The sequence below is a fragment of the Phyllostomus discolor genome, chromosome X (genome assembly GCF_004126475.2).
Source record: "Phyllostomus discolor isolate MPI-MPIP mPhyDis1 chromosome X, mPhyDis1.pri.v3, whole genome shotgun sequence".
Lineage (NCBI taxonomy): Eukaryota > Metazoa > Chordata > Mammalia > Chiroptera > Phyllostomidae > Phyllostomus > Phyllostomus discolor.
In genome coordinates, this window is record NC_050198.1 from 32,757,516 (window position 1) to 32,879,411 (window position 121,896).

General features: G+C 39.8%; 2 protein-coding genes across 4 annotated transcripts; one reads left to right on the top strand and one right to left on the bottom strand.

Annotated features, from left to right (window-relative positions):
- Positions 1 to 33,241: 33,241 nt before the first annotated feature.
- Positions 33,242 to 40,666, bottom strand: AKAP4 (A-kinase anchoring protein 4). The gene is made up of 5 exons (XM_028523209.2): positions 40,571 to 40,666; positions 39,509 to 39,559; positions 38,878 to 38,979; positions 34,133 to 36,289; positions 33,242 to 33,558 (listed from the first exon to the last, which is right to left on the bottom strand). Exons 1-5 carry the CDS (start codon positions 40,664 to 40,666, stop codon positions 33,403 to 33,405), a joined length of 2,562 nt encoding a protein of 853 aa, XP_028379010.1. The 3' UTR covers positions 33,242 to 33,402.
- Positions 40,667 to 45,979: 5,313 nt separating this feature from the next.
- On the top strand, positions 45,980 to 117,106 carry CCNB3 (cyclin B3). Of its 3 annotated transcripts, none has more exons than XM_036016425.1 (12): positions 45,980 to 46,050; positions 60,366 to 60,503; positions 63,300 to 63,386; positions 85,999 to 86,129; positions 88,518 to 91,164; positions 92,138 to 92,236; positions 93,708 to 93,800; positions 109,529 to 109,666; positions 112,752 to 112,907; positions 114,023 to 114,172; positions 116,522 to 116,655; positions 116,879 to 117,106. In XM_036016425.1, the coding sequence occupies exons 2-12, from the start codon at positions 60,402 to 60,404 to the stop codon at positions 116,949 to 116,951; spliced, it is 3,810 nt and encodes a 1,269-aa protein (XP_035872318.1). In that variant the 5' UTR covers positions 45,980 to 46,050; positions 60,366 to 60,401; the 3' UTR covers positions 116,952 to 117,106. The 3 variants fall into 3 exon arrangements, with proteins under 3 accessions (XP_035872318.1, XP_028379020.1, XP_035872319.1); XM_028523219.2 differs by having other exon boundaries at positions 92,141 to 92,236; XM_036016426.1 differs by lacking the exon at positions 45,980 to 46,050 and adding an exon at positions 56,919 to 56,975.
- The last annotated feature ends 4,790 nt before the right edge of the window (positions 117,107 to 121,896 follow it).

Here is a 121,896-nt window from a genome sequence, read left to right on the forward strand (position 1 = left end):
ATGATTTTTTTTATCCTCACTAAATTCCTCGAGCATCCTTATAACCAGTTTTTTAAAAAGATTTTATTTATTTATTTTTAGAAAGGAAGGAAGGGAGAGAGAGAGAGAGAGAGAGAGAGAGAGCAAGAGAGAGAGAGAGAGAGAGAGAGAGAAACATCAATGTGCAGTTGCTGGGGGCCATGGCCTGCAACCCAGGTATGTGCCCTGACTGGGAATCAAACCTGCAATGCTTTGGTTCACAGCCCATGCTCAATCCACTGAGCTATGTCAGCCAGGGCTATCACCAGTTTTTGAACTTTGCATCTGATAGATTGCTTATCTCCCTTTTGTTTAATTCTTTTCTTGGAGTTTCGCACTGTTTTTTCATTTGGGCCATATTTCTTTCTCTGCTTATTTTGGCACCCCCATGTTTGTTTCTATGTTTTAGGTAGAGTTGCTATGACTCCCTATCTTGGTAGTATGGCCTAATGTAGTAGATATCTTGTAGGGTCCAGTGGCACAGCCTCCCCCTATCACCCAAGCTGGGTACTCAAAGTGTGCCCTTTGTGTAGGCTGAGTATATCCTCCTCTTGTAGTTGAGCCTTGATTGTTGTAGGCACATCAATGGAAGGGATTTACCCAGGCCAGTCAGCTGCAAGGACAGGCTGTGACCACTGACCACCAACCCCCACCCTCCATGGAGTATCAGCTGTGCATGGGGCAGGGTGGTGGTGCTTCAACATGGTCTTTATGCGTTCACTGGGTGCACAGGCTCTGGGGTTTCCCAGGTGGTGCAGGGCAAGGTCAGCCCCCACCTGTGTTTTTCCCAGGGCCACGCTGCCTGAGCTATAAATCCATCTTCAGACAGCTGCTACTTGTGCTGAGCTTGGAGTTTCCCAAGCAATGTCAAGCTGTGAATTTAAGCTGGTTGCTGCTAGTGCTGGGCCTGTGACCACTTAGAAAAAGGTGCAGGGCCTGGGGGCTCACTGAGTCTGACTGTTGCTTGTTTGAGAGGATTTAGGAAGTTGGCAACCTAATTCTAGAGAATTAAGAAAAATCCTTAAGTTCAAATAGAGGAGGCTAAAGAATATGGAGGATCAGACTTCTGGTCAAGATAGAGGTGTAGGTAAACATGGCTCATCCACTCTCACAACCACAGCAAAAATTACAACTAAAGTACAAAATAACTGTGACTCAGAACCATCAGAAAATCAAGCTTTATAGAAATCTGACAACCAAGGAATTAAAGAAGTCCCATTCATTCAGATGGGTAGGAGAGGCAGAGACACAGGCATGTCGTGATGTGGAACAGGCTGGTCCCATACCCACATGTGCTGTATAAAAATCAGGAGTAGTATCTCAGGAGTGAGGGATACAAGTACCACAATAGACTACCTATCCCAGTGTTCCAATGTCAAGAAAATAAGCTCCTATAACTTATGGCTGTAAAACCAGTGGGGTTGTGTGGTGGAAGAAACCGGAATTCTCAGGTGTATCCTTTTAAAGGGCCTGCAACAGACTTACACAGACTCACTCCCTCTGGGCTCCAACACTGGAGTAGCAGCTTGAAAGGCACCAGTGGCATATAGGGAGGAACTGAAGTGTCTGCCATCAGGCTGAGTGTGGAGGACAGTTTCCTCACAGACAAAACTCCAAAGGCCAGGCAGCAGCCATTATTCCTTTTGTAAACTTTCCCCCACACAGAGCCACAGGGTGGTGGCACCATATCTGAGGCCCCATGAACCTGGTTCATAGGGGTTGCCTCGCACTGGCGATTACCTAGAGTTCCACCCTATTCAAATTATAGTTCCATCCAAGCTGCTAATAGTGGCTTTTCTACATTGGGCCACACTATTAAGACAGGGAGTTAAAGCAGCTCTATTTAACACATACAAACAAACACAGGGAAGCTGCCAAAATGAGCAGACGAAGAAATATGACCCAAATGAAAGAACAGATCAAGACTCCAGAAAAAGAACTAAACAAAATAGAGATAAGCAATCCATCAGATGCAGAGTTTAAAAAACTGGTTATTAGAATGCTCAAAGAACGCAGTGGGTATTTCAACAGCATTAAAACGATCCCATCAGAATGAAGGTAAAACTAAATGAAATAAAGAAAACTTTTCAGGGAACCAACAGTGGAGTGGATGAAGCTAAGAATCAAATCAATGATTTGAAACATAAGGAAGAAAAAAAAATTCAGTCAGAGGAGCAAGAAGAATCCTCCCCCCGCCCCAAATGAGGATAGGCTAATGAGCCTCTGGGACGACTTCACACGTACCAACATTAGAATCACAGGGGTCCTGGAAGGAGAAGAGAAACAGCAAAAAATTGAAAACTTATTTGAAAAAATAATGAAAGAAAACTCCCATAATTTGGTGAAGGAAATAGACATGCAAGTCCAGGAAACACAGAGAATCCCAAACAAGATGGATGTAAAGAGGGCCACAGCAAGACACATCATAATTAAAATGCCAAAGTTTAAAGGTAAAGAGAGAATCTTAAAAGCAGCAAAAGAAAAGCAGATAATTACCTACAAAGGAGTTCCCATCAGACTGTCAGCTAATTTCTTAAAAGAAACTTTGCAGGCTAGAAGGGACTGGTGAGAAGTATTCATAGTGTTGAAAACCAAGGACCTATAACCTAGATTACTCTATCTAGCAAAGCTGTCATTTAGAATTGAAGAGCAGATAAAGTACTCCCCAGTCAATGGAAAGCTAAAGGAGTTCATCATCACCAAATCATTATTTTATAAAATGCTAAAGACATGCATTTAAGAAAAAGAAGACCCAAACTAAGAACATTAAAGTGACAATAAATTCACAACTATCAACAATTGAATCTAAAAAACAAAGTAAGCAAAGAAGCAGAACAGAAACAGAATCATAGATATTGAGATCATTTGGATGGTTACCAGTTGGGAGAGGGAGGGGGAGAATGGGGGAAAAGTTGCTGGGATTAAAAAGTACAAATTGGTAGTAACAGAACAGACAGGGGGACATTAAGAATGGTATAGGAAATGGAGTGGCCAAAGAACTTATATGCCTGACCCATGGACATGAACTAAGGGGTATGGGAATTTTGGAGGGAGTGGGGGATGCTGGGTGGAAGGGTGCAAAGGAGGGGGAATTGGAACAATTGTAATAGCATAATTAATAAAATATATTAAAATGTTTTTAAAACTATATTCCTAAATTCAACATATATGTTTTGAGCACCAACGATATAGGCCAGGACCTATTTTACATGCCAAAGCAGGTGAATTGGAAAGGTAGTATGTATATGTGTGTGTGCATGTGTGTATGTATGCATGTGTTTGTAGAGGGTGAAGCGAAGTCTTCGATTGCTCATTTTTATTTGGATTAAATTAATGATTTCTTATTCCTTTTATCTCTGATTTCTTTAAGAAACTTTATTAAGCCCTGGCTGGTATTGCTGTGTGGACTGAGTACCAGCCTGCGAACCAAAGGGTCACTGGTTCAGTTCCCAGTCAGGGCACATGCCTGGGTTGCAGGCCAGGTCCCCAGTTGGGGTGTGTCAGAGGCACTCACACATTGATGTTTCTCTCCCTCTCTTTCTCCCTCCCTTCCCCTGTCTCTAAAAAAATAAATAAATAAATAAGCAAAATTTAACCTAAGACACTGAAACAGAGAACAGGCTGACAGTGACCAGAGGGGAGAGGGGAGGGAATTTCAGGGGAAAAGGGGAAGGGTATACAGGAACAAGTATAAAGGACACATGGACAAAAATTGGGGGGGGTGGAAATGGGAGGGAGGTGGGTGGGTGGGCTGGGATGGGAGTAAAGGACAGAAAACTGTACTTGAACAACAATTAAAACAAAATTAAAAATAAATAAATAAATATATGTTAAATAAATAAATAAATATAAATCTTTAAAAATTTTTATTGAGATATAATTCACATATCATACAATTTGTTCAATTAAACTGTACTGCAACTTAATGGGTTTTAGTATATTCACAGATATGTGTAACTATCACAGTCAATTTTAGAACATTTTCATTACCTCAGGAAGAGCCCATGTTGGTATCATCCCTTTATTTCCTCATTTCGTCCTCCCAGCACTAAAAAAACAATAATCTACTTTCTGTTTCTTTATGTTTCCCTCTTCTGAACTTTTATATGAATGGGATAATATGGTATGTGGCCCTTGTGACTGGCTTCCTTTACTTAGCATATTTTAAGAATTGTCCATGCTGTAGCATATATGTCAGTACTTTGTTCCTTTTTATAGCTAAATAATATTCCATTATATTGCTACTACATTTTATTTGTCTTTACATCCTCCACTTCAATACTTGTTATCTGACTTTTTGGTTCTAGCTGTTCTAATAGATGTAAAGTAGTAGTTCATTGTAATTTTGATTGGCAACATTTCCTTGATGACTAGTAATGTCTGAGCATCTTTTCATTGATTTTTGGCCATTTGTATATGTCATTTGTAAACTTATATTCAAAATTTGTGCTTATGTTTTAATTGGATTATCTGTCTTTTAATTGTTGAATTGTAAGAATTCTTTATATATCTTAGACACAAGCCCTTATTCTCTTTTCCAACACTTAGTTGAGATCTGTGTCTGGTAGGAAAGTGCACAAGGCAGATCTTGCAGTCAAGATGATGGTGCAGTAGTGCAGGAACAAGCTTCAGACAGAAAGAGCTAGACATATGGAGAAAGGATCCAGCCTGGATTCTGGGTTTTCAAGAGTCTGGAAGCCCATGGAGGACTTCCCAGGCCAAGGGGTGTTGGCTATATCTAGCTAGCTGGCTAGCAATGTTACTGCAGGTGGTTGTTAATAATTATTTGACCACATATAACCTTTATTAAATGGTGCTTTTTCTGAGGAAAGCCTCACTCTGCACTTGGTAATTTCAGCTTCTCACCTCAGAACAATCATACCAGTATTAAAGAAAAAATTACTCATGATATTTGTTAAAGACAGTAAGGCAGACTTTATTGAGAGGGGACTACTACAGTGGAGTTTTATAGTAGGGGAGAGAGATTGGGCTCAACCTGAAATACAAGGAAAAGTGAGAATTACAGCCAATATACAGGGTTGGAGTAGGGTATTGATGGATGGAAAATTAAAAGGAAACATCAGGGGTAAAGGGGATTATGGCTAAACTGACCTAATAGGATTCTTGCTGAAGGCCAGCCAGGATGGCCTTATACGTCACTAGGGGATGGTGGAGGGTGAGACATCTGATAAGATATCAAGAGTAATCAGATAGTGAGGGTGGGAGATTCTGGTTAAACAGACTTAGTATAATTCTTGCTAAAATTGGACAATGCAGAGAGGAACACAGAAGCTTAAAACTGAGGGCCTACTTGAGAAGATAGTTGAGAGGAACCTGAATAAAATTTAGTCAAGAAGAGGCTTTGTCACCAGTTTTGCACCCCTACCCCCTACATTTTCCCTGCCTACTTCCTTGTGGGTAATAGGCCAAAAGGAGAGGACAAACACTCCTCACAGCTGCTGTTCTGATCTGAGGGTTGCTAGGTGACCCTTGAGGCCCCTTTCAGTCTTTGTTCTCCCCTCAACCCTCCTCCTGGCCAGGGAGTCCTGCCTTCCCCTATGGCAGCTGGCTGCCAGCAGTATTATTGACCCAACAGCAAAGACTGATGTGCCTGCAGGCTGGATAAAGTATAAGGGCCAGGAAGAAGCGGCTCTGTGGTTGGTTGGGGAGCTGGGGGCAATGTCGTGCAAATCCTTAGGGTTCAACACAGTGACCAAAGCCATTTTGGCACTGCAGGTTGTCTCTACCACCAATGCTTTGTCTATTATGGCAATAACTGTTTCTCAGCTGAGGGAAGCTATTACACCTAGAGGGTGGACCACTGGTGTCCCTGGTGAGAGTCTGGCACCAGCAGGGATTTAATTTTGCATTCTTGGGACTTATTACCCCCAGCCATAACCTCATTTCCACCATAGTTTACTCTTGAAGGAGCTAGGTATGTGAGTTCCCTCCCTATCACCCAAATGCAAATTTAGCAGGTTGGGACCCCAAACCTTGACTTAACTGTGGACTACTGGGTGGATGGCAGTGGAAATGTGGCTAAGCTTATTTGGCCTGAAAGGACTAGCACACAAAAACTCTGGGCAGTCTGTAGGCCCCAATCTTTTAGGTGGGAACATTAGGTACTGCCACATCCTGGGAATGAACTCTGCACATATGGATGAGAGTGGGAGATGCATTCAGCCTTTGAATCTCCCAGGGAACAGACACTGCAGACTTCTGGGTTCAAATAGCGATTTTATCACTTATCAACTGTATGACTCTAGGAGAGTTACTTCATCTCTGTGTCTCAAATTACATATCATGGGTTCCACATAAATGGGGTTAACAGTTCTTAACTCATAAGGTTTTTGGAAAGTTAAAATGTGTTAACCTATGTAAAGTGAAAATAAATAAAAGAAACCTCATTTAAAATCGACTTGGAAAGCCATGAAGGGAGAGCTCTCACACACTACCAGTTTTCACCATTCACATACTTGATGAATGGTAAAGCTTGCTTGACTATCCTACTGAGATTGAAAATTTTCTGTTTGCCTAGCAACAGACCCAGCCAATCAGAAACTGCCATGATTCAGTGAATGGGAAACCACTGTACTTGGAAATCCCTGTTTCCTCCAATCAACATTTTGCTTATAAATCTCTTCCCAACTCTTTCTTTTTCTCTGCACATGAAGGCTCCTATTTGTTCTCCAGATTTGCCTGTAGTTTTGCCATAGCTTGCTTGTCCCAATTTTCAATTCTCTGCTATTCCAAAATAAACTCATTTTGCTTGTATACAACTGGCTATTTCAATTTTTAAGGATCACAGTGATGTTATTTTCATTGTGGATGGAAAGGAAGGCAAACTTTTTGATTTTCAAGGGCTTGGTCCTGGCAACTGTTGATTCTCATAGAACCAACTGGCATTGAGCAAATAACTGGTATGTGGGTGTTCCACTTGCACTAGAAGTTAATCCTCTTGACAACCCAGTGAAGTATGTATTTTCAGCCCCATTTTACAGATATATGTCTTATCAAGGTCATGAAAAGGTAGAGTGGAGGTAATGGGGAGTGAGTGAGAACATGAGAAGTTCAGTCTCCTGACTTCCTTGTCAGTGTCCTCTCCACTTCATAGTCTGCAACAGATAGCTGAGGAAAGAGTAATTCCTAGGCAGCAGGATATGAAAGGTATTTTATTTGCCTCTCTCTAAAGAGTATAGTACAACAGCCTGTGGGGAAGAACTGCCAGCAGGGAAGGGCTTCCGGCTTTGACCCAGAGCCATGTTTCCTCTGAAGTTGAAATTTGCTTTCCTCCTATAGGCAGAACCCAGGAAAAATAACTTACTCTCCTATTAGATAACCTGAGCATTATCCAGAAGAAGAAACTAGGTCCCCCTTAATCACAAACTCCAGTAGCTTCAATCCTCCCACCCCTTATAGGCAAACACATGAACAGTTGGCCCCTTGTATAATGGAGAACTTTGGTTACTAGGAAATGAATCTCTTACAGCACTCCAAACTTGTTGAATAAATAATTACTGATTGCATGGAGTAATCAATGGAATAACACATTAATGAATGCTCATTTGTGTGGTATGCCAAAGCAAATTCAGTGACTGCTATTTTCAACAGAGCATCAGCATCTTTGGGGGAAACTTTTGATTGATTTAGAAGCAGTTGCTGGTTTCGACGGGGGGATATAAGATGGCGTTGGAGTAGGAAGGAGCAGATTTGGCTTTCCTCTGCTCAGGGGAGAAAATCCTGACTGATCCATGGAGTAGAAAGGCAAGCAACCAACATATTTCAGCATTTTTGAAAACAGAGGACCAAGGATTGTGGCAGAACCGAAAGAACAAAGAACGGATCCTAAGGGGAGTGCTGCAACAAGGTAGGGTCCCAGGACAAGCGTGTGGTCCCGGGGCTGCAGCCCCAGGCCCGGGGGCCACTGCTGGGTTTACCATAGGGTTCTTGGGAGAGAGACAGGTCAACTGCTCCCTCCCCAGCCAAGCAAGGTCTGAGTGGCTCTGGGAGGAATCCAGGTGCTGGCAAACACACCGGGGTGGTGAGCAGCTTTGGAGGCGGTGGACACCAGAGCTGAGTCACGCAGCAGACCCGGACTCCCACGGTCACCGGTCTGGCTGGAGCTTTGGCGGTGGGAGAAGCCAGGCCACTGTGGGGAGCGGCGGGCTCGAACCGGAGGAATTTCTCAAGAGGAATGAGTGAATAGACACAAACACTGTTTGGGGAATTCTCCTAAAGTGATCAGTGGCTCTAGCCTGTCTGCTCCCCAGCTGTGAGCGCGCAGGCACGGGCACGCAGGTACGGTCGCACTGGTGGCGGATGGGCCGCGCCCGCGGCGGACGCCGCGCCCGCTCAAGGGAGCACTGGGCGCAAGGAGAGCATCCCCGCACAACAGCCCACAACAGTAACCCTGGGGAAAGACCTGATTCCCACATCCAGAGCCCAAAGCTGAGGAGCCAGTGCGAACTCCAGTGGCCAAGGAAGAAAAGCCAAACAAATCATCCTTCAGCCTGTCTCAACCAGCAAGAGCACAAAAACCGGTTTGGCCACTTTGAAATCAAGAGACTTTTTAATGTGATTCTATTTTTTTAACAATTTTTAATTTTTTAAGTTTTATTGTTTTTATTCTCTTTTGATTTCTTTTTCCTCTTTTACCTGATTTCTTGTTTTATTCCTTCCTCCTTCCTGTCCTCCAATTTTATCTCTTCTTCCTGCCTTCGTCTGCCTTTTCTATTTTTTTTTACTTTTTTAAATATTTTCCTAAATACCTACAAGTGAGACAAAATCCTGGATCGGTGAAAAGACCAAAGTTGAACCCAAAGAAGGGGCATCACAACAGCTGGGACAGTGAGATAAATGTCACTCTGCTATTACAGAGAACCTGCAAGTTATTGCATATTTGTATTATTATTTTTCCAGTGTTCCTACATCTTTTTTTTAACAGTATTTTTATATCCCTCTTATTTTTGTATAGCCTGCTTTGCTAGGCTGGATTTATTGTATGACCTGACAGCTTTCCCCTGATATCTCTTTCTATACTGTATTACTAATCTACTGTCCATTAACTCACCTGTGTCCTATCAGCACACTACTCGATGTTCTGTACTCCCTATTCTTGTTACCTAGATCTCATAGACTCTGCCATATGAATGTTGCCATAATATTACAGTAAATAACTGCTGTTCCATGCAATTGTAATTACTTCACAACACCCCCCCCCCCAGATCTTAGCTCATTTCAAAGTTTCCTGAACTCTACTACTGTAGTGGTTAACTCTATTCTCTCACACACTACACCTATTTACTATCCTTTACTCTCACCTTACCCCAGAATCTGACCGCCCACAACCTCTCTGCTTTATAGATCCAACTCACAATCCTTCCTCCCCCAACAAGAGTCTTATCTTCTTTCCATCCTGTCTAAAATCAGCTAACTGGGTGGAAGACCATGGTTAACACTATACATAGTGAAAGGATCTCCTATATCTTCCCTACTTGCTACTACTGTAAATAGCATAGAATTCTCTGTTGCTGTCTTAAACCATTTTGCCTTCCCCCTCCAACTGATGACAAAAAAGAATAGGTGGAGGAGGTGAACACCAGGATACCCACTGGAAGAGGAAACCCAACAACAAAGGAACCACTAACAGATAGCAGCAGAAGAAGGTGAAGGAGGGAGTAGTAACCACACAAACCTCAATCCAGGACTTATCTGGAAATACAACTAAACAGTAGAGTCAGTACCCAATACAAACAACTGAACAAGATTTCTTTAAACCTTGTACACACAAAAGATCCAGCTTCAACACAACCTGCCCTCACCAGCACAACAAAATAGAGAGGGTGGTGGACAGAGTGACCCTCATTTAACCAGCTGGCGGGAAGGAACCGCCAAAGAAAGACTCAACAACAATCAAAACCCAAAGGTAAACACAAAGCCAACTTAAACGACAGCTCAAGACCAGTGAGCTTGGGGGGTCAAGGAAACAGCACCACTGAAACGCACTGCTACTCTACTAAAGAAGTTCACAACATAAACCCAGGGAGCCAGAACAGATCAATATAAGAAGCTGAGGTGAACAAGAAGAGTCTCACAAACAATGGGAAGACAAAGAAATAATCCCCAAATGAAAGGAAAGGAGGAAGCCTCAAAAAGAATGCTAAATGAAACAGAGGCAATTCAACTATCAGATATTGAATTCAAAGCAGTGATTGTCAGGAAGCTCAATGAGCTCACAATGAGCTACGAGAGTCTACAGGGAAGCTACAATGAACTCAATGAAAACTACATCAGCATAAAAAAGGAAATAGAAACTCTCAACAAGGGCCAAGAGGAAATGAAGAATACAATTTCTGAACTGAAGAACACAGTAGAAGGAATGAAAAGCAGGATCGATGAAGCAGAAGATCGGATCAGCGAGCTAGAGGACAAAATAGAAGAAAACACCCAGAAAGAGCAAGAAAAGGAAAAGAGGCTCAGGAAAAATGAAGAGGGATTAAGAGAAATGCAAGACAATATGAAACGTAATAATATCCGTATAATAGGGATACCAGAAGGAGAAGAAGAAGAACAAGGGATAGAAAACCTAGTTGAACAAGTGATGATGGAAAACTTCCCTAATTTGATGAGACAAAAAGTCACACAAATACAGGAAACACAGAGAGTCCCAATCAAGAGGAACCCAAAGAGGCCCACCTCAAGACACATCATAATTAAAATGGCAAAATTTCAAGACAAAGAGAGAATCTTAAAGGCAGCAAGGGAGAAAAAGGAAGTAACATACAAGGGGGCCCCAATAAGGCTAACAGCTGACTTCTCAATGGAAACACTCCAAGCCAGAAGAGAATGGCAAGAAATAATCCAAGTAATGAGAACCAGAGGCCTGAAACCATGGCTACTTTACCCAGCAAGGCTCTCAATTAAGATAGAAAGCCAAATAAGAAGCTTCTCAGACAAAAGAAGTCTAAAAGAATACACCTCCACTAAACCAGCTCTGCAAGAGATGCTGAAGGGACTGCTTTAAGGAGAGAAAGGAAAAGAGAGAGTGAGAGAGGATCACACGTACATAAAAGGCAATGAATAAGTACCTATCAATAATAACCTTAAACGTAAATGGATTAGACACTCCAATCAAAAGACATAGAATAGCTGATTGGATAAGAAAACATGACCCACACATATGCTGTCTACAAGAGACCCACCTCAGGATAAAAGATCTGCACAGGTTGAAAGTGAAGGGCTGGAAACAAATTTTCCAAGCAAATGGACACGGAAAAAAAGCCGGGGTAGCAATACTCATATCTGACAAAATAGACTTCCAAAGAAGGTCCATAAAGAGAGAACCAGAAGGTCATTTCATAATACTCAAGGGAAGAATTCACCAAGAAGACATAAATATTGTAAATGTATATGCACCCAACATAGGAGCGCCCAAATACATAAAGAAAATCTTAGAGGACTTCAAGAAAGATATGGACAGCAACACAATTATTGTAGGGGATTTTAACACCCCCTCTATCAAAAATGGACAGATCTTCCAAACAAAATATCAACAAAGATATTGTAGCATTGAACAATACCCTAGACGAACTGGGCTTTGCTGATATTTACAGAACCCTCCACCCCAAAGAAGCTAAATACACATTTTTTTCAAATGTACATGGAACATTTTCAAAGATTGACCACATGATAGGACACAAAACAAGCCTCAACAATTTCAAAAAAATTGAAATCATACCAAGCATTTTCTCAGATCACAAGGGACTGAAACTAGAAACCAACCCCAAGGAAAAAAACCCAAAACACTCAAATTCATGGAGACTAAACACCATGCTATTAAACAATGAATGGGTCAAGAATGATATTAGGGAAGAAATCAAACGGTTTTTGGAAACAAATGAAAATGAACTCACAACAATCCAAAACTTATGGGACACAGCCAAGGCAGTCCTGAGAGGGAAGTTCATAGCGGTACAGGCCCACCTAAAAATGTTAGTAACATTTCAAACAAACAACCTAACCCTACGTCTACAAGAACTTGAGGAACAACAACAAAGACAGCCCAGAGCAAGCAGAAGGAAGGAAATAACCAAGATCATAGTAGAATTAAATGACATAGAGACTAAAAGCACAATTCTAAAGATCAATGAATCCAAGAGTTGGTTCTGTGAAAAGATAAACAAAATCGACAAGCCTTTAAGCAGACTCATCAAGAAAAAAAGAGAGAAAACCCAAATAAACACAATCAGAAATGAAAGAGGAGAGATTACAACAGATACCACAGAAATACAAAGGATTGTAACAAATTACTACAAAGAGCTGTATGCCAAGAAATTTGAAAACCTAGATGAAATGGACAAATTTCTAGAAAAATATAACCTTCCAAAACTCAATAAAATGGAAGCAGAAAGCCTGAACAAACCAATAACAGCAAAAGAAATTGAAGCAGTAATCAAAAAAACTCCCAACACACAAAAGCCCTGGACCAGATGGTTTCACAGGAGAATTCTACAAAGCATTTAAGGAAGAACTAACACCTATCCTTCACAGACTGTTTCAAAAAATCCAAAAAGATGGAAGACTCCCAAACTCTTTTTATGAGGCCAACATCATCTTAATTCCAAAACCAGATAAAGACACAACAAAGAAAGAAAACTACAGGCCAATATCGCTGATGAACATTGACGATAAATTCCTCAACAAGATACTGGCAAACCACATCCAACAGTACATTAAGGAGATCATACACCATGACCAAGTGGGATTCATTCCAGGTATGTAAGGATGGTACAATATTCTCAAATCAGTAAATGTAATACATCACATAAACAAAGCAAAGACAAAAACCACATGATCATATCAACAGATGCAGAAAAAGCATTTGATAAGGTACAGCACCCATTTATGATAAAAACACTCAGTAAAGTGGGAATAGAGGGAGCATTCCTCAACATAATAAAAGCCATATATGAGAAACCTACAGCCAACATTATACTCAATGGGCAAAAATTAAAATCTTTTCCACTAAGAACAGGAACAAGACAAGGATGTCCACTTTCACCACTTCTATTCAATATAGTATTGGAAGTTCTAGCCACAGCAATCAGACAAGAAAAAGAAATAAAAGGAATCCAAATTGGAAAGGAGGAAACAAAACTGTCACTGTTTGCAGATGACATGATAGTGTACATAGAAAATCCTATAGACTCCACCAAAAAACTGCTTGACCTAATAAATGAATTTGGTAAAACAGCGGGATACAAAGTCAATATCCAGAAATCAAAGGCATTTCTGTACACCAACAATGAAACAGCAGAAGCAGAAATCAAGAAAAAAATCCCATTTGAAATAGCAAAAAGAAAAATAAAATACCTAGGAATAAACCTAACCAAAGAGGTAAAAGACCTGTATTCAGAAAACTACATAACACTGAGGAGAGAAATCAAGGAAGACACAAACAAATGGAAACATATACCGTGTTCATGGATTGGAAGAATTAATATCATTAAAATGTCCATACTACCAAAAGCAATTTACACATTCAATGCAATACCTATTGAAATACCAATGGCATATTTCACAGACATAGAACAAACACTTCAACAATTTATATGGAACCATAAACGACCCCGAATAGCTGCTGCAATTTTGAGAAAGAAGAGTAAAGTAGGAGGGATCAGAATACCTGACACTAAACTATACTACAAGGCCACTGTAATCAAAACAGCCTGTACTGGCAAAACAGGCACATAGACCAATGGAACAGAACAGAGAGCCCAGAAATAAACCCAAGCCTCTACGGTCAATTAATATTTGACAAAGGAAGCAGCAACATAAAATGGAATAAATATAGCCTCTTCAACAAATGGTGTTGGGAGAACTGGACAGCTATGTGCAAAAAAATGAAACTCGAGCACCAACTTACACCTTATACAAAAATAAATTCAAGGTGGATAAAAGACTTAAATATAAAGCGTGACACCATTAAAGTCCTAGAAGAGAACGTAGGTAGGAAAATCTCAGATATTTCAGGCAGAAACATTTTTACTGACTTGTCTCCTAGAGCAAGGGACGTAAAGGAAAGAATAAACAAATGGGACCTCATCAAAATTAAAAGCTTTTGCACAGCTAAGGAAAACAGTATCAAAATAAAAAGAGAACCAACTGTATTGGAAAACATATTTGCCAATGATACCTCAGACAAGGGTTTAATCTCCAAAATATATAAAGAACTTACACGACTCCACTCTAAGAAGACAAGTAACCCAATTAAAAAATGGGCAAAGGACTTGAACAGACACTTCTCCAAGGAGGACATACAGAAAATCCAAAGACACATGAAGCGATGCTCAATATCGCTAGCCATCAGAGAGATGCAGATTAAAACCACAATGAGATACCACTTCCCACCAGTCAGAATGGCCATCATAAACAAAGCAACAAACAACAAGTGTTGGAGAGGATGTGGAGAAAGGGGGTCCCTAGTGCACTGTTGGTGGGACTGCAGACTGGTACAACCACTATGGAAAGCAGTTTGGAACTTCCTCAGAAAACTAAAAATGGATCTGCCTTTTGACCCAGCAATTGCATTGCTGGGACTCTATCCCAAGAACACTAAAACACCAATACAAAAGAACCTTTGCACCCCGATGTTCATAGCAACACAATTTACAATAGCTAGGTGCTGGAAGCAACCTAGATGCCCATCAGTAAATGAATGGATCAAAAAACTATGGTACATTTACACAATGGAATTCTATGCAGCAGAAAGAAAGAAGGAGCTCCTACCCTATGCAACAGCATGGATGGAGCTGGAAAGCATTATGCTAAGTGAAACAAGCCAGGCAGTGAAAGACAAATACCACATGATATCACCTTTAACAGGAATCTAAACAACAAAACAAAACAAAACAAAACAAAACAAAAAACTAGCAAAATATAACCAAAGAAACTGAAATAGGGGATAGTCTGACAGTGACCAGAGGGGAGAGAAGAGGGAATTTCAGGGGGGAATGGGTAGGGTTTACAGGAACAAATTTGGAGGACATATGGACAAAAACTAGGGGTGGGGGGATATGGAGGGGAAGGGGGGAGGGTTGGGTGGGTGGGCTGGAATGGGAGTAGGGGGGAGAAAACTGAACTTGAACAATGATTAAAATTAAAAAAAATTTAAAATATTAAAAAAAAGTAATTTTTTTCTTCCAGTCAAGATGGCAGCAGAAGTAAACACAACTCACCTCTTCATACACCCACATCAAAATTACAACTAAATTGTAGAACGACCATCACTGAGAACTGTCAGAAATCGAGTCGAATAGAGGAAGTCTGACAACTATGGAATTAAAGAAATCACATCCATCCAGACTGGTAGGAGGCTCAGAGACCCAGAACAGGCTGGTTCCACATGTGCATGTGGTGGATAAAAATTTGGGAGGGATATCTCAGGAGTGAGAAGTCACAGCCCCACACCAGGCCTCCCAGCCCAGGTTCCAGTGCCAGGAAGATAGGGCACCATAACTTCTGGCTGCAAAAACCAGTGGGAATTGAATCAGTGAAGGAGGCTGCTGGAGCCCCAAGCAGTTCCTCTTAAAGAACCCACATATGGACTCACCTACTCGGACTCACTCCCTCTGAGCTCCAGCACAGGGGTAGCAGCTTGAAAGGCACCAGTGGCACACAGGGAGGAACTGAAGTGTCTGGCATCCGGTAAGAGATGGGGAACAGAAAGGTGGGCCATTGTCCATTTTCTGAACCCTCCTCCCACGGAACGACAGCCTGGTGCTATACCTGAGACTCCATTAATCTGGTTAACAGTGTTTGCCCTGCCCTGGAGATTCCCAGAGACTCCACCCTACCCAATTTATGGGCTACTCCAAGCTGCTTTTCCATATGAATGGCTGGTCTTGGTTCATGCTTCACAACTTCTTAAATCCTGTCAAACAAGCAACAGCCAGCCTCAGTGAACCCCCAGGCCCTGCACTTCTTGCTAAGTGGTCACAGGCCCAGCACTATCAGCAACCAGCTTAAATTCACAGCTTGACATTGCTTGGGAAACTCCAAGCTCAGCACAAGTAGCAGCTGTCGGAAGATGGATTTATAGCTCAGGCAGTGTGGCCCTGGGAAAAACACAGGTGGGGGCTGACCTTGCCCTGCACCACCTGGGAAACCCCAGAGCCTGTGCACCCAGTGAACACATAAAGACCATGTTGAAGTACCACCACCCTGCCCTATGCACAGCTGATACTCCATGGAGAGTGGGGGTTGGTGGTCAGTGGTCACAGCCTGTCCTTGCAAGCTGACTGGCCTGGGTAAATCCCTCCCATTGATGTGCCTACAACAATCAAGGCTCAACTACAAGAGGAGGATATACTCAGCCTACACAAAGGGCACACCTTGAATACCCAGCTTGGGTGATAGGGGAGGCCGTGCCACTGGACCCTACAAGATATCTACTACATTAGGCCATACTACCAAGATAGGGAGTCATAGCAGCTCTACCTAATACATATGTAACACAGTGCAGCCAAGAGGGGAGCCCCAAATAGGGATTTGTAATAGGGTCCTGAAGAGCTTGGAGATAATTGGCTCCACACCACAGGGCCACACCTGCCCAGAATGCTGGCAGTTTTGGCGAATTGTGAGAGGAGCCAGAAATGGGGCTGCAGAAGAAGACTGGCGCTGGGATTTAAATGGAGCCATGGCATCCATTGGGCGTCTCTCTTTTTGGGACCACGGGTCTGTTTAGGACCATGTGGCTTTGGTGTCTTGGTTGGGACCATGTCGCTTGGGTGAGAGTCAGGACCACAAGGCTTTGGAAGTGTTCCCTTTTGCCATGTGGCGGGTGCCGGGAGGACTGTGTGCATTTGTGGGGAGCTTTAGTTTGTTTTATTTCAAACAAATAATAAATTCCTTTCCTTTTCACTGATCTCTGATATTAAGAGACATCTTTCCTCAGGTGGTGGGCTGAATGACCCCAGTAGGTGGTGAGGAACCCCTGGAGAAAAAGGGGGGGTCTTTTATATCATTCAGCACCCCATGCTCTGTTCTGTAACACATAGAAACAAACACAGGGGTGCTGCCAAAATGAGCAGACAAAGAAATATGGCCCAAATGAAGCAGAAGAGAAACAGAATCATAGATATGAAGATCATCTGGATTGTTACCATTTGGGATGTGGGAGTGGGGGAATGGGGGAAAAGGTGCTGGGATTAAGAAGTACAAATTGGTAGTAACAGAACTGGTAGGGGGATGTTAAGAACAGTATAAGAAATGGAGTAACCAAAGAACTTATATGCCTGACCCATGGACATGAACTAAGTGGTGTGGGAATTCCAAAGGGAGTAGGGGATGCTGGGTGGAAGCATGCAAAGGGGGAAAAATTGGGACAGCTGTAATAGCATAATCAATAAAATATTAATTAATTAATTAATTTTAAAAAAGGAATATTTAGAATTCCCTTCCAGCCAGAATCTTTGGACTCTTGGGACAGCTGAACAAGGGTGGAAGTGAAGCATTCAATGATATCCAGAGGCTAAGCCTTCCTGATAGACTTTTACGGGAATACAAATATGGAGGAAAAGTTCAGACAGTGACAGAGGGAGAGACACCAGTCTTCCAGTGTCAGAGGGAGACAAGGCAGCTGAATGTTGAAAGAGCAAGAACAGGATAAATGGTCTAGGCAGCTTGCCATCTTTTCCTGAGTTATTCTTTCACTGAGTGGATTCCTTCAACTGAAAGTGCTATCAATTCTTAGCTTCTCCAACATAGTTTAGATATTAAGAGCATGAACTCTTAGTTCTCTAGTAATCTTGGCAATCACTTACCCTCTCTGAACCTGGGTTTCTCCATTACAAGACAAGGATCATGATAGTACTCACCTCATAGAATTGCTGATTAGAGTAAAGCAATTGGAACAGAACCTGACATGTAGTAGGTCGTCAGTGCATAGTATTTATTATTATTATTATTTTATTATTATTATTATTTCTCACATTCAATGCAACTATAAATGGCTGTTGGAATATCCATACCAGTGTATACTACTTTGAGGCCAAGTTATAGGCTCACTGGCCTGGAAGGAATGCTAGAGATTATATATTGTTGTGTTTTTTTTTTTTTTAATTTGACACATTAGAAACCTAAGATCCAAAGGAGACAAATGTATTTCAGGAAAAAGAAAGCTTGTGTGAAATCAAAAGGTATAAAAGAGAGTGAAAAGGGATTTATAGTGGCTGCAATGCCAGATAAATGAGAGTGTGTATGCATGTGTTAGAGAGGTGGGGAGAATGGATGAAAATTGGAGGGTAGATAATGCTATAGAAGAAATAAAGACAAGAATATAATGTGCTTTTGTATCAAAGTTAGGAATTTGGCCTTTACCTAGATAAGCTTTGTCCATTAAAAATATAAGCCACGCCCTGGCTGGCATAGCTCAGTGGATTGAGCGCAGGCTGGGAACCAAAGTGTCCCAGGTTCAATTCCCAGCCAGGGTACATTCCTGGGTTGCAGGCCATAACCCCCAGCAACCACACATTGATGTTTCTCTCTCTCTCTCTCTCTCTCTCTCTCTCTCTCTCTCTCTCTCTCTCTCTCTCTCTCTCTCTCTCTCTCTCCCTCTCCCTCTCCCTCCCTCCCTTCCCTCTCTAAAAATAAATAAATTTAAAAAATCTTAAAAAATATATAAGCCACATATGCAGCTTTATTTTTTCCTTTATAAAAATATGTGTGTATTATTTATTTTTATCACAGTAATTTGGATTAAATACATAGACAGTTGTTTTGTCCTCACACCATAACAATAGTTAATAATTTTTTAAATTTTATTTTAATTGTTGTTCAAGTACAATTTTCTTTTACTCCCATCCCAGCCCACCTACCTAGCCCTCCCCACCTCCCTCCCATTTCCACCCACCCCTAGTTTTTGTTCATGTGTCCTTTATACTTGTTCCTGTAAACCCTTCCCCTTTTCCCCTGAAATTCCCTCCCCTCTCCCCTCTGGACTCTGTCAGCTTGTTCTCTATTTCAGTGTCTTTGGTTATATTTTGCTCATTTGTTTGTTTTGTTGTTTAGGTTCCTGTTAAAGGTGAGATCATATGGCATTTGTCTTTCACTGTCTGGCTTATTTCGCTTAGCATAATGCTCTCCAGTTCCATCCATGCTGTCGCACATATGCACATACGCAGCTTTAAATTATCTTGTAGCTGCATTAAAAAAAGAAAAAAGAAAGAGGTAACTTCAAGTTTAATACTGTATTTTATTTAACCCAATATATTAAAATACTATTTCAACATGTAATCAACATAAATAATTATTAATGATATATTTTACATTCTTTATAAATACTAAGTCATTTAACTCCAGTATGTGTTTTACATTTACAATGCATCTCAATTTGAACTAGCCCCCATTTCAAATGCTCAGGAACCAGATATTTCTAGAAGCTAGTGTATTTGTGAGTACAGATCTATGCAATGAGGAACCATTGAAGGGTTTTAGGCAGAGGGGTGCCATGATCTGATGTGTGCCTCAGAGCAAGAATCCTGGTGATGATGGCAAGGGTGGACTGGGACAGAGGCACTCAGGATTGCTATGTATAGTTGTGCAGATTGTATGGTACAAGGAGCACAAATACAGGGGCTGAAATCCAGCTCATATTCCATATTTTAAGTCAAGCACCCTGGCCCAACACGGCCAGCTCAGAGCAAAGTCAGCCTTTCCTTAACTGGTAAGTTTAGAGGCAGTGCCTGTTTTCTAATTGTCACAAAGATGCCACATCTGCTAATGGTAGCCCTGGGGAATATCAGATTAGAGTACAAGGTATAACCTCAGCCCCTACTTCTGATGGATAAGAGCAATCACATCTCTTTATAAATCAGAGTTAATTCCATTTTGATTTCTCAGTCCCATAAGTCTAGAGGGAAACTTAACCTTAGTTATTCTTGGGACACCTAACTCAGAGTTGTGCATGAATTCTGACATTTTACATACACCAGGGCATGGGGGCATGGACCTCTAGCTAGTCAACAAGTCATCTGTTCAGGCTGGTTAATATCGAGATATTCATGGACCCTTATGCAGGGTCTTTCAGGTCTGGCAGCACTCTGACGAATTTGTGGAAAACTTTTACTTATGGCCCCAACTTTCTAGATTCCCTACCTCACAACTTCCCTCTAGGGCCTTCCTCACACACTGTTCAGAATCCAGGCCAGGCCCTGTCACTCTGGAACTCACAGAGCTCTTTCTCTTCTCCCCTTCTATTGGGAGAATCTCTTTTTCAGTCTGGGAATTCTTTTTCACTTTCTGTTTCTTTACTGGCAAACTTTTTCCTTCCACTGGGTCTCAAGGCTTTTGTGAACAAAAGTCAGAAAGTGTTGTGGTAACTCTCAGCATTCTTTAAGCTGTTCTCAGCCTTAGGTGTGGGTCAAAAGCTCTTAAACAGTCTGTAAAACTACTGTTCTGGACTAAAAAATGTCAGTGTCATGAAAAACCAGCAAAAGGGCTGGGGAACTGTTCTAGATTGCAGAAGACTAAAAGATACCAAAATGAGATATATGGATTGTGGACAGGGTAGAAGGGAATGGCTGAGTGGGTAGAGGCCATTATGGGATAGTTAAGGAAAATTGAATATGAATTGTATGTGGAAGAATGTCCTTGTTCCTAGGGGATACATACTGAAGTATTTAAGATCAAATATCATATCTGCAACTAACTTTCAAATGGTTCAGCAAAATAATAATTATTTTATATACATTAAATATAATTATATTTAAATATAATTATATATCCATTATTTTAGTCAGTTGTATGCTAGATAGATAAAGTGAGATGGCAAAATGTTAATAATTGGTAAAACTGGATAAATGGTATATGGGTAGTCATTGCACTGATCTTTTTTTTTAGGTTTTAGTTTTCCCCAAAACACAAAGGAGTAATAGAACATCACTTGAAGAATATTTTTTGAGAATATACATGCTTGTGTTTTAGCCCAAAACTAAGGAATTAAGACTTTTCCTGGGTGGGAGAACAAGTCTCCTTATCCCTGATATTTTTCAAGTTTAAGTGAAACTTTCATTTCTCTGGTTTTCCTTGCTCCAAATTTTATTTCCCCTTTCCTAAACTCATTTGATTTGTTCCCTAAGTTCCTTAAGCAGGGACTTAATTCATTGTTGTCGTTTTTGTACTGATACATGCTTTCAGGACAAGACATTCTCTGAATACCACCTTGGCAATCTCCCATAAAGTGTTACTCCCATATATAATGCCTCTCCCATTTTTCTTTTTGCCTCAAGTTCCATTATGGTTTGACATGGCACTGTTACTGATCTTCTGTATTATGATCAATGAATTTTTTGCATTAATGTTTTTGTTGACTTTATTGGGGTGACATTGGTTAATAAAATTACAATATATAGGTTTTGGGTGTACAATTTTGTAATACATCATCTGTATATTGTATTGTGTGTTCACCACCCCAAGTCATATCTCTTTCCATCACCATTTATCTACCCTATGCCCTCCTCCACCTCCCCTACTTCCTTTTCCCTTTGGTAATCTCCATAGTGTTGTCTGTGTCTATGAGGTGGGTTTTTTTTCTTAATCCCTTCACTTTTTTTACCAAGCTCCCCAACCCCCATCCCCTCTGACAGTTGTAATTCTGCTCTCTGTTTTGTTTGTTTATATTGTTCATCAGATTCCACATGAGTGAATTCATATGATATTTGTCTTTCTCTGTCTGGCATTAATTTTGATTTTTAAAAATAGTGCATTAGAATATTATTTATCTTGATTACTGAGTTTTTGGTACCCCCTTAAAATTTGCCCCTGAGGCAAGTGCTTCTAACACCTCACCTCAACCCAGTACTGGCCCTGCAATAACCTCCCAGATGAGTTCTGTTCATAAGTTTCTTTTAAAATGGATGCCTGATATTCAAACAGACTAAAATTGTCAAAGATAGCAAACCAATTAATTACACCACCTGTCAGGAGATAACCATGATTTTCCTCTCCTTCTGTCTTACCTTTTCTATCACATGTTGGGTCTCAGCTCAACAGAAGTCCTTGTCCATTTCCAACTGTTAGCACTGATCAAGGCCACATTGCTAATAGGGTGTTTGGGAGCACTTCTCCATTTATAGAGGTGAAAGGCCAGGATCTCACCCTCCAGGGATAAACCCCAAGACTGTTGAGCTGTTCCAGACCCTTGTCAGGGTCCTCTGTGGCCCAAAGTATTCCTTTCTATCTTGGAGTCTGTCAGTTAGCTCTGGCAAAAATCCAGTTTCCTCACCTTGATCTTACCTCATCTACACAGGTTTCCTTGAGAAAATATGGAAAAGAAACTTTTAGAATTCTGAAATATCAGAACTGGAAGGGCCCTTAGAGACAATTTTGCCCCAACCCTTCTCATTTAACAGAACATACAACTTCTTGTCCTGTATTTCCACAGTCCCAGGAATCCCTAAGGCTGTCTCATGATAAAAATCAGGAGCAAGTCAAGAGCCAAGTTAATCAATGAAGTTAACTACTATGGGCCCCAGTTGTGTTCAGGGAGGACTGAGTCATTAGAAATACAGCCCTGGTTCTGTGATTTATTTATTAAAGATTTTCTTCAAGGACAAAGAGAAGGATCTGTGGTGGCTCAGCTCCAAAGCTTTTTATGGGGTGGGGTGTGACTGGGAAAGATTTGATTAGCTTTAATTTGGGCTAGGGAGTTTTAAGAGGTCCTGCTTTGAAGGGGCCTGCCTTTCCTTCTGACTGGTCCAGACATTGTGTTAAGGTGGTAAAGTTTGCCTCCATGCCTCTTACCTCCCCGAAAAGTACCTCTCTGGGTTACATTACCAGAGAACTTTGCTTTCATTTTTAAAATGTATTAAGAGCACTTGCAACTGTGTTAGGATGGGCTTTGAAAGTACAGCTTCCTTCACATATCTACATTTGTAACAAGATTCACCTTGTGCAAAGCATCACATCCATTCCTTCAGCTTAAACTGAGGGTAATTTTTGGCTACATTTTACAGGTGAAGAAACAGGCTCAGAGTCTAGGTGACTCTGTAAGGCCATGTAGCTAGTAAGAGGCAAAAACTTTGGCTTTTGAATCCAGAAGGATGCCATATCTTGTACTTGTTCTACAAAGCCACAAGCACCTCATAGGTGCCAAGGTATGTGTGTTGCCACCCTTCAAGGCCAGGCAGGTTTATGGTATTCATGCAGACAGAAAAATATTCACAGAGCTGTTGGGATGTCTGGCATATCTTTATTCATGGGTGGGTGAGCTAAACATGCTGCAAGCTGCATGTCTGTATGTCTCATGTAGTGGCCATTGCTCCCCACCATGGCCCCCAGTGTGGCACCTGTCCCCTTGTGTGTCTCTCATCATAATCACCACCAGCAGATAGTCCCTACCTGTTTAAGTACTAGAGGGGAACAAAGCCGGAAAACTGCCAGAACATTACATAGCATAATTCTGCGCATGCAAGCTCACTTTATGTTATGGGAACAGTTTATCAGACCCAGTCTCAAGGCTATGAGGACACTAGTTATCAGGCCCTCCCAAGGCTATGGGAACACTGTTCCTGTTAGTTACCCAGACAACTGGGTGAGGAAGCTAGACTGCCTCCGCTTACCCTATAATCCACCCCTTCTGAGTTCCTCACCTTACAATCTGTGCAAGGATGTCTTCCACAAGGTGTCCTTGGCAAGGAGGGCAGAGCCCTGCACCCATAACCCACAACAGCAGTATGCAGGCTACAGCAACAAGCAATCAAAACACAAGCACTGCTACAGCAGCAGTAAAAGCTTTAACAGCATACAGCCAAAAGGCAGGTAATCAGGCCACCCCTATGTACAACAGCCAGTCCAATTTCCATACATGTAAGGCTACTCATGTGAGCCACACACCCAGAGGGTCCCAGTGGGAACAGCAGCCCATGAACCATTCTGCACCTCCCAGCAATGTCCAAGAATATGGGTCTGACACAGACCTGTTGGAGTCCAGCCCACCTGGGCTTGTCCTTTGCAGTTCTTAATGCAAAGGGGAGCTGGTCCAGCCAGTTCCACAGCCTCAGCTGTGAGCCACCCCAAGCCATCTTGTATGGAATAGCCACTTAATGGCATGGGCCAGTCATACTGCTGCTTGGCCCTAGCATAAATTTCAGTCCAGGTCATACTCTACAGGGGATGTTTGCTGTTACACTGGTTTTGAAGCCAAGTCAAATCTGAGACAGAAGCAGGAGAGATGCACCATAGGAGGCCAGCACCAACGTGCTCACAGAGAGTTCAGTGCAGACCCAGCATGCTGATTGGTAAGCCACTAAGGCATAGATATGAACCCAGTCCACTAAGGTGTTACTTTGTACTCTAAGGGTGAAAAGACAGAGCAGTTATAGACACCAGTAAAGGCAAGTCATGCGTGACCTTCTGGTAATATACAAACAAGCTTCTGGTCAGCCAATAAGACAGTGGCTGGCAGAGAGCATCTTCCTGGTCATGAATACCAGACCTTTTGTGCCTTCACTGGGGGTTCAGCATCTATTTGCAATAATAGGGGAGAACCCATAATGGGCCATAGGGAAATCACAAAGGTGCCACATAAAAGCATTTCGTGGTTGGCTGGCCCTGGATATGTCGCCTTTAAGACTGGGGACCAGGTCCTGATCACCCAAGGCACTATTTGTAAATCTCTCTCCATCCCTTGGTCCCAAGGGGCAACAAGGGCCACCCAGCACACGTGGCGGGCTTTGATTTCCCAAGGCCACATCCAAGTAGCTGTTTGCCCTTGCTCCAGGTCCTCTGGAGCAGGCAGGAGAATATGCCCATTTCTGCATGCCTGGTTTCAGTAAGGCATCCTTAGTCTGTACCTATACCTGGATAGGAGCAGCAGTCTGGTGGAGCAACACTTCCACCAGAGCAGGGCCCCTGCTTGGACTCTCCTCATTTAGAGTCCAGAGGATAGTCCACAAGCCTTTTGTTCAACCCCTCAGTGTAGGGGTGGCAGCTGCAGCTTGCAGGCCCTGCTTTAAGAGACCATTGTACCATTCAGTCATTCCAGCAGCTTCGGGTGATAGGCCACATGAAATTTTCAGTCAATCTACAAGTTCTGAGCCCACTATTTTACCAAACCCCCAGTAAAATGCGTCCCCCGATCACTTTCCATGATTAAGGGTCACCCATAAGCAGAACATAACTGCTCAAGAGTAGTAATTACTGCTTTCTGCTCTGGGTGCCATGTGGGATAAGCAGCTAAAAGTCCTGTGGATGTGTCCACACCTGTAATAGGATACTTATACCCCTCTGAACTAGGTAGGGGCCTGATTACATCCACTTGCCACAGGGTCAGCAGTACCCATCCCTACACTACCCTTCTAGAAGTTCACACAGACCTTCGGGGATGCTCTTACAAGGTCTCACAGGCTTTTTGTGCCTCTGCCAATGTAACAGGTAACCTCTAAGTTTTGATAGTGGACCACATGGTCTTCTGCACAGCATGTAAGAGGTGATGGTGTAGCCACTGGGCTACTTCTCTTCCTGAGGGACTGGCAGATACTATTTCTAGCCACCGACCTTGGCTAGAGTATCAGCCTCATCATTACCAGGGGAAGCAAGAGGTATATGTCCAGTAACATGATATACATGATTTGTTTCTGGTGGCCTAACTCCTATAAGTCTTGCCACAAAGCCTGTGCCCACAATGGTCTATGTATAACCATCCATTTATTTGCATGCCATGTAGAGATCCATAATGTTAGCCTCTGGTACACTGCCCAACTATCTGTGCAAATAGTGGAGAGCAGGGCTTCATTGAGCACTACTAGCCATACAGCTCAGAGTTCTGCCCATTTGCTGTTTTGTTCCATACCAGTGTTGTTACAGGGTGCAGCCATAGGGGGGGACCCCAAATGGGCATTTAAAATGGGGTCCAGAACTCAAGGTGTCCAGGAGATTTTAGGATGTCTCCCCCCCCCCCCCCCCCAGGGTGTGGGCTGGGGAAAGGGACACATGGAGCAGGGCCTTTGAAAGCTGTTTCTCATAGCAACAGCCTTGTAGCTAACCTCTGGTGTGGTCATTTAACATATCTATAGCCTTTGGCTGGTCGCTTAGATATGTTAAATAGCAGTGGCCAGGCTCTGAGCCAGGGGAATGGAAGTAACTACCCCACCAAGGTGTAACTGGGGGGCAGGTCCCCCAAGTTACAGTGCCTGTGTGGGAGCTTGGAGATGATTGGCTCCATGACATGGGGCCACACCTGCCCAGACTCATGATGGCAGTCCAGTAAAGCTGGAAGGGTACTGTTACAGAACAAACAAGGGGGGGCCTGGGACGATATACTATTACTGAAAGAAGCCCCCAGGTCCGTTATGTCCGCTGCCAGAGAAAAGACGTCTCTCAATGGCAGAGATTCATGAAAAGGAAAGGAAATGTTTATTTAATGCTATACAAACTTAAAGTAGTGACCTAATGCCTTTATCAAAAAGTCCTCAAGTCCCTTAAAACACCCACAAACACAGTCCTTCCTTCCTTCCCCCTTTGCCCAGTCCAGAGTACCGTATCTCAGGAAAGGAAATAGAAGTCCATGGCTCAGCCAGTCCTCTGGTTCTTCCCAGTTAGTACTCCATCTCGACTGGGAGACCTCCCCGGCTTCCCGGCACCCTCAGCTGAGTTGCTGGGATCTCTGCTAAAACCAGGTGGTGGTTCCCCCTTCTAAAGCTGCGGGGGTCCCCACTCTGGCAAAGGCACATGGTTCTCTCCCTCAGGGCTGCGGGAGTCTTCACTCTGCTAAAGTTGTGTGGTTCTCTCTCTCAAGGCTGTGGGAGTCTCCACTCTGTCAAGGCTGTGTGGTTCTCTGCTCAATGGCTGAGATCCTTTCTGCACTTCCACAGCTGCATGGTTCTCCCCCTCAATGGCTGCTGCATCTGGGTTTAAATCCCCGCACCAATCTTCCTCTGCAGCCCCATTTCCGACTCCTCCCACACTCGGCTTCACATGCCAGAACTCATACCCTTCCAGCTTTACTGGACTGCCATCATGAGTCTGGGCAGGTGTGGCCCTATGTCCTGGAGCCAATCATCTCCGAGCTCCCACGCAGGCGCTGTAACTCGGGGGACCTGCCTCCCAGTCCCATCTTGGTGGGGTAGCTACTTCCATTCCCTTGGCTCTGAGCAGGGCCACAGCTATTTAACATATCTAAGTGACCAGCCAAAGGCTATAGATATGTTAAATGACCACACCAGAGGTTAGCTACAAGGCTGTTGCTATGAGAAACAGCTTTCAAAGGCCCTGCTCCATGTGTCCCTTCCCCAGCCCACACTTTGGGAGTGGGAGTGAGGACATCCAAAAATCTCCTGGACACCTTGAGTTCTGGACCCCATTTTAAATGCCCATTTGGGGTCCCCCTCTATGGCTGCACCCTGTAACAGTATGAGTTCTGGCATGTGAGGCCGAGTGTAGGAGGACTTGGAAATGGGGCTGCAGAGGAAGATTGGCGCGGGGATTTAAACCCAGACACGACAGCCACTGAGGGAGAACCACGCGGCCTTGACAGAGTAGAGACTCCCGCAGCCCTGAGAGAGAGAATCACCATGCGGCTTTAGTAGAGAACCGCCACTGGGCTTTGGCAGAGTGGCGACCCCCCCTCCCTTGCAGACATTGCCCTGAGGGAGAGAACGATGTGGTTTTGGCTGAATGGGGACTCCCGTGGCCCTGAGAGAGAGGACCACGTGCCTTTGCCAGAGTGGGGACCCCCGCAGCTTTAGAAGGGGGAACCACCACCTGGTTTTAGCAGAGATCCCGGCAACTCAGCTGAGGGTGGCGGGAAGCCGGGGAGGTCTTCCAGTCGAGATGGAGGACTAACTGGGAAGAACCAGAGGACTGGCTGAGCCATGGACTTCTATTTCCTTTCCTGAGATACGGTACTCTGGACTGGGCAAAGGGGGAAGGAAGGAAGGACTGTGTCTGATATATGGGGTGTTCTAAGGGACTTTGGAATTTTGGTAAAGACATTAGGTCACTACTTTAAGTTTGTACAGCATTAAATAAACGTTTCCTTTCCTTTTCATGAATCTCTGGCATTGAGAGACATCTTTCCTGTGGCAGCAGACGTGATGGGCCTGAGGGCTTTTTTTTTTTCAATAATAGTATATCGTCCCAGACCCCCCTTGTTTGTTATGTAACAGTGTCAAACCAGATTGTCTCTGTCTCCGTTTGAACTGCTACAGTGGTCCATACAACAGGCTGACCCCTGCTGGACCCATCAGTGTACCACACATCTGAGGGAATAGATGCCTGCCCTTCCTGGAAGGGGCTAGCTTCCATCTCTTCTAAAGGGACAGGAACAGTTGATTTCTCATCCACATAAATAACTGGACCTAACACTTCTTATAGCTCAGCCTAAAAAGGGTTAGCAGACAGAGTACTCCTTTGTTGCAGATAAGCCCCCCCCCCACTTAGCTAATGTGGGTGTGTCTGAGCCATTCCATTATGAGGCTTGGCCATCCAGTCCTGGACCCACCCTGCAATGGGATACGTGGTCCTAACTGTCACAGGGGCAGTTACGGTTATGGCCTCTGTGGCCAACAGGGCAGTGTATACAGCAGCCAACTGATTTTTAATCAAGGAGTACCGTACCTATGCTCGCTTCCATAGCTGGGACCAGAAACTCAAGAGTTGACGAAGCCATTCTGATCACTGCCACAAACCCCATTCAAAGCCTTCCTGTGTCACATGTACATCTAGCTCACAGGGTCCAGCAGGATATTTCCTCCCTCTTCTTGGGAGGCTGGTACAGCCAAATGGCCCTTTAGATGCACAGGATGGGCCTTTTTGGGTCACCCCCCCTGGGGTTTGGACAGATAATTTAGGCCTGTACTGGATGCCAGTGTGGGGGCATCAGGAACTGCACTTGTGTAGCACCACATGCTGCACAGGTGGGTGCCAATTGCTGGCATCACCATGGCATCCCCTCCCCTTGGGTCACTGGGTTGCTGTTGAGAACCACCCTGCCTGGTATCAGAAGCTGTAACCCCCACCGAGGCTAAGGCTGAGGGAATGACCTTGGACCATAAACCAGCAAGGAGACAAAAGCTTATCTCTCTAGCAGGAGCGCTGCTTCTTCTCCTTTTACTTCACCCTGCCTGGCCCCCAATGCTTGGTCGGTTAGCCAATGATGGGTAAGATTCCCCAAGGAGGGGAACGACCTCAGACAGGCACGATCATGTGGGAGGCCCCCAAGGAAGGACTTTGGGGGCTACAGCAAAAAGGGGTGACGGACCCTCGCCCCCTGGCTTTGACAAAGCCTGAGTCCTCATTGTCTGCAAGAAAATCTCCTAATCTCTTGGCTGCCTTCCCTTGCTCCACCTAAGCCTGAAACAATGACAGAGGGTAATGCAGCCCTGTGCTAGAAAGGGCGGGTTCCCCGGGTGATCAGGCCTAAGAAAGAATATGTAAAATCCTGTGAAACCTGCTTTGTTTAGAATGCTCTCAGTTGAATGATAAGGGTCCAGGGAAAAAGTAAGTTTGTTCCTTAAAGTTTTACAGCTCTTTGACTCTGACTCAAAATAGGCCTTCAGAGTTCCTTATTATCTATTGTTTGATCCATACTTCCAGGCAATGAGTAATGAGCTTTACCTGAATTCCTGTGTAAAGGAACCCAATAAAAGCCATTGAGGAAAAGGTTCTTGGCCCTTCTCCTGTGAGAGATCGGCCACCTTTCCTCCCCAAGCAGATCATGTCTTGGTAGACTTATTCTCATCTGTGGTGGCCGGGGGGGGGGGGGGGCGCCCTGCAGGCAGAGCCCCCCCACCCCCAGGCTGCTGTTTCTGCAACTCTGGTGATTGCTGTCTCTGTGGCTCCAAGTGCCACTGTCATCTTCCAGGACCTCTTTGACAGGCACTGAACTCGCCTGCCACTGACACCACCACGGCTCTGGCCCACTCCCTATCAGTGAGCTTTCTGGGTGCCAGCACCTGCTTCCCTATCTCATGCCAGCTCCAGCCTACTCTCTTACAGCCTCCAGAGTCATACCACCAACTCTAACAGTTCCCACAGCCGCCCCTCCCCCTGGAACACTGCTGCAAAACTCAGCTCCAAGTGCTCGGCCTTAACCCCCAGGCATAGCAGCCCACAGTGCTCGCAGCGGTCCCTGCTTCTTCTGATCAGCATGCTGGGAGCAGAGCTTTCCAGGTGCTGGCACTGCTCCTGCCAGAGCACCCAACCCGGGCTGGCCCTCTGGCCTGTCACTCTCAGCAACTGTGTTCCACATCTGTGTGGGGCAGGGGAGAGAAGGGGTTTCCCAGACCAAAACTCCCCCCAGGAGCCATAGGCTGCTGCCCTCAGGAACTCGGTTCATTCCCCACCCCCGCCCCCCTCCACTCTCTTCCCCCAATCATTCACTATGAAGGGGGTGGATTTCAGCAGCTCAGCTGCTCAAAGGCTTTTTACCAGGGCACAGACTCAAGCCTTCAAGGCTTTTTTTCTCTGCCTTGGTGTTCGTGTAACTTCGCAGTATCGAGAAGTGCAGCCTCTTCTTCAGCCTTCACAGCTTCTGCTGTTTCTCAGGGCTCTTGAAACTTCACTACCTTAAAGCATAGTTTCCACTCAGCCTGCAAAGCTGAAACAAACATCCAGCCCATAGCCCCCAGGGCCACTGGGCACTGGGCTTTTCTAGGGTCTTCCCCACCACCCACAGGGCTTTCTCCACTGTGTCTATGCACCACTGACATAGGGCCAGTCATGGGGTTGGAAGCCAAGCTGCCAGGAGCCTGGCAACCAAATACTACCTGCTAATGATCGATGATCGGCCACTCCAAGCCCCTCTCTGGGGGCACCAGCTCCATAGCATTCTGTGATAAATCCTTATGGTCATGCCAATTGTGTTGCCAGCCTTCAAGGCCAGGCAGGTTCATGGTATTCATGCAGACAGAAAAATATTCACAGAGCTGTTGGGATGTCTGGCATGTGTTTATTCATGGGTGGGTGAGCTACACAAGCTGCAAGCTGCATGTCTATCTGTATGTCTCATCATGGCTATTGATCTTTAGCGTGGCACTCGTCGTGACACCTGTCCCCTTGTGTGTCTCTCATCATCATTGCACCCAGCAGGGAGTCCCTACCTGTTTAAGTACTAGAGGGGAACAAAGCCGGAAAACTGCCAGAACATTCCGTAGCATAATTCTGCACATGCGAGCTCACTTTATGTTATAGGAACAGTTTATCAGACCCAGTCTCAAGGCTATGAGGACACTAGTTATCAGGCCCTTCCAAGCCTATGGGAACACTGTTCTTGTTAGTTACCCAGACACCTGGGTGAGGGAGGAAGCCAGACTGCCTCCATTTACCCTATAGTATGTCATAGCAAACTAGCTAACAGAAGACCACAGAGTTGAAACCACTGTCTTGATCTGATCTGCAATGAATTCTAGCATTGTAATTGACTTCTGACAAGCATACAAGTCTAGGAACTTAGTGCTAGCCTCTAAGGACACAATGGAATTCGCATACCATGGCTATAAGGAATTTACCATTCTGTAGTTTATTCTCAGAAAATTTTCTTCTCAGACTGACAGAAGACAAGGAAATCTTATCAGTTAAAGGAAATGACTTATAAGGAAGCTTTATTCACACATGGGGGAGGATAAGTTCCCACTGTAGTTCAGGATAGTAAATACTAAGTAGTCATGGCTAAATAGTAAGTACTAAATAGCCATGTGCAGTAAATATGGAGTATGTGTGTGGCAAGGTGGGGGTAGTGTCACAATGTCCATGAGTGATATACTTACATCAGTCTGTTTTTTGTCTAAGCTAGCCCATTTGCAAACTCCTAATAAAGACCAAGAAAACTGTATCCTTGGGATTAGAGGGAAGATTATGAAGTTATATAGGTATGTGTCAGAAACAAGGAGTCCACAGCTGGCAAACCTCTACATTGTAATGCAGATTATTTGGACAAACCATATTGTTACAGAACACAGCAAGGGGGGCCTGGGATGATATACTATTATTGAAAGAAGGCCCCGGGTCCGTTATGTCCGCTGCCCTAGGAAAGACGTCTCTCAATGCCAGAGATTCATGAAAAGGAAAGGAAATGTTTATTTAATGCTATACTAACTTAAAGTAGTGACCTAATGTCTTTACCAAAATCCCAAAGTCTCTTAAAACACCCACAAACAGACACAGTCCTTCCTTCCTTCCCCCTTTGCCCAGTCCAGAGTACCGTATCTCAGGAAAGGAAATAGAAGTCCATGGCTCAGCCAGTCCTCTGGTTCTTCCCAGTTAGTCCTCCATCTCTACTGGGAGAGCTCCCTGGGTTCCCGGCACGCTCAGCTGAGTCGCCGGGATCTCTGCTAAAACCAGGTGATGGTTCCCCCTTCTAAAGCTGTGGGGGTGGGGGGTCCCCACTCTGGCAAAGGCACGTGGTCCTCTCTCCCAGGGCCATGGGAGTCCCCACTCTGCTAAAGACGCGTGGTTCTCTCCCTCAGGGCTACAGGAGTCTCCACTCTGTCAAGTCCGTGTGGTTCTCCCCTCAGGGCTGTGCATGGCTCTCCTTCCTAAAGCAGCATGGTTCTCTCCTCCCACACTCGGCTTCACATGCCAGAACTCGTGTCCTTCCAGCTTTACTGGGCTGCCATCATGAGTTTGGGCAGGCGTGGCCCCATGTCCTGGAGCCAATCCTCTCTGAGCTCCCACGCAGGCGCTGTAACTCAGGGGACCTGCCCCCCCCCCCACCAGCTACATCTGGGTGGGGAAGTTACTTCCATTCCCCTGGCTTAGAGCTGATCACAGCTACTTAACATATCTATGCAACCAGTCAAAGGTTACAGATATGCCAAATGACCACGCCAGAGCTTAGCTGCAAGGCTGTTGCTATGCTAAACAGCTCTCAATGGCCCTGCTCCATTTGTCCCTTCCCCCAACCCACACCCTGGGCGGGGAGGGGGATGGAGACATCCCAAAATCTCCTGGACACCTTAAGTTCTGGACCCCATTTCAAATGCCTATTTGGGGCCCCCCCTCTTGGCTGCACCCTGTAACAATATTCCTTAGAGATTTGGACATGAGTTATACCTTTATGTCTTGAGTGCTCACAAAATAACTCAGGGTCAGATCTGGACCCAAGTCCAACACTATATCACCAGTCCTTGGAGTTAAACCCTCTCCTCTCTTTTGCCTCAGATATATTTTGTTAAGGAAACAATGACACATTTTTAATTTTTTTATTCATGTTGTTGCCTAGCTTATTTAACACCTTATACTTGCACAGTCCAACTGCTCAGATGTATTGGGAAATACAATCGTGTAGCATGTTGTTCAACTTGCCTAATGAAGGGGTGCCCAGATGGCATGGAATGCTGCTGTGGGGCAGGGAGGGGTAACTACAGAGGTGTTTAAGGCATTGTTAGTTCACAGGTTAGTGAGCAGCCAGTCCAGCAGTTGTTTTCTAGTCATATTGCCCACGGCTTCATCCAGTTGTCGTTCCTTGGCAAACTTCATGACTTCTTGAAGGAGATCTCCAACACTGTACCCCTTCTCTGCTGCCTTAGCTGATACTTGTGGAAGCTGTGGAGACAGCAGAGATAGTTTGAATCACATGAAACTTTTGGAGAAGGGACCCAGATGGATAAAGTGAACTACCTCTTTAACCCACCTTTCCACCCATGATTCTAAGATTAGAGTATAAGCTGCCACAGATACAGGACTGGCTTTCCTTTCTTTTTTCCTTTACCTTCCTCTAATGTCATAGATCAAAATGAAAATTATACTTCCCTTTTGAGCATCAAAACCAAATTCTGGAATCAGTTGTGTTTACTAAATACTTCTCACAAAGGGCTGGGTCCTTCAGTTAGTCTGTGCTGATTACTAGGTCAAGGTTAGGGGTTACCATTCTTCCACCTCCCTAAAATGTATTTTACCAGATAGTTTGTTTAAAGGATACTGATAAAACAAAGCTGATCTTACTCTCCTCCTCTTGGCTTAAATGTACAGACCTCGAGGTCCCACAGCCTCAACTAATAGTTCATCATTTTTGTGTCTTTTTATGAAGTGAAAGTAGTTTGGACTATTCTTGAGCTCTAAGTACAATTTTTTCTCCCTGCCCATTCTATCTCCCTTCTTGTGCTTTGTCATTGCTTACCTTCTCCAGTTGTCCATCATCATCTCCCATGAAATAGAGCATTGGCACATTAAATTGGGAGGCTGCGATCCACTGCAGGACAGCCTGGAGCTGCTTCTGCAAACTACTTGTTGAGCACTGATTATTGACAATGACTTCTGGCCCAGGAAATGCTTGATGTGACATTGCACCATCATGATTACATCTGGGACCGCCAACCTGGTAACTGGGGTTGTTTGCCAAGGCTGCTTGTTCTTCCAACTCGGCAAGGGCTTCCCTGTTGTTGCTATACTTAGCCATGATAAGGCACAGCTTCATCACAGATTCTACCAGTTGATCAATGAACTGTCGGTTCATTTGCTTTGTCCCACTGACAAAGTCAAGTTCTGAATTGTCCTGGAATTGTTCTTCCACTCTCTCAGACATGAAAGTTGCTTTGTTTGAACTGAACTCAGAAGGCTTACTCTCAACTTCAGATTGTTCGTCAATGTTGAAGGTGCTCTGACTGTCCCTGTTGCAGGTGCTCTCATTGAGCAGTTTTTGAATCAGTGATAGAACGATGTTTGACATATCTGACTTTTGGCAGTCTGCCTGTTGAGATTCTTTTACACAGGCAGATGACCCAGGAGCTACACGAGACTCTAGATGTTTCATTGAAAGTGCCTTGGCAGTTTGGCCTCCCACGTTCTTTTCATATTGGGCACTCTGAGTCATATAGCCCATGGTAGAACCAGGACAGTCTTCTTCAAGTGTATCTTTGCCCTTGGCCTGCTGGGTCAGGTGGTACTGAATCAGCATAAGGGCAGAGACAATCAAGTCTTTTGCCAGCAAATATGTGGAAGCGCTGATATTTTCTCTTTTTTCTTCCATATTGGTGCATGCTTTGCCAGCAATCTTGCCTTGGTTTCCTTGTGTTTGGTTCCACATGGCCAGACTCTCCTTGAGGATGTGTTCACCAACTCTTTCAGCACTAATCAATGACTTGTATTCATCTGGCTTTATTTTGCATTTGTCCTTCCCCTTCATCTCAGCTTTCATGGTAGAGAATTCAAGACTTTGATTTTTACTTTGGTTCTTGCATTTGAGATCATGGGACCCAGCTTTCAAAGATGCATACAACAGACTCTGTGATTTAGTCTCCTTCTCTCCAAGCATAGCACAAACCAGGCGCTTCAGCATGGCCTCCAATATATCTGTAGCATTTTGTTTTCCATGGTTGAACAGATTCCTCTTGACAGCTGAGACAAAGTCAGAGTCAGTCATCAGGACCCCAGTGACACTATGCAGGTTCTTCAAGCATGAGTCAATCAAATCGGACACAATTTCCTTGGTGTGTTTTAACAACACCCTCTTCAGGACCACACAGGCAGGAACTGGTTTCCCAGAAGTTTGCACTTTTAAGCTCCTCATAACAGAAACCATCATGTCAGATGCCACTTGATTTGCATAAACCATGAGCCCTTTACTGAGAGTGTCTGTGAATTCTTTGCTTTCTCTTTGGCACATCTGTTTGTCTCCTCCCTTGCTCTTGTTGGATAATTCACTATACATAAACGTTTTTCGGCCACCTTCCTTGCCCTCTTCCCCAGTGCCCCGGATTTCTGCAGAGGTCATTTCCACAGCATCGTGGACCATTTCAGAAGCGATCTTGCTCACAGCACTTCGGGGGCAGTTTTTCCCTTTGTCCCCAGAGGGTGGATAGATTGAATAATGATAACATTTGCCTCCATTTTCCAATTTATCCTTGATTTCCTTATGGGCCATCTGGATTACCAGGTTAGATAGTCGGTTGACATAGAAGGAAAGGTCATCCATGGAACATTCTCCCTCGGGAGAGATTACTGCCCTATGAGTGCTAGAAGATTTTGTTGAAGAGGTGGAAGGACTCTGGTTATTGTTGGTATTATTGGCTGCAGTCATTTCTAGATGTAGGCTTTGAGGTCTGTTGGCCATATAATCGATGTTCAGTTGATCAGCATAGACGCTATAGCAGTTTGCAGAGGGTGCTTTGTGATGTTCATCTTCTGCCTCTCCTACTTTACGTTTACAAGTAGAGGCTGAGGGGCTTAGTGCATGCTGGAAACCCAAGGCATACTTCTGGAGATCATTTAGAAGCCAATTTGGAACACTTATAGGATTAGAGGGAGCTTGTTTAAAAAGGCATACAGATCCCTCCATCTAAAAAAAAGAAGAACACCTAAGAGTTTGGGGAGGCTACTTTCCTCCTCTTATTTTATTTAGAAGATATATTTTTCTAAACTGCATGTATTAGGGATTTGGACTTTAGAATTTGCATGGAAACTTAATACATAATTATATCCATTAACAGACATTTGAGCACCAGTGGTAGCTTGTCAATTTCACCTGAGCACATGTGCTTATCTCAATATGTGTAAAAAAATGTGTCAATGTGTCTCTTATGTATGTGTATGAATAACTGTATAGCAATTCATAAGTGTGAACATCTCAGTAGATGTGAGAATGTGTCAGTCTGTGTTGCTGGTGTGTGTGCATATGCATATGTCAGTGTACATGTATGGCTGACTATGTGTAAGCATGTGTAATAACACATTGACATCAATACTTATTCTATATGTCTACTATATGGGCCAATATGTGCATGATAGTGTGTATGTCAGTGTGCCTCTGAAAATATAAATGAAAACTGTCAATTTGAATGATTTTTGTATTTGTTTATAGTACAAAACCAATAGAATGTATCATGGAGCTATAAATATAGTTATTTGTTAAAGCATAAATTCACAGGTTAACATACATACTCATTAATATATTAATGTGTAAGATATAATATGTTAATGTATAGTATATAATACATTAATAAATGTGTATGTTAAAATATGAATATGTGTATTAATAGATGATTGTATAATGACTGTGCATGTCAATAAATTGGGTATCAATTTATGTTATATTATATGCTATGTCAATAATTGAGAATGTGTGTCAGTGTTGCACACATCCTGCATATTTGAGTTTGTGTGTGAATACATGAATGGGGATGTCACTGTATTTGTGTCAATGTGTGTATTAATGCATTCAAATGTGTGTTAGTGAATATGTGTCACTTTGTTTAAGTTCGTATGTATGTGTATCAACATGAGGTATATTTACAGGGTTGGACAAAAGTAGGTTTACAGTTTTTTGTATCGAAAGTAATAAAATAATAAGTAATAATTCAAGAATAAACTGTTTTGTGTACTCATAACTGTAAACCTATTTTTGTCCCATCTTGTATAAGAGTATATGCTTGTATCTGAATCTGTATGGTCACTGTGTTTTGATCAAGGCTTGTGTGTGTACGTTTATGTATAGTGTGCATGGATGTGAATATGGATGTTTATGTAGGCATATCAATGCAGCTGAATCTATACCTTTGTATATGTAAGTCATTGTTTATGAATAGTCATTGTTTACAAATATATATGTATACATATATGTATACATATATATTTGTATACATGTAGATGTACACACATACACACATATGCATGCATGTATATTTTTGTATATATACACACAAATATATATACAAATATGGATACATGCATGCATATCTCATATATACATGTATATATCTTGAGATATACATGTATACATCTATTATATTTGTATACACATTACATGTATATGTGTACATGCATGTCTAGTTATGTGTATATGTATTGCATACATCTTCTACTCAGTGCTACATACCATTGCCCTCTTTGCCCCCCATTGTTTCATCTCCTTTCTTTTCACTGAATTCCCAGGCATTTGAGGTTATGATAAGTTCAACATTTTGCAAATGGGCTTAGGTTACAATCAGGGAAATCTGTATCGTGTGTGGGAAATATGTGCTGTGCTTTTAAAAATAAACATCAAGTATAATTTACTCCCTTCTTAAGACTTCAAAATGGAGTCCCCCCCCCTCAGTGGAACCCAAAACTCTTTGAGGAATAATTTTTAACTGTTTTTTCTTAAGAGCCACTCTCATCACTTCAAGTGTGTCTGGGGCCAGAAATGTTGTTTCTGGTTTTAACATGAGCATAGGGACACAGAATAGAAAATATTTGACTTCTTTGAGCTAAAACCAAATATCCTGTTTTAATATCAGCCATTCTAGGTTTTTAGGGCAGTGAAGGTTACTTGTCATGGGCTCTAATGCCCACCCAAACCAGGAGCCTAACAGATATAATTTAGAATAGTTACACAAAAACAAAAGGACTTGCATGTGACAGTAATATGCAAATCTAATTGCTTCTAATTTTATGCTACCTAACAGTCTATGTAATCTCTTAGATAATAAGGTTGGGGACCAGGCAACTATAGTTCTTGGTCATTGTGGATTCTCTCTGCTCCATATATCCTTATTCTTTTCTTTTTGGACACTGGGCAATGAGGGGCGCACAAGTCCATTACAAGGCAAAAAAACAAAACAAAACAAAACAAAAAAACAACCCAAAACACTATAAGAGATCTTGCTTATAAGCCGATATCTTTGTTAGTATAAGGATAGCAAGATTATGTTTGGAGTAGGTACCTATAATCAGGAAAGGGCATTCTGAGTCTCTGTGATTAGGGCCATTGTTATATACCTGGGCATGAAACTTACCTGTGAGTTTAGGCCTGCATTCTCTAGAATGTCATAGTAGTCAGGTTTAGGGGCCTGTTTGTCAACAATTTTCTTACTATTTCTGAACCAGAGTCCTCAGATTCAAAACTGGGCTCTGGAAATTAGAAGGAGCAGACTCAGAGGCTAAGTGTACCTTAGACTGGTTTTGCTTCTCAGTATCCTTGATTACAATAATTTCTGTTTCTTCTAAATGCTCCAGGGCTAAGTCACGTCCTGAACTGGAACCACCAGCATCCTATGGAATTAAGGGGTCAGATTCTTATGAATAGTTGCTTTTTGAGACTTCACCAAGCTGCCCTCTCCACTGCTCCCTCTTAAAAACATGAATGTCATAACTCTTATCACTTTTCCTTTCAAAGGAGAAATAAGCTTGTAATGCTAGCTAATCTTTGAAGAATGACTTTTCTCTCCACAAATTACTACCCTTCCTAGAGGTATTCACAAAGCCATGAGTCTCAAGAATCATATTTCATTAATCATTGAACTTTGGCACAGTTTTTTTTTTCACTGTTCTGACATTCTACCTTCCATGCTTTAATTCTTTCAGCCCTGCCAGCAATTTAAGTGCCTTCTAAAATGAGATTTGGTATCAAGAGTGTCAGTAAATTCTCAGCAAGAGATTTTGGCTTCTCAAAAATGACCACTGCTCATTCGAATCTCCTCCATCTTTCTACCCTCTGCCACACCCTTTCTCTTTTATTATGATGTCACTAATAACCTTTTCAGAAGTTTCTCACTCATTCCAACTCTGAGAAAATACTCACCTTGGAACCTTTATCTTCCGTATTCAGGGTGGACACATCGACAAAACATATCTGCATCAAATTAGGATAATACATTTAGGAAAATTCTAGAGAAAAAAACTGCAGTTTCTCTGAGATGATAAAGCACCTACCGTATTGGGTTCTTGTGAGAATTGATGGAGATAGTGCATATAAAGCTTTTAGCAGACTGTACATAGTAAGTACTCAATAAATGTTATTTGCCTGAGAGAATCTTATCATTACTGTATTTCCTCGATAAGACTACCTACCTGTCAGAGATGCCCAAAATACAATACCCACATTTATTGAGAAAAGTCAGAAGAAAGGTGGTTTTCCCAACTGACACAAACTAAAAGGTGAAACTTGTATTAGAACTCAATTCCCTGGCTCCCAGTTAGAGTAGTTTCAATAACCACAGTGTTCCCCAAATGTGGCATTTTTACTATTGATGTCATAGAAAACTTTAGGTGGTACATGGATAAACATTTCTATTTAATAGGTGTATTTTTATTGATTGTTTAATAGGAAAAATACACACTAAAACATCAAACCTGTGATATTGTGGATAATATTGCTTAGGGTGTTGGTAATTTTTAAATGTCAGTTTTTTAAAACATTGCAGAAGCACATATTAAATAAATACTAGTATGAAAGGTACTTAAACATGATAAAAATGTGAGCATGATAAAAACAGAGCATAAGATATTTTGTTCTCTTGGAGGAGTCCAACTTTAGTGCAACTTACTGGTAGCTAGGTGACATTATTATGACTTAAGAGGTTAGGTAATAGAGGCTGGTAACTAGGCAACCACCACTCCTCCCTCCCCAGAGGCTCCCCTCAGTCCTCCCTCCCTATCTCTTTTACCACTCTTCATTCTGCCCCTCCCTTGATTTGTCCCTCTGTGATGTATAAGCACACTGGTTACCCCACAGACTTTACTGAACTTGGCATCTTGGAGAAATGATACTGTCACTCCCCATTAGTCTACCCTGGGTTGCAGGATATCTGTATTCATAAAGCAATCTTTTCCACACCTTGGTAGGAGTAATTTTGTATCTTACCACTTTCCGTTCTTGTTCCTGCCGTTCTTTTGGGCTATAGATATCAACCTTGCACACACCCCTGGGGCTGTGTAACCAGTCAATATTATCAGACATCTGGAAAGACAAAGAAAAGTATATGGTTATATATGTGCTAAAAGGTTATGGATGTGCTAAAGGTTGTATATATGTGCAATAAAAGGTTCTAAAAACCTTCTATATGGTTTTTAGAAACTTGCTTGGTTTAGATAAGAGGGCCCTGAAACTCATCTGTGTGTTTCACATTGGTTTAGGCTAGGAACTGGTGGGGTGAGTAGTAGGGAAAAGATTTTCTGAAGTCATCAGGGTAATTTTAGCATAATTCCTTGGGAAGTAAATTTAAAAGGAGGTATAGAGAATGTGGGGATTATCTTTAGAGATTTATTTCTACCAAACTCCACTAAATCTCACCTGTCTCCACTCTTGAGTACCTTCAAAGATTCAAACTCACCTCATCCCCTTTAATTGAATTTTAGTTAACCCCAGTTCAGCCAGAGTCTTTCTTATCTTAAGGGAGCAAAATGAGGTAAATAGCTGTAACACTTACCACATAGAGCCACTGGAAAAGACTAAGGTCAATACAGTAGAGTGAATAAGTAACCTTTTAAATTAAAACAACACATAAGATTCAACATATAGAACAAGTTTCTGAATGCTGGGAAAACTCAGTCTAATAGCTATAAATATAACCAAAAAGCAAATGTGTGAGGAAAGACCAGACCCTGATCCCATGGAACCATGTTTAATTTTATTTTTGAAAGAATAATCATCTCTGCCAACTTTCTTCAGCCCCCATGCCACCTTCCACCCCAGACCAGAAGTAAAAATATAAAGAAATTGGCAAAAGCCCCAGCTGATTTTTGTTGTGTAAGACCTCAGATCCATGTTCAGAAAGATAGTTATGAGTTCAGTAGAATTGTTTTGGTACTTGGTACTTGGATTTGTTAATTAACAAGAGAAACATTTTGCCAAATATTACAGAGCTGTTGAATTCCTTTCCTCCAACTTCCTTCACAATTTAGACCTCTAGCTCCCTTTTCTTCCTCTTTCTTTTCCCTCCCTTCCTCCCCTTCCCTCCCTCCATTTTCCCTCCCTCTCTCCCTCACTCTCTCTTCTCCCCTCTCTCCTTTCCTCCTCTGTCTCTTCCTCTTCCTCTTTTCCCATTTCCCTTTTCTCTGCTCCCCTCCCTTTCTATCCCTTTGTTTCTCTTCCCTCTCTCTCCTTCATTCTTCTTCCTATTCCTTCTTCTTCCTCCCTCTTCTATATTCAGCTATTGTTCACATGATAATACTACATCCCTACCCTTTATCACCCCCCAAGACCTTTGGGGCTTTCCCAAAGATTTAGGAAAAGGCTTCCCATACCCTCAAAAGAGGGAGTTTCTCTTTTTCCAGAGCTAGAGATCACTAGCCTAGAAAGAAAAAGAGCGAGGCATAGAGGTTCCCTCATGACCAGATTCTAAAAAACAATAAAAAAAATAAAATTTATAAACTCATTACCTTGATAATGAAGTTATTTTCTTCTTTTGTCTGAAAATGTGCCACCGAGAAGGGAGATGTGCCCCTTTAGATGGATATGGGCAGTGCCAAGTTCTTGGGCACCTGCAGCTGGCTGCTACCCTCGTCAGCAGTTGGACAAGACTGAAGGGCCAAGGCCTTTCCTGCTGCCTATGACCCTGTGGTATGACACAAGAGTTTGTTGGGTCACAATGCCTGAAACCATAGCAACCACAGCAAAAGTGTAGCAGGTTGGCAAACTCAATACCCCTTCATATCAAAACCACCTCAGGTTGTCTGCTGTATAACAATCTTCTTGTGTTCTCTGTAGGAGAGTACATATAATTCTTTCACATTTTCTCCAGTTCACAACACCTTGAATCCTTCATTCTTTCCTCTTTTTGCTAGATTTCCAGAACAATTTAATCATATTAGTTATCAGTTTGGTCTGTATTTTTCACAAAACTATTAATTTTTACATCTTATCTTATTTTTCTTTGGTTTTCCCACTAGAAGTTCAGCATTAGAAATAGAGAAATGTAGTTAAAGTCCCTTCCGAGTATCCTGAATGAAAGTGTGAAAATGGAAAGTTGGAGGCTGACTTAACAGCTTCTGTGGTTTTACCTCACCATTAAGACACCTCCTTAGCTAGTCAAAAAGAAGTCAAAAGATGCCCCTACCTTTGTAATATTACAATAGGTTATTTCATAAGACCTTGAAATAATTTTTTCTTGTGAATTTGGATGCTATGATGACCCTTCCAGTCTGACATAAGATATTTCTTCTTTCCTCAACTCCCCATACTCTCCTAAAGTCTTGACCACCAGCTGGTACTAGAACTTCTACTTCACAACATTGCTGTTTATTTTTATAGAGGACAATGACAGCCCAAAGTTGGGTGTTCTTAAGATTATGGGTGCCTAACTGGTTCAAAAAGCTCTAATTTTCATCATGAAACATTATTAGCCCAGAATAAAAGCTAATCCTCTTGGGACAGGGTCAGACTTTCAGAGACTCCTCAAGCCATAAATGGACTTGAGCCCCTCTTTATTCTTCTCCATTATAGCCAGTACTGGATTTTTGGCTACACTATTCTTTAGAAGATTATTCATTATATTTTGATATGCCTTTAGTTTAGCCCTGGTTTGGACACACTAGCCCACAACCAGATAAATCTCAGTGTGCCCAAGTCTTATTTTGTTTTCTCCTTGTCTCTTCTTCACATGTATCTACTTTAACCTCATACATGAAAATAAATGCATCTGAATTTTTAAAAAATCAGTTGCAATGACCCATCCCCAAAATAATGCAGTTTCATATTCTTGGTCTACCTTCACTTGACCTTTTCCCTGTTGCCCCTGAGACTGCACATCTTAACCTTGTTGTAGACTTCTTATCTTTATAATTCATGGCATCAAAGAGAAACAGAACTGGACATTTTTTAAAGGTGGCAAGATAGATTTTATTCAGGCTATTGCAGTAGGAGAGAAACTTTAGATAACTAGAGCTCAACTCTACTGAAACAAAAAGCAGGAGCTTTTTAAATGCTGGGGTGTGCTAAAGGAAAAGTATTGAGGGAAATTTGGGGAGCAGAGGGAGGTTGATCAATGTAATCAGGACCTCTCTGTTTGCTAACTGGTACTTATCAAAGTTAGAATCCTACCCTTCCATAGAGGTTGGAAAACAGAGGCTCTGTCTTTCTTGATGATTACATTTCAAAGGGGTGGCTCCCAGGTCCTTGAAACAGATATTTCTGGGTTGTGGAAGATACATCTCAAAGGGACAGAGAAAGGATTTATAATCACAAGTTTTTTGAATTCTCTAAGAAAAGAGAGGTGAGGCAAGGGTCTATAGACAGGTTTTGGTTGAAACAGACAGGAAATTCTTTTGGCAATGTTGAACTTTCTGAGGCAGGTATGTTAAGGAGGCTGGGGTCATCATTCTAAGGGCGTGCCTTGACCTCATAGAAACTATGCTAGTATTTGTTCAAGTCTCTTAATGTAGGGAGGTAAAAATCTTTGTCCTGAAATTTGAAGTTTTTATAGGCTGAAGTTGAGGCCTAGCTGAGAAGAAGGTTCCAAGAAGCCTGACTCTATGAAATCATTATGTTGTATAGCTTAAATACATATAGTTTTTAGTTTTGGTCAAGGAAGGAGTCTTTGTCAACAGTGATAGGCGAAAATCCTCAGTACTGGACTTGTTTTTTTTTTCTTTACCATTGTTTTGTTAAGGGGAAATTTTGATGTTTAAGTTGGAGCTCCTGTGTCTGGCTCATGTCTATGGAGTTAGAAGCAAAGAAAGAAAATGTTTATTTATTTTTCAAGCATAAGAATGTATATCCTTAAGATTAAAACAAGCAAGCAAGCAAGCAAGCAAACAAACAAACAAACAAAAAACCCTCTATGTCTTTCAGTCCAGAAGGGAAAAACTGTGATCTGGGCCTTGAACATGTCTTATCAAATCCCCTAAATGACAAAGAGAGAACTATTATGGATGATTAGAGCCCTATTCCATGGCACCCCAGTCCTGTCATGCTGGAGGCTAACCAGGAGCAAACAAGAGCAGCATTTGGATGAGAAACCAGTAATGAAAATATAAGGAGGCTCAGTCATATGTTACAGTATATTCACTGCTTCTTCTTTCTCTTAAGCTACTGAGACTCCCAGAGTGTCCTGTACTGACTAGCGGTAGGGACAGATAGGGAAGAAAGGATGTTCAAAGAGTCAAAAAAAGAAAGAACATGCTCCATTAATATGTGAATATGTGTGAAGTAGTATACACTTAGGTTACTCTTTAAGAGCCAAATATAGAGATGATAAACACAGAAGCTTTGGTCACCTGCTTTTTTTCCCAACCACCATCATCCATTTTCTAACCTTGTTTATTCTATATAAACATCTTTTTTTCCATAAAAACTTGTGACTAATCATACAAATCTCACTTTAAATGTGCATTCATTTTGTATTTGGTTTGAAAGAGCTATTAAGATAATAGATATGGAACCTGCACTTGTAATGTAATTATTATGAATAATGGAAAGTGAAATTTAAATGAACTGAATTATCAGCCTTCATGAAATTAATGCCTGCCTGTTAGTCCCACTAAGCATCTTTCAGCTTCAGATTTAGCCTACCTAATTTAGTTTATGCAATGATACTGTGACAATTAGGTTTAATAAACTTTTCCTATTCTTGGATCACCTACACCAAAGCCTCAAGAGCAGGTTCTCTGTCTCTTTTTCTTTGTATTTGCCATGGAGTTAGGCTCAAGGAACAGATGACGGTTTTGAAAATTCAGGCAGGAAACATAATTCAGAAGCCATGGAGTCATTGGTTCTGAAATAATGACCAAAAAACCTTGATTAGCTATTTGAATGAGCAGCTTCTTCATAAAGCAAAAATTTTCACAATTTAGATGTGCCTCAGAATCACCTGGAGGGCTTATTTAAAAATAGTTGGGCCCCATCCCAGAGTTTCTAATTCTGCATGTCTGGAAATTTGCCTGGTGTGTTTTGCATGCATTATCTCATTTAATTCTCACACAGCCTTATGATATATGTATTATTTTAATCCAGATTTTATTAATGGCATGTTGGAGCCCAGAGAGGCCATTTGATTGGTGGTTCGGCTACTTCCGGCATGAGCCACTTCCATCGTCTTGGAGGGGGGTGTATGTTTCCGTGCTAAAAAATTAGCACTCCTTTTCTTTCTTTTAGAGTCCAAAGATGTAATAGAGAAATTCCTAGGGAAAACAAAAGTAAAGGGTACCTAGTCTGATCATTTGGCCCCATCTGGTGGTTTCAAGCCTGACGGAAAAGTGTTGATCGGTTATCTCCCCCTGCTGGTCAGAATGGTAGAGTCGGCGCACCGCCACTGAGAACGTTTTTCTGTAGGCAGTTAGTGTGCGGCGGTTGGTCTGAAACCGTTGGTCATGTGGCGGTTGGTCTGAGGTGGTAATTCTGAGGCGGTTAGTCCTCTCTCCCGCTGCCCCTCATCTGTTTTGTTTTGTTCTGTTCTGTTTTGTTTTGTTTTGTTTTGTTTTGTTTTGTTTTGTCTTGTCTTGTCTTGTTTCTGTTTCTGACTGGCGAGAAGCCCTTTTCCCATGCGTAGCTTTAGTTCCAATCAATTTATGGCTTGTTATGGGTACTTTTGCCTTACATGTATAAATACATTTTATGTCAGAGCTGGAGATGTGGTTGAGGAAACTAGGCTGTTAATCGGAATTTTTTTCTTGTCAAACCAGCAAACTTGTCTCGAACATCTGATGGAAAAGTATTTAAATATAGTATTAACTGATGACAGTTTTTCTCCTCTCCTCCAGAGAGTATCTTTATTTGTGCGTGAATGTTTTAAACAAAGGCTACGGAGGAGAGGAGGGGAATATGGAAGCATGAACCTCTTCAGATTCCCTCATAGCACTTATAGGCATCCTGTCCCCAATACACACCCTTGAGGGTCCCCCTGGTTTCAGGGACATTTAAGTAGAATGAAGACGGTCCTAAGTCTTCAGCTTTGTCAGGTAGTCACCCCGCAGGGATGTCAGGCTTAGCCTTTCTGTGCGTCGCTCTCAAAGCTAGATGGTAATAAGTTCATGTGGCCACTAGGAGGTCTCAGCTGCTTGGAAAACGTATGTCTACACAGTACGTGATCACTCTGTACAAAAACCCATTTTGCTAAGGCATTCCTCAAATTAAAAGGGAAATGTTGAATCCCCCTATAGAATAACTCTTGCATGAATGAATACTCCCTATAGAATAACTTTTCCATCCTAAAAACTGCATTTTATGTATATTTATTGACCTAATATTTAATATATTCATTTATAATCTAGATAATATATTTATAATATATAATATTTCCTTAATAGCCCCATCATAAATATGTATTAGGTTAAAAGGAAGAAGTGTTTGTCTAACTCTATAGACTTGAACAGTGGCTCATGTGCTTAGACACTCAATAATCACTCTTGGTGATGCTGGGCTGAATAGGACAACAGTGATTGTGTTGGCAATAATGGTGTGCTGAACAACATGTGTTCTCTGAAATCCTTAGCAGTTGTATTTTAACCTTGCTTTGGCACTTATCATGTTCTTTTGTGTATTGGTAGTTCACTATGAACTTTATCTTTCCAAATACATAATGACTGTATTTTACTCATTATCATTTACCCTTCCAGGGAAGCATTAGGTTCATATATATTACTAAGTGCTTAAGGATACTTACATAATTGAAAATTAGTGTGTATAGTGTGTACACCTGGAACTGATATAATGTTATATATAAATTATATCCTGATTTTTTTAAAAAGAAAGAAAATTAGTGGTAATCGTTATTAATGAATTGCTGTGCTCAGAACCATATAGAAGTGCTTTGCCATGGCCAAGAACATTGGACCATTTTGGTCCAAATTGCCTGGCTTGTTGAAACAACTTCTTAACAGGTTCCACTGAGTCTTTCCTTGCCAATCTTCAGCAGACTTTTTAAAGAACCAATATATTTTATTAGCCACTGTGATTTTATAACAGCTTTATTGAAACAATTCAAATGCCATTTAATTCACACATATAAAGTTGATAAATGAGTTTTAGTGTACTCACGGAGTTGTGCAGCCATCACCATAATTTTAGAACATTTTCATCACCAAAAAAAGAAACCTCATACACTTTAGCTATCACAACTCCCCCAACTCTATACCTTTCTAGCTTTAGGCAGTCAGTAATCTGCTTTCTGTCTCTATAGATTTACCTATTCTGGACATTTAATATAAATGGAATCATACAATATGTACTCTTTTGTGACTGCTTTCACTTGTATAGCTTTTTGCAGTAAATTGTTGTGACGACTTGTATGGAAATGCTGTTTATGAGGACAGCTCATTAGAAACTCCATGCCAAGAGCTTTTATTAGGGGGCTGGTCCTGCAGGCACCCTCTGCCTAGTACATACCAAAATTCCAGAGTCCCAGGGGGAAAGCCGTTGTTCACCATAAATCATATTGTTTGCACAAACAGTTAAGGTACAGTGAACTACTCTCATGAGTTAGGATGGTGGAACTCCCCCGTCCCAAATCCAAGTTCCCAGATCCTAGCCAAGGGGCAAACTTGCAAACAGGATTTTCAAAAGATAGCATTCTCATCCCTACTATATTAACTCTTTGTGACACAGATTTTGATAGCGATTGTGTTGATTCTGTAAATCAATTTGAGAATTGCCATCTTAAGTATCACAACTAATGAACATGGGATGTCTTTACACTTGTTTAGGTCTTTAATTTCTCTCAATGATATTTTTGTGGGTTTCAGTGTACAAGTCTTGCAGCTCTTTTGTTAAATTTATTTTCTATGTCTTTTATTATTTTTGATGTCATTGTAAATAGAATTGTCTTAATTTTATTTTCACATTGTTTCTTGCAAGTGTATAGAAATACGGTTGAATTTTGTATATTGATTAATCTTGTGTCCTGAACCTTTGAGCTTGTTTATTAGCTCTAATAGCTTTCTTTTTGTGCGTGTGGACTCCTTGGCCTGTTAATGGTCAATGGCCAAATTATTGGCCTTTTAATGTGGTAGGTAACATGAAATGATTTTTTGAACAAATTTGCATCCCTAGAATAAACCTCACTTGTTCATGGTATTTAATATACTTTTTATATATGGCTAAATTCTGCTTGCAATGGCTTGCTTGAGGGATTCTGTTTTCTATTTTGGTTCTATTTTCATGAGGGATATTGGTCTGTACTTTTCTTTTTTCATACTGTCTTTGGATGGTTTGGTATCATGGTAAAAGTGTTCTCATATAAGTTGTGAAGTGTTTCCTCCTCTTCTGTTTTCTTAGAGAGATGGTATAGAATTGATGTTAATCATTTTTTAAACATTGAGTTTAATTCTACATTGAAATATTCTGGGCCTAGAGACTTCTCTTTTAAAGAATTTTAAAATTACAAATTGAATTTCTTTAAAACAATGGAATTATTCAAATTATGTATTAAATACAGAGTGTATTGTGCTAGTTTTTGATTTCTAAGGAATTTTTTCATTTCAATTAAATTGTCAAGTTTTTTTTTTTTTTTTTTAAAGATTTTATTTATTTTATTTTTTTAGAGATGGAGGGGAGGGAGATAGAGAGAGAGAGAGAAACACCAATGTGCGGTTGGTGGGGGTCATGGCCTGCAACCCAGGCATGTACCCTGGCTGGGAATCGAACCTGCGACACTTTGGTTTGCAGCCCGCGCTCAATCCACTGAGCTACGCCAGCCAGGGCTAAATTGTCAAGTTTATATGTGTCAGTCTCATAGTATTCCACTGTTATCCTTTTGATGTCATTAAGGTCTGCAATGATATCTTTTGTTTCATTTCTGATATTGCTAATTTGCATTTTTTCTTTGTCAGTCTTGCTAAAGGTTTGCCAATTTTATTGATCTTTTCAAAGAACCAGCTTTCTGTTTCATTGATTTTTACTATTGATATTTCTGTTTTTGATTTAATCAATTTTTGCTTTTATCTTGATTATTCCTTACATTATGTTTGCTTTGGATTTATTTTGTTCTTTTTCTAGATTTGAGGTGAAACTCAGATTGACTTTTAGATTTTTCCTCTTTTCTAATGTAGGCAGTTAGTCCTATAAATTTCCCTTTCAGCACTGCTCTAATTGTATCCCATAAATTTTGATATATTGTATTTTCATTCTAATTCATTTCAATGCATTTTTTATTTGGCTTAACAATTCCCCTTTGATCAGTTTTCAAGTGTTTGGGGATATTCCTGTTATTTTTGTCATTGATTCCATGTGGTCAGAGGACACACTCATTTACTATTTCAATTGTTTTATATTTACTGGTTTGTTTTATGATTGAAGGTATAGTCTGTTTTGGTAAATATGCCATGGGAGCTTGAAAGGTATGCATATTCTGCTGTTATTGGGTGAGTTGCTTTATAAATTTTGATTCGATTCTGTTGATGGCGGTGTTGAGTTCTCCTTGTTGATTTTTTATCTAATTGCTCTATCAGTTACTGAGGTGAAGTGTTGAAATTTCCAACTATGAATGTGGATTTGACTATTTTTCCTTTCAGTTCTGTCAGATTTTGCTTCGTGTATTTTCCAGCCCTATTGGTTAGTGTATATATGTTTAGGATTGCTGTGTCGTCTTGGTGGATTGACCCTTTAACATTAAGTAACATCCCTCTCTGTCCCTGGTAATTGACTTTGCTCTGAGATTTACTTTATCTGATATAAATTTAGTTATTCCTGCTTTTTCAGAATTAATGTATATATGGTATATCTCTTCTCACTCTTTAATTTTTAGTCTACTTATGTCATTGTATTTGAAGTAGGTTTCTTGTTCATGGCTTATCATTGAATCATGTTTTTTAAATCCACTGTGCCAATCTCTATCTTTTAATTCTTCTACTTAAAACAATGTACATTTAATGTAACTATTAATCTGTTAGGACTTAAGTTCACCATTTTACTTTTTGCTTTCTGATTATTCCCTCTTTCTTATCCATATGTTTTCTTTTTCCTGCCTTTTAGTCAGTTTCTTGAACATTCTTTTCAATTGCATTTTGAGGTATCTATAGTGTCTTTGAGTATATCTCTTTGTATAACTTTATTAGTGCATGTATGCGGGGGACCCAACTAGAATTTATTTATAAATAATTGCATATTATTCTTACATGTTTAAACTTCAGTCACCTTCAAAGTACTTTCCATTTGATGCAATATACCTATCAAGATGTTTTTTCCACTGCTCAAAACAGTTTTTGAACTTTTCAATTTTTGTACCTTTTAGTGCTTTTGCCATTTTTTATTTCACCTCTTCCACATTGGCAAAATGTTTCTCTTTGAGGGCTTTTTTCTTTTTTTTAAAGTATATTTTATTGATTATGCTATTACACTTGCTCCATTTTTCCTCCCCTTTATCCGCCTCCACCCTGCACCCCTCCCTCTAGCATTCCCCCCGTAGTTCATGTCCATGGGCCATACACATAAGTTCTTTGACTTCTCCATTTCCTATACTATTCTTAACCTCCCTCCTCCAGTCTATTTTGTGCCTACCAATTATGCTTCTTATTCTCTGTACTTTTTTCCTCCATTCTCCCTTCTCCCCCTCTCCATGGATAACCTGCCATGTAATCTCCATTTCTGTGATTCTGTTCCTGTTCTAGTGGTTGGCTTACTTTTCTTGTTTTTGTTTTTGTTTTTAGGTTCAGTTGTTGATAGTTGTGAGTTTGTTGTAATTTTAATGTTCATCATTTTTATCTTCTTTTTCTTAGATAAGTCCCTTTAACATTTCATATAATAAGGGCTTGGTGATGATGAACTCATTTAACTTCACCTTATCTGGGAAGCACTTTATCTGCCTTTCCATTCTAAGTGATAGCTTTATTGGATGGAGTAATCTAAGTTGTAGGACCTTGCTTCTCATGACTTGGAATACTTCTTTCTAGCCTTTTCTTGCCTGTAAGGTTTCTTTTGAGAAATCATCTGTTAGTCTTATGGGAACTCCTTTGTAGATAGCACTCTCCTGTCTTCCTGCTGCCTTTAAAATTTTCTCCTTATCTTTAATCTTGAGTAATTTAATTATGATGTGTCTTGGTGTGTTTCTCCTTAGACCCAACTTCTTTGGGACTCTTTGAGCTTCCAGGACTTCCTGAAAGTCTATTTCCTTCACCAGATTGGGGAAGTTTTCCTTCATTACTTGTTCAAATAAATTTTCAATTTCTTGCTCTTCGTCTTCTCCTTCTGGCATCCCTATGATTCAGATGAAAAAAGAAGTCTCTCTGGGCAAGATCAGATGAATAGGGAGGGTGAGACACAGGAGTCATGCCATTTTGTTTTGTCAAAAACTGCTGAACACTCAGTGCAATGTGGGCAGGTGTGCTTGTAAATCACCCATTATGAAATGGGCAAACACAATGAAAGGGTCTTCAAAAAAATTTACTGAATAACTCAGACACTCACAACAATGTCACTAGTACACTGTTACAGATGGGCTCCTAGAACACTCATCTAGCAGGAGAAGCCTATATATACTACAAGGAATCCACCTCCCAGAAGATAATTCTGGGGTTTTTTGGGGACCCCAGAAATACACTTCATACACAAATACCCCTTCATACACAACTTATCACTGTGTGTTGTTGGAGTTAACATTTCACTAGTTTGAGGGATGTGTAGAAACCTTTCCTCCCTTTATCATTCTTCATCTATTTATTGTTTTAAACATTTTCTCTACATACAATGAGCACATTAGGCATTGCTTACAGCATAATTTATGCTCTAATTGTCTAATATAATTGAGAGAACAGCATCACAATGAAAGTCTATTATATCTACCTATATTTTTGCTCTTTCCACTGCTCTTTCATCCTGATGTCATCAGATTCATAAGATTCCTTCTATTACATTTGTCTTTATGAACTTTCTATTTTTTAAGGTGGGCATCCAAGAATGACTTGATTTCCCCATTACTCCTGAAGGATGTTTTCCTTGGATAGAGAATTCTGAGATGACAACTCTTTTTCTTTTAGTACTTAGAAAATACAATGTCACCTCTTCCTGGCTTGCATGGTTGCTGATGAGAAATTTATTGTCATTCAAAAAATTTTGCCCCTATTAGAAATGTGTCATTTCTGTCTTGCTGATTTCAAGTATTTTTCTTTGTCTTTAGCTTTCAGAAATTTGATTATGATGTGCCTTTGTTTGCATTTCCTTGGGTTTGTCTTATTTGGAATTTGAATCTGTAGGTTTATTTATAAATTTTTGGAAAATTTCACCCTTATTTTTTGGAATAAGTATTTTTGTAGGAAAGATTACTAGAAGTAGAATCTCTGGGTAAAAGGATTCAAACATTTAAAATTTAGTAGGTATTTTCAAATAACCCTCCCAAAGTTTATAGCAGATTTTACTCCTGCCAACAGTGGATAAAAGTGCCTGTTTACCCACCCTCTTACTAGCAGGAGTTATTATTAATCTATTAAACATTTGCCAATGTCCTGAACAAAATCAATGCATTGCTGTTTTAATCTGCATTTACTTTTAACAAAACTGAGCATATTTTCATGTTTATTGACCATTTGTATTTCTTCTCTAATTATCTTTTTTTGCCACATTTTTTTTATTTTAATCATTGTTCAAGTACAGTTTTCTCCCCCCTACTCCCATTCCAGCCCACCCACCCAACCCTCCCCCCTTCCCCCCATTACCCCCCACCCCTAGTTTTTGTCCATGTGTCCTCCAAATTTGTTCCTGTAATCCCTACCCATTCCCCCCTGAAATTCCCTCTTCTCTGTCCTCTGGCCACTGTCAGACTATCCCCTATTTCAGTGTCTTTGGTTATATTTTGCTAGTTTTTGTTTTGTTTTGTTTTGTTGTTTAGATTCCTGTTAAAGGTGATATCATGTGGTATTTGTCTTTCACTGCCTGGCTTGTTTCACTTAGCATAATGCTTTCCAGCTCCATCCATGCTGTTGCAAAGGGTAGGAGCTCCTTCTTTCTTTCTGCTGCATAGAATTCCATTGTGTAAATGTACCATAGTTTTTTGATCCATTCATTTACTGATGGGCATCTAGGTTGCTTCCAGCACCTAGCTATTGTAAATTGTGCTGCTATGAACATCGGGGTGCAAAGGTTCTTTTGTATTGGTGTTTTAGTGTTCTTAGGATAGAGTCCCAGCAATGGAATTGCTGGGTCAAAATTTTTTTGCCACAATTTTTGATGGGTGCTTCATTTCTTATCGTTGATCATGAAGTACTCTTTGTTCATTTTGGAAATTATTTTTCTGTCATTTGTGTTGCCAATGTTTTTGCCAGTTTGTTGTCAGGCTTTTTAACTTTGTTTTGTGTTTGTATTGTCAAAAAATTTAAAATTTCCACTTACTAAAAGTTATCCAGCCTTTTGCTGTCTCTAGATTTTTGGTCCTGTTTAGATAGATTTTTCCTTCAGCAAGGTTATAAAAATATTTTTTATATATTTGTCTAGTATTTCCATGGTTTCCTTTTTACAATTAAATCTTGCATCCATCTGAAATATATTTTCATGTAAAGTGAGGTAGATAATAGCGGATCTTTTCTATCAGGTTTTAAAACAATGGTGTAGCGGGGAGTACATAGGAAAGTTTATGAGAATGTTGTATCCTGGGAGGAGGGAAATGTTGGAAAACTATGGAGTCAAAAGGCTGTCTCCTCTTTTCTCAGTTTTCTGAGTGCTACCCAAGGGAAAGGTTAAGTTAACTGAGATGTGAAGGTTGAAAGAAAAACAAGTTTAAAAATTTTTGGAAAAAAATCATAACTTACACTCATTAATGTTTTAAAAATTGTGGTATAATTGGCATGCAACATTATATTACTTTGTGGTATATAACATAATTATTCATATTTGTATATATTGTGAAATGATCACCACCATAAGTCTAGTTAACATCCATCACCATGCTAGGAAAAATGAAATTGCTTATTTGCGATTTTTGTGTTACTCTTGTTTTGGTAGAAGGACCTTTTTGTCTTTTGATTAAAGAACACATATAGTGACTTGGGTTAATATTATATTTCCTTTATAGTGCATCCTAGTGAGACGTTTGTTTACAGTTATGAACCTTAAAGTAAGATACTCATTCAGTTAACAAATATTTTCAATCATCTCTCAAGGAGGTGGGTATGCTTATGTGTTTGGTCTCTGGAATCAGACTGCTTAGATTTAAATTTCAGTCTAATAATGTATTAGCTGTGTGATCTTGGGCAAGTTACTAAATTTAACTGTACTTCAAATTTCTCTTCTGCAAAATGGGGATATTAACACTTCACTGTATTGATGTCAGTGTCAGAACAGTGTCAAACATGTAGCAAGCAATCAATAAATGTGAACTATTAATGCTAATTACTGGAGATAGAGCATAAGAGATACAGTCCTTTTAGTTACAGACCTTGCATTCTTGAGTGAGGATATAAATTTAAAAATTACAAATAGCACACTGGTTAGGTGGCTTAGTTGGTTGGAGCATCATCCTGTGTACCAAAAAGTTGTGGGTTTGATTCCTTGTCAGGGCACATACCTAAGTTGTGGGTTCAATCCTTGGTTGGGGCACCTACAGGAAGCAACCTATTGATGTTTCTCTCCTTCTCTTTCTCTCTCCCTCCCCCTCCCTCTAAAAATATATAAATAAAATCTTTTAAAAAGTGAAGAGGACCTGGGATCATGTAAATATTTTACCTTTAATGTAGAAACTATGAGATACTAAAAAGAGAATGGGCTAATAATAAAAGTAGGGATATAATTTAGTGGTACAGTCTCTGCTATATATGAAGGGAATCTCAGATTTTATTCCTGGCATCTCCATTTCTCTTTGCCTCCCCAGAGAACAGGGCAGCGCTATACATTCTTCCAGTCTTTTTGTCAATCATACATATTTTTTCTAGTTCATGGAACATAGGAGATGCTCAATAGATATATTTTTAAATATTTCATTTATTTATTTTTAGAGAGAAGGGAAGGAGAAAGAGAGGGAGAGAAACATAAGTGTGTGGTTGCCTTTCATGTGCCCCCTACTGGGGACCTGGCCTGCAATCCAGGCCTGTGCCCTGACTGGGAATCGAACCAGCGACCCTTTGGTTCAAAGGCTGGCACTCAATCCACTAATCCACACCAGCCAGGGCTCAATAGATAATTTTTGAATGAAAAATTATTGTATAAATGAAGTATGAGAATATCTGGGTTGTAGTACCTGCTTTGCCACAATGTAACTTTGTAATATTGGGCAGTTAGCAAGCTACAATTTTGTTATCTGTAAAATGGCAGTAATAAAAGTACCTATCTTTTGGAAGGAGCTCCTACCCTTCATGACAGCATTGATGGATATGGAGAGCATTATGCTAAGTGAAATAAGCCAGTCAGTAAAAGACAAATACCATATGATCTCACCTATAAGTGGAACCTAATCAACCAAACAAACAAGCAAGCAAAATATAACCAGAGACATTGAAATAAAGAACAAACTGACAGTAACCAGAGGGGAGAGGGGAGGGGATAACAGGGGTAAAGGGGGAAGGGTCATCAAGGAACAAGTATCAAGGACACAGACAAAAGCAAAGGGGCATAGAATCGAGGGTGGGAGGTGGGGATGGCTGGGGTGGGTGAGAGTGGTGGAAAAGAAACAAAATGAGGTAATGGATGTTTAACTAGTCTTACTGTGATGATGACTTTGTAATATATACAAATATTGAATCATTATGTTGTATACCTGAAACTAATATGTTAATTATACCTCAATAAAAGTATCTTTTGGACATGGTTTATGACAATAAAAAGATACAATAATTAGTACAGAGCTATCACTGAATTAATGTTAGCTACTACTATTAGGTCTCTGCACTTTGGGGACTTACCCACAAAATAGGGGCAATGATTTCTGCCCTCCTTTCCACCTCAAGGTCATTCATGCAGCCAGCGGGAGTTAATGTCTGTTCCTGCAAAGGGTTATTAATATTAATGTCTTAACTGGTCTGAACCTACATTGTACAGCTGCTCTCCTCCACGTCCAGCAGTTATTTAACTGAAAATGCTTCTTTAAAGAGTCCCCATACTCCAGCTAGTCAAACCTGTCCCTTCCAACCAATAGTACTGGAAATCACGCCCTAATGTTATCCCTCAGTCTCGGAGTTCAATTAACCCCCAGCCCAGTCCCTCCTTGCTGGGCGGTCACATCGCAACTCTGTACACCGATTGGCCCCTGATAGCCAATCAACACTGCGCGTTCTCTAGGGCTGTAATTTTTAAAATTCACTACTGGTGGATTGTGCGGGGGGAGCATAGATCAGGTTGCGACCGATGGTTTCCCCGGCCGCTCCTGGTCTGGGAGTGCGTCCATGGTCTCCTGTTTTTCCCCCAATCTCAATGTGAGGTAGGCGCCTTTGGGTTTGTACTGCCGCTCTAATGTCCGGCTCCATCACACGAGTGTTGGTCCTTGAGCGTCACTCCTGCCCCTTGCTACACTCTGTCCTCTCTTGCCAGGTTGCATGGCGCCCCTGTCAGGAAACCTTTATTTTGTTCTCCAGCCAGTCAGCAGTCTGCGGGGTGAGCCTTGTACGAGCTTGGGCCCAGAGTGTGTATTAAGGGGTGTGTTGGCGAAGCAAATGAGACTGGGTCCTTTCTTTTAGATGGAGCATCCAAGTACACATTTACAAAACGTCTTTTCACTAGTGAAAGTGTGCCGGATCGATTTCATCCACAAGACGACGTATTTAAGTCAGAATGTTACCTGAGGGATGTCTTTTGAAGTACAGGTAGATGGAAATGTGTCCTTTCCCCCTTGTTATCTTTATATCTCCACTCTTTTATCTCTGCCTCTAATCCCTTCAGCTCTGGCTTGCCCATTGCTCTCTGCTATGTGATTAGAATCATAGAAGGCTAGAGGTCGAAGGGGCCTTAGAACCTTGCTTCTTAAAACTTTAAAGTGTATACAAATCACCTGGGGATGTTTTATCTCGCCTATTTCTATTTAGTAAAGGCCTAGCATGGTGCTTGAGATTTTTAAAGGGCTAAAAGGGCCCATGTGATGTTAATATTGCCGGATCACTTACCACTGTTTGAAGAGTATGGAGGCTCTGGTCCCATTGCCTCAATTTATTAAGTGGAGAAATGAAGCCTAGGGAGGGAAAAGGAACTTGCCCAGTGTCACCCAGCCAACTACAAGCAAGGTCAGAACTAGACCCTAGGCATACTTTCCAGCCCAGTGCTGCTTTCATTGACACAAACCATGATGCTTTCTCTTCCTAATATCTTGCTGTCTGTAACCTGCCTTTATATATAAAATGAAGTTGCTACTGTTTCCTGTAGACTGTTTTGATCTACAATTTTGGAGTCTGAACAATTTGGGCTTCTAAAAGAATTGGTTTGCCCCTGTGGGTTTCAGCACTGCTCTGGGATGCCCAATGAGGTCTTCAAGATGTAGGGGAGATGGAGAACCTGAAAAGTGGAAAGGATTCTAATTTTCTTGTTCAAGTAAGGCTCAGCATTTTGTAGGTGGTAGAAGTCCAGGGTGTATTGCAGAGAGTGCCCTTTTATGAAAGCATGTTTTTAGTGGTTCCAATCCCTACTCCTAGTGGCAGGGAAATTAGCTACTTAAGTCAGTGTGTCCCCCAAAGCAAGTGATTATTGTTCAGGAGAGTGAAGGTGGTATATGGCCATACTGTGAAAAACTATTTTTTTTCTGAGGTTTAATTAATCTGTGACATTATCAGCTAAAAGTATTTTAGCCTTTTTTGCTCCAGTCCGATTTTTTTCTCCTTTCCCTTGAAAGACAAAGGTTTCAGAACACGAGTCTTTGATCATCAATAAAAAATTGTATGAGGTGTGAATAATAATAGTGGAGTAAGTGGTTTTCATACAGTGCAGTTAGGGGTGGGTTCACCCAATTTAGCTTTATTGCTGCTTGGCTAAGTTTTGAAGGATGAGATAGAAAATAGTTTTGGATTTGGAGGAAGAGAAGAGTAATTAATACCCATCATTTATTCTGAGTGCCTACCATGCTTAGGCTCTCAGGTACAAATTTACATTTGAGCCACAGGATGCCTCTGCAAGTAAGTGATGGTATAGCTCTTTTGCAAAAGAGAAGCTGAGACTCAAAGATGCTAATCTAGCCAGATTAAAAAGCCCAATTGCTTCTTTTTAAAAAAGCCTGTGCTAATTCTACCTCCTCTCACTACTACACTAGAGCCTTTCATTTTGGACCATGGACTGTTTTGAAATGTTTTTTTAGTGTCATTGGAGAGAGTTCATGGTTCTTTAGAAAGATCTGGGTGATCTATACTGCTTACCAGCTTGTCCTGTGTATTAAGCCACTTAACTCATCTGGGACTATAAAATGGAAACAGTTTTGTTGTGAGGATCCCTGAGGTAATACATGTGAAGGCACATACTTGTACTGACTTTTCTCAGTGACAAAATGTTTAATATTGAAATACTTCTCCATCCAAAGCAAAACCCAAATTCTTTGTTAATTAAACCTTCCCCTCAAGCCATTGTCTTCTCTGCTTCCCTTTGTTACCAGCCTACCCCCAGCCTAGATTTCATCCTCTTTCTAACTCCTCCCTAGCACACTCTTTATATTCTGCACTCAGACAATCTGGACATCCCTGAACCTTCTGTGCTCTCCATGTTCCAGTGTTTGCCTTGCCTGGGCTCAGGCTTTCTTTGCCTGGAAAATGCCCACAGTCTACTTGGGAATGTTGTTGTCCCTTGCCGTTGAAGTCCAGGTCAAATATAATCTCTATATTCCATTATATTTCTCTAGTACTTTGTATCTACCTTTGTGAAATTATTTGTCACATTTTAATGTTACTATTAGAGCTATACATGTGCATAGTTCTAGGATAAGATCATGATTTCTTTGTGTTTGTATCTCTGTTGCCTGAAGTATGTGGTACATAGATAGGTAAGTTTGTTGCATTGCCTTAGGGATTCTCTTAGGGAAGCCTTTTTGTCAAATGCAGTTGAACTTGGTGGTGAATGTGAGTGGGGTTAGAAGGGCACTTTCTTGTGTATAAAAAAATGATTCCTCCTAATAATGTATTTGATTGTAAGACACATAAATGTATCCTAACTATTAAGGACTCACAAACTACACCCACCTTAAGAAATATAGAATGGGGTCCCACACTGAGATGGAGTGAAGGTAGTATTCTCCCAACTGTTATAACGTCTGTTAAATTTTTATGCTAAAAGTTTCTTGTGCTTGAATGCAGCCCTTGAATACTCTCTAGCCTGTTGTGCATATGTGTGTGTGCAGTGCATTCTTGTGTCTTCTCGTAGCATTATAATTTCTGTGACCAGGACCTCATGCCTTTTAAAGAACATTAATCCTACCAGCTAGCCTCCATACTATATGACCGGTCACATTCTTGATTGTTTTCAATGTAAATCATGTCAGTTGTCACCAATGTTCCTAGGTCTAAATTAGGGGCTAGGATATAATTCCAGGGCCCACAGAAGATGGCAGGTGCTGTGCTGGGCTTTTTACATAGAGTATCTCACTTAATTTGAACAGTGCCCTGCAGAGGTAGGTATACTTATGTCCATTTTATAGATGAGCTAACTGGACCCTGGAGACTTTCAGTCACTTGCCCAAGGTTAATTGTGGTAGAACCAATATTTGAACCCAGATTCGCCTAACTCAAAGTCTGTTTTTCCTCCTAAGGATGCTATAGAAAGATTGGGTTTTCTCAGGCGTCTCCAGAGAATTCTGTGATGTTTCTAGTGAAAGGTGTTTTAAAAAGTCTCTTTTTTATTGCAGCTCTGCTTTGGATAGACACTGCCCAATCTGTAAGAGATGCCATTGCCACTGCCACTACCACTTGGAAGCTCCAAGCAGGAGACTAAGAAATTTCAGTCCAGCAAAATTGTGCCCAGTGATCATGGCCAATCTGAAAAGGTTAGAGTAAGTTGTCTTTCCCAAAAGTGCCTCAAGTAGCCTCTTCCTGTGCTAGCTTAGTCCCTATCCTCACCCCTAAATCATTTGGAATATGTGTAGTTTAATTTGAGAAGGAGGGAAGGAATGGGGGCCCTTGTAGTTGGAGAAGACCAGCAAATTAGAAATTGGGGGGAGAAGTGTGAACTTTGCTTTCCCATAAAAGCATGGCCAAAATGAAGGTCATCCTCCACAATTTTCAAAAGCAAACAATATTCAGCTCTTATAATGATAATATTAACACTTTTATTACCTCTAAGATGCTCAAAGCACCTTTCCAGAAAGCTGCTTAGTACATCCTGGGGACAGTATAAAGATTAAGTCAACAAATATATTATCAAGCTTTTTTTTTTTTTAAATTTGAAAAATTGATCCATTTTGATTCTGCTGTTTGACCTTGTGGGTAGTTTGACATACTCATTCTAATCCTGGGATGTTCTCTGTTCATTCATTGTTATACATACTTTAATCAGAATTTCACTAACACTTATACATTGTCATTAAGAGAACATTTCCTAGAGCAAACATTATTACATCAATTTAATTTCCTTGATTAGTTCCTCTCAGTACAGATAAACATTTTCTAATAATTTTCATTTTAATTTTACCAAAGTGATTTTCATGGAGAGTCCAAATTTTTTCCTATGTAAATCGGCAAGAAATTTTTGACACATTTATCAGATTATTGTCCACATCAAATTTTCTGATTTAGAGTTCTGCCATTGTAAGTTTACTTTGGTGGTAGGGATTTTTCCAAGTGCAACTTTCTTGGGGCATATTTTATAAATCTAAATATTTTTTTAAAAAATTTGATTGTTGACACTATTACAGATGTCTCCCATTTCCCCACCTTTTGCCCACCTCCACCCAACCCCCACCTCCCCTTCCCCTGGCCTTTACCACACTATTGTCTGTGTCCATAGGCTGTGCATATACATTCTTTAGCTAATACTTTCACCTTCTTTTATCCAATCCCCCCACTTCCTCCCCTCTGACATTTGTCAGTCTGTTCCATGTATCCATGCCTCTGATTCTGTTTTGTTTGTTAGTTCATTTTGTTCATTAGTTCCACATATTAGTGAGATCATATGGCTGTCTTTTTCTCACTGGCTTATTTCACTTATCATAATAATCTCCAGGTCCATCCATTCTGTGGAAAAGGGTAAGATTTCCTTCTTTTTTACAGCCCCATAGTATTCCATTGTGTAAATGTACCACAGCTTTTTTACCCACTCATCTACTGGTGGGCACTTGGGCTGTTCCCAGATCTTGGCTATTGTAAATAATGCTGCTATGAACATAGGGATACATGTATTCTTTTGATTTGTTGTTTTAGGATCCTTAGGGATATATATCCACAAGTGTGGTCCATGGGCCAATAGGCATTTTCATTTTTAACTTTTTGAGGAAATTCCATACTGTTTCCCACAGTGGCTGCACCAGTCCTCATTCCCACTTACAGTGCAGAAGAGTTCCTTTTTCTCCACATCCTTGTCAGCACATGGTGTTTGTTGATTTATTGACAGTAGCCATTTTGGCAGGAGTGAGGTGATACCTCATTGTAGTTCTAATTTGCATTTCCCTGATGATTAGTGATATTGCGCATTCTTTTCACATGTCTATTGGCCATTGTATGTCCTCTTTGGAGAAGTATCTATTCAGGTCCTTTGCCCAGTTTTTAATTGGATATTGGATTGTTTATCTCCTGGGTGATGAGTTGTATAAGTTCTTTACATATTTTGGAGATTAACCCCTTATCAGATGTATTACTGGCAAATATGTTCTTCCATACAGTGGGTTCCCTTTTCATTTTGCTGGTGGTTTCTTTTGCTCTGCAGAAACTTTTTAGTTTGATGCAGTCCCATTTGTTTACTTTTTCCTGTGTTTCCCTTGCCCTAGGAGGCATGTTACCAAAAATATTGCTCTGGCAGATGTCTGAGATTTTGCTGCCTATGTTTTCTTCTAGGATTTTTATGGTTTGCAACTTACATTTAAGTCTTTTATCCATCTTTAGTTAATTGTGTATGGCAGAAGTTGGTTGTGTAGTTGCATTTTTTTGCATGTACCTGTCCAACTTTCCCAGTACCATTTATTGAAGAGACTGTTTTTCCTCCATTGTATGTAAATATAAACTTTTATTGAGTTCAATTTCACCTGTGAATTTTATTTAGGGCTGATTATTTCTATCAGTAATATTAAGTAGGAATTAGATAACATTGGCAGTTTATTTCTTAGCTAATTTGTGAGAAAATAATATTTTAATTTTTTACTAATTATTTGCACTAGGATTATTTATTGTAAACAAGATGAAAGAGTAACAGTGTTATTTACAGTTATGCTGTTTATATAAAAAAGTCTATATAATCTGTCAATATTCAGAAATCATATTTTAAAAGTACATGATTGGTTTAAAAGCATATATAGTTGTTAATATTGGATAGTGTACCAATAAATATGAGAGAAGTCAGATGGAAAATTAACTTTATCAAGCTATTTTGCTCATTGTAAGAGTTACACTGAAGGTCATCTTGTCTCTTCACAGCCCTGTCCCCATCATCAATAATTACTTCCTTCAGGGATTCTCTAAGCAGCAGTGAATGTCAAAATTTCCTTTTCTTGTAGTTTATTGGGGTTTATTATATGCATCCACAGTTGCCTGGAGATTCTGGAGTTGCCCCCTGAGCTCCAAAGATGACTCAAATTCCCTGAAAAAGTCTGTTCACAATTGGGTATACTTATTTACCACTTTTACTTTTTTAGAGAGGGGAGAAATACCAAGCAAAGATATCTTCATCTTCACCTCAGGGACCTCTCAAAAAGAGATCAGCTTTGGAAGATCTCACCAATGTGAGTATACTAGTCCAATCCTCTGCTGAGATTGTTGCATAAGGTTTAGCCAAACTCTTCCTTGAGAGTCCTTTCAGTTTACCAGACCCTGACACTTTCTGGAATGTTGAGAGGTGATTTTTATTGGAATCAATGACTCAATTTCATAAATTGCAAGGGCTCTTCTGCTGGCACATGCATCTGGGTTCATTGGTGAAGCTCTCTGGAAGCAACAGATATGAAATTGTAGATAAATGAAAACTATGGGACCTTACATTTAGACAAAGTCCAGAGGTGGGTCATCTGGTTGCCTAGGCCTTGAAAGTAAGTACTGGTAGATTTGTTATAGTCTAGGCACTGTCTATCAATTCAAGCACTATGAGGATTTGGGAAAGGACATTGTTTTTTCTGTTGCATAGGACTGAGCTTAGTCACATTCCTGGCCCCCAGGCATTAAGTTACAGTAGCATCCCAGTCATAGTGACAATAAAAAATGTGCCCTGATATATGGAATCAAGGAACACCATAGGTCCATGATCTGGTCTTCAAATGTGGAGATCTAGAAACTCAATTTTAACTAGAATTTTTTTTGAGGGGGGGGTGTTTATTTTCCTATTGTTCAAATACAGTTTTCCCTGATTTTCCCTCCATTACTCATCCCTGCCCTGCCTACCTCCCTCCTACATTCAGTCCTCCCCACAGCCCCCATTGTCCTTGTCCATGGGTTCCTTATACATGTTCCTTGACTTGACCCTTCCCCTTCTTTCCCTCATCATCTCCCTCTTCCCTCCCCTCTGATCACTGTCAGTTTGTTCTTTATTTCCATGTCTCTGGTTCTATTTTACTCACTTGTTTCTATTGTTGATTGCATTTTACTTAAAGGTGAGATCATATGGTATTTGTCATTCTCTGCCTGGCTTATTTCACTTAGCATAATGCCTTCCAGTTCCATCCATGCTGTTGTGAAGGGTAGTGGTTCCTTCTTTCTTTCTGCTGGGTAGTATTCCATTGTATAAATGTACCATAGATTTTTGATCCACTCATTTACTGATGGACACTTAGGTTGCTTCCAGCACTTGGTTATTGTAAATTGTGCTGTTATGAACATTGGGCTGTATAGGTTCTTTTTAATTGGTGTTTCAGGGTTTGTAGGGTATAATTCCAGCAGTGGAATTTCCAGGTCAAAGGGCAGTTCCATCTTTAGTTTTTTTGAGGAAATTCCATACTGTTTTCCACAGTGGCTGTACAAGTCTGCATTCCTACCAACAGTGTACTAGGGTTTCCTTTTCTCTACAACCTCGCTAGCACTTGTTTGTTGATTTGTTTATGGTGGCCATTCTGACTGGCATGAAGTGGTTTCTCATTGTGGTTTCAATTTGCATCTCTGATGGCTAGTGATGTTGAGCATCCTTTCATATGTCTCTTGGCCCTCTGTATGTTCTCCTTGGAGAAGTATCTGTTCAGGTCCTTTGCCCATTATTTAATTGGATTTTTCTCCTACTGGTATGGAGTCCTGTGAATTCTTTATATATTTTGAAGATCAAACTCTTGTCTGAGGTATCATTGGCAAATATGTTTTCCCATATGGTTGGTTTCCTTTTCATTTTACTGCTGTTTTCTTTAGTCGTGCAGAGCTTTTTATTTTGAGGTAGTCCCACTTGTTTATTTTTTCCTTTATATCCCTTGCACTAGGGGACATATCAGTGAAAATATTGCTGCATGGAATATCTGAAATTTTCCTGCTTAAGTTTTCCTCTAGGACTTTTATGGTGTTGAGACTTATATTAAGTCTTTTATCCATCTGGATTTTATTTTTGTGTATGTGTGTAAGTTGGTGGTCGACTTTCATTTTTATGCATGTGCCTGTCCAGATCTTCTAACACAATTTGTTAAGAGGATATTTTGGTTCCTTTTTATGTTTCTGCCCCCTGTGTCAAATATTAATTGATCATAGAGACATGGTTTTATTTCTGGGCTCTCTATTTTATTCCATTGATCTATGTGTCTGTTCTTATGCCAGTACCAAACTGTTTTGATTACAGTGGCCTTGTAATATGGTTTGATATCAGATATTGTGCTCTCTCCTACTTTGTTCTTTTTTTTAATTTTAATCTTTGTTCAAGTACAATTTTCTCCCTTTTACTCCCATTCCAGCCACCCACTCAACCCTCCCCACTTCCCTCCCATTAACACCCTCCCCCTAGTTTGTGTCCATGTGTCCTTTAAATTTGTTCCTGTAAATCCTACCCATTTTCCCTGAAATTCCCTCTTCTCTCCCCTCTGGTCACTATCAGCCTCTCCTCTATTTCAGTGACTTTGGTTATATTTTGCTTCTTTCTTTGTTTTGTTGTTTAGGTTCCTGTTAAAGGTGAGATCCTATGGTATTTGTCTTTCACTGCCTGGCATATTTCGCTTAGCATAATGCTTTCCAGCTCCATCCAAGCTGTTGCAAAGGGCAGGAGCTCCTTCTTTCTTTCTGCTGTACAGAATTCCATTGTGTACCATAGTTTTTTGATCCATTCATTTACTGATGGGCATCTAGGTTGCTTCCAGCACCTAGCTATTGTAAATTGTGCTACTATGAACATCAGAGTGTAAAGGTTCTTTTGTAATGCTGTTTTAGTATTCTTAGGATATAGTCCTAGCAATGGAATTGCTGGGTCAAAAGGCAGACCCATTATTAGTTTTCTGAGGAAGTTCCATAATGTTTTCCATAGTGGTTGTACCAGTCTACAGTCTCACCAACTAGTCCACTAGTACCAGTGCACTAGGGTCCCCTATTCTTCACACCTTCTCCAGCACTTGTTGTTTGTGGCTTTGTTTATGATGGCCATTCTGACTGGTGTGAAGTGGTATCATTGTGGTTTTAATTTGCATCTCTCTGATAGCTAGCGATATTGAACATTGTTTCATGTGTCTTTGGATCTTCTGTATGTCCTCCTTGGAGAAGTGTCTGTTCAAGTCCTTTGCCCATTTTTTAATTGGGTTGCTTCTCTTCTTAAGGTGGAGTCATGTAAGTTCTTTATATATTTTGGAGCTTAAACCCTTATCTGAGGTATCATTGGCAAATATGTTTTCCCATACAGTTGGTTCTCTTTTTATTTTGATACTGTTTTCCTTAGCTGTGCAAAAGCTTTTAATTTTGATGAGATCCCATTTGTTTATTCTTTCCGTTATGTCCCTTGCTCTAGGAGACATATCAGCAAAAAGTTTCTTTGTGAAATATCTGAGATTTTCCTACCTACGTTCTCTTCTAGGACTTCAATGGTGTCACGATTTATATTTAAGTCTTTTATCCACCTTGAATTTATTTTTGTATAAGGTGTAAATTTGTGCTCGAGTTTCAATTTTTTGGCATGTAGCTGTCCAGTTCTCCCAACACCATTTGTTGAAGAGGCTATTTTTATTCCATTTTATGTTGCTGCTTCCTTTGTCAAATATTAATTGACTGTATAGACTTGGGTTTATTTCTGGGCTCTCTGTTCTGTTTCCATTGGTCCATGTGCTTGATTCTAAGCCAGTACCAGGCTGTTTTGATTACAGTGGGCTTATAGTATAGTTTAGTGTCAGATATTGTGATCCCCCCTACTTTACTCTTCTTTCTCAAAATTGCAGCAGCTATTCAGGGTCATTTATGGTTCCATATAAATTTTTGAAGTGTTTGTTCTATGTCTGTGAAATAAGCCATTGATACTTTAATAGGTATTGCATTGAATGTGTAAATTGCTTTGGGTATTATGGACATTTTGATGATATTAGTTCTTCCAGTCCATGAACACGGTATATGTTTTCATTTGTTTGTGTTTTCCTTGATTTCTTTCCTGAGTGTTATGTAGTTTTCTGCATACATGTCTTTTACCTCTTTGGTTAGGTTTATTCCTAGGTATTTTATTTTTCTTTTTGCTATTTCAAATGGGATTTTTCCCTTGATTTCTGCTTCTGCTGTTTCATTGTTGGTGTACAGAAATGCCTTTGATTTCTGGATATTGACTTTGTATCCTGCTGTTTTGCCAAATTCATTTATTAGGTCAAGCAGTTTTTTTGTGGAGTCTATAGGATTTTCTGTGTACACTATCATGTCATCTGCAAACAGTGACAGTTTTTTTTCCTCCTTTCTGGTTTGAATGCCTTTTATTTCATTTTCTTGTCTGATCGCTGTGGCTAAAACTTCCAGTACTATATTGAATAGAAGTGGTGAAAGTGGACATCCTTGTCTTGTTCCTGATCTTAGTGGAAAAGATTTTAATTTTTGCACATTGAGAATGATGTTGGCTGTGGGTCTCATATATGGCCTTTATTATGTTGAGGAATGCTCCCTCTATTCCCACTTTGCTGAGTGTTTTTATCATAAATGGGCGCTGTACCTTATCAAATGCTTTTTCTGCATCAATTGATATGATCATGTGGTTTTTGTCTTTGCTTTTGTTTATGTGATGTATTACATTGACTGATTTGCGAGTATTGTACCATCCTTGCATCCCTGGGATGAATCCCACTTGGTCATGGTGTATGATCTTTTTAATGTACTGTTGGATGCGGTTTGCCAGTATTTGGTTGAGGATTTTAGCATCAATGTTCATCGGCGATATTGGCCTGAAGTTGTCTTTCTTTGTTGTGTCTTTATCTGGTTTTGGAATTAGGATGATGTTGGCCTCAAAAAGAGTTTGGGAGTCTTCCATCTTTTTGGATCTTTTGGAATAGTCTGTGAAGGATAGGGGTTAGCTCTTCCTTAAATGCTTTGTAGAATTCTCCTGTGAAACCATCTAGTCCAGGGCTTTTGTGTGTTGGGAGTTTTTTAATTACTGCTTCAATTTCTTTTTCTGTTATTGGTTTGTTCAGGCTTTCTGCTTCTTTTTCATTGAGTTTTAGAAGATGATATTTTTCTAGAAATTTGTCCATTTCACCTAGGGTTTCAAATTTCTTGGCATAAAGTTCTTGGTAGTAATTTGTTACAATCCTTTGTATTTCTGTGGTATCTGTTGTAATCTCTCCTCTTTCATTTCTGATTGTGTTTATTTGGGTTTTCTCTCTCTTTTTCTTCATGAGTCTGCTTAGAGGCTTGTTGATTTTGTTTATCTTTTCAAAGAACCAGATCTTGGATTCATTGATCCTTAGAATTGTGCTTTTAGTCTCTATGTCATTTAATTCTGCTCTGATCTTGGTTATTTCCTTCCTTCTGCTTGCTCTGGGCTGTCTTTGTTGTTGTTCCTTGAGTTCTTGTAGATGTAGGGTTAGGTTGTTTGTTTGAAATGTTTCTAACTTTTTTAGGTAGGCCTGTATTGCTATGAACTTCCCTCTCAGGACTGCCTTCACTGTGTCCCATAAGTTTTAGGTTGTTGTGAGTTAGTTTTCATTTGTTTCCAGAAACCTTTTGATTTCACCCCTAATATAACTCTTGACCCATTCATTGTTTAATAGAATGCTATTTAATCTCCATGATTTTGAGTGTTTTGAGTTTTTGTTCCTGAGGTTGGTTTCTAGCTTCAGTCCCTTGTGGTCTGAGAAAATGCTTGGTATGATTTCAATTTTTTTGAAATTACTGAGACTCGTTTTGTGTCCTATGATGTGGTCTGTCTTTGAAAATGTTCTGTGTACATTTGAAAAGAATGTGTATTTAGCTTCTTTTGGATGGAGGGCTCTGCATATATCACTAAAGCCCATTTCACCTAGGGTATTGTTCAATGCCATAATATCTTTGTTGATATTTTGTTTAGAAGATGTGTCCATTTTTGATAGTGGGGTATTAAAATATCCCACAATAATTGTGTTGCTGTCAATATCTTTCTAAAGTTGTCTAAGACTTTATGTATTCGGGTGCTCCTATGTTGGGTGCATATATATTTACAATGTTTATGTCTTCTTGGTGGATTCTTCCCTTGAGTATGATGAAATGACCTTCTGGGTTTCTCTTTATGGCCCTTTTTTGGAAGTCTATTTTGTCTCATATGAATATTGCTACCCCAGCTTTTTTTTCCTGTCCATTTTCTTGGAAAATTTGTTTCCAGCCCTTCACTTTCAGCCTGTGCGGGTCTTTTATCCTGAGGTGGGTCTCTTGTAGGCAGCATATGTGTGGGTCATGTTTTCTTATCCAATCAGCTATTCTATGTCTTTTGATTGGAGCATTTAATCCATTTACGTTTAAGGTTATTATTGATAGGTACTTATTCATTGCCTTTTATGTACGTCTGTTCCTCTCTCTCTCTCTCTTTTCCTTTCTTTCCTTAAAGCAGTCCCTTTAGCATCTCTTGCAGAGCTGGTTTGGTGGAGTTGTAATCTTTTAGACTTGTTTCATCTGAGAAGCTTCTTATTTGGCCTTCTATCTTGATTGAGAGCCTTGCTGGATAAAGTAGCCTTGGTTGCAGACCTCTGGTTCTCATTACTTGGAATATTTCTTGCCATTCTCTTCTGGCTTGGAGTGTTTCCATTGAGAAGTCAGCTGTTAGCCTGATTGGGGGGTCCCTTGTAGGTTACTTCCTGTTTTTCCCTTGTTGCCTTTAATATTCTCTCTTTGTCTTGGTATTTTGCCATTTTAATTATGATATATCTTGAATTGACCCTCTTTGGTTTCCTCTTGATTGGAACTCTCTGTTTCCTGGATTTGTGTGACTTTTTCTCTCATCAAATCAGGGAAGTTTTCCATCATTACTTTTTCAAATAGGTGTTCTATCCCTTGCTCTTCTTCTTCTTCTTCAGGTATCCCTATTATATGGATATTATTACATTTCATATTGTCTTGCATTTCTCTTAATCCCTCTTCATTCTTTCTGAGCCCCTTTTCCTTTTCTTGCTCTTTCTGGGTGTTTTCTTCTACTTTGTCCTCTAGTTCACTGATCCGATCTTCTGCTTCATCAATCCTGCTTTTCATTCCTTCTACTGTGTTCTTCAGGTCAGAAATTGTATTCTTCATTTCCTCTTGGCCCTTGTTGAGAGTTTCTATTTCCTTTTTCATGTTGATGTATTTTTCAGTGAGTTCATTGTAGCTTCCCTGTAGTTTCTTGTAGCTCACTGTGAGCTCATTGAGGTTCCTGACGATCATTGCTTTGAACTCAATATCTGATAGTTGAATTGCCTCTATTTCATTTAGCATTCTTTCTGAGGCTTCCTCCTTTCCTTTCATTTGGGGATTGTTTCTTTGTATTCCCATTGTTTGGGAGACTCTTCTTGTTAGCCTCTGTTTCTTAAATTGATCTGTTCTGGCTCCCTGGGTTTGTGGTGTGAACTTCTTTAGTAGAATAGCAGTGAGTTTCAGTGGTGCAGTTTCCTTTATCTCCCAAGCTCACTGGTTTTGGGCTGTCATTTAAGTTGGCTTTGTGTTTGCCTTTGGGTTTTGATTGTTGTTGGGTCTTTCTTTGGTGGTTCCTTCCCACCAGCTGGTTAAATGAGGATCAGTCTGTCCAGCATCTCTTGTGTTTTGTTGTGCTGGTGAGGGCAGGTTGTGTTGAAGCTGGTTCTTTTGTGTGTAAAAGGTTTTAAGGATTCTCTCTTGCTCTTGTTCAGTTGTTTGCATTGGGTACTGTCTCTGCTATTTAGTTGTATTTCCAGATAGGTCCTGGATTGACGTTTGTGTGGTTACCACTCCCGCCTTCACCGTCTTCTGTTGTTATCTGTTAGTGGTTCCTTTGTTGTTGGGTTTCCTCTTCCAGTGGGTATCCTGGTGTTCACTGCTTCCACCTATTCTTTTTTTGTGATCAGTTGGAGGGGGAGGCAAAATGGTTTAAGACAGCAAGATAGTATTCTATGATATTTACAGTAGCAGCCAGTAGAGAAGAGATCGGAGATGCTTTGACTATGTATAGTGTTAACCGTGATCTTTCACCCAGCTAACTGATTTTTAGAAAGCATGGAAAGAAGGTAAGACTTGTTGGGGAAGGAAGGATTGTGAGTTGGATCTAGAAAGCAGTGAGGTTGTGGGAGGTCAGATTCTAAGGTAAGGTGAGAGTAAAAGATAGTAAATAGGTGTAGTGTGTGAGAGAATATAGTTAACCACTACAGTATTAGAGTTCAGGAAACTTTGAAATGGGCTAAGTTCTGGGAGGGGTGTTGTGAAGTAATTACAATTGCATGGAATAGCAATTATTTACAATAATATTAGGTCAACAATCATATGACAGAATCTATGAGATCTAGGTAACAAGAATAGAGAGTACAGAACCTCGAGTAGTGTGCTAATGGGACACAGGTGAGTTAAAGGACAGTAGATTAGCAATACACTATGAAAGAGATATCAGGGGAAAGCTGTCAGGTCATACAATATAACCAGCCTAGCAAAGCAGACTATACAAAAAGAAGAGGGATACAAAAATACTATTTAAAAAAGATGTAAGAATACTGGAAAAATAATAGTAATACAAATATGCAGTAACTTGCAGGTTCTCTGTAATAGCAGAGTGAAATTTGTCTCACTGTCCCAGTTGTTGTGAATGCCCATTCTTTGGGTTCAACTTTGGTCTTTTCACAGATCCAGGGTTTTGTCTCACTTGTAGGTATTTAAAAAAATAAATAAATAAAAAAGGCAGACAAAGGAAGGAAGAAGAGATAAAATTGGATGAAAGAAAGGAGATAGGAATGAAACAAGAAAGCAGGAAAGAGAGGGAAAAGAAATCAAAAGAGAATAAAAACAATAAAAATTAAAAAATTAAGAATTGTTAAAAAAAAATAGAATCAATTTAAAAAGTCTCTTGGTTTCAAAGTGGCCAAACTGTTTTTTCTGCTCTTGCTGGCTGAGGCAGACTGAGGGGTGATTGGTATGGCCTTTCTTCCTTGGTCAGCGGGGCACACTGTCTGGGAACCTAACGTGGCTCCTTAGTCCTGTGCCCTGGGTGTGGGAATCAGGCCTTTCCCCAGGGTTACTGCTGTGGACTGGGGTGTGGGGTTGCTCTCCCCGTGTGCCCGTGCCTGTGTGCCCTTGGCTGGGTGGCAGAGAGGCTGGAGCGATTGATCACTTTAGGAGAATTCCCCAAACAGTGTCTGTGTATTCATTCCTTCCTCTTGAGAAATTCCTCCTGTTCAAGCCTGCTGCTCCACACAGTGGCCTAGCTTCTCCCACCACCAAACTCTCCAGCCAGACCAGTGACTGTGGGGATCAGGGCCGCTGCGCGACCCAGCCCCTCTGATGTCCACAGCCTCCAAAGGTGGTCACAGCCCTTGTGTTTTTGCTAGCACCTGGATTCCTCCCAGTGCCACTCAGACCCCGTTTGCCTGGGAAGGGAGCAGTTGTCCCGGCTCTCTCCCAAGGACTCTGTGGCAAACCCAGCAGCAAGCGCTGGGCCTGGGGCTGCAGCCCCTGGTCCCCATGCTGGTCCCTGGGACCCCACCTTGTTGCAGCACTCTTCTTAGGGTCTGGTTTTTCGGTTCTGTCACAATACTTGGTCCCCTATTTTCACATATGCTGAAGTATGTTGGTTGCTTGCTTCTCTACTCCACAGATCTGTCAGGATTTTCTCCCCTGAGCAGAAGGAAGCTGAATCTGCTCCTTCCTACTCTGGCGCCATCTTAGATCCTCCCTACTTTGTTCTTCTATCTCAAAATTTTCTGAGGCTATTCGGGGATGTTTATGGTCCCATATAAATTTTTGAAATATTTGTTCTGTATCTGTGAAATATGTCATTGGTATTTTAATAGTGATTGTGTTGAGTCTATAAATTGCTTTAGGTAGTATGGACATTGTGATGATGTTAATTTTTCCAATCTGTCAATACAGTATATGCTTCCCTTTATTTATGTCTTCCTTAATTTCTTTCTTCAGAGTCATGTAATTTTCTGAGAATAGGTCTTTTACCTCCTTGGCTAGCTTTATTCCTAGGTACTTATATTTTTTTCTTCTTGCTATAGTAAATGGGATTCCTCCCCTAATTTCTGGTTCTGACATTTTATTTTTGGTATACAAAAAATGCCTTCGATTTCTGAATTATAACTTGTATCTCACTGTTTTGCCAAATTCATATAGTAGGTCAAGTAGTTTTTTGGTGGAGTCTGTATGTTTTCTATGTACACTATCATTTCATCTGCAAACAATGACAGTTTTACTTCACCCTTTCCAATTTGGATGTCTTTTATTTCTTTTTCTTATCTGATTCCTATGGCTAGAACTTCCAATATTATTTTGAATAGAAGTGGTAAAAGTAGCTGTGGCTGTTGTGGCTCAGTAGATTGAGTGCTGGCCTGCAAATCAAAGGGTCGCTGGTTCAAGTCCCAGTCTGGGGCACATGCCTGGGTTGCAGGCCAGGTGTAGGGAGCGTCCAAGAGGCAAACACACATTGATGTTTCTCTTCCTCTCTTTCTCCATCCCTTCTTCTCTCTAAAAATAAATAAAACCTTACAAAAATTAAGAAAAAAGTGGTGAAAGTGGACACCCTTGTCTTGTTCCTGATCTTAGTGGGAAAGCTTTTATTTTTCTGTCTGTTGAGTATGATGTTGGCTCTAGGTTTCTCATATATGGCCTTTATTTTGTTGAGGTATGCTCTGTCTACTGCTACTTTGCTGAGTGTTTTTTATCTTAAATGGGTTCTGTGCTTTATCAAATGATTTTATAGCATCTATTGTTATGTTTACATGGTTTTTGTCCCTTTGTTTATATGATATATTATGTTTATTGTTTTATGAATATTGTACAGCCCTTGCATTCATGGGATGAATCCCTCTTGATCACAATGTATGATCTTTTTTAATGTATGGCTGGATATGGATTGCCAATACATTTTTGAGGATTTTCACATCCGTGTACATCAGTGATATTGGCCTGTAGTTTTCTTTCTTTGTTGTGTCTTTATCTGCTTTTGGGATTAGGATGATACTGACCTCATAAAAAGAGTTTGGGGCCCTGGCTGGCGTAGCTCAGTGGATTGAGCGTGGGCTGGGAACCAAAGTGTCCCAGGTTTGATTCCCAGCCAGGGTACATTCCTGGGTTGCAGGCCAGAACCCCCAGCAACCGCACATTGATGTTTCTCTCTCTCTCTATCTCCCTCCCTTCCCTCTCTAAAAATAAATAAATAAAATCTTTAAAAAAAATAAAAAAAAAAGAGTTTGGGAGGCTTTCCTCTTCTTGCATTTTTTGGATGAGTTTGACAAGGATAGCAGTTTGCTGTTCCTTAAATATTTTGTCAGATTCTCCTGTGAAACTCTCTGGCCCAGGGCTTTTGTGTGCTGGGGGTTTTTTGATTCCTGCTTCAATTTCAGTAGTTGTTATTGGTCTGTTCAGGCTTTCTGCTTCTTCATTCAGTTTTGGAAGATTATATGTTCCTAGAAATTTGTCCAGTTCACCCAGGTTTTCAAATTTCTTGCCATATACTTGTTCATAGCAATTTCTTACAGTCCTTCGTATTTCTGTGGTATTAGTTGTAATTTTTCCTCTCTTATATCTGATTTTATTTATTTGGGTCATCTTTCTTTTTTTTTATTGATGAGCCTTGTTAAAAACTTGTCGGTGTTGTTCATCTTTTCAAAGAATCAGCTCCTGGATTTATTGATCCTTTGTATTGTCCTTTTAGTACCTATGTCATTTAATTCTGCTCTGATCTTGATTGTTTCCTTCCTTCTGTTCATTTTGGGCTTTGTTTGTGGTTGTTCCTCCAGTTGTTTGAGATGTGGGATTAGGATGTATATTTGAAATTTTTCTCATTTTTAGGTAGGCCTCTGTTGCTATGAACTGTTCTTGAACTTCCCTCTCAGGACTGCCTTTGCTGTGTCCCATAGGTTTGGGGCTGGTGTGTGTTCATTTTCATTTGTTTCCTGAAACTTTTCGATTTCTTCCTTGATCTCATTGTTAACTCATTCATTGTTTAATAACATGTTATTCACTCTCCATGAATTTTACTGTTTTTCAGTTTTTTCCTTGAGGTTGGTTTCCAGTTTCAAGCCCTTGTGGTTTGAGGAAATGCTTGATATGATTTAAATTTTCTTGAATTTTTTGAGGCTTGTTTAGTATCCCCTCATGTGGTCTATCTTTGAACATGTTCCATGTGCATTTGAAAAGAATATGTATATTGCTCCTTGAGGTGAAAGTTTCTATATATATCAGTTAATTCCATTAGCTCTAATGTGTCATTCAGTGCCACAATATCCTCATTGATTCCTTGTTTGGAAAATCTATCCATTGTTGAAAGTGGTGTGTTAAAATCCCCTGCTATAAATGTGTTGCTCTCTATATCTTTCTTGAAGTCCTCCAAGATTTCCCTTATATATTTGGGTGCTTGTATGTTGGGCGCATATATGTTTCTAATATTTATATCTTTTTATGGATTCTTCCATCTAGTATTATGAAGTGTCTCTTTTTATGGCACTTTGTTTTGATGTCTATTTTGTGTGGTAGAAGTATTGCTAACCCGACTTTTTTCCCCTGTTGGTTTGGTTGGAATATTTTTACCGAACCCTTCACTTTCAGTCTCTATAGGTCTTTTGTTCTGATGTTGGTCTCTTGTAGACAGTATATATGCAGGTCATGTTTTCTTATCCATTCAGCTACCCTATGTCTTTTGATTAGAGCATTTAATCCATTTACATTTAAGGTTATTATTGATAGGTACTTAGTCATTGACATTTTTTCCCTTTGTTTTTGTTTCCCCCTCTCTTTTTCTTCCTTAAAGCAGTCCCTTCAGCATATTTTGCAGTGCTGGTTTGGTGGAGGTATATTCTTTCAACCGTCTTTTGTCTGAGACACTCCTGTTTTGCCTTCCATTTTAAATGAGAGTCTTGCTGGGTAGTCTTGGTTGCGGGCCTTTACTTTTCATTACTTGGAATATTTCTTGTCATTCCATTCTGGCTTGTAGTATTTCTGTTGAGAAATCAGCTGCCAGCCTTATTGGAGTTTCCTTGTATGTTGCTTCCTATTTCTCCTTTGCTGCCTTTAAGCTTCTCTTTTTGTCTTTGCATTTTGCTGTTTTAATTATGATGTATCTTGGAGTGGGACTCTTTGGATTTGTTGGGTTTTGGTTGTTGTTGGGTCATTCTCTGGTGGGTCCTTCCCTTCTTCTGGCTGACTGAGGGTTACTCAACTTGCCATGTCTTGTATGCTGTTGTGCAGGTGCTGCCAGAACAAAACCAGAAAGCCCAGGAACCAAATCCATAGCTCTACAAAAATAACTCCCACTTGCTATCCGACTGTCAACAGCAAATGAACCAGTATTAATGAGGGTGTAAAGAGATTAAGACTACTCTAAGAAAGGAGAACAAATATGAGATGACCTACTGAAAGATGATTTTGAGAGGGTAGAGGAAGGAGTATTAATATGAGTAGGAATTGGTGCAATGTGAAGAGAAAAAGTAATATTTACATCATAAATAAAGGGAATGGAGAAGGTGGAATGTAGTGAGAAAAGAGAAGTGTATGGTATTGGGCTAAAAAATAAATTAAAAAAAATAAAAGAGAGAGAAAGAAAAAGGGAAAAAAGTAAATAAATAATAAAAAAATAGGAACCAAATAGGAGAAGAAGATCCACCACAGCATTATCAATAGCATTTGAGCTAAAATTAATATAGGTGGGATGGGAGTAAAAGGGAAAAAGGAAGAAAGAAGAGCTTAAGATGTCTAGAGGAAAAGGAAGTGATTTAGAGATGATAGAGGGAGTGGGAATACTAAGAGTGAGGAATGAAAACCAGGCTAATACAGGGAAAAAGTAAAGTTTGAGGTGAGAAGAAAAAGAAGCAAAGAAAAAGGCTGGGACAAAAGGGGAAAAAAGAGAAAAAAGCAGGCTAATACAGGGAAAGATTAAAATTTAAAGTGAAAAAAAGAGTAGGAGAGGGGAACAGTAAAATTTGAGATTTGAAATATAAAAGTAATGATGATCTAGAGATAAAGTTGAAAAAATGAAACAACTATGCTTTCCACAACTAATGAGCCAAGATTGTTAATGGTGGAGAGAGAATGAGGGTATTTTAAGAATGGGGAAAGAATGTGAGGTGACCATTGATAAGAAAATTGGTTTGAGAGGGTGGACGGGAAAGAAATAGTAAGAGTGTGGAATGGAAACAAGTAGTAGCAAGAGAGAAAACAAAACTTGAAATGAAAATAATAAGAGGAAAGAAGAAGGTAAACGAAGGGAGGAGCAAACTATGAAAATTGAAATAAAGTATAATATAAAATCTAGTGGCTTAATATGCACAAACTTGGAGGACAAGAAATGAATGTTAAAAAGTGATGCAGGAAAGAAAATATCACAAATCATGGAGAATAACATGGTGGGTTTAATCTTGGAAACATCTAGTATTTACCACTGTTTTTTCTATCTAGTTCCACCTCTGGTGATGTCAGATGGTGATCCCATCTGGCCTTTGGCAGCCTTTTGGAGACTACCAAGGATCTATTTTCAGTGGCTGACTCCTTCATTTGTTAATCTAGTCACTCTGCACTCAGCAGTCAGGCTTAAGTACCACAGAGTGGGGCAGAATCCTTTCTGGGGTTAGGGCTATTGCTTCCCCCCAGGCTGCTGCCACTTGGAGGAAGGTGGTCTGCCTGAGCAAGATGACTCCTGCAGTATGGGGGATGACTCAGCACTGGGATCCTGGCGGCTGCTCTCTCAGTTCTCTCCCCAAAGCTACCATCCCCAATCTCAAGCATCTCTAGTCCACTTTGCCACGCCTTTGCCAGAGTCCAGGGTAAGTGGCTATAAATGAAATTTTATGTGTTGGCCCTTTAAATGGCTCTTTGTGTCTCCAGCCATCTGTCTCTGGCAGAGAGCAACCTTGCCATTTTTCACAGCTGGATGTTATCTGTGTACTTTTCAGGCTCTAGTGCTCTAGACTGGGGATCCCAGCTTGGGATTTAGATCCCACACTTCTTAGGGTTTTTTCTTTGTTGTGTCTTAAATATTCCTCCAGCTCTTCAGCTGCCCATCATGAGTGCCCAACCAGCCCTCTCGAGTCTCCACTGCACTACCTACCAGTCACATGGTGTTGAAGCTGTTTCTTCTGTTTGTCCCTGGTTATAAGGCTTTTCTCTTGCAATTGTTCAGTTGTTTATTCTGGATGATTTCTCCACAATTTAGTTGTAATTCAAGATTGGTCCTGGGAGAAGGTTAGTGTAATTCCCATTCACTCCTCTGCCATCTAGGTTCCCCCCTTGACTAGAATTCTTGAGTTTCCTTCCAAGTTACCTCCCTTCTGGTATTATTAAGGCAAAACCCAGAACTAATAGAATGTTACTAATTGAATGTAGAATTGGGCCAAAGGAAATCTTTCATCTTACATAATAGTAACTGATACCTACTGAGTACTTACCATCTGCCAGGCACTATTCTAAGCACTTTTTCCTCTATCAACTCGATTCTCATGTAAGCCTTTGAGATACATGCTATAATTACCTCTGCTTTAAAAATAAAAGAGTATATGTACAGGACTTCCAGCCAAGATGGAAACAAGTAGACACACTGTGCCTCCTTGCACAACCAAAATAAGGACCACAAAAATTTAGAAACAAAAAAAAACAACCAGTATTGACAGAAAATTGAACTGTATAGAAGTCTGATAACCAAGGAGTTAAAGAAGAAACCTTCATCTAGACTGGTAGGAGGGGCAGAGCCAGGTGGCTGGGTGGAGAGTGCTTGCGGCAAAGCAGCAGCTAGAGGACCCCAGGTGCCCAAAGCAGCAGTGGGTGGACCCAGCGAGGTGGCAATTGTGGAGGGGCATGGCGCACAAGGTGACTGGTGGACTGGGTGGTCCCACATTTGCATGCAGATAAACCAGGCAAAACTGGGGAGTGAGACAGACTGCACAACCCAGGGTTCCAGTGTGGGGAAATAAAGCCTCAAAACACCGATTGAAAACACCTGTGGGTGTTGAGATGCCAGGATAGACTTCCAGCCTCACAGGAGAGTTTGTTGGAGACCCAGAGGGTCCTAGAATGTACACAAACCCAGCCACACGGGAATCAGCACCAGAAGGGCCCAGTTTGCTTGGGGGAAGTGGTGGAAGTGACTGAAATCCTGTAAGAGTGGAGCAAGCATTATTGTTCCCTCTCGGACCTCTCCCAAACATACTGGTCACAACCCAGCGACTGGTTGCATCACCCTGGTGAACACCTAAGGCTCCATCCCTCACTACATAACAAGCACGTCAAGACAAAAAAAAAAAAAAAAAAAAAAAAAAAAAAAAAAAAGGCCCAAATGAAAGAACAGCTCAAAGCTCCAGAAAAAATAATACTAAGTGACAAAGAGATAGCCAACCTATCAGATGCACATTTCAAAACACTGATGATCAGGATGCTCACAGAATTTGGTCACAAATTAGATGAAAAAATGAAGGCAATGCTAAGTGAAATAAAGGAAAATGTACAGGAACCAATAGTGATGGGAAGGAAACTGGGACTCAAATCAATGGAGTGGACCAGAAGGAAGAAAGAAACAATAACACAGAAAAGAATGAAGAAATAAGAATTCAAAAAAATAAGGAGTGGCTTAGGAACCTCTGGGACACCTTTAAATGTTCCAACATCCCAATTATAGGGGTACCAGAAGGAGAAGAGAAAGAGTGACAAGTGGAAAACTTATTTGAACAAATAATAAAGGAGAACTTCCCCAATCTGGCAAAAGAAATAGACTTCCAGGAAGTCCAGGAAGCTCAGAGAGTCCCAAGGAAGTTGGACCCAAGGAGGAACACACCAAGGCACATCATAATTACATTAGCCAAGGTAAAAATGAAGGAGAGAATCCTAGAAGCAGCAAGAGATAGGATACAGTAACCTACAAAGGAGTTCCCATCAGACTGTCAACTGATTTCTCCAAAGAGACCTTACAGGCAAGAAGGGGTCGGAAAGAAGTATTCCAAGTCATGAAAGGCAAGGACCTACATTCAAGATTGCTCTATCCAGCAAAGCTTTCATTTAGAGTAGAAGGGCAGATAAAGTGCTTCCCAGATAAGGTCAAGTTAAAGGAGTTCATCATCACCAAGCCCTTATTACATGAAATGTTAAAGGGACTTATCTAAGAAAAAGAAGATAAAAAACATGTATAGTAAAATGACAGCAAACTCACAATTATTAACAACCACACCTAAAGCAAAAACAAAAATAAACTAAGTCAACATCTAGAACAGGAACAGAACCACAGAAATGGAGATCACATGGAGGGTTATCAACAGGGGAGTGGGAGGAGGAGAGAGGGGGGAAAAGGTACAGAGAATAAGTAGCACAGATGGTAGGTAGAAAATAGACAGGGGGAGGGTAAGAATAGTATGGGAAATGTAGAAGCCAAAGAACTTATAAGTATGACACATGGACATGAACTAAAGTAGGGAATGTGGGTGGGAGAGGGTATGGAGAGGAGTGAAGGGGGAAATGGGACAACTATAATAGAATAATCAATAAACTATATTAAAAAATAAAATATAGTATCAAAAATATTAGACTACATGTTGCCTTTGAAAAAAAAATAAGAACTTGTCCAATGTTTGTTTTGAAGTCTGTTTAATTGAGGATACAGAGAACCCTGGTGAACTATTCCTGCCCTCCTTAGTAAGGCATCCTTCTGTGACTGACAAAATACTTGTGTCTACTAGATGATATTTTACCCCCTTGGCCAGGATTGGATAATCATTGTCAAAGTTCTCCCCTTTGGATCTCTGCTCTTTAGATGCTATGTGACCACCTTTGTGCTAATACAATCTCTTCTGCATAGAGATTACAACATAGGTGATTAGGTTACAGCTTTGTGCATAATTTCAGATTTACTATAGGTTGGTTGAAAGAGACCCCTTCCACACATACCTGTAGTGTTAGGTTCATTTCTTGAATTACTTAACCATGGATCTAGAAACCTGGATGAAATAAGGTAGCCATACAAATCAGGACCACGTGAAGCCCATCTTGGTGTAACTTCCCTTGGCCTACAGAGTTCATGATGTGAATGTGGTGACACTGTGTAAAGCAAGGTCTCATGGCATGTGAGAAACTTCTTTGCTATGTCTCAGTCCTTTTTTTCATGAAGTTTATATGGCCATTTATAAAGAACCAACACAAATAAACTAATAGGAAGTACATGCAAATCTCTAGGGCCCTCCTGATACTTCAACTGTATCTAACTTCTGCTAGGCCACATCTTCATCCAGTTTGGGGGTGGGGTTAGAAAGGCATCCCTGAGCAGTATCTTTGCCTCTGTCTAGCTTTCCAGAATCTCAAAATGTCCATTTCCATTTTGCATTCTAAATCTCTATTTCATATATAGGGAGTTTGTAAACTTTAGGTAAAGTTAAAATGAAAATTGTGCCACACTCTTTGAAGAGCAGAGAGGGATGACTTGAGGGCCTAGGAAAGAACTCCCTATTGGATTACAGTTGTTTATTATGATATGATGATGCAAAGGTATCACATTTGTACATTTCATTTGAAGATCATTTCTGATATAAAAAAAAACTTGCAAAAACAGTGCAAAGAACACACAAATATCCTTTACTCAGAGTCACCTGTTGTTAACATTGTATCTCATTTGCTTATATACATCATGGCTCTTTTACCCCTAAGTACTTTAGTATATATTTCCTCAGAACAATTGACAACTTTATAAAATTACATTGATAGAGGATTTTTATATAATCTATCATCCACATTTCAGGTTTTTAGTTGATCTTGTAAGATCAACATTATAAGCATTTTCCCCCCTTCACTAAAGGATTCAGTCTAGGGTCACTTACTTGTCATATCCCTAGATTTTTAAAATGTGGAACACTTCCATAGCCTTTCTTTGTTTTGTTTTTGTTGTTGTTGTTTTTTAATGATATTACCCTTTTTGAAGAATACAGTCCCACCCAACTTCCCCTTTTAAAAAATAGAACATTCATCATTTTGTGTTTGTCTGATGTTTCCACATGATTAGATTGATGTTATACATTCTTGGCTGGAATACTGTGTTGGTGATGTTCTCTCCTTTTTAGGGTATCACATCTGGAAACACACAATGTACATCTGTCCCTCACTAGCGATGTTAAGTTTGATCACTGAGTTAAGATGTCTGGTTTCTCCACTGTATAATTACTGATTTTTTTTCTTCTTGCAACTAATAAGCAATCTGTGGGACACACTCTTAGGAGCCTACAAATAACCTGCCCTTCATCAAATTATCCCCTAGAGTTAGCATCCATTAATGATTTTTGCCTAAACCAATCTTTATGATGAGTTTTCCAACTCTAGCACTCAATCCCCATTTACCAGTCTGACCTTGACATTCTACTACAAGCATGAGTGTTCTTTTCTTTCCTGTGTATGTATTATTGGTAAGGGCTTATGAATTCCTATTCTTTCCGTGGTTTACTATTTATTATTGTGCTTAATTATTTTTGTGCTGCTGAACCTGTTGTAGATTTGGCAAATAGGGTCCCCTTCAAGCTGACTGCTGTGACATACTCTAATAACCATGACATACTCTCTTTGTGACATACTGTCATAATTTTTTGAGCAGCTTCTTTCCAGCATAACAAGATGTTCCAGATTCATCTTGTATCTATTTTTTTCTCAGCCCTGGAGTGGTATCAGAGGCCAATATCTCAGTGCTAGGTGTGTGCTACTGGGGTGTCTGGTTTTTCTGTGTTTTCAGTAGACAGAACTAGGAAATATCTGCATGGATACATACATCCACACATGTGTGTACTTATACATATATCTATACACACAGATATACACATATGCCTATATACTCAGATGTATATATAAATATTTAAAAATCATGAGTTCACAAAACAGGGTTCATTCTTGTATTCTCCAATCCATATTTGTAACTTCCCTTGTTTTACAATAAGATTCCTGGTTTCCAAGGATATCAGTGTATTTTCTCAGCACTATAATATATGAGAGTTTCAACATTACTTTTTCCATGCCATCATAATAAACAAGCCTACTAAAAAGAGTTCCAGATTTATTTGCAATATCCCATGACACCCCACAAACCCATCCTGATTGAGGGTGTATATGGTGAGGGTATATAGTCTAATACTGTGTTTATTTAACTTAATTGTTTTTTGTCTTGTATTTTCTTCTTTTTTTTTTCTTTAGCATGGTTATAGTTATTTATGTGGAATATAATTAGGTTTGATTTATTTCATTTCACTTAATTTTTAGTATATTTCATTTATTATGGTATTATAGTTGTCCCAATTCTCCCCTGTTTGCCCTCTCTGTACAGTTCTCCCTTCCCTCCAGCAGTCTCCATTAGTTCATGTCCATGTGCTGTACATGTAAGTTCTTTGGCTTTTCCATTGCCTATACTGTTCTTAATTCCCCCCATCTATTCTGTACCTACACAATTATGCTTCTTATTCCCTGTACCTTTTCTCCCATTCTTCCCTTTCCCCCTCCTAGCTGATAACCCTCCAAATGGTCTCCATACCTATGGTTCTCTTCCTGTTCTAGTTGTTTGCTTAGTTTGTTTTTATTTTTTTTAGATTCAGTTGTTGATATTTGTGAGTTTGTTGTAATTTTAATGTTCATAGTTTTTATCTTCTTTTTCCTAAATAAGTCCACTTTAACATTTCGTATAATAAGGGCGTAGTGATGATGAACTTCTTTAGCTTTACCTTGTTTGGGAAGTGCTTTATCTGTCCTTCCATTCTAAATGATGGTTTTGCTGTATAGAGTCATCTAGGTTGTAGGTCTTCACTTTTCATAATTTTGAATACTTCTTGCCACTCCCTTCAAATCTGCAAAGTTTCTTTTGAGAAATCAGCTGATAGTCTTATGGGAACTCCTTTATAGGTAACTCTCTGCCTTTCTCTTGCTGCTTTTAAGATTCTCTCTTTATCTTTAATCTTTTGCATTTTAATTATGATGTGTCTTGGTGTGGGCCTCTTTGAGTCCAACTTGTTTGGGACTCTCTGTGCTTCCCAGATTTGTATGTCTATTTCCTTTGCCAAATTGGGAAAGTTTTCTTTCATTATTTTTTCAAATAAGTTTTCAATTTCTTGCTCTTTGTCTTCTCCTTTTGTCATCCCTATGATTCAGATGTTGGCCCTTTTGCAGATGTCCCAGAGTCTTCTTAAACTTGCCTTTTTTTTAAAAAAAAATTCTCATTTCTTCATTTTGTTCTGGTTGAATATTTATTTCTTATGTTACAAATTGTTGATTTGAATCTCAATTTCCTTCCCTTCACTGTTGGTTTCCTGAGGATTTTTCTTTATTTTCCTTAGTATGGCCTTCATTTCTTACCTTATGCTTTTGCCGTATTCAGTGAGTGCTTTGAGCATTCTGACAGCCAGTGTTTTGAACTCTGCATCAGATACTTTGGCTATTTCCACATCATGTAGTTCTTTTTCTGGGGTTCTATTCTATTCCTTCATTTGGGCCATATTTCTTTGTCTCCTGATTTTGGCAGCCTCCCTCTGTGTACTAGGTAGGGCTACTTTGATTCCGTTTTAGCACACTTGTTAAGTTGTGTGCGGTGGAGCCTTGGGTATTCACCAGGGCAAGGCAGTTGTGGCTCCTTGTGTTGGGGAGCAGCTGAAGAGAGGACAGTGTCACTGCTGGCTGACTTCTGGGAGATTGCCTGGTCCTCACCCCATTTCTAGTCACGTCGCCCACTTCCCGTATGTGACTGGCGCCTCTCTAGCTGCTGTCCTGGTTGTGGTTCCCAGGGTGGGTGGGTTTGCATGTGTTGGGCGCTCCTGAAAAAGCAGCAGTTTTTTCCGTCACCCCAAACCCCACTGGGTTTATATCTAGAAGTTATGAGGCTTTCTTTATGCTGTGCTGCGCCATCTGGCCTGGGCCTGGGCTTGCTCACTTATGAAGTGTCTCCCTGATATTTATCTACCACATGTGAATGTGGGGCTGCCCATTCTGCCAGCTGCCACTACCTCTCTGCCTCTCCAACCCTGGCTCACCACTGCTGTACCGAATCCTCTCCACCCTGACTCTCCATCTCAGCCCCTCCTACCTGTCTGGATGAATATAGCTTCTTTAAATCCTTGGTTGTTGGACTTCTGTACAGTTCTAGGTGTTCTTCTGGGTGATTTTCTGGCAGTTCTGGGTATTTTTCATTTTTAAGTCAGTTGTGTTCCTTCTTATGGTTGTGCAATGAGGCGAGGTGTGTCTACCTATGCCTCCATCATGACTGGACCAATTTATTTCATTTTAAAGGTATTACATTTAAATTTATTTTACTGACATTATTTGTAGACCCAGGATCTCTCCTACTGTTTAATAGAGTTAGTCATGGTTAGAGTTTGTGGTGGAGCTCCCCAGAGCTCCATGTTAAATATCCCCTCAGTGAAATCACAGATAGTTTTGTGTTAGAAGTCTACAGTTAAAACTTAGTTGATTTTGGTATATCCAGGCAGAAAAGCCATCTATGTTGCCTTTTTTCCCCTCTGAACATCTTATGGGATCAAAGTGGAATGTGATATTAACAAAACATCTATTGGGTAATTTGCCAGCCAGTATGCATGACATGGAGATCAGAACCACTTCCTTTGTGTCTTAGAATCACTTAGTGCTTAGTGCTGCTATTTAGCTAATAATTACAAATTCTGTTATACTGCTAACTTTCACTGCGACTAGTCCACACCAGTGCTATACTGACTGTGAGATGTTTTGATTATTCCTGGGAACACTGAAACAAGGTGTCTAGGGTGAGGATGTGGGTCAGAACTTTCCTATAAGAGCCACCTATCGGGTAATTTGTGATGCTGTCCATCCCTTTGCTTCCCCCTCCCCTATTTTTTGTAGGCTTCTCAAAGTCAACCTGCACAACCCAACAAGGAAGCCAGTAAGGAATTTGTTAAAGCTGCTTCCAAGAAAATAAACAGGACCAAACCTACTCTGGAGTTGGCCAAAAACAATGAGATGCATATAAAACAGTGAGTAAGAGGGGACACAGATGGCATTGTTTAAGATGGTAAAGGAAATTGTGTGACATCTTTTGATCCCCTTTTGTCCCCATTGAGAACATGTTTAATGAGCCATGTTGGTGATTACTACATTAACTGTCATTGCTGAGGTGGGCCCAGCTGTGGTTGCTAAAGTGTTAACCATTGCCTTAGATTTGGCAAAGTAAACATTGCCAAATCTAAGGTTACAGAGATTTACTTTTTAAAAATTTTATTTCAAAATATTTATTGAATTTATTGGGATTACATTGGTTAATAGAATTTTATAGGTTTTAGGTGTACAATTCTATAATACATCATCTGTATATTGTATTGTGTGTTCACCACCTGAAGTTAAGTCTCCTTCTGTCACCATTTATTTCCCTTTTACCCCTTTCTACTTCCTCCCATCCACCTTTTCCACTGATAATCACATACTGTTGTCTGTCTATGTGTGTGGGTGTGTTTTTTGCTTGTTTTTAAGGTTTCCTCTTCAGAGTTTTAAAGTTTTAGCTCTTAATTTAGGTTTTTGAGGTAATTTTTGTTGTTGGTGTATGTTAGGGCTCTAAATTCATTGTTTTGCATGTAGATAGCCAGTTGTCCCAGTACCTTTTTCTTAAAAAGACTAATCTTTTTCCACTTAATTGTCTTGGCACCCTTGTCAAAAATGAATTGTCTATTAACTGTAAGTGTTTTGTATTTTTTTAAAATTACCCACACCTGAGGACATGCTTATTGATTTTAGGGAGAGGGGAAGGAAGAGAGAGAAAGGGAGAGAAACTGCAGGGAGAGAGAAACATCATCAGTCGCCTCTCATACTTGCTCCAACCAGGGACCGAATCTGCATCCTAGGTATGTGCCCTGACCTGGAATTGAACCCATGACCTTATGGTTTATGGAATGGCGCTCCAACCATCTGAGCCACACCGGTCAGGGCAAGTGTTTCATTATATCAGTACCATACTATCTTGATTATTGTTGTTCTGTAGGGCATTTTGAAATTGGAGAGTGTGACTCCTCTAACTTTGTTTCTCTTTTTCAAGACTGTTTTGGCCATTCTGATTTTGTATAATATGACTTTTATAGTCAGCTTGTCTATTTCTAATAAGCCAGATAGCACTTCCTTTTAAACAATAATTCATTGGCTTTTTTGTATTATATTTCTTAGAGTTGTACAACCATCACCACTATCTAATTTTAGGACTTTTCCAACATTCCACTCCCTTATGAAAGAAACTCATACCCATTAGTAGTCCCTTCCCTTTTCTAGTCTCCATTCTACACTTCATTTTCCAGACCCTGCCCCTTCTCAGCCCTAGGCAACCACTAATCTACTTTCTGTTATGAATAATACACCTATGGGTATGTCCATTCTGGATGTTTTAGATAGATGGAATCATAAGCTGTCTAGTCTTTTGGAGGTACTTACTCTTGTTCAGACTGATGATTGTATTTGCCTTTAATCCTTTCTCTTATTCTGATTTCTAGTCATCTAATGATTTGGTCATACTAGATTAGTTACTGTAATTGGAGATGAAATCCTATTCAAAACAAAGCTTTGCCTCTGACACATGTGAAAAATGCCTATTTTGGTCTTATCCTCCAATGAGAAAACATCTGGTGAATAGCCTAGGGTAAAGTGACTATGGTTAGATACCACCAATGTTAAGTATCAGCCCACCATTGACTTATAATCCTTCACCATATACCTCTCTCTTATAATTCTCTCTCATAAGACTTCAAAAAATATTAATTTCAACTTTCATTTTACCAGATATCTGGTGTTGATAGATAAAAACAAATAAATGCAGCTAGTGAGGGAGACTGATGTATAAACAAAGTCATACAATGTGTAAATATTATAATGAAAGCCTTTATATAAAAATAAAGGTAAGAAATCATATATGAGAAAAGTATAAAATGGATTTCAGGGGAATTTTTTTCAGAAAAATGTTGGGGACCTAGGCCATAGAAACTACACACTGTGCCACTTAGTTGATTCACTATGGTACTCAATGACTTTTTTTAAAGATCTTATTTATTTTTAGAGAGAAGGGAAGGGAAGGAGAAAGAGAGGCAGAGAAACATCAGTGTGTGCCTGCCTCTCAGGCGCCCCCACTGGGTACCTGACCTAGCCCGCAACCCAGTCATGCGCACTGACTGGGAATCAAACTGGCGACCCTTAGGTTTGCAGGCCTGTGCCCAATCCACTGAACTACACCAGTCAGGGCCTCAGTGACTTTTATACTCTTAATATGTCTCTTGGAGTTGAAGCCCTTTCCTCTTCCATACCTTTAGTAAATCTAGCAACAAAATGAGATGGCAGGTGAAGATTCTAGATAATACATTCTTCTTACCCAGACATTGTTTTCTTTACAGATATGAGCTGGAACCTTCAGCAGCAGCAGTTTCTACCCCCATGGTATTACACATTGTGAAGAAACCATGCACTCTGAAGACATGTACCATTTCTGAAACACCCACTACTGAGAAGCCTTCTCTTATAAAAAAGCCATTAGTGTTAAAAGAGAAACCCACTACTGGGGACACAGTCCTCAATAGGAGATCACTATCTTTAAAGAAGCACATAAATCAGAATAACATCTCTCTATTCGAGAAGCCACTAACCTTGCTTGAAGAGACTGAGAGTGATTTAGAGTATATTTTAGAGCCAGTGACTTTTGGGAAAAAACAAAAATCTGAGGAGGCAGTTGTCACTCAGAGGAATTTATCCTTTAAGGAGATGTGTACATGTCAGGGGAAGCAGTCCTGCTGTGAAAACGAGATGACATTGTTGAATATTAATGTTGAAAAGGATTCCTTCTTTATGGAGCCAATGAACTTTAGGAAGAAGCCTGAAACTAAGGAGGCAACCCCCACCAAGCAGCTATTAACTTTAAAAAAGTCTGCCACTCAGGAAAAGATGTCTCACGAGAAGAAACCACTAATATTGCAGAAGGCCACCTCTGGAGAAGAGTCGCTCATTGAGAAACCATTGTCCTTTGAGAAGACATGTACCGCTGAGGAGTTCTGTTTCCAAGAGTCATCTCTGTTGCAAGAGAAGCACACCACTCAGGGGGAAGTGTCTATTTTGAAGAAGCCCTTGACCTTGCAAAAGGTGACAACTAAGGAAGAGTCACTTTTAAAGGAAACTCTGCTTTATAAGAAGAAACGTACCATTGAGGAGGCAGCTGCCACCGAGGAGCTAGTAATTTTAAAGAAGAAATGTACCACTCAAGATAAGATATCCTGCTTGAAGACCATTTCTGGAGCAAAGTCAGTCATTAAGGAGCCATCGTCCTTTAAAAAGAAGCCTACTACTGAGGAGGAGTTCCTCTTCAAGGAATCATCTGTATTGCCAGAGAAGCATACCACTCAGGAGGAGGTGTCAATCTTGAAGATGCCCTTGGTCCTGCAAAAGACTCCAACTGAAGAGGAGTCACTTTTAAAGGAGACTCTGGTTTTTAAGAAGAAGCATACCATTGAGGAGGCAACCGCCACCAAGGAGCTAGTACTTTTAAAGAAGAAATGTACCATGCAAGATAAGATACCCTGCTTGAAGAAACCACTAATATTGCAGACAATTTCTGAAGGGAAGTCAGTCATTAAGGAGCCATCGTCCTTTAAAAAGAAGCCTGCCACTGAGAAACAGTTCCTCTTCAAGGAATCATCTGTGTTGCCAGAGAAGCACACCACTCAGAGGGAGGTGGCCCTCTTGAAGAAGCCATGGGCATTGCAAGACAATATTCACAGTAAAGATGAATTTCTTATGGAGCCAGTTTCCTTGAGGAAGAAACATACCATGAATGAGGCAATCTCCAGCAAGGAGCTAATATCTTTAAAGAAGAAAGAGTGCACCACTCAAATAATGATGTCCATCTGCCAAGTAATATTGGACTTGCAGAATATTATTGACAAAGGTAAACATTCCTTCTTTATGGGGCCAGCATCACTTAGGAAAAAGTCTTCAATTGAGAAGGCAATCCCTACCAAGGCACCATTATCAACAAAGAAGAAGCGACTCACTCAGGGAAAGATGTTTCTCTTAGAGAAGCCATTGGTGTTAGACAAGACCACCTCTGAAAAGGGGTCACTCTTTAAGAAGGCGTTGCCCTTTGAGAAAAAGCCTAAAACTGATGAGTTTCTCTGGCAGGATCCATGTCTATTGAAAGAGGATCACACCACTCTGCAGGGGGTGTTCCACTCAAAGAAGCCATTGGCCTTGCAGGAAAAGGCTACCACTAAAGAAAAATCATGTATTAAGGAACCATCAGAGAAGAAGCCTATCACTGAGGAGGAATTCCTCTTTCAGGAGCCATTTTCACTGCATGTTAAACCTACTAACAAAGATGAGTCCCTTTTCTGCAAGTGTTTGGACAGCCAGAATAAGATGGATACCAAAGAGGACTCCTTGAAGAAGCTGTTGACTTTGCAGGAGAAAAGCACCACTGAAAAGGATACCCTTTTCAAGAAACCATTGGTTCTGAAGAAGAAGCCCTCCAATGAGGCAACAACAAGCATAGAAAGCCAATTATCTTTAAAGAAGAAGCCTACTGCTCAGCGAGAGGTGTTCCTCTTGAAGAAGCAGTTGTCCTTGCAAAAGAACACCACTAATGAAGAGTTCCTTATTAAGCAACCACTGACCTTGCAGGAGAAGCCCAGCACTGAGGAGTCCCTCTTCAAAGAATTAGCCTTTCATGGGAAGTCTACCATTAATGAAGCATTCCATTTCAAGATGTTCTCCTTGAATGAGGAACCCACTACTAGGCAGGAGTTGTCATTTGAGGAACCATTGGCCTTGCAAAATAATCCTACCCAAAGGGAAGATACCTTTCTTAAAGATGTCTCTATCCAATTTGAGAGTAGCCCACATGTATTTAGCACCGCCTCTGAATCTAGAACAGGCATGTCCAGCTCTGGCATCATGTGCAATGTGAGCAAGTTTAATACCACAAAGAAGTCCAGTGATTGTGAATCCAGTTCCAATAAACCTTTCTCATCTTGTGGCAAGAGATCACAGAAGGAGGTATTTTGCTTTCTTCTTAAATTAGATGAAGTGTTCTTTGTTGTTCTGGAGGTAGCTGCTAGCAAAGAGATGTTTTTTCTTAAGCAGCAATTGAGCTGTGTGTTATAAGCTATAGTAAATCAAGTTGGCCTTTGAGAATCTCTTGACTTTCCAATTGGCATAGTAATTTACCTAAGCAATTAGAAAGTATTTATCCCAGGAATACCCACAAGGGCCTGGAATACTATATATACAGGGGTAGACAAAAGTAGGTTAACATTTGTTCATATGGAAAAAGACTTGTAGGTTATAATTATTCCAATAGTTTTATTAACTCTAAAGAATGTCACAATGGCACAGTAAAACTGCTTTTGCCCACCCTAGTTTATATAGGCTTTGCAGTAGTGTTTACATCTTTCAGGAAATTGCCTTTCTTAGTAATTTCAGTCTTCATTCAAGTTGGCTTTGAAGAAGGATAAAGTTCATAGAGGCATCTCCAAAGAAAGATGGTCTTTAAGTTGTAAATTGAAAGGATGGCAGGATCAGATTTGGCAAGTAGGAGGAGAAATGTCACTCTTGTAGACAAAACAACCTGAATAAAGGTGTAGAAGGGAGGAAAGGGCTACCAAGAAGATGAATTAGGTCAGATCAAAGCATTGGGACATAACAAGGAACCTAAGAAGACAGGTGACATAAACTGAAATAGTAAAATAAGAGTGTCTCTGTTGAACAGTCTTGAGCTTACCTGTGAAAATGGTGCCTGGTTCCTAAGGTAGAGCAGGCATGTACAAGGAAGACTAAGTATTTCTTGGTCATTCAGGAGTATGAGGATTACAGGGTCTGGGGGTGCTCTGTTATAGCTCAGGTTGTATGAGGCTTGAGGAACCTTAGCAGAAGATAACAGTGGGAAGAAAGGAGTCATTCTTTATGTATATGTGCTAAGACTTCTTATGAATGTTTCTCCTTCTAATATGTCTTTTTGATGATTTCCAAGCAGATAACCCCACTGGAGGATATTGGCAAGAACCATAATAACCTAAGTTTCGACTCAATATATGTCAAGGATATCTTCAGATACTTGAAGGAGAGAGAGGTGTGTAGGTAGCTGTGGTGATGGGCAATGCTTTCTAGTTCTCGTTTCCTTGTCACTCCATCCTTCAAATGCAAGTTGAAAGGGGAGCAACAGCTGGCATCTGTTGGTAGCTTACTATGAGTTAGACTTTGTGCTACAGGATTTATAGACATTATTTTTGTTTAATTCTCCCAATAATTTGAAGATGATAGGTATTATTATTATCCCCTTTTTAAAAAGATTTTATTTATTTTTAGAGAGGCAAAGGAAGAGAGAAAGAGAGGGAGAAACATCAGTGTGTGGTTGCCTCTCATGTTACCACCACTGGGGACCTGGCCCGCAACCCAGGCATGTGCCCTGACTGGGAATCGAACCTGCGATGCTTTGGTTCGCAGCCCGTGCTCAATCCACTGAGCTACGCCAGCCAGGGCAATATTATCTCCTTTTTTAGATGGGGGAAACTGCTCATAGCCACAGAACTAGTATGTGGTAGAGCTGTGATATGGACTAAAGTCTTATTACCTATAAGAACATAAGCCTGCACTTCTAATTGCTGAGGAGACAGCCTTAGACACAAAAATGGTCAAGTAGTCTTTTTCTGAGTAGCTGTTCTTGGAGATCTTTTCCTTTCTGTATGAAAGTTTTCTGCCATCATATGTAAAATCACACCCTTTGTTTCACCTCTCCAGTCTGGTGAAATTTTCTTCCTCCTTTGAAATCTGCCAATCTCCTTTACTACTAATATTCATTGACTAATATTCATACTACTAATATCCAAGTTTTTTTGTCTCCTGTCTCTTTCAACAGAACAGATGGGACCAATATTATCTGCCAACTGGAATTTTAGCAGGCCATGCAAAAGAAGGAAGATTAATATCTCATATTCCCTCTAGAGACATAGTGTTAGATTAACTGTCTCCAGAGCCCACATTTTTTCTAGTATACCTTAGAGGATGTAAGAGAAAACTTTGCTATACCAGAAGTGTGGGCCTTAGCTCAGCAGTATAGATTTCACTTGGGATTTTGTTAGAAAAGCAGAAATCTGGACCCACCACAGATCTTCTAAATTTAAATGTGAATTTTAAAGATATGCAAGTGGTACATACACATATTAAAGTTTGAGAAACATTGCTCTGCATAGCATGGTATTGTGCTTTTAGGTTGAATTGCAAAAAGGGGGCAAATGTTTTTGGTATTCATCTATAGTCATATGTGTGTTCCTGCCCATATTCCCCCTGACCTCCTTAGTATTCACTCTGACACTGGAATATCATGTGTGTCCATTTTCCAAGGATAAATGTAACTTGTCTGGAAAAGAATACTTTGATCTGCCTCTATCAGATACCAGCTGAAAATGAGTTAAACCTTGAAGAAGTTAATTATGTTAAATTACAATTTTTTTCTTGAGATGTTAGTTGCAAATATTTTTTTATAAGTTACAATTTTGGAACTACAAGAATTGTTTATTAACATTTCTTTCTTATGTCATCAGGAAAAGTTCATACTTAAAAAATACATGAGCTGTCAGAGTGACATCACCAGTAACATGAGGGCCATTCTTGTGAATTGGTTGGTGGCTGTGCAGGTAAGTCTGGCAACTCCTGTTTTAGGGAGTTGCTATTGTATTTATCAATTATTCATTTAGCATTGCCAGGTTCCAAACATGGTACAAATTTACTGGGTCTACAGAGCTGAATAAGCCATCTATTTCCTGCCCTTGGGAAACTTTTGATATAGGGGGCAAGGTAAGACATGCAGACAAGTAAGTGCAATGCAAAGTAGAATACACTTAAGTAAATATAAGAATGTTATAAATAAGATACTGTAAGAAACCAGTGAAAGGAGAGATTATTTCTAGAAAAAAAACGATGATGGCATGTTAGTTTAATCCTTCTTAGAATCTTGTAAAATTATATCTAGTGATTTGGGTAGTGGTCAGTAACAAAGTCTCAAATTCAGGTGGGATGGGTAATAGGAAGGACAGTGTAGCACGAAACATGGCAGTTAGCTGCTTGTCCAGGGTTAGTTATTGAGGGAATACGACTATGAATACTTAATTATCACTTTACACTAAGGAAAGATAGCCCAGAATAGTACCTAGCACATACCAAGGTGTCAATAAATAGTTTTTGAATTAATAGAATCGAATGGATTGCTATGGAGTTTGCACAGGAATATAAGGCATAGTCTATGCTCAGAAGAATGTTAGTATATAATTGGGGAGAAAAGGTAATATAGTCTAATATACTTTAAATGCCAGAGAAGTGGTTCAGGCTCACTTTGGAGTGACAGACAAGGGAAATGTGGTAGATTTGGACATCAGCAAAGCATGAAAATATCTTTCATCTTATGGGAATGATGAAGAGTAGTAAGTTAGATAAGAGTAGAATTTGGAGAGATCTTAAATAAATAAAATAGATTCCAAAGATTGCTGATCATTACCAAGCCAGAACAAGATTTCTAGTGGACTGATAGCAAACTTTGTTCTGATCAACATTTTTATTAGTGATATAGATGAGAACAGAGAATAGGAAGATCTACTCATCCCATTCATGGGTAATTGAAATTGGGAGTAGGGAGAGGGAATAAAAGGTTAAGAGATAAAATATGTTTATCAACTGGAATGATAAATGGGATCATTTTAATAAAAGCTATTATGTTTATCACACAAAGATTCACATTTATTATAGCAAAGTAAGAAATTATAATTACCTATGATCCCACAACCACTGTTAATGTGTGTGTATATTACCCCCCACTTTTAAAGTGGTGGTTATCCACTAGGGATGCACCTTTTGTGCACAGATCACAGAATCACAGATGCACAGGACACATCCCAGACTTATCAAATCAGAATTGTGGTGTATTGCTCAGGCACACATATTTTTATAAAGCTCCACAAGTGATGCTAATGTACACCTTTTGACAAAGAATCACAGTTGACTATTTTAGTATGTAGTTGTATGAAATTTTAACATTTGTTTTGAAATAATGGATTTATAATAAGGTACAGAAATAGTATAGAGAGGTCCTGTGTACCCTTTACCTTTCTCCCAATGATAACATTTTGCATAAATGTAATATAGTGTCACAATTGTCTACAGGCCTTATTTAAATTTCATCAGTTTTACATGCATGTGTGTGCGCATGGTCTATATAATTTGACCACACATGTAAATTTTATAAGCATCACCACCACCACCACAGTTAAGATAAAGAACTATTCCATCACTACAAGGATCCCTCATATTACCCTTTTATAACCACAGCCATGTCCGTCTTCTTACCTTCCTGTTTGGAAGCTAGTAATTTAGTCTCCACTTTTATGATTTTTTAATTTCATGAATGCTATATAAATGGAATCACATAATATGTAACCTTTTGAGATTGACTTCTATTACTCACCATAATTGCCTTAAGATTCATCCAAGTTGTTGTGTGCATCAATAGTTCATTCCTTTTTATTGCTGAGTAATATTCTATGGTATGGATGTACCACCTATTATTAAACCATCCACCCCACTGAAGGGCATTCATGTTTCCAGTTTTTGAGGCTCTGAAAAGTACTGCTATAAACATTCATGTACAGGTTTTTATGTGAGTATAAGTTTTTATTTCCAATATTTAATACCCAGGAGTGGGATTTCTGGGTGATATGATAAATGTACATTTAACTTAATGAGAAATTGCCACAGAATGACTGTACCATCTTTCATTCTCATGTAAGATGTTAGGAGAGTTCTAATTGCTCTGCATTCTTGCTGGTACTTGGTATTGTTAGTATTTGTTTTTCAGCTATTAAATTTTAGCTATCTAATAGGTAGCTGAAGAGGAATCTTGTCATAGATTTAATTTGCATCTCCTCAAGGGCTAATAATAAACATCATCCTTATTTGTCATCCATATATCCTCTTTGCTGAAGTTCCTAAGTATTTTATCCAGTTTCAAATCAAGTAGTTTATTTTATTCATGTCAAGTAGTGAGAATTTTTTACATATTCTGGATACAAATTCTTTGTTGGATGTTATTTACAAATATATCCTACCAGTCTGTGGCCTTTTCATCTCTTATCTCTGTCTTTTATAAAGCAAAAGTTTTTAATTTTGATAGTCTAGTTTTTCAATGTTTTCTTTATGGATTGTGCCTTTTGTGTCATGTCTAAGAACTCTTTGACTAAACCTAGGTCATAAATATTTTCTCCTATATTTTATCTAAAAGTTTTATAGTTTTAAAATTAAATCTATAATCCCTTCTAAGTTTTGTATAAGGTATAAAGATTTTGAGGTCAAAGTTCATCTTTTGCATATGGAGGTCCAATTGCTCTAACACCATTTGTGGAAAAATACATTTTCTTCACTAAATTCATTTCGTGCCTTTGCCCCAAATCAGTTGGCCTTATTTGTGTGGGTCCATTTCTGTACTTATTTCTGTGCTCTATTCTTTTCCATTGACTTCTGTGTCTATCTTTTTGCCAATATCACAGTCTTTATTTCTGCAGTTTTATAATATTGTGATTCTTAAAAGTAGGTAGCATGACTCTTTCAACTTTATTCTGTCTTTTTTCAAAATTGTTTTAGCTTTTCTAATTTATTTGCCTTTTTATATAAATTTTAGAATCAGTTTGGCAATATCCACAAAAACAATCCTGCTGAGTTTGATTGGAATTGAGTTACGTTTTGCGCAGAAAAGAGTTAACATAATGGACCTAATACTGCTGTCCTTAGACAGGCCTGTTTGCAAAGTTGGCCCTTGGCTGGCATCTGGGAACTTGACTGGTAAACAGTTCTCTATACTGCTATAAAACCCTTTCTTAATTATAACTGTACTTAAACTGTGCAGACAATGTGGTTTATTCTAAATACCTGCTTTTCTTTTGGGAGTCTGGAATTTTGGTACACCCTAAGCAAAGAGTGTTTACGTGACCAACTCCCAATAAAATCTTAGGCATTGAGTTATTAACGAGCTCCCCTGTAGACAACACTTTACATATATTGTCACATCTCATTGCTGGAGGAATCAAGTGCACCCTAAATGACTCTACTAGGTCAGGGCTCTTAGAAGCTTGGTTTTAGTTTTTGACCAACTTTGCCTATACTTTTTTTCCCCTTTGCTGATACTGCTTTGTATCTTTTGCTATAATAAATAGTAGCCACGAATATGACTATACTCATGGTCCTGTGAGTCCACCTAGGAATGTGCTCTTGGAGACCCCCCAACACACATCTATAGGTGGGAGTTGAAAAGAATTGATAATATTTTCTATGTTGAATCTTCCAAACCATGAATGTATTATGCCTCATTTATTTAGTTAGAATTTTTTTTTTTACCATACAGATCATGTACATGTTTTGTTAGATTTATACCAAAATATCAGTTTCTTGGAGCTATTGTAAATGGTAGTTTTTAAAATTTAGGTTTCCAGATTTACACTACTGTTATGAAATATTGATATTTGTGTTTTGACCTTGTATTATATGACCTCACGAAAGCCTAAAAGCTGTATTCTTAGGGTTTTTTTTAGAATACCAAGGAGTAACAAACTTTATTTTAGAAAATAGACTTTAGAAATATTTTAGAACTGATTTTTAAATTGAGTCAAAAGACCTAGAATCAACAAACTATTATAAATAGCCAACAGTAAATTAAAATAAATTGTTTTTAAAAGCATATGATTTTCATTTCTTGAAGTTATCTGTGTAGACAATTATATTATTTTAAATGGACACAGTTTTATTTCTTTCCAATACGCATGCTGTTAATTTCCTTTTTGTGTTTTATTGCATTGTGTAGGACTTCCATTATGATGTTGAATAGGAGCAGTAAGAGTGCACAGTCTTGTGTTATTCCTAACCTTAGGAAGAAAGCAATTAGTCTTTCACAATTAGTATGATCTTAATGTAGAGTTTTCTTTTTAAATTAATTAAGTTATTTTCAGAGAGAGGAGAAGGGAGGAAGAAAGAGAGGGAGAGAAACATCAACATGTGGCCACCTCTCATACGCATTCAACTGGGGGACCTGGCCTGTAACCCAGGCATGTGCCCTGACTGGGAATTGAACTGGTGACCCCTTGGTCCACAGGCTGGCACTCAGTCCACTGAGCCACACCAGCCAGGGCTTAATGTTGAATTTTTGTAGATACCCTTGATCAGGTTGATAAAGTTACTTTCCATTCCTAGTTTGTTGATGTATATTTATCATAAATGATGAATTTTTCTTATATCTATTGATATGACTTTTTTGTTTAAGACTATTAATATGGTGGATTACATTGACTAATTTTCAAATATTGAAGCAGCCTCATATTCCTAGAATAAACATCACTTGGCCCTGGTATATTATTCTTTTTACATACTGTTGCATTTTATGTGCTAATATTTTGTTGAAGATTTTTGCATCTATATTTCTGATGGATGTTGGCCTATAGGTCTGTAGTGGAGGTTTTTTTTGTGTGTGTACTGTCTTTGTCTTTTTTTAAAGATTGTATTTATTTATTTTTAGAGAGGGGAAGGGAGGGGGAGAGAGAGAGAGAGAGAGAGAGAGAGAGAGAGAGAGAGGGAGAGAGGGAGAGAGAGAGAGAGAGAGGGAGAGAGAGGGAGAGAGAGAGAGAAACATCAATGTGCCCTTGCTGGGGGCCGTGGCCTGCAACCCAGGCATGTGCCCTGACTGGGAATGGAACCTGCAATGCTTTGGTTCGCAGCCTGTGCTCAATCCACTGAGCTACGCCAGCCAGGTCTTTGTCTTTTTTTGGTATGAAAATGATACTGCCTTCATAAAATAATTTGGAAAATTATCCCAGATTATTTTTTAGAATTCTATATGTACAATTGATATTATTTATTCTTTAAATGTTTGATAAAATTTGCAAATGAAACCATCTGGGCCTGAAGCTTTTTTCTTTTCCCTGAATTTAACTAAAAATATAATTTCTTTAAGAGTTAAAAGATTATTCAAGTTATCTATTTCATTTCAGATGACTTTTGGTGGTTTGTGATTTTCAAAGAATTGGTCCATTTCAACTTAAGTTGTTGAATTTATGTGCATAGAGTTGTTTATAGTATTTCCTGTATTATTTACTCTTTCATTCCTGATATTTGGTGATGTGTGTCTTTTCTCTTTTTGTTTATCAGTCTTGCTAGAAGTTTATCAATTATATTGATTTTTCCCCAAATAACCAGTGTTTGGTTTGATTAATTTTCTCTATATTCTGTTTTCAGTTTTATTGCTATCTGCTTTAATTTTATAGTGTTCTTTCCTCTTGCTTTGAGTTTAATTTGCTTTCTTTTTCTTGTTTCTTAAGGTAGAAGCTTAGATTATTGATTTCAGACCTTTTTTCATAATATAAGCATTTAAAGCTATCAATTTTTCTCTAAGCACTGCTTTATGTGCATGTTATAAATTTGGGGGAACTTCCTCTTTAATTCATGGACTGTTTAGAACTTTGTTGTTTAATTTACAAGTGTTTGGAATTTTAACCATTATTTTTCTGTTATTGATTTCTAGTTTAATCCCATTGTGGTAAAAGAAACCACTTATGTATGGTTTTCATTCTTTAAAAAATTTAAAAGATTTATTACACAAGAAATGGCCTGTCTTGGGGAATATTCCCTGTGTACTTGAGAAGAATGTGTATTCCACTGCTGTTGGGTGGAGCATTCTACATCAGTTGGATTCAGTTGGTTGATGATGTTTAATTTCTTCATTATCTTTGCTGATTTTCTGTGTACTAATTCTCACAAAAGAAGAATGCTGACATTTTCAACTATAAGTGTGAATTTGTCTATTTCTCTTTCCAATTTTGTCATTTTTTTGCATTGTATATCTTGAAAACCAGTTATTAGGAACACGAGTGGGGACTCAAAAAAAAAAAACAAAACAAAAACCCTGTAATTATCTTCTGGTGGCCAGGCCTCTTGTAGTACAGCCTTCCCTTGCTAGGTGAGTTTTCTATGAACCCATCTGCATCAGTGTACCAGTTGGCATTGTTGTGAGAGGCTGCATTTGGCTTCAGTGAATTTTTTTGAAGACTCTTTCAGTGTGTTTGCCCTTTTCATGATGGATGATTTATGAGTGCACTTGCCCACACTGCTTTGAGTGTTTAGCAGTTTTTGTCCAAACATGGCATGACCCCCCTGCCTCACCCTCCCTCTTCATCTGAAATCACCTCAAGTGGCTTTTGTTTTGTTTCCCTGGATGAAAAAAGTCCTCAAAGGGAAATGTTTTGCTGGTATGGAAAAGGTGAGAAGCAAAAAAAACAACACTAAGAAGCATCAAAATCAAGGAGTTCAAAAACTGTTTTGAGCAGTGGAAAAAAAGTCTCGATAGCAATATTGTATCAAATGGGGAGTACTTGGCAGCTGAGGGTTAAACATATAAGAATAAATACATAAGTTTTATAAATAAATTCTGATTTACTTTGGGTCCCCCCCCTTGTACACATTTAAGATTGTTATATCCTCTTTATAGTGTTTTGTGACTTGCCTTTTTTCTCCTGTAGCAATGTTCATGTAATTGTGAACATATTCTAGTTAAGTTGGCATATTTTTGCATCAGTTTTATTGACTACATAGTATTCTGTTCTTCAACTGTCATCATTTACTCAACCCCATGTTGGATATTTAGGTTATTTCCAAATTTTCCACTTAAAGATATCCCTGTAGTGAACATGCATACATTTGCATTCTTCATAACTGTATTCTTTATTTTCTGGAATAAGCTACTAAGAATAGAAGTATTAGATCAAAACAATGTACATTTAAAATTTTTGTACATGTAGGCAACTGTCCCTTGGAAGTGTCATTTCTATTTGTACTTTTACCAGTACTTAATGAAAGTGATTATTTTCTCATAATCTTACCAACATGGGATGTTATATTTTTTGCCATCTGCTAAGTGAAAAATTTTAATGTGTTATTTTGGGTTGATGTACAGGGGCATTGGCATTTTAATTAGTCAAGTCTATTCTTTCATTTATGGTTTTAATTTTTTCTTAGAAAAGTCTTCTTCATAATAATATAAAGCTTTCTCTGAATTTTTCTTGAACATTTTTTCTTTTTTAAAATATATTTTATTGATTATGCTATTATAGTTGTCCCATTTTTTCTCCCCTTAATTATCCTCCACTCTGTACCTCCCATTCTAGTAGCATTCCCCCACCTTAGTTTATGTCCATGGGTCATACATATATAAGACCTTTGATTCTCCATTTCCCATACTATTCTTTTTAAAATATATTTTATTCATTATGCTATTATAGTTTTCCCAGTTTTTCCCCTTTTATCCCCTCTCCACCCTGTACCCTCCAACCCTCTAGCATTCCCCCCCTTAGTTCATGTCCATGGATTGTATATATAAATTCTTTGAGTTCTCTGTTTCCTATACCATTTTTATCTCTTCCCCATTGATTTTATGACTATCAATTATGCTTCTTCTTCCCTGTATCTTTCCCCCCTCCATTCCTCCCTTCCCCCTCCCCACTGAAACCCCTCCATGTGATGTCCATTTCTCTGATTCTGTTCCTGTTCTAGATGTTGGCTTAGCTTTTGTTTTCATTGTTTTTTCTTTTCTTTTAGGTCTATTTACTGATAGTTGTGAGTTTGTTGTCATTTTCCTGTTCATATTTTTTATCTTCTTTTTCTTACATAAGTCCCTAAGATAAGGGACTTATCCCTTAGGTAAATCTCACTGGGAACATTTCATATCATAAGGGCTTGGTGATGATGAACTCCTTTAACTTGACCTTATCTGGGAAGTACTTTATCTGCCCTTCCAGTCTAAATGAAAGCTTTGCTGGAAAGAGTAATCTTGGATGTAGGTCCCTGCCTTTCATCACTTTGAATATTCCCTTCCAGCCACTTCTTGCTTGCAAGGTTTCTTTTGAGAAATCATCTAGTATTCTAATGGGCACCCTTTTGTAGGTAACTGTCTCCTTTCCTCTTGCTGCCTTTAAGATTCTCTCTTTAACTTTAATCTTGGGTAACTTAATGATGATGTGCCTTGTTGTGTTCCTCTTTGGGCTCAACTTCTTTGGGATTCTCTGGGCTTCCTGGACTTCCTGGAAGTCTATTTCCTTTGCCATACTGGGGAAGTTTTCCTTCATTATTTGTCCAAATAAGTTTTCAATTTCTTGCTGTTGTTCTTCTCCTTCTGGCAACCCTATAATTCAGATACTGGAACATTTCAGGTTGTCCCAGAGGTTCCAAAGTATATTTTCATGTTTTTGAATTCTTGTTTCTTCATTCTGTTCTAGTTAGATGTTTATTTCTCCCTTTTGTTCTAAATCATTGATTTAAGTCCTGGTTTCCTTCCTGTCACCGCTGGCTCCCTGAATATTTTGCTTTATTTCATTTTCGGTGTTGTTCATTTGTTTTGTCATTTTTTGACCAAGCTCTATCAGTTCTGTGAGCATTTTGATTACCAGGGCTTTGAACTCTCTATCAGATAGGTTGGTTATCTCTTCATCGCTTACTTCTCTTTCTGAGGTTTTGTTCTGTTCTTTCATTTGGGCCATATTTCTTTGTCTCGGCACACTTCTTAAGTTGTAAGTGAGTGGGACCTTAGGTATTCACCAGGGCAGGGAAGCCCTCCTTGCTGCACTGTGGTGCTGCCTGTGGGGGAGGGGCCAGAGAGGGAACAATGCAGCTTGCCTGCTCAGCTCTAGCCCATTTTCTAACAAACTCTTTTGTGAGACTGGGAGTTTCTCCCACCACAGCAACTGCCTAGTCCACAGTCAACTCTGAGTGTCAGTTTCCTATTCTCCCAGCCCCACCCACGTGGTCTGCCACCTCGCTGTGGGGCCTTACTGGTCTGGTTGTTCTGTTTGACTGTTTCTTTAATTCCTTGGTAGAAAGAGTTCCATGCAGTTGATTTTCTGGCACTTCTGGTTGTTTATTGGTTTTAGATTGGTTGTAATCATCATTTTGGTTGTGCAAGGAAGTGAATGACTTCTATCTATGCCTCCATCTTGGCCAAAATTCCTCTTCTTGAACATTTATAGCTTCATGTTCACATTTAAATCTTTATCTGGAATTTATTTTGGTTTTGATATCAGCATCTATATACCTTTCTCCAATGTTTATCTAGTTCTTCTGATATCAGTTATTGTTTTTCATTATCCACTGGTTTGAAATGACATTTTTAATTACATATATATGGGTTTGTTTATGGTCTTTCCAATTATGTTCTTTGGTATGTCTATTCTAACATCAGTAGTATGCTGTTTTTATTATTATAGCTTTGAAATATATTTATTGCCTATTTACTCATCTTTTATAAAATATTCATGGTTCTTACACATTAAATTCTTCTAGGTGAGCTATAGAATAATTTGGTCAACTCTTCAAAAAAAAGCCCATTGAGATTAATTCTGGGAGAATCCACAGATTTTGTAATATTGAACTTTGTAAGCCATTTAGGTTATGTTCGTTTAGTTACCATGTCTTCTTTTACAATTTTAAGTTTTAAGATTCTCTTCATATTGACTCACTTACTTAAAAAGGTATTTCTTGGATATTGGGTAAGTTTTTTTTTTAATGTTGTTAGTGTTATCTTTTTTCCTTTAAATTTTATATTTATTGCCAGTATATTGAGAAAGCAGTTGATTTTTAAAATTTATTTTGTATTCAACTACCTTTCTGAACTTAGGCATGGTTTACTTAATTTACTCTTAGATTTGATGTGTTTATACTTTTATTTAGGATTTTTGCTTCTATATTCACAAATGTAATTCTTATACAAATGTGATGGAGGGCGATGTTTTTAAAAAAGATTTTATTGATCTATTTTTAGAGACAGGGGAAGGGAGGGAGAAAGAGATGGAGAGAAATATCCATGCGTGGTTGCCTCTTGCACAACCCTCACTGGGGACCCATCCTGCAACCCAGGCATGTGCCTTGCATGTGCCCTGACTGGGAATTGAAATGGCGACCCTTTGGTTTGTAGGCTGGCACTGAATCCACTAAGCCACACCAGTCAGGGCAGAGGGTGCTGTTTTTGTTAAGTTTGGTACCAGGACTACTCTAGCTTATTAACATAATCAGGAAGTTTGTTTTTCTACAGTACTAAGTTTAAGGCAGGATTTTTATTTTATTTATTTTTAAAAGATTTTATTTATTTTTATAGAGAGTGGAATGGAAGGAGAGAGGGAGAGAAACATCAATGTATGGTTGCCTCTTGTGCTCCCCCAACTGGGGACCTGGCCTGCAACCCTGGCCCTGACTGGGAATTGAACCCATGATTCTTTGGTTTGTAGGCTGGTGCTCAATCCACTGAGCTACACCAGCCAGGGCAACATAGGAATTTTATTTTCCTTGAAGAACTTTCTCATGAACGCATTGATACATGATGCTATTTATGTGTGTCTTTCTTTAATAACTTTTTCTAATAATGTTGATGGTCATTGATGTACTAAGGTTTTTGTCTTCTTCTTGAGTCATTTTTGTAGTTTATGTTTTCCTAAAAATAATTTCATGGATATTTTCAGTTGTTATCATAGATTGTGTATGGTATTATTTTATTATCCTTTATAATTATTTTTCTCATTCAGAATGTTGCATTTACATACTCTCTTTCCTCACAAAATATTTGTTCAGTCTTGTGGTCAAAGAACCAGCTCATGGATAAATGTATAAGTGTTTCTTTTAAAAATTTATTTCACTAACATCTGCTTTCATCTTTATTTTTTATTTAGATTTATTTTGTTGTTTTTCTCTAGATTCTTGAAATGATTGGTTAGCCTATTTTAATTATTTCTCATGTCATAATAAAAGCTCCAAAGCTCTACATTTTCTCCTAAGTAACCAGTTCTGAGTACATCCCATTAGTTTTGAAAGAAAGTGTTGTAGTTATCTTCTTTTCTTCACAATCAACTGCAATTGCAATTTTTTACTTCCTTTTTGACCCAGGTTTTTTTTTTTTTTTTTTTTTTAAGAATAGTGCTGTCCTGGCTGGTGTGGCTCAGTGGATTGAGAGCCATCCTGAGAACCAAAGGGTTGGTGGTTCAATTCCCAGTCAGGGCACATGCCTATGTTGCAGGCTGGGTCCCTGGTTTGGGGTGCATGAAAGGCAACCACACATTGATGTTTCTTTCCTTCTCTTTCTCCCTTCCTTCCTCTCTCTCTGAAAATAAATAAAATTTAAGAAAAGAATAGTGCTTATCATTTTTTCAAGTGCTTTGCTTTTCATTGGTTATTTGGTTTTTCCTTTTATTACCAATTTTTAGATTTATTGTATTGTGTATTGAGAATGTGACCTGAATGATGATTTTTGCTCTTCTTAAGTTGAGGTTTTATTCATGGCTTTAGACATAATGGGTTTTTATGAATGACTCACTGATGTTTGAAGAAAATATGTATTCTCTATAGGTACAAAGATCATTATGTCAATTAATTTTGGCTTAATTATTATATAATTTATATGCTAATTTATTTTTTCTGCTTAACTTATCAAAGTCTGAGAGCAATGTCGGAACCACCCATAATTATTGTTGTTTAGTTGATTCTCCTGGCAATTCTTCACCCCCTTCATCTCACCTTAACCCCTCTGCCCCATACACTTTTTAAAACTACAAAGTGAACAGATGTTATAGTATGTGTGTGTATTCATATATATTTGTGTGTGTGTGCATGTGTTTGTATAAAATCAACAACCCTTTTCCTCTATTCTTATTCCTCAGAAGTAGCAACTGTAGTTTAGAGTGTATCCTTTTAGATATCTTTTTGTGTGTCTTATCACTTTTATTAATATTTGACTATCCTTTCTTTAAAAATCTTAAATTATATGAGTAATACATAAAGGCCTACACATGCATACATATATGCACATATAAAATATAGCTTTGTAATGAGTGTGGGTTTTATGATATTTTTCTTATATGCATAGGTCATACTTTGTACATTGCTCTACGACTTGCTCTTTTCTCTTAAGAATAAGTCTTAGTAATCTTTCCTTTTGAATATAGATCTACCTCATTCTTTTATACTGTTGTGTAATATTCTATTATATAGATATAGTCATTATTTAGTTAACCAATCCCTTAGGTTAATCTGATCTATTAATTTCCTCTCAAGTAAAAGGTGATTATTCATATACTTTTAGTTTATTTCTTCTATTTTTAGTTAAAATAATCTAGACTTTTAGATCTAGACTCTACCTAACATATAGAAAAAAACACAGGGAAGCTGCCAAATTGAGGAGACAAAGAAATATGGCCTAAATGAAAGAACAGAACAAAACCCCAGAAAAAGAACTAAATGAAACAGAGATAGCCATCCTATCAGATGCAGAGTCAAAATACTGGTGATCAAGATGCCCAAAGAATTCATTGAGTATGGCAACAATATAAAGGAAGAACTGAAGTTTACATTAAGTGAAATAAAGAGAAATCTACAGGGAACCAACAAGGGAAGGGAAAGAAGTGGGGATTCAAATCAATGATTTGGAACATAAGGAAGAGGTAAACATTCAACCAGAACAGAAAGAATAAACAAGAATTTAAAAAAAAAAATGAGGATAGTATAAGAAGATTCTGGGACATCTCCAAATGTGCCAACATCCGAATCATAGGGATGCCAGAAGGAGAAGAGGAAGAGCAAGAACTTGAAAACTTATTTGAAAAAATAATGAAAGAAAACTCCCCTAATTTGGGAAAGGAAATAGACATACAAGTCCAGGAAGCACAGAGTGTCCCACACAAATTTGACCCAAAGAGGACCACACCAAAATGCATCATAATTAAAATGCCAAAGGTTAAGGATAAAGAGAGAATCTTAAAAGCAGCAAGAGAAAAGCAGATAGTTATCCACAAAGGAGTTCCTATAAGACTACTGGCTGCTTTCTCAAAAGAAGCTTTGCAGGCAAGAAGAAACTGGCAAGAAGTATTCAAATTGATGAAAAGCAAGGACCTATAACCAAGATTAGTCTATCCAGCAAAGCTATCATTTGGAATGGAAGGGTAGATAAAGTGCTTCCCAGGCAAGGTAAAGCTAAAGGAGTTCATCATCACCAAGCCATTATTACATGAAATATTAAAGGGACTTATTTAAGAAAAAGAAGAAGACTAAAACTATGAACAATAAAATGGTGATAAACACATATCTATCAACTATTGAATCTATAAAAACCACAACAACAACTGAACAAACAACCAGAACAGTAACAGAATCATAAGTATGGAGACCATTTGGAGGGTAATCAGCTGGGAAGGGAAGGGGGAAAATGGGGGAAACAGTGCAGGGTTTAAAAAGCATAATTGGTAGGTACAAACTAGACAGGGTGATGTTAAGAATAGTATAGGAAATGGAGAAGCCAAAGAACTGACATGCCATAATCCATGGACATGAACTAAGGGCAAGGATTGCTGGAGGGAAGGGGGATATGGGGCATAGAAGGGCAAGGGGGAACATTGGGACAACTGTAATAATATTATCAATAAAACATACTTTAAAAAAGACAAGGTAATTACCCTGGATTATGCAAGTGGGCCCAATGTAATCACAGGAGTCCTCAAATGCAGCAGAGGGAGTCAGAAAGTGATGTAGTGTGAGAAAGACTTGGCTGGCCATTGTTGTCTTTGAAGATGGAATGGACCCCAAACCAAGGAGTGCAAGAATCTTCTAGAAGCTAGAAAAAAGACTCTTCATTAGAACTTCCACAATGAAACACATCCCTGCTAACACCTTGATTTTCTTTAGTCCAGTGAGTCTTATTTTGAACTTCTGAACTCCAGATCTGTGAGATAATGAATTTGTATTGTCTTTAGCCACTAGCATGTAATACTTTATTACAGCAACAATAGGAAACTAATGAAGGCAGATTTCTGAGAGTATCCAAGGCCATAATCCAGCAACAACAGGGACAGCTTATTAGTGTTTTTGTTATTCAGAAACTTAATGTATCTATTGACAAACCAATATTTTCAACCTTCTGATAATTATTCATGTATGCTAATATCCATTTCTCCAAAGCTTTTTATTGACCTACATACATTGTGGTCAGCTAGGTTCCAGTCAGTAAGAGTAGCCTATACAAAGGAGTCCCAATGACACATGTGAAACTTTCAGGGAGGGTGATTACTACTCAACATAAGGAAAACTTTTCTGTTAAAACTACTCAAGATGAGATCAAGCTGTATTTGGAGGTTTTATGACAGGAACTGAACAACTATTCAGTGGAGACATTAAAGAAAGGGTTCAAGCATTGATTGATGTGTTGGGATTCTAGATTTTATTCTTCTCATACTCTTAAGAACCTAAGGAGTTCTGAGGGAAAAGCATCAGAATTGGGTAGGACCCATGCATACAGTGTAAACTTTGGCTATACATTGCCTCCAGCCAAAGAAAAAACAGGTACTGAAATCCAGCTTACGCTGTTTGCCAAGCCCTGCATTCTGGCTGTGGGGTTACTATGCCCTGAGATGGGGTCACCTTTTGCTAATTCGTATACAGGTATTGTGCACCTTCAGGGCTGCATTCACCCAGAGAAGGTACCTTTTTTCTAATTTTCACAAAACTGCTATATAGGCCAGCAGTACTGTGGGGCTACTTAAAAAAAAAAAATCTTTATTGTATTTTTTTCCATTACGATTTAGTCCTCTTATATCTCCCTCTCCTCAGCATTCACCACACCATTGTCATGTCCATGAATTCTTTTTCTTTTTTGCTCAATCCCTCCACCCTCTGGGACTACTTTTGTAGGAGATTGTTTCTTGGAATTGGTGAAGGCAAGACAAGGATATATAAAAGAAGGAAAGGAGGGTTGTGCTATTAATTCATTCATTTCATTCTGGCTTCTTCAGCCCCTCAGCTTACTTCCAAATGGTGCTATTGGTACTTGTTACAAATCTATACATTCTAATGGCTTAACTAGTTGGGAAGAGATAGTAATGAATGAATAAACTAATAAGTAAGCAAACAAATCTCTGTATTTCAGAGCTAAATAAACATGATCTCTTTTGGGAATTCACTGTATAAGGTAGTAGCAAATGGGGAAAACAAGAATCTAAGTATGTATTAGAGATCAAGGAGAGAGGATGTGTTCCCTCAAGGTGTTCATAGAGAAGGCAGAGCCTCTCTCTATGATTTGTAAGACTGATCACTTACCTCAATGTAGGGATAGAAAATACCAGGGTTCTCAAAGGCACAGGAGATATAGTCAGGCACCTACCTAAAGTTGTTCAAGCACTCAGAGAAGAAACTCAGCTGGCTAGTTTTGGTATCTCTGTTGTCCTCAGTGCTGCAGACCAGGTTGTTAGATTTATCTGTATGTGATTTTGAAGCTGGACAATATGCAGATATTTGCCCTGTTTGTGTATTCTTCCAGATTACCTTTAAGGTGAGTCATGAGACCCTCTACTTGGCAGTGAAGCTGGTGGATCACTACCTTATGAAGGTAATGTGCAAGAAAGACAAACTACAACTTCTTGGTTCTACTGCTTTTATGATTGCAGCAAAATTTGAGGTAAGCCTGAGTCCATAGGACCTGAACACTAATCAATGAGATTTCTATCCAAGTCATGTACATACATATGCCTATGCATGTGTATATGAGTATGTACATATGTGTATGTATATACATTATATGCATGCATATGTATACATATCTATACACACATATATGTTTGCATATATTTGTACCTCAGTCTGTATACAAATAATTATTTCTACCAATTTTTTGTCTGTCTTCCCCAGGAGGAAAGCTGGTGTTGGGTGGCAGTAGTGTTGTATTTGTTTTCTGGCATCAACCAGATTCTTCCATTTTCTCTAAGATTCATGTATGTGGGCATGTGCCTAATTCAATGGCTCGTTCTTTTTAAAGCTTCCTTTTGGTCTAAGATTCTTTGCCCCCAGCTCTTTTATCCTTCCACCAACTCCATCTCCATCTAGTAGAATCTTGAACTGCATATAAAAGAAAGAATTTCCAAACCTGGGTACTGGAGATATTTAAGAGAAAATGACCTGGTAGTGAGTCCAGGTGAAATGTCATTTTTGAAGTGTCAGTATAAAAGCAAGTAGCCTGACTTTCCTTCTTAGCCATAATCCATCTAATTTCTCTGATTCTTTCCTCTTCTTTAGTTGCTAAATGATCTTGTTCAACTCCCATTTTTCCTTCAGATTAGCTAGTTGTACTGGCTTAGGGTTTAGGAGCAGAGAGGTAATAGCCACTTTTATTGGATTCAAAGAACTTTAGAATTGTGGGATTGTTTTTGTGTTCTGTCCACTTCCTCCTTCCTTTGCTCATTCACCCCTCACCTACATCTGGCAGTACCTCCCCCGCTTTCCCCAACCCTCTCTCCTTTGCTCCACATTTCCCTCCTTCTTCCCCTCCCTCTCTTGCTGCCCTTTCCCTCACTTCACTTCTGCCCTCTATCACTTCTGCCCTCACTTCACTTATGCCTTCACTCTTGAGCAATTTTTCTCCAACTTCCTATTAATCCATCCCTTGATCCCTCCATCCCTACTTTGTGTACTCAGTCAGTCTATATTGGACTCCCTCCCTCTATGGCGTTTTCCTTCCCATTCTGGCTCCCCTCTTACTTACTCCCTTAACTGCTCACTTGCTCCCTTATTCCATTCCCTGCTCCATCCTTCCCTTGCTCACTAGTTTCTTTCCTCCCTCTCTTCCTCCCATTTTTGTTACATCCCTCATTCCTGTGTCTCCTTTCCTGCCACCTTCCCACTCTCACTTCTTCCTTCAATCAGTCACACTCTATGCTACTCCCTCCCATCAACTGCCCCTCCCTCCCTCTCCCCCTTTCTTTGCTAACTCTCTCCCCTTCAGCCCTCCCTCTCCCCCTCTCTCTCTTGTTTGCCCCTTCCTCCCCCACCTTGCTTCTATTGTGCCTTGCTCCCTCCCCCTCCTTGGCTTCCCCTTTCTCTGGCTCCTTCCTCCTCTTTTCTGCTAATTCCTTCTCTCCCCTTCTCTTTTGCCCCTTCCTTTCTGGTGGAGAACCCTCACTCCCTATTCTCCTACTTCCCTTGCTCTCTCTCACTCTTCCCTCTCCCTCCCTTGCTCTCTCCCTCATTGTTTCCCTCTCTGGCTCACTTTGTTCCCTACCCTGTTGATCCCTTGCTCCCCCTCCTCCTTGCTTACTCTTTGCTCCATCTCTGATAGCCCCCTCTTGCTTGCTTCCTTGCTTATTTCCTCCCACCTACTCTCACTTGCTCCCTTCCATTGTCCTTTCCTCCCTTTCTCCCTAGCCTCCTTTGACCCTCTTTCCCTTCCACTTCCCTCATGCCTTCCCTTGCTTTCTTGCTCATTTCCTGCACTACCCACTCAGTCACTCCCTGGTTCATTCCCTTGTTTTCCTTCCCTCTCCTTCCTTCTTCTTCTCTCTCTATCTACTACCTCCCCTTCCTCTTCTCCCTTTCCCTACGTAGGGCCTTTTTTATGTTTTGAGCAAGTACTTTATGCCTCAGCCTCAAGGGTGTTAAAAAAGCAGCTGGGGTCCCTAGAGAGCAGGAGGGAGGAGGAGAGTAGGAGAGGGCACTACTCAGCAAATCTTGGAACCAGGAACATGCCTTTTTTGGTTGCCAGAATGAAGGGCCTACACTAAGTGTTCTGGAAAAGGGGTGTCTTCCCCTCACAGGGTTGAGTACAGAAAGACTTTCACATGGGGAGGTATAGAAATGGTATAAGAAAAGAAAGGAAGGAGCCAGTGAGTAGAGCAATGAAAGGGAGAGTTTCTTGGCCTGGTCTTACCACTAGGTTGTTGAGTTACTTTTTCTCTCTGGGTATCAATTTCCTAAAATTGGTCTAAAAAAACAGAGGGTTGGTCCAGTTTGTGATCTGAAACTAGACAGAAAAGTTTAGGAGCAAGGGTGGGGTTGGTAGGCAGATACATCTAGAGAAAGGGTACAGTGGTCTTTCTGCCTCCCAGTCCACTCCCCAAAACCAAGGTTCAGTCTGCAGAGGCCAGGACATGAGAAGGTGCTCCCAGATAGGGTACTTCTCACCATTGGGTTGGTCTAGATCTTCCCAGTCTAGCCATCATGCACATCTTCCCACTCCCTGTATTCCTCAGTCTTGGCTTAGGCTCCCTCTGTGCCTGCCTGCTTCTCTCTCACTGCCTGTTACCCCAGTGCAGCACTCTCCTAAGCATTCATATTTTTTCCCTTAGACTAGGACACATAGTGAGGACTTATTTTCTATCTCTAGTTCCCATTTTCGTGGTCTCTTTCCTTCCCTTAGAGCAGGCCTTAGATGTCCCATTCCTGCCTCATACCCATTAGAAGATAAATCAGTGATCCCAGTCTTTGTGCCATATTATGTGCTTCCAACACTGTAACAATCCATCCCTAGAGGCCCCATCATTTCTCCAGTGGTGCAGTTTTGAGGCAGATCTCTCCTGTTTATCTCATTTTGTTTTTTTAGATGGGCCACTCAAATCAACCAGAAGTTGGCTCTCAGAGCTGACCTGAAGGTTTATTCCAAGAAATGTTATTGCCTACTATGCTTCCCCCCTCCCTCTCTGCCTTTCATGTCCAAGCAGAGGGAAGTGGGCTGTCTTGGTCTGGCTATGGCTGCCTCTCCTCTCCACCTGTAGGAGTCCTGCCCACCTGGTCTGGATGAGTTCCTATACATCTGTAATGATGCTTATCAGCGAGATGAGATGCTTGCCATGGAAATCAGCATCCTGAAAACCCTTGAATTTGATATCAACATTCCTGTTGCCTATCATTTTCTGCGCAGATATTCTGTGGTAAGAGAGAGGAGTCACATCTCCATTTTCCCTGCTGGGTTTGTCTTCTCCATAGCCAGAGTGCCTACCTGAGTAGTAGGGATAGGGAAAGGGACAACTGGGGACAGAGAAATTTCCTCTTCAATCCACCCTCCTAGACTGGCAATCTTTATGAAGTATAAGAGAAAGAAAATTGGAGGCTTGCACAATGTGCCTATAAAGTTTTGAGGCAAGGGCAAAGTAGGAGAGGGAGAGAAGATTCTTTTTAAAAAATTTTAATAATATTTTTATTTAACCTAAAGTATCATTTTTACATGTGACAAAAACACCAAACACTGAAATATTTTGCATCATTTAATTTAAATATTTGATATCTGTTGCATATTTTCTACTTATAGGACATGTCAATTAGAATGTTAAATTGTTATTGGAAATAATATTTAGATTTTATATTGAAACAGTAGATTCCTATATCTAAGTGCTTCAAACATATTCAAAGTTTTCCAAAAACTGAACTGAATATTAGTTTAATATAATTATATTTATTATTTCAATTAAGTTAAAAGAAAATCAGGAAGGGACATGTGAAGAGTTTGGGGGAGATGCTGGTAAACTTTTCTTCCTTTACCTGAGTATTGATTACAGGGGAAGTCACTTTATAATTATTCATTGTATTCTACAAATGGGTGTTGTGTACTTTTTCTCTCTCTGTGTGTATTATAGGTTATAATTTTTTTAAAGACACAAACAAGAAAGGGGAAGGAGTTCTTTTGAAACATGAAATACCTCAGGGTAAAACCAGGTGCAAAGTTACAGTTAGAGGGCTTTGGCTCTTGAAAGGATGACATCTACAGAGAGAGTAGATGTGACAAACCACAGTCACACTTGGTAATTTGGTTAAAATCCCTAAAAGTGGTGAATTCCACTGCTGATTTCAGAATCCACCCCCCTTAAGATTCTGTGCTTTTAGGGGTAGGGTGTCTCAGTGTGAATCATGAAGGTAGGAGAGCCATTGTTTAGGCAGAGAGACATTTAGGCTTGAGGTAAGATAACTGGAGAGAGTGGGTGCAGGGGGTCTTCTGCTTGGTGCTGGTTTTCTGAGTTGCTTGCTGAACTGGTTTCCTTGCTCCCTTTAGTGTTTCCATGTCAACATGAATACATTGCTGTTATCCCGCTTCATCTGTGAGATGACCCTACAGGAATATGACTATATCCAGGAAAGGGCTTCCAAGCTAGCTGCTGGTTCCTTCCTCCTGGCCCTCTACATGAAGAATCTTGGACACTTGGTAAACACTTGCCTAGAGACACATGGTAGGGATTCAGAAGCACAGGATCAGCTCAAGAGGAAGGTGTAAATTTAGGCTATGGAAGATTCGGTATCAAAACTGCTGTGAACCCACAGTGATTAAATCTTTAACATCTTGACTTCTTAGGGTCTTGGCTGTCTAAAGGGCTTCTACAGCAATTTTTTGCAGTATTTAATTCCACTTTTCTTAGTCATAGTACCCTTTGTTCCAAAGAAAGCTTACCTGAAGTCTGATATTACAAAACAGACTAATATGAAATTATTTTGGTTGCAGCAGGGGTGGGGTAGCCCTACTTCCTACCTGACCCCAATCCACCTCTTTCCCTTGCAGTCCCTTCAGCCAGGTTACCCTCTGAGGGAGCTTGTTGGAACAGGGTTTGAAAAGCACTGACCCAGAGAATGGAGTAGTGAAAGCATCTGTCCATGTGTATAACAGGGAACTTACAGGTATACTATATGTTCTTCTCTGAAGAGGAAAGCCCCCAGACTCTTTCCCTAGTACAATAAAACTCATATTTGCTGTTTTCTCAATTTCATGAAAAATTATGGAAAGCAACTTCAGAAAATTATTAATTTTTACTTATGTGTAACATCCAATCCAAGTGGAAAGAGTGTGCTTGCAAATGAGCATACTCTTCCCAACCACTCATAAACCTTTCAACTTAGAAATCCTAGAGCCACTACCGGTGGGAATAATAATGGAAGAGATGTGGAGGTAATAATAAAAGAATGTGATGTATTGGGGGGTAAATAAGACATTTCTTATGGATAGTGCAGAGGCTATATGAATAGGTAATGGTGAAACATGAGGCCAGAATTGCAGGATGTGGTCAGATTGTAAGAGACCTTTGATGTCATGCTGAGAGACCCATTTTCTACTAAGGCACTGGAAGTTTTTAGGCAGAAGCATGATATACCCTTACATGTGTGTTTTGGAAAAACTGGTATAGCAGTATGGAAGGTATACTAGATGATAGTGTAAAAGTGGCAACATTGGCCAGTAAGTTTTTGTAATAGTCAAGGTGAAGCATTGGGGCCTGAACTGATGCAATGACAGTGGGACCATTAATCTTATTTAGCACATCAAATATAATGTGTTAGTGCATGTTACTCCCCTGCTCAGCATGCCAATGACTGCCCGTGGCAGTGGTTTTCAAACAGTATTCAGTAGAGCCCTGGGATTCCTGTAGAAGTGTCAGAGGCCATTATAAAATAAATGGATTCAAATTGGTGGGCTTCTTAACCCTTACTCCCAATTCCAGGTAAGATATTTTTTAAAAGGGTATTTGGGAAAATAGTTTATGATACTTTTAGAAAAATCACTGCATTATACAATAAATCTTCCTTTTTCTACCTGTGGAGCTGCCACTTGACTTTCAACATTTATTCTAGTTGTTCCTTCTATGAAGCTTTCTGTGACTATCCTGGCCAAAATTCATGGGTCTTTCTGCCCTGTGCCTCCAGTGCCCCATGCTCACTTCCATAATAGGACTTCTGACTCATTTTGTAGTTTTCTGTGTGCATGTCTGTCTCCCTCATTAAACTACAGATTCCTCAAGTACAGGAGCTTTACTCATCTTTATATTCTCAGCATCCTATATAGGACTTGGTAGTATTATTAATCCTAGCTAGCATTATGTGGGCACTTAGTATGTGCTAGACTGTGTTCCATGTGCTTTGTATATATTAACTCATTTAATCTTATAATGTAATTATTGTAATATCCCCATTTGGCAGATTGGAAAACTGAGGCACCAAAAGGTTAAATGACCAGTTCAAGGCCATGCTATGAGTTAAACTGGGATTTAAACCCAAGTAGTTTGCCTCCAGAACCTTTGCTGTTAAATACTTTGCTATTTTGCTTCTACCACATAATAGGCATCCTAAAATTAAATGAGAAAATGAATGTATGGAATGATAATTGGTAGAACCAGAGAGGAGGAACAGCCTTAAATTCCTGTTGGCTGTTGAGGTGGGACCTTGTTTGTTCTGAGGTTTGCCTGGACATTGGCTCTTGCCCTGAGAGTGAGTAAATTATAAAGTCAGTCCTGTTCCTTGGCTTCTTTGGTGGCAGATTTCAGCTTACCTGAATATCTATGGCCAGGGCTAATATCCAACAGGTACATACAGATATACCCATACTACTAGTTTGTGACTAAAAACTATTCTCCTATATAATTGGTTAGTGTCTGTGATATATGAATCTTTGAAATGTTTGACTCTCTTCCCTTTCTATACTATGGATAGGAAGTTTGGATTTGGGATAGTAGACACAGAGGAAGGGTCTGTTTCCTTTTGTAAAAGTTACTATTTATGTTGCTTCTTCCAGGCTCCTACCCTGGAGTATTACAGTGGCTACAAGACTTCTGATCTTCACCCCTTGGTCAAGAAGCTGAATGTACTGCTGACTTTGCGTTCTTGTGATAATAGGCTCAAGGCTGTGCATTCCAAGTATTCTCACCGGCAAGTACTAAGCCCTAGCTGAGGATGGGTTTGCATTCAGTCATGGGGAGGCACAGACTAGCTTCACTTAAGGGAAAAGAAAGATTAACATGGTTTTTAATCTTACTTTCTGTTCCAGGGTTAAAGCAAGATAGGGAACCAAGGGCCTTATGTCCCATTTATTCTATGAAGCCTGCTGGCTTTGGCCTATTTTACACTGAGCAGATGCCTCTTCCTTTTGCAGGCTCTTCTTTGAAGTCACCAAAATCCCCCCCTTGAACATGTGGAATCTGGAGGAGATTTTCAATTCCTTCTAATGAAACTGAGGGCCTGACTCTGGCAGCAGCTACTAGGGCCAAGTTGGCATGTAACTAGGCTATGTTTATTTTGTCCTAGTATTTGTGTTTTGATCACTTTTCTTCATTTTTACTCTTTGTTTGTCTTTTCCCAAAAGTATAATGTTACAAATATTTATGTTTTTATGAAAGAGAAGAAATTATTGTAATATTTGTTTAGAAATATAATAAAAAATTGGCATTTGTTGTTTAAATGGCTTACTTCCCCTCATATTGCTCACGAAGCCCCATGCATGGTCCAGGGATGTTTTTTTCCTGCCTAGTAAAGGCTGTGCCTCAGGGTCTAGATCACAGGTGGCAAACACAAGGCCTGCAGGCCAAATCCGCCCCTCCACCTTGTTTTATCCAACCTGGCACATTGTTTCTACCTGGTGGCAGTGCTGAGCTCCTTGCCCCTAGTTAAGGAATAGATACATTTATATAGTCCTAAAATTATTTCAGCCCCGTGAAGGCAACTGTTAGGCTGATGTGGCCCCTGGTGAAAATGTGTTTGACACCCCTGGTTTAGATTATCCAATTTCCTTCTCTGTTGGTGGCGTTCACTTCAGGTGAAGAGGAATTGAGTTAATTTAGGTGTGAATTGATGGATGAGTCTGTAGAAAGAGGATCCTTGGGTGGTGCCCAGTCCAAGGAGAGAGACCTCTACTTGACAAACAGGCCTCTGTGTTCAGATATGGACCAATACCTTTTGATCCATATCTCAGGTTCCTTGCTTTCTTTCCTTCTTCCTAGATGATGAAAAGGTGGTGATCAGGATTTTCACCCAAAAATAGCCCTACCTTCATAGTTAGGCAGTTTTCTAGAGTGTATATTTGAAAAAATTGCTTGGAGTGGCATGCTGAAATCTCTTTTGGCCTTTATCTTCTGTTAAGAGGAGAAATTTCCACCTGTGAAATCAGTGAGATGTACCATGCACGCAAGCATTAATGACATGCTCAATCTTTCATTCATATCCTCTATACTACTTGATAAAGAAACACTGTCTTAATCTTGCCTCTAGGACCTCTGGGACCTCCCCACAATCTAGCCACTGAAACAAGTTATGTCTGTCACAGCAGGAGACATCTAGGGCTATATTCTAGTACTGTGGCTGATAACATTTCTGATTTGTTACCACTCATCAAATATTTTGAATATCAATCTTGGGGGTGGGTATCTGACAGAGGGGATAGTCAATGGAGAAGTTATGGGGAAAATATCTCTCTGATTCTGGCCCCAGACTTACCATGCTAGTCTGTTCAAATCACCTTTACTGATGGGTTGGGGACAGGGAAAGCATGCCATACCCTTAGATGTCTTAGTGCTTTCTCACTTTGGTGTCATTTTCTCATTCTTCTTCCCAATTTGCTTTGCCTTGGTGACCAGATATCATTAGTTTCCCTCCTGCCCCACTCTACTGATACTTGGTAGTAATTTGGCTGGCACAGCCAACTTTACATAGACATGCTAAAAGCATTGGGCTGCAATCCATTTTGCAAATCTTCAGTCTCACTGAAAAGAAGGGTCTTGTACCTGCTTTTCAATTCTATAGCTCTGTCAGGGGAAACAATTAACTGGTTCAATTATTTCCCCCCTTGATTCCAAGTCTGATGTTCTTTAGAGGTGCTAATGGAACTAATAATTGTGTTGGTTGTTGTTACATGTCTCAAGTTTATTTTACAATAATCACTACTTCAAAATTAAGAGAGCTATTAGACATGTATCTTGTTACTTAGTGTCTTATTAAATAAGTAATTCTCTTTTTTAAATATTTTATTGATTATGCTATTACAGCTGTCCCATTATCCCCATGCCCCTCCACCCTGCACACCTTCCCTTACCCACATTCGCCCCCTCCAGTTCATGTCCATGTGTCATAAGTTCTTTAGTTTCTACATTCCCCATACTATTCTTGCCCTTCCCCTGTCTATTTTCTACCTACCATCTATGCTACTTATTCTCCGTACCTTTTACCCCTCTCTCCTCCTACCACTCCCCTGTTGATAACCCTCCATGTGTTCTCCATTTCTGTGGTTCTGTTCCTGTTCTAGTTGTTTGCTTAGTTTGTTTTTGTTTTAGGTGTGGTTGTTAATAACTGTGAGTTTGCTGTCATTTTACTGTATGCATTTTTTATCTTCTTTTTCTTGGATAAGTCCCTTTAACATTTCATATAATAAGGGCTTGGTGATGATGAACTCCTTTAACTTGACCTTATCTGAGAAGCACTTTATCTGCCCTTCCATTCTAAATGAAAGCTTTGCTGGATAGAGAAATCTTGAATGTAGGTCCTTGCCTTTCATGACTTGGAATAATTCCAGTCCCTTCTTGCCTACAAGGTCTCTTTTGAGAAATCAGCTGACAGTCTGATGGGAACTCCTTTGTAGGTTACTGTCTCCTTATCTCTTACTGCTTCTAGAATTCTCTCCTTCATTTTTACCTTGGCTAATGTAATTATGATGTGCCTTGGTGTGTTCCTCCTTGGGTCCAACTTCTTTGGGACTCTCTGAGCTTCCTGGACTTCTTGGAAGTCTATTTCCTTTGCCAGATTAGGAAAGTTCTCCTTTATTATTTGTTCAAATAAGTTTTCCACTTGTTACTCTTCCTCTTCTCCTTCTGGTACCCCTATAATTGGGATGTCGGAATGTTTAAAGGTGTCCCAGAAGTTCCTAAGCCACTCCTCATTTTTTTGAATTCTTATTTCTTCATTCTTTTCTGTGTTATTGTTTCTTTCTTCCTTCTAGTCCACTCCATTGATGTGAGACCCAGCTTTCTTTCCATCACTATTGGTTCCCTGTGTATTTTTCTTCATTTCACTTATTGTAGCCTTCATTTTTTCATTTAACTTGTGACCAAAATCAACCAGTTCTGTGAGCATCCTGATCACCAGTATTTTGAACTGTGCATCTGATAGGTTGGCTATCTCTTGGTTGCTTAAAAGGATGGGTTCTGGGGCTTTCATTTGTTCTTCTGTTTGAGCCATATCTTTTTTTTTAGGGGGGGGGGGTCTGGTCACACCTGTTACATATGAGGGGCAGAGCCTTAGGTGTTCACCAGGGCGGGGCACCCCAGTCACTGGGTTGTGATGCTGTATGTGGGGACACGGTCTGAGAGGGAACGATGGCTCTTGCTCCACTCTCTGCCAATTTCAGTCCCTTTTGCCACTTCCCCCAAGCAAACTGGGCTCTTCTGGTGCTGATTCCCATGTGGGTGGGCTTGTGCACCCCATGGGGCTTTCCAACGACCTCTCCTGTGAGGCTGAGAGTCTCTCCCTGTGCCTTAACCCCCATGGGTGTTTTCAGTCAGTGACCCAAGGCTCTGTTTCCCAGCACTGGAATCCTGGGTTGGGCGCAGTGCCTTGCTTCACAATCGCTGCCTCACTGGGTCTGCCAGTTGCCACCCCATGGCCAGGGTTTGCCAGCTGCCACTTATGCGCCCAGGGTATGCCCGCTACACTCTTACACACCTGTTCCCAATGCCCTTTGTGCCTGTGCCACGTGACCCCTCTCCGTCCAGCTTCTAGACTCCGCCCTTCCTACCAGCCTGGATGAGCGTGTCTATTTTAACTCCTTGGTTGTCAAACTTCCATACAGTTCAATTTTCTGTCAGTTCTGGTTGTTATTCTGTTTCTAAATTGTTGTTGTCCCTATCTTTGTTGTATGAGGAAGCACAGTGTGTCTACCTATGCCTCCATCTTGGCTGGAAGTCACACTTTTATTTCTTTATCAAGATTTGTTTTTATGTATTGATGACACTACTTCAGTATAAATGATGTTTTTTTAACTTTGTATATTTTTCCTCCCTCCCCCTCTCCTCCTCTTTCTTTTCTTGTCTTTTCTTTTTTCCTTTTCTGTTTTTCCTTCTCCTCTTTTTTCTTTTTTTTCTTTTCTCTTTTCTTTTCTTTTCTTTTTTTCTTCCTTTCCTTTCCTTTCTTCTTTTTTTTCTTTTCTTTCTCAGTTATAGATGTCCTGCTTTTTCCCCTATTGCTCTCACCTACCCCACTCCCAATCAATCCCCCCGATTGTCCATGCCCAGGAGTTCTCTGTGTTCCTTTGCTTCCTACTTCCCCTTCATTCCCCTTTTATCCCCTTCCCCCTCCCCTATAGTAACTGTCAGTTTGTTCTTTATCTCCAAGTCTCCAGTTCTGGTTTGCTCATTTGTTTGTTCTGTTCATTAGGTTCCACTTATAGTGAGATCATATGGTATTTGTCTTTCACCACCTGGATTATTTCACTTAGCATAATGCTCTCTAGTTCCATCCATGCTGTCTAGAAGGGTAGAAGTTCCTTTCTTTCTGCTGCATAGTATTGCATTGTATAAATGTACCAGTTTCTTAATCCACTTATTTACTGATGGGTACTTAGGCTGTATCCAGCATTTGGCTACTGTAAATAATGCTGCTATGAACATTGGTGTGCATAGATTCTTTTGAATTGGTAATTCAGGATTCTTAGGGTATAGCCCCAGCAGTGGGATCACTGTATTGAAAGGCAGTTCCATCTTTAGTTTTTTTTTGAGGAAATTCCATACTGTTTTCCACAGTAGCTGCACCAGTCTGCACTCCCACCAATAGTGCACTTGGGTTCCCTTTTCTCCACAACCTCGCCAGCACTTATTTTTGTTGACTTATTAATGATGGCCATTCTGGTTAGTGTGGAGTGGTATTTCATTGTGGTTTTAATTTGCTTCTGTCTAAGGGCTAGTGATGTTGAGCATTTTTTTTCACGTGTCTAAGTGCCCTGTGCATGTACTCCTTGGAAAAGTGTCTCTTCAGGTCCTTTGTCCATTTTTTAATTGGATTGTTTGTCTTCCTGGTGTGGAGTCATGTGAGTTCTTTATATAGTTTGGAGATCAAACCCTTGTCTGAGGTATAGTGGGCAAATACGTTTTCCCATATGGTTGGTTCCCTTTCCATTTTGTTGATGTTTTT

Bases quoted from the DNA above. Each gene is read 5' to 3' on its own strand.
- AKAP4 (XM_028523209.2), bottom strand. From the start codon at position 40,666: ATGTCTGATAATATTGACTGGTTACACAGCCCCAGGGGTGTGTGCAAG. The intron at 36,290-38,877 runs GTACACTTAGCC...TCTTTTTTTTAG, and splicing joins AGAAGCAAAACCAGTCTAAG to ATGGAGGGATCTGTATGCCT. The intron at 33,559-34,132 runs GTAAGCAATGAC...CTGTCTCCACAG, and splicing joins ATGATGGACAACTGGAGAAG to CTTCCACAAGTATCAGCTAA.
- CCNB3 (XM_036016425.1), top strand. From the start codon at position 60,402: ATGCCATTGCCACTGCCACTACCACTTGGAAGCTCCAAGCAGGAGACT. The intron at 112,908-114,022 runs GTAAGAGAGAGG...TGCTCCCTTTAG, and splicing joins TTCTGCGCAGATATTCTGTG to TGTTTCCATGTCAACATGAA. The intron at 116,656-116,878 runs GCAAGTACTAAG...TTCCTTTTGCAG, and splicing joins CATTCCAAGTATTCTCACCG to GCTCTTCTTTGAAGTCACCA.